The 141,964-nt window shown below is 38.4% G+C and overlaps 5 protein-coding genes across 13 annotated transcripts in view; 2 read left to right on the forward strand and 3 right to left on the reverse strand.

Annotated features, from left to right (window-relative positions):
* LOC105429461 (opioid-binding protein/cell adhesion molecule homolog) overlaps positions 1-33,304 on the forward strand; it is a 193,117-nt gene extending 159,813 nt beyond the window's left edge. For all 4 annotated transcript variants that reach the window (XM_011642459.2, XM_089083108.1, XM_011642451.2 and 1 more), the window contains exons 3-7: positions 1,385-1,554; positions 5,077-5,287; positions 5,782-5,893; positions 6,498-6,676; positions 27,882-33,304. In XM_011642459.2, the coding sequence (XP_011640761.1) occupies positions 1,385-1,554; positions 5,077-5,287; positions 5,782-5,893; positions 6,498-6,676; positions 27,882-27,991 (782 nt within the window). In that variant the 3' untranslated portion in view covers positions 27,992-33,304. The remainder of the gene's footprint in view (positions 1-1,384; positions 1,555-5,076; positions 5,288-5,781; positions 5,894-6,497; positions 6,677-27,881) is intronic.
* Positions 33,305-50,306: 17,002 nt separating this feature from the next.
* Positions 50,307-104,201, reverse strand: LOC105428051 (ras-specific guanine nucleotide-releasing factor 2). Of its 5 annotated transcripts, none has more exons than XM_089083098.1 (26): positions 103,701-104,201; positions 100,778-101,000; positions 98,632-98,762; positions 95,736-95,852; positions 75,773-75,879; positions 71,929-72,076; positions 70,894-71,204; positions 70,144-70,373; positions 69,707-69,900; positions 68,766-68,891; positions 68,571-68,673; positions 66,091-66,342; positions 65,570-65,730; positions 64,867-65,249; positions 64,487-64,596; positions 64,285-64,386; positions 63,793-64,008; positions 63,357-63,536; positions 62,774-63,204; positions 62,418-62,545; positions 61,662-61,682; positions 60,243-60,624; positions 59,399-59,496; positions 59,053-59,335; positions 58,666-58,860; positions 50,307-58,404 (listed from the first exon to the last, which is right to left on the reverse strand). In XM_089083098.1, the coding sequence occupies exons 2-26, from the start codon at positions 100,803-100,805 to the stop codon at positions 58,186-58,188; spliced, it is 4,656 nt and encodes a 1,551-aa protein (XP_088939224.1). In that variant the 5' UTR covers positions 100,806-101,000; positions 103,701-104,201; the 3' UTR covers positions 50,307-58,185. The 5 variants fall into 5 exon arrangements, with proteins under 5 accessions (XP_088939224.1, XP_088939225.1, XP_088939227.1 ...); XM_089083099.1 differs by having other exon boundaries at positions 65,570-65,721; positions 103,701-104,200; XM_089083101.1 differs by lacking the exon at positions 95,736-95,852.
* A 1,965-nt stretch (positions 104,202-106,166) lies between these two features.
* On the reverse strand, positions 106,167-110,403 carry LOC105428054 (uncharacterized). Its single transcript, XM_011640112.3, has 7 exons — positions 108,681-110,403; positions 107,883-108,594; positions 107,524-107,754; positions 107,217-107,387; positions 106,816-107,138; positions 106,654-106,720; positions 106,167-106,576 (listed from the first exon to the last, which is right to left on the reverse strand). Exons 1-7 carry the CDS (start codon positions 108,992-108,994, stop codon positions 106,508-106,510), a joined length of 1,887 nt encoding a protein of 628 aa, XP_011638414.2. The 5' UTR covers positions 108,995-110,403; the 3' UTR covers positions 106,167-106,507.
* A 3,353-nt stretch (positions 110,404-113,756) lies between these two features.
* Positions 113,757-116,996, reverse strand: par-6 (partitioning defective protein 6). The gene is made up of 5 exons (XM_011640103.2): positions 116,819-116,996; positions 116,505-116,730; positions 116,308-116,432; positions 115,946-116,224; positions 113,757-115,457 (listed from the first exon to the last, which is right to left on the reverse strand). Exons 1-5 carry the CDS (start codon positions 116,870-116,872, stop codon positions 115,164-115,166), a joined length of 978 nt encoding a protein of 325 aa, XP_011638405.1. The 5' UTR covers positions 116,873-116,996; the 3' UTR covers positions 113,757-115,163.
* A 571-nt stretch (positions 116,997-117,567) lies between these two features.
* Mad1 (Mitotic arrest-deficient 1) lies at positions 117,568-120,498 on the forward strand. Of its 2 annotated transcripts, none has more exons than XM_011640101.3 (7): positions 117,568-117,727; positions 117,895-118,161; positions 118,233-118,463; positions 118,561-118,997; positions 119,058-119,510; positions 119,625-119,923; positions 120,011-120,498. In XM_011640101.3, the coding sequence occupies exons 2-7, from the start codon at positions 117,895-117,897 to the stop codon at positions 120,361-120,363; spliced, it is 2,040 nt and encodes a 679-aa protein (XP_011638403.2). In that variant the 5' UTR covers positions 117,568-117,727; the 3' UTR covers positions 120,364-120,498. The 2 variants fall into 2 exon arrangements, with proteins under 2 accessions (XP_011638403.2, XP_011638404.2); XM_011640102.3 differs by having other exon boundaries at positions 117,571-117,727; positions 117,871-118,161.
* The last annotated feature ends 21,466 nt before the right edge of the window (positions 120,499-141,964 follow it).

Consider the following 141,964-nt stretch of genomic DNA (forward strand, 5'->3'; position numbering starts at 1 on the left):
TATAAAAAATTAGACTATTAATTGAAAGTATGGTTATTACGTGATATCACAAGATATTGCTTTTATAGAACGTTAACACGAGGACAAAGATTCTTTGACAGCGTCCTTCCGCAAATTTTCTCACTGTGCTAAGATCTCGTATAGTGCACATAAAGTTTTTATCGGGAGATTTCACGTTGCCACCAAGAGTATCGTTTTCTTAGAATAAAATAATCAGTGAGACGAGCGAAGAGGGACAAGGATGCCGGAAAAAATTGATGAGCAACTGTTGCATGAATTTTACGCCACACCGGTAGATCGTTACTTTGAAAAACAGCTGCACTCAGGAAGGATGCTGGAAAACTCTGCCTCAAAGTCTATTAAATATCTTTAATGAGACGATCCTGTTATATAAAAGTAGTTTTATTGTATTATTATCTCCTTACATTTTTATATTTTATTCTTGCCATTATCTTTTTAAATTAGAACTTCCATCGCTAATATTAAATATATTTAGTTTTAAATGCATAAAAAATTCTTATAAAAAAAAGAGGATGGAGAATGATATCTCTATTATCGAGATCCTTTGCGCTTTATATGAAAAATAATAAAACTCCCATTAGAAGACACCGGGAACCAAGTACTCGTTTTATGTATGCGCTTAACTTTATTTAACCAAGGGACTTGGATTACCCTGTAAATCTTACAATTTCTAGGCATAGATTTTCGTTTCAGTAGGGAGTACTTTTGCGGGAATTTTCGAGGTGGAACTCTCGAAGGATGTTCTACCGGAGTTCATTCGTCCGCGACGATCGACGTCTCGAACAGTTTCGAATTTGAATTTCTGTATTCGTGCCGACGAGTTCGGCTCGCTTCAAACTCAATCGGATAAGCTCGGCAGAACTTGTTCGATAATGGGAATCGTCGAGCGGGAAGAATCGATTTCCTTATGACAACGCGCGACACGACCGAGATTTTATACGTCGCGTTAATCACGCCACGGTCAAGCTCGAAATCTCATTTCGTACATTTTCTCGTCTCGCCAGTTAATACATAATTTATCGCATTGTTGCGCCGCAATCCGATTTGCACGAGTTTCCAGCAATTATCGATATGTCATTAAGCTATCTGTTCTCAATTACACATTTTGATGACTTCTAATTTGCGCCGACCGAACGCTCGAATTGTGTCCTTTTACTTAATTCGATGTCACTGGATTCGTCGATTAATTAGACTAATTATGCCATTTGCCGGGAGAATTTGCTACCCTCCTCCCCTTTGAAAGATCTATTTGGGATTTTAGAGAGGTCTGTTTAAAATTCCGTTACCGCACATTAACGTTTTTATTATATAATAATGTGTCAATGGATAAATTCCACTAACTTTACCGTATTGTTTTTGGCAGAATGCGCGGCCAAGAACGGGAGATCGGTAGTGGAGCACCATCCGTCCTCTTACTGGGAGCAACCCTTTAGTCAGCCTTACTTCGACAACACGACAAAGAGGGAGACCACAACTACCGTCGGGCAATCCGCTTACCTGCACTGCAGAGTGCGCAATCTTGGCGATCGTGCGGTAAGTTCCAAGTTTCCTTATCAAGAGTCCGTCGTTGTAATAACAGCAGCCGAGTTCGGGAACATTGTATTTCACGAGTACAGATTAATATCACGAATCACGTTAAAGCGATGATTTCAGAAATTATCCGAGTTTTCTGATATATTTATATTTTATTTACCGCTCAAGATTGTACCTATCAATTAAGTCCTCTTTACAATATTTTTACGTTGCACATTTTAATTTGAATTTTCTTTAAATTAATTTTTTTTTTAACTCTGCTCTACCTGCATTTTCTTTTTTTTTTTTCTTTTTTTTTGTTCCTTTAATTTCTTTTAATTTCTCTTACAAAAATTGTTGTAGTTATCTTCTTCGCGCAAATTATTCAAGAATTTGCTTAATTCGGTACACCGTCATTGCGACGACAATGTCAATATTGTTCGTTTCTCCGGTAATTCAACCAAGCACAGTTTTAACGAACTTACCTTACGGGAAGATTAAAGTTAGAACGCACAAGTCAGGAATCATTTTACAATTCATACTTACAAAATGTTGAAAATAAATGCGGAATTATTTTGCTTCAGCAATCAACAGTCTTGCAACATTGCCGATGTTGCCCGTGTTTAAAAAAAAAATCAATTAACCGATTAATCTTCTTATTACATAAATTATGCAGAGCTCGGCGGACGTTTTAACGTTCGATTATGCATCAACAAATTCTCGCGATTAAATTTTGCCATTATGAGGAGATTCAATGGAGCGAAAGCACAACAAATTTGTCGTTGCAAAATTAAATCGTACACACACACACACACACACACACCCACACATACACGCGCGCGCGCGTTCGATTATCGCAAAATTCTCTATTGCGTTATTATTTTGTGCAAAGTATTTTCGAAAATTGCGGACTCGCGCAAAATTCTTTGCCGTTGGCGTTGATAAATTTTCGTATACGTGCGGACGACGCGTGCCCGACGATCGGAATCACGCAATTCGAAGTGAAATAAATTTGCAGTTACGGCAGTCGGCGAGGCATTAATCCGCGATCGTTTCTCAACAAACTTCGCCGCTCTCTTCGCTAATGCACTCGCGCTACCTGCGATTCGTATACCGGTTCATTCTTCATTTACTCACGCGACATCGCCTCGCACTTTTACAGCAACCCAATTCACATCTTCGCGCGCCAAAGCTTTTTGTAACTTTTTTTTCCTTCTTATTTCCGCTCGCGAACTTGCGCGGCAAGTATAACTCTTCACGTCCATACGCACTTCCTTACGCAAATTTAGGAAATTACAAAAAATTATATTAACACATACGATCTCGTTAACGTTAAAATATCTCTAGCTAATTACGACCATCGTGCGATGAAACAATATTTTTAGAATAATCAGAGAAAAAAAGTAGCAATTTTATATTTCACTGTTGTTCTCTAATTAATTATAAACAATTGTCTAATTGCACTATAGAAAATTAATTCTTTGTAGTGGAATCGTTTTAAAGCTGTATTAATCGAGAGAACGAGAAACGTAAATTTTTTTTCACGAGAAAAATAATATTATATTCTTTTTCAGATTTTATTTTTGATGTGTTTTTTTAATAAACCACTTTAATGTTCCGCTGTTTATTTAGTTGACGTCCCACCCGTGTGTGTGTGTGTGTGTGTGTGTGTGTGTGTGTGTGTGTGTGTGTGTGTGTGATGTGTGTGTACATTAACATTATAAAAGATGAAATATTTTGTAACAAAGTACATAGTAGCGACATCAATTTTTCGAACAGTTTAGTGGATTAGCGGGCCGCCTGGGCCGCTGTTTAACCCGGTATTCATCACTCGCGGTCCTAATGCAAAGTAATTTCGCGGGTAGGCGCATAGGTCACTCGGGCGAACGGTGACATTACGCGTTATCGGCCGCTGCTCATGCATCATCGCATGACGCACAGGAACCCGTCAGAGTCCAATCACCGATCGTAATCGCCGATAAATCAAATTTCTCTCGCGCCCCACCCCTCCCCCTATCTGCGGATCCCCCTTCAGCTCTCTGCTTCCGCCATTCACAGCCACGCCAGCGGCCCTCAATAACGCGTGCACGCACATGCATCTCGACGTTTATATTCGCAATCGTAGAATCAGGATGATCGACACCAGCTTTTACCTAAGCCTTGATTTCGTACCGGTTATATACCGGATCGAATATCCAGTTAGAAGTTTTTTTTTTTTTTTTCACGTATATACGTAATTTGGATTTGTTATGCGTAATGTCATTCGAAATATCGGGAATTAAACCAATGAAGAATTTCGATGTCAGAGATTCAGAGTTTTTAGGGCTCCTGATTACCAGTCACCATATTGGAATCGTATCATAAGCGAAAAATATGATATGTTAAAGCACGTTGAAATTTTTTGCATGCCATTCGTAAATGAGGAGAATTCGAATAAGACAAAATAATGAGATCGCTTTGAAATACTTGTATATAATATAATAATGATTTTATTCTTCGGCGTATATTACAGTCAAGAAGAGACTTGGTTTATACAAAATATCTTAAACTCACTCATCCATCCGTACATCTCTCACATCTTTTACGCCTATCCTATTTCATTTCTAATCACAAAGTCCCACTTCTATTTTAGCACGCCCAACTTTATCATTCTACAATTCATATTTACAAAATTTATATTTAATTAATTAAATTATATTAATTAAAATATAAAATAATTTACATTAATTTACAAAATTAAATATTCCACCTTAGTATATAACACAGCCTAATTATTTATTTCCCATTAATTTACAATATTAATCTTTCTCTTTATCCTATTCCTATAGCACTCTTCCTATGTCATTTATTTCTATTTCTATATTACTCCAAGTTTTATAAAAGGGAAGTCACTCTTTATGCTTATTTTTAAAATATTTACAAAAATAGATAGAAATTATCCTTTTTCCCCTTGACTCACTCGTAAAAGACACGTGAAATGAAGTCTATTTAGGCAAACATATAATTCGACAACTGATGAAAGAAGTGGAAAATATGCTTTTACGTATAAAAAATTCAAAGATCACTTTACTTTTGGCCCATTTTTACGAATTTAATAAGTATGAGACAAGTTACATTTTCATAATTAAGCACATAATAACGAAATGACATACAAGACAAAATTCCGTTGTCAGCATGTCATTTTTTATGTCTATTAACATAAAGAGAGACAAGGACAAGGATTGGACAAAGTGAACAAGTTTCTAATGCTTATTGTTGACATTGTGTTGTTACCGTCAAAATAGGGTTCTTAACTGAGTAGTCAGGAGTCTTAAACTTCAATATCTCTCGGAATATTTCTCTAGTATCTCCGTGGAATATATTTTAGCTCTTTTTCCTACTTTGCTTTATATTTTGTTATTTCCAAAAATATGCAGAATGCACGTTAGGGACCGTGCTATGAAACTTGCGCGAACAATGCAACTATAGAACAACGCCAAACTTCCCGGTTGAATGACCAGTTTGGTGTATCTTGCCATAACAGCGGGTCTCTTGATTGCACAGGTCTCGTGGATCAGGCAGCGAGATTTGCATATTCTCACTGTCGGCATTCTAACATACACAAATGACCAGCGTTTCCAATCGTTGCACAGCGATGGCAGCGACGAGTGGACCTTGAAAATCAGTTCGCCGCAAGTGCGAGACAGCGGAATCTACGAATGTCAAGTCTCGACAGAGCCGAAAATTAGTCAAGCTTTCAATTTGAGCGTAGTAGGTACGTGTACATGTATTATCTTTCTCTTTTCATACAACCGATAGCCGATTCACTCGACAGCCATCCAAGTAAATCCATTGAATTTCGATTAAATCTTCTCAGGCATTAAAAGAAAATAAAGGAAGTAAATTACTGATTGAAATTGTAATAAAATAATTCTTTACAAGCAGCGATTAATTTTACAACAAAAAAATGCTAAATTTATTTTTACGAATAATAAAAGTAAAAGAAAATTGTAAAAATCCTAGAGATCTAAGGATTGTGTTTTAAAGCGGTTACAAGTTTCAGTGAGCTTCAATAACCGGGTTTCCGGGAGGCCATTTGTTTTTTAAGTAAATTTTTAAGCGGTCAATTCGAGCGGTTCGACGTGAGTTAATTGCAGCTTTGCGGTGGTTTAAACGAAATTGTGATCATACTTCTCGGGCTTTACTCCGACCTGACCGAGCGCCCCTGAGCCAAAAACCACTTTAACTTTGTTCTGTCCTCGTGTGCAGTCTCGAAGGCAAAGATCAACGGCAATTCGGAGCTCTACATCAAAAGCGGGAGCGACATCAATCTGACCTGCATCGTGCTGCAAACGCCGGAACCACCATCCTTCATCTATTGGTGAGTTTGAGCGTTCTCCCTTGACGATAGCGCGGATTGAATTTGTTCCACGTATATTTCGACACTGTCGGGTTTTGCGAAATCCAAATCTACAGTGACCTCCATTCGGCAGAATCTGCTTTATCGAAAAATTTCAACGAGCGAGCGAGCGAGCGAGCGAGCTCCCGTAAAACGGATCTCCGATAAAGTGAATCCTGCGATGGAGTTAGTCCTTAGAGGAGGTGGTTTTTAGAATCCATAGATCCTGGCGCTTCGCTAATGCGCTCATTCCTCAAATCCTCTTGTTTCCACATTCACACATTTTAAATACATTTACATTCGCATATATTCAGTCATTTATTTAATTACTCACACCGTAATTATAACAATTGAACAAAAATACGTGAACGCTTTTTGTAAGATGCTTTTTTTATTTTGTATTTGATGCTTATTATTAATGTATTTATTGTACCATTGAAGATAAGACTTTAATTTGAGTTCGAAACGTTTGGAATTTTTTATTAATAATAAACTGAGTTAAAATTGAAAAATGTAATTTGCGCACCGTCTACAGCTCTCATTTGCCTTATATGTTAATACCTTCTATTCTTACATAATTTTTCAGGTATAAGGGTGATAACGTGATAAACTACAGCCAACGCGGCGGCATTAGCGTCGTGACGGAGAAGCAAACGCGAACGTCACGTCTTCTGATCAGCAGAGCGCTGCCGGCCGATTCCGGCAATTACACCTGTGCGCCATCCACAGCCGAGTCAGCCAGCGTCCTCGTCCACGTGCTCAATGGTGGGTGAGTCACGAATGAAATCGTATCCATCACCGAAAATCCTCAATATTATCGCCGAAACGTCTCGCAATACGTCTCCGTATATCTTCCATACGATAATATTGACAAAATTATTGGCCTTTCGTTCGAAATAGTCTTTTTGGCCCCGGATGCTCCTCGGATATCCGGATATTTCAAATAAAATTTCAAACGCATGTAAATATGTCAGCACGGATAAAAATTCGTCGTATACGTTAAAATTGCCCGAGAGATACATTGGAATACAAAGTGATATCTAGCCGCGTGTCAACATGTCGCTACAAAAAGGCTTTATATTGTTCGTTTACCGCATGGATTTTCGGCAAATTGTATCGTGTTCCGGAATCAAACAGTTTGGACGATAATAAATATGAAGATATCGGTAAATATCTGTTGCCACCGAAAATTGCTTTAACGAGTACTAATATAATTTTATAAATTAATTTTAATTTATTTTTGTTAGCTGTAGTTTGAAACTTGAAAAAGTGGGATATAATCAAATGCGATATTTATCATTAAATTTGACGGAGCTCCTCGTAGACTTTGCCAGAAAGCATAAAATCAATTAATTAATCCCAACAAGTTTGTATCAGTTTTAATCAAGTTTCCAATGAAACGTTTCAAGTGTTACTATAAGGAAGTTGTAGTCCGTTTGAAGAGATGTTAAAGAGAAACAATTTCAATTCAATCGCGTTTGAATAAACAATGCGTTTGCACAAAATAGCTTTGCATATATATATATATATATATATATATATATATATATATATATATATATATATATATATATTTGTATGTTCGTCGTGCACAGCGAAAAAGTCGAGTATGTTTGACGTTGCAGAGTGACGTTCGGCAAAATAAAATAAAATTTTCTACACTTTGGACATAAGTAGAAAGAAGCAGCGGAATCAAGAAGAAAAATTAAATCGCTCCAGTGCGCACTATTGATTTTCTTTTAACTCGCTCGATTGCAGCATACCGATTTATTTCTGGTTTATTTTAAAAGTCTTGAATATGTTTGATACATTTTGATATATTTCAAAATCGCGCGATACGAATCATATAAGAATCTTATATTTATTTTTATCAATGTAAATATCAATATAAATAATTTTAATTTTGATTAAATTTGTTTTTTTATTCTCTTTTTGCTCTGATAATCAAAAAAAGGAAAAGATAAATTAAAGTGAAATTAAAATTAATCTACATTAATATAAATGGATATTAAAGGAGTAAAATTTTCATATTTCAAAACATGTGTGCGATAATGATGTTTGCTTTATACAAATAATTTTAATAATGATGCAATATGTATTAATTGCATATTTTCCGCAATTGTAATGATACCAATTATTACACGTTCTCGTAGGCAAAATTAATCTCGCGTTTGCCGTTATTCGTAAGAGATTTACAAGTAATTACTGTAGGGAAACCCGCGCGAACTTGCCGGAATGAAACTCTCGTCAACTGACTATATATATATATATATATATATATATATATATATATATATATATATATATATTCGCATCTAACGACAAACTATGAAGTCTCCAACTAACTTCGCCGTTCCCTCTTACCCTCTCACGTACGTATGCGAAGTCATCGAGATTAGGTCCGTAGCTTTGTTTAAGAACTAATAGAAACGATGTCAGAATCGCGAAAGGATGTCGGGAGATGATCGAACATTTTAATTAAATCGCGCAAATAAATAATTTTATCAGCGTCATGAGAGGTTGTTATTCCTCCAATATTCCTCCAATTTTTCTCGTTAAACAAACTGATCATCTCAGATATCATATCTAATAGATAATTTATTAATAATGAGAAATGGTGGTTGAATATCTGGGATACGCTGCGTATCTCAACATGATATTTCTCCGCGCTGCTCGTCCCCAAATTGTCATAATCATTATCACTATTTTCCTTCGGGAGCGAGCGTAATGGAGCAAGGACGAAAATTACAGAGTCCTGAAAGCCCGGTCACCTAATTGAGCTGAGCCACCTACTGCCGCCCTTGTCCCGATGGTTATCACGTTGACCTCGGACTCGCTCACGGAATCGCGCATGTGCGTACGTATGAGAATTCAGAAATAGCGGTCGGGAAACCATCTTGACAACAATCTTTTGTCGAGGGTTACATTGTCCACCGAATATATAGTGCTACCTTTACAAATGCTTTACAGACAATGGTGTCTTGCTCGTATCGCGTCAAAATGGCTTCCCCGATAATGTCATTTAAACCATTGTGATGGACAGAGACTACATTTTAGAACGAAGCAGAACCATAAGCGTGATGGGAGGGCGGGTATTTTTACGACAATTCACCGAGATTGCCGCGGGACAGAATATACGTTGACAACAACATCGCCAACAAGTCGTCGGTAGGCGACACGCTATCTGCTGACGGACGGGCACGACGAGCGTAGTCACGGCTGCCGATTGTGAGAATCGCGAAACGCGATGTTGAAGTCACGGGGGGGGGGGGAGGGACGCGGGACGCGAAAGTAAGTGGAGTCGGACTTTACGGGTCGGGCCGTAAATCCCACGGGGGCTCAAGTGGAGGCCAGGAAAAGTGTTCTACCGATAAACTAAACGGTAAAGGCCATAAACGCACGCGCGCACGCGATATAGCGGCATCGATGCGCTTCGCTCCACTCGCGGCGCGCAACGCGCTCGGGGGGGGTCGCGCATGCTGTATACGACCGGCTATAAACCGGAATGCTCTTCTGCCCTGCAGAAGAAAGGAGGAGACCGCCGTCCCCCTCTTTATTTCTCGATGTCGCGCGATGCGGCGCGTAAAGCGCCGAAGAAATAAATCCTTCGGACACGTCTGCCCTTTTCCATCCCCAACCTCTGGGGGATAAATCAGACAAGATATTGTCCCATGCAAATCCCTGCCAGGTTACCCACCCGAGGTATTCTCTCCAAGTTTCTCTCTCTCTCTCTCTCTCTCTCTCTCTCTCTCTCTCTCTCCCCTCTCGTTCCCTTCGTCCCTCTCGTTCCCTTCGTCCCTCTCGTTCCTTCTATCGCATACACGTTCTCCACGTTCGCACGTCGCGACGTGGCACGCGAGCTTCTGAGATATGCACGTCAAGTGGCTGCTCGACAGTGAGAGAGATCACGCGGTCTGTTATACACGGATAATATCTTCCTACGCGTTCCCGTTCTCTCCACGACTTCGATTCCCGGCAGGATAATAATACCGAACTTATCGGAAACAATACCGCAGCTATCGGAAGTACTACCGCGGCCATCGGAAGTAAATCGCGGCGGGCTTATGCAGAGGGAGAGTGGTTCAGGGTAAACGTTTGCGGCGCGTAGCGCCCGCGAGAGCTTCGATTAACCGAATGCCGGGGCCACTTTCGGTATTTCGCTTCTATTCTCGAATAAGCAGCAATCGCGTTGATCGCGAGAAAAGCACGCGAATGGAAAAATAATTTTAGGCGGCGATCTCTGGACTCCGGGAGGTATGAGGTATAATTTAAATCGACTCGCGGAGGGAAAATGATTTTCCGCATTGCGACTCTTTCTTTCCGACTTTTTTATGCGAGCGAAAAGAGTTGTCGAGAATAAAAAAAAACGCGAAAAGTACCCGCTAGCCAACGTCGTGGCATGACAATGTAAATCACTCATCTCCGTGAGACTTATCAAAAGACTTCGTTACTGCGTGATGTTACCGCAATATCCACGAGTTAAATTGTAGAAGTGAGGAAGAAAGAGAGAGAGAGAAAGAGAGAGAGAGAGAGAGAGAGAGAGGGGGAATGTCTGTTCCGAGAAATCTGACATACATATATGCAGAATATGCATTACTCCCAAATCTGAGGATGATAGTTTATAGTAGTAGTGCACGTAGTGGATAATCTCTCTCTCTCTCTCTCTCTCTCTCTCTCTCTCTCTCTCTCTCGCATTTCAACTTTGACTTCCCCTAGGAAGACTTCCCATCGGAGCAATACGAGAAGGATAATGTCGGCACGGAGATTAAAGCGTGAGATAGCGCGTATAACGCACGATCGTAATAACTCGCGCGCGGCTGTGCTCGCGAAATTTCAGTAACGAGTTTCGCGGTGTATAACAACAAAGCGGCCGATGGGCGCATTACGCGTAATTAACCGCGATAGGCAAACAACTCTGCGCGATACCTGTGTTTTCAAGTTACCCTTCTCTCTCTCTCTCTCTCTCTCTCTCTCTCTCTCTCTCTCTCTCTCTCTTCCCCTGTCCCTCTGCGACCGCGGAAGTCCGTTTGAATAGCTCGCCAGTCACCGAAATATCTGTCAGCGCGCGGTGCGATTTCGCATCGACACATCGCGCCGCGAGCCTGATTAAATTATTTCTGCCTTGTTTATCATTATTCGCGTGGTCTAATGCGGGACCGATAATTTTGCAATTGCATCGTCGAATGATCGCCGCCATGAGTTTCAATTTTAGCTTGTGACACATTGCTTTTACATCTTCGGTCTCCGAGTTTATACTATATAATAATTACGATCAAATAAAATTAAAATGATCAAATAAAATTAAAATAAGTAAGCAAGAAGGAAAACAATTAGATTATTTTAATAAACTTATAATACATATAACTTTATACATAGAGGAAAGTCGCCGATACTGTCATATTATTTTGCTTTTAAACTATATTTTCTTCTATATAAAAGTTAAATATGAAATTTTAGAAACAAAAATACAAACTAGAAAGCGTCTTCTATCAGAATTATAGAACAGCATTTTTATAATATTGTTTTGTATTTTACAATTAATTTTTTTATAACAATCAAAAATGTACATCTGAAAAATTCAAAACTGACATAGTAGACGATGATGCCAGAATTCAGATATAGTATTGAAAAAATTAATAATGAAGTAAATTAATAAATTATTATTTATTTAATTTATTTTCCTTTTTGCTGTTCCATTAGACACAAATAATTTAACCATAAATGTTACTTTAGGTTAAATTACCATATTTTACAGTATTTATCTTGTCAATAGCTAGATATCGGTTTGTGCTATATTTCGATTTTATTAATAACTCAAATATAATTTATTTAAAATCGCATTATGAAAAAAAATAAGAAAGAGAAAAATGTAAATAAAATAATATTTATAAGTAAAATAAATAAAATAAGATAGAAGCTTAAAAACATGTTAAATGATCTAATATTATCAATAGTATGCTCAGTATTATTTAAATTATGCAATTTGCAAAAGAAAATCGCAAACATTTTACTTTCGCATTTGAAAAATCTTTTTAACTATTTCTTTATCATTTAAAGTTCATGTTTTTATCAGTATTAATAAAATGCAATCATGATTTTCAAATTTGATTAATTTTCGAAAGAAAAAAAGATGTCTCTTTAGGGGACTTATATCACCATTGACGACTTTTCTCTGTAACATTAAAATAAAAATAAAAGAGAAAATAGATGATAAGGATGATCGTTTTGAGAAATTCTATTTGACTATTTTTATGCTTTGCTCCAAAAAGATTCGCATAAATAATTTAAATTATCAGAATCTGAGCAACGATTCCTATGTTTTCTGATAAATAGCTATTAATATTTATATGAACGTTCGTCATTAAATCGGCGAGCACGTGCAGCTTGTGCGAAAATAATAACGTGCAATTTATCAGCGGGATTGCAGCCGGCCAGTAAATGTCGATACATCTGTGCGACCTCGGTCAACTTTCCAACGATCTGAAACGCTGCCAAGTTCTTCGACAAGGCGTAGAACGATAAATTATACGCGTTCCCCCCGTATCGAAAATCAGTTATCAATTATGAGATACGATGCCATAAAATTTTCTCTCCCTTTTAAATACACGTGATGCAAATCATAATTTTTAACGCTCATTTGAAAATAATTTAGTTTCATTAATAATTTTATATACAGTACATATCGATCAAGAGATGATCCGTTTTTTATCATTTAAATCTGATATTGTGAAATGATATTTCGTGTATTATTATTCGCTTTTATATTATCCTATTTCTGCTCGATAAAAGCGTTGTATTTTTAATGATTACATGATGTTTTTCATCAATGTGTGTATTCCGAATTTTTATGGTATTGTGTGTATATGGATAATGTATTTATTTGAAGATATTCCTCCGGAAAAATATTGTACCGCATCATGCAAATTTTACAAGATTTTAATGAAAACATTTTATTTGCGATAAAATATTTAACAAAATAGTTACTATACCGTATACAGCATGTGAATCTATACATTTAAATAACCGCATTATTTTACAAAATTTTTTTATATTAATTGCTTATTCATTTTTTAAGCTGGAATATAATTCCGCTTTCAAAAAAACATTTTCCGTCAGGTTCGCGTAAAATCGTAAATTGTCACGGATATATGGATTTTGAGAAGATTTTCCGAGCGAGAAAGTTTGAAAAACTCATACATCACTGTTTCAGAACTGCGAGATCCATTTCGATGAGAAACATCGTTTCGACGTAGAAAACGAACCCCTCGTTACCGGGTTGCTGTTTACCTACGTTTACCTATCAGAAATTATTCGCTCTAAGGGTATGTAGATCCCCCGCAAACACACGTGTTACATAACGTGGAACGACATATTTTCGCACGACAGCTTAAGGATTTATCAAGACAATCGGCAACGGATGCCAACGCAAACAAATCCTCAATTTGCCCGACGAGCAATCGGGAGCGACGGGACCGACGCAGGGTACCACGTAGGGCCCTTATGCACATGATCGCGTATGTTCAATCGCGCGAATGATGCGCTTCGAGGCCCCGTCGGATTAAAGGTCGAAGGTTCGGTTCGGCTCCGGTCCGCCGTGCCGTGGTGAACGCTATCGTGGCCGAAGTGGAGCTCGTCGGCGCTATAGTCGGACGTGACTTCCTCCCGACAGCGCGAGAATAAGAAAAGTTTCGCGATCAAACGAGACGAAACTAATACAGAGCCATTATCGGGAGTTAACGGCTCCGGGAGCTCCGTGCCGTAACTGCACGCCAGGATTTATTGTTCTTCCGCCTTCGGCCGGAGAAACGGCAGAGAAAAGGGGGGTAGGGAAGGGAGGAAAGGTTGAAAATTCTCTCTCGTCACCGTTACATTCGCGGGATGGACAACGGAGATTCAAAGAGGTTCATGCTCCACTTCGCTTCTATTTATCTTCCGGAAAGGCAAACTTCCGCGAGGGAACTCTGCCTCGTGCCTTTCCTCGCCCATCGCCTCGTTACCCCCTTCGTTGCAGTTTCTTACGTAACAACGCCGTATGAATGACGTCGATATTTCAGATAGATAGTCACTCGACGAATTCGTCGTTCATAATTTTAAGTTTAATTATCTTTAAGTTTTTTGCACGACTGTCATGGTCGAATCTCGCTTAATCACCCCTTCGAGCAACAGTGATCGAGAGTTTCCGTCGTCTATTTTCCTACTTGATATCGATCGACGTCAATACCTACTTTAGAAACGAATGTGACGTCGACATCGAACAATCGAACTTGTCGAATTACGGAAGGAGAATAATGTGAAAACGATTTATTTGCCGCTTGCCGCGTCAAACTCTCGTGATACTTGAACGAGAATCGATGCGCAGCGTGTTCCATGTAATAATTGGATGACTGATGGCTTTCGGCTTTCGTATATTATTAAGATCGCAATTAGAAGATTGACCGTCTACTCGTGTGCTGCGTATTACTTAAAGTAGCCTCGAGATGCCGAATTAATGTCGAGTGTCGACCGTCAAAATAATTTGTACGTACAAATTAAAAACTGTATCTTCACCCCGTCTTGATCTTGATCTGAAATATTCAACGAGCCTCCCTCTCGGGTCTCTCTTTCTCTCTCTAATGGCAATTTTCCGTACGTAAGCTTCGTACGATCTCGTCATCAATTTTAAAGATCGTGAGCAAGGTCGAGGAGCGATTTCACTACTGCGACGACGTTGAATTACGATGAGTTTACGGAGACGAATTATAAACTCCTCAATTTACCTTCGGCCTTTTTTTATTACGTCGTGAAATCGCATCGTAAATACGCTCGCCTCGCGTTTTGAGACACGATACGTGCTGCGACTGACAACGAGTTATTGGCAGGTTTGCAGAGTAGGGATTTGCTCGGCGCGTTCTGCCACTCGTAATCCTTCATTCTGTCGCGAGCTTGATCGACACAGGCGACACTCCCGATGTGGTAATAAGATGATCCCAAGGAGTTTCCACGGGGCGAGTTTTCTCTGTTATATTTTCTTCGGCGCCGAAAGCGTTTTCTAGATAGACATTAAGCCGTAACTTTTACTCCCACGCCGGTTTATCGTAATACGCGCAAAAAGGTAAGAGATAATATGTCATTTATTTAAAAATACCGAGGAAAACCTGCGATAAACACAATTTTTCATGTAAATTCCTCTTTACTACCTTATAATATTTATTACGATCGAGCGAGCGACAATAAACGACGGTAAACGATAATAAACAAATGTTAAGGACGCGATATAATAAAACAAACGATTAATTAACGCGGACATTAAAACGGGCTGCGAGAATTTGCGATGAGTGATATATTTGCACGTGGAATAATAACTCCTGGGAAAATATGCGAGCTGTTACAATACGCAAGCATCATTGAATTATAACGGGCTTATAGAATGGATTATAGGAAAACGGTTTATTTACGCCGAACATTTTGTAATCTCTGATTGTGATTTGACGCGAAATACTCGTTGCGGGAGCGAGAGAGAGAGAGAGAGGGGGAGGGGGGGAGAAAGAGAGGATAATAATATAGGGGTAATAGAGTTAATTCCCGAGTGTTGCAGCGTCGTACTTTACATTACGATACGAGTTACCCATTAGCGTAATCCTCTTTTAAACTTTTTAATGTACCTCTCTTTTGAACATTCGCGAAAAAAAAAGCGGAGTATCTCCGCCATTCGTAGTTAACAATCTGTAACATCTAACGACCGTTCCAAGATTTACCTCGCTCTGTCAAGAAGACGTTATATAATATTATCCCATACATTTCGTTACACGGAAACGTTTATTTCTGAAAGTATTGTGAAAGCTAATAGTCGCTGGCTTTATCGTTTCTTCTTAAATCTTATTATTATCCTTTTATCATTACTTACACAGAGTCATGTCATTTTATCTTGCTCGTTACGCCAGATTCAATGCCGGATTTAAGTCGGAGGGGGGGGGGGGAGGGGGAGGGAGAAAAGTCGATTTCGGGATTCGTTGGCTCACGTTTTACGCCAGGTATCGATTTCTGTCTCCCTTCGTTTCGAGCAGCAACGAAACACGACAATTTCACGACAGTTGGTGTTGAAAACATGCTTTTTTCATTAGTAGCCTGGATCTCTGCCACGATTTCGACCTTACGAGAGCGAGCGCAGCTTACACTCTCACGGGTAGTATTACGGGAAAACAATTTGTTTTTCCATAGAAGCCTCGCAATTGCGGATTGCGCAATTCGACGTGGCGAATCGATCGGCATACGACGTGTTCTCTCGTGGGATAATCGCGACGATCATCCAACTCTCCTTGACACGCTCTTTTTTTTTCTTTTTTGTTTTTTTTATCATCTCACCTTGCCATTACTCTGCCTTCTATTTTAAACGGAGGGGCGAATATGGACAACGAATTATAGATAGGGCGGATTCTATACTCGATTTGCGTGCGAGATAGTCGTTACTGAAATAAGTTAAATGGATGGATGAAAGCCTCTGATCGAAATCAACGAATCGAGACCTTGTTGAGAATTATATTTTTCGGTATACCCGATATTTTCCATGCTCATACACCCAACTTTCTCGATCATTGTTGATATTAACGTCGTGGTAATGACGACGTAAAAATTCGCCAAGTGAGCAGAATCGTCCGACAGAATGGCTTTGCCAAAATTCGCAATCGATATATAAATAAATAGCAATTACTTCTGGAAGTATTATTAGTTTGCGGTAAACGAAGTGCCAAGAGCATATTTACGTGCTCCAATTAAAGTTATTTCATTTCACTGCCGTAACGATTGCAGACGTAGTTAGAGAACTTTTACTATTTTAACTTGTCTCTTTGGTCGTGGGTTCTCCGTATCAAAGACCACTGCATTATGGAACGAAAGAGGATTACCGGCCTCTCTCTCTCTCTCTCTTTTTCTCTATCGAGCGATCTTAAGATGCAGCATCGGTGATTTAAATTTATGCAGCCGCAATTCTGCTCGTGGATGCGTTCTCGGAACAGAGAAAAGCGGAAAAAGCATTTGTCGATAACACTTACGACAAGGCTCTTTTCGTTTCGATAGCACCGTCCGTTTCGATAATGCCTCGGAAGGGATAAAGTTCTCTATCCCTCGGCACACCTCGAGGTCGTCTTTGCACGGAAAACTAAGGAAATAGAAATGTAACGAGCAACTTTGGGTATCCTTTCCGTATCGTCAATTTAAAGAATTACACTTTAAAGCGAATGTACAACTTGCAGAATATCCAACTTATCTAAACATTTCCACTTACCTAAACATCGTTAATCGCTTATTTTATATGTAATTAATAAAAATCTTGAAAAAGTTTACTAGAGAATTAAGAACTTGGTAGTACGTAAAATTTAGAAACATCGTAAAGGGTATATTTGGTACGAAAAAGAGATACAAAGGTCGAGTATGGTCTCATTTTTTTTTTGCTAGATGCACCGATATTTGCCTTACATTCACCTTACTCTGCCGGCTTATCAAGAACATGTTACCGGTGCGCCCACGACGAAAGAGTCATTGATTACGACGTTGAAAGCAATAAATGACCATGCACCAGCGTCTGCAGATACGTCGACTCGCATAATAAAGGCCGCGTAAAGACGGCGACACGGCGCGATAATGCGAAATCGACCACCGTATTTTGTCCTCGAGAAATGGAGCCTGTCAACGCCGATCGTGACGCGAAAAATGGAAAATTATCTTCATCCTCTTTGTCCTATTATTGTATTATTATTATTATTATTATTATATTACATATTTTATATCTAATTTTATATTATTCTATCTTATTATTCATCTTCGCGCAAATCAGCTTCGCCGTTCTTAATTTAATTGCCTGTTTTAAGTAATAAATTAATAGAAACAATTTATTTATGTCAATTTAATGCAAAACTAATAACATGACAACAACTCAACCAACATTAATATTAATTCGATTTTGCATTTAATGCAGAATAGTGATTTAATGAATTGATTATTGATAGCGCTGGTCGAAAGGGAGAAATCATAGTAGAGAATACATAGCGAAATAACGGTTATCTCGTCGCGATAGTCACGCACGTTGCACTTTGACGTTAACTCTCGCGACAGTAACGTTGATCTGCTTAACACCAGCTGTTGGACACGGAAGCGACGATATTAAAAGGGATAAAGGCAAATGGCAACGGATGCGCGGGAAAACGACTGCCGGTAACCCCGCCGCCAAATTACGGTATCGCAGCTTGACATTGCCGTTATATCGCGGCCAATAAATGCTTCGAGCACGTCGATATTTCGCCAATTAATAACAGTATTCTCACTTGCATTAACGCACGGACCATTTTTTGATTCAATATACGGCTCCCATTTACTTTTTTTTTTATAGCCAAAGGAAATTTTACTTTGCTTTAACGAGTAGCACTTGAATCTTGATTATCGTTAGTTCATTTTTACGATTCAATGGAATCGATTTTTGGAATGAGACCATTTTTAAAGCCGTCGCTGCTACTTTTACGCTGACTTTTTATAATAATCTTGTAAACTTATTCTCTAGCTTTTACTCCTATTTTATATTAATATCTTTTTTGTAATAAGTCTTTGTCAAAAGAAAAAAAATCTTTAGTTGAAGCGTCGAAATAAGCATTATTGTCGATTGATCAACAAAATTATCAGGGAACCTCAATTTTTATATACACAAATTTGTATATAAGATAAATATATGTTTTTTGCTCTCTTAAATTATATAATATTATTTTAGGAAATAATCTATTTTTTTATTTGGAGCACGCCTGTCACAAAGCGCACGCAAACAGAACGAATAGTTCATAGCTAAAATAATGCGTGTCCCGTATTTTTCACTCCGCCTGCGAAGTTTCGCGAAGGGTTGTCGTTGTAAAATACGCCTGTCATCGGCGCGAGCGGGTCAAGGAAAACATCGTGCCAGGGAGGAAAAGTCGGATGGATGATTTCGAGCGTGAGTTACGACGAACTATACGCGAAGCGGAAACGGAGCGAAGCGGATTGTCTGCGTAGCGAGATTAAAGGAGGAGGGCAAAGAGGGACACAAAGTGAAAAAAAACGCGGGGAGAGGAAAGCGACGTCGATACCCGTCGAGGCAGCGGCCAACAATACAGTCAGCGAGGATCCGATAACTAAACCAATTATCCCGATGCCGATGAGGAAGTTTTAATCCATTCTCCTGCCGTTGCCGTCACCGCGAATTTCCCAGCGTGGAAATTTTTCTTCCGACTATCTCGCCCCATGATACCGCGCGCCCTTTGTCGACTTTGTAACTTTCTTTCTTCTTCTTTGCCTTCAAAATGATTCATGTCTATGATCGCTGAGTCGTTGTGACCTCCTCTTGTACCGTCGATTCAAATGGCTATTCGATAACGCGCTTTTCGCCAATAGAACGCGTCGCGAAAACAAAAATTGTATGTTAATATCCAATGAAATCAAAATACGACATAACTCGCTGTATATTTTGTAAATGTGTACGTCGATGCTTTTTTTTTTTTTTTTTTAAATTTGTTAACTTTTAACTGAAAACAAGAGAATAGAGATCTTCGGCAGAAAATAACTGTTAGACAAGAAGATAGGCAGGCTTAATTATTGAAAGTCAAGGACAGATGAATGTTCAGATGTGTCATAAATGTACATAATTATCGTTGTTCGATTTGTTAACATAACGAGGTATCTGACTGCCCATCAATCTGACAAACGTCCAACATCCAACATCCAGCGATATCCATGACACGCGTTTGCTGTTTTGACCATACCGCAATAGCTCAAATTACGCGTATGTACATTGTGTCATTCGATAACTGTGAATGCGATACGTCGACAGACGCTCTGAAATCTATACCCGAACTCGAGCTACAGACGGCTCGCTTTTGCGCATAACGCAATATCGCCGAGAATTGGAGCGGGAGATCAACAAAGAAAAAAAAAAAAAAGGAGAGAAGGAAAAAAATATTACGACGACGCGAAAGGAGGAATATCGAAAGGAAGCTTTTATCGGATATCAAAATGAACGGTGTTTCCAAGCATCCTTTTTTTCGTTGTACACCTCGGGTAGTATTCATGTCATTCGACTATTCATAGTTGAGTAATCAAACTTTAACGTCACCGCGCGAAACGTCCGACGATCTGGTCGAAATAGGTTCGATGGAGATTGATCGCCCCGGCCATTTGCGGTTTGCGCTAAGTCGCCCAATCGGATCTATCTACGTCCACTCGTGGCGCAATGCGCGAAATTAGATCTTCGTTCCATTACATCGCGCCGAACAAAAAGAAATTCTGCCAGATGCAGCCACATTTGTCACGATTTGCACGAAGTGCGAATTTTCTCTCAAAATTCCTTTCCGAGGAATGTCATCGGCACATTTGGAGGATAAAATAAGAAGGACGAGGACGAAGCTAGAGAAGAAATATTTTACATTATTCGATAACATTGCCTATTATCATATCTGTCAATCGGTAATTCATCATGCTTTTTCCAATTTTAACTTAATTATGAATTCAAGCAATCAGTCTCATTTTCGTCTTGGCTTTCATGTCGCCGTTCCACTATTATTCGCGGTGATCTCTATGCTCGTCGTGACATCTGTCGCATCTTTGTTTTAGTCTCTCCTCTTGCAAACATAATGTGGTAACGTGATATATCGAACGTCTCTTGTTTCAACGTACGATCATATCGGAGCATTCCTTAAGGCTTCGTAAAAGCGTAAAAATCTAGCGGAAGCGAGCTCGCGAGAAACTTTCATTTGACCGATGGTGGCGTAACGTCGGGCGATTTTTCAAGATCACACGTGCGTTTCTCGCGTTTTTGTCCGTAACTCACGCGAATTACCCGCGGACGGACCCGCGGCTTTACGTGCCGCGATCGATTCGCAGTGGGAACTAATTGCACGCGCAGTTCCGGGAATTCTTTGCGTTAACCGTAGCAACGAACTTCCACCCCGTTGTAACGAGGGTCGGGGGAAACCCCCGGGCCAGGCTAACCCCCGGCGCTAGACAAGGAGAAAGCGCCTGGATTACGTTCACGTACGCGGCTTTACTGCCTCGCCCGAACAAACTGCACTTTCGCAAGATAATCATTTCTCTGAAAGAATCACTGATCCGTGACTTACATTCGTTCCCGACGTAACATAACCCGAGTCTCGCTAGTTTTTTTCCCCCGGCGTATTTAAATATGAAAAATATCAGTTTTTATAACCAACGCGTCACGCGTCACCCACGACGGCTCCTAATTGAGTTTTTTCTTACGCAGATGGAAAAATGTTTCATTATCGTGACGTCTGAATGAATTTTACATTCCCGCGATCTATATTAAAATATCAAGTGAATGCGCGCGCGGAGGTTGCGCGGGACTTCATTCAAGTTGAATAAAACCGATAACTCCGTTTCAGATTCGTGTATTTTAACACGGTGCATTTTTAATATTTTCGTACTCGTGCTTTATTAATCTCGGACGAATTCGGGCCCCTCGGTATTTTAATTTCGATCGCGAATAGAGAGAGAAGCTCTTTGAGACTTCCTCGTTACTTTCCGTGTAAATTCATACTTGCGAGATGCAGCGGGGCGAACATACGCGCACACCCCTCCATTCAGGGGGTTACCGCGGGGACGAAGTTAACGGTACACCGCCGCGTCTCGCGGTTGGGTTTTCCTCCTTCCTGGACTCTCGCGGCGCTTCCTCCTTTCGAGATGAATAGCCCGAAAGAGGTCGACGGGCGTTACAAGCTCGTTCCTGACGCAGTGTACCCTCGCCGTAGTTACATTGTATTAACGTGCCGCCTATTCGTCGTCGACCCGGATGCCCGCCCACTAATGTCGCGTAAAAAACGCGCAATAATTCTTGGCAGCTGTCGCAACCCTGCCCCCCGTCCGCATGCTGCGTTATGTAAGAGCGGGGGATCCACTTCCCCTCCCCCACCTTCCTCTATCGTCCTTTTCTCGTCCTGGCAGTCGCGTTGCTGCAAATCAAGCTGCCTTAATGGGATTACCGCGGTGCAGCACCCCGGTGCAGCGGGGAAAACTACTTCGACGAGCTTTATGATCGAAATTTTCATAAGTGGGAGAGAGAGAGAGAGAGAGAGAAATCCCCGGCGCCGTCGCGCCTCTCGGTTGGCGATTCAGTAACCGGGGTCGGGGGAATCAGGTAGTCGCGCAGGTAGGATATATTTCACTTTTAAAGATGAGAGGAGAGAGAGAGAGAGAGAGAGAGAGAGAGAGAGAGAGAGAGAGCTCCAGGCGTGCGCCCGGAAGTTCGGCCGTGATTTAAGCGGTCGCGCGGCCGCACTTCGAAAGTCGCGGAAGTGTTATAAAAAACGGATACTCCCTCGGCCCGAGAGGCGAATAACTCGCGGTTTATTAAGCGGTGCGCACCACTGCGGTTAAGCACAACCGCCGCGGAAACCATTCCGCTACCTCGCCGAGATTCGCCGAGGTGCTCCAGACCGATGACGTTTCTCGCGGGACGAGCTCATCCCCCGATTGCGTTCTTCTGTCACGGAATATATCGTGTATGTAATAATTTGGAGCGAGAAAATCAATTCATTTCATTTTACCGCAAACAATTGTCATTAACGCAAAGTAGTTTTAATGTCAATTACGGGTTGACGTTAAAACTTTTAACGCGCGCGGCGACTACACTTGCCGCAGCGAATAAAGCTAAAACTGTGCTTTACCATGTTTTAATTTACGATTTAATTTTACAATGTACAATTTATAAAATAATTCAAAGACCCGCAAAATAAACTGGAACATTATCGTGCAAATTGAGATTGTCAGGATTACCGCGGTTATTGCTAATCGACATCTCGTTGAATTTGGGGTAGAATCTTTTAATTCGCGATAAACGTCGTTCAATTTGTTTCTGCGTAAACGAGCTTATTTAACTGACAGTTACATATAATTCACGAGATAACGCGAGCGTCGTGGGATTTCACTTGTCCGCCGCTAAAATGGTTGACTTAAAACGTTAGATTTCACCGGCTGTGTACATATTCGCCGAGAATTTTGGGTCGCTCGATTCCGCCGTTACCTACGTCAGATTCACGCGCTACTGCCACGAGATATCACCGCCTTCATCAGTCACGAGTAAACATTGCTGACAGCTGATTTGCTAATTGCCGCCGTACATCTGAGCCTAGCCTTTGGATATCCGGGCATACAATCGCCATAGAGGCGCTAATGCGGCCGCAAATAGGCGCCGGTAAATTGCCAATCCAGCGATTAATCGAATTTGATTGGATCTTTGCCTGAAACTCGATTATGCAGGCGCATCCAAGTCTACTTTTATAATCGATTGTTCGCATTTACAATGGATTAATTTATCTTTAGCGCAGAAACGTTTAATATAGATGATGCAAATCTTGCAAAAGAGGTCGATCGACAAAAGGTATTCTCGAAACGTCTGAATACTCCAAGAAATACTCTGTAAATTGTGAACTTGTAAACTCTGTTTTGCAACGACAATCTATATTAATTTATAAACAAGACTCTAGAATGAAAGGATTAAAGTTTAACTATGTTTAATTGCAGTGCTGTACGTTGGACATTCAACTTAACGTCGCTTTCCGCGACCGGGGATAATTACATCAGTACATTGCGGTGCTCCGCGGGGCGGGGGAGAGGGGGGAGGACGGAAGGGGTAAGGCGTATCCCATTTTACGACGAAAATAATAGGATTTCCGTGACGTTTCTCTGTACGATGTTTATCATATTATTCGCATAAAATGTAGCCGGGTGTGTCCTGAAAAAGCCAAAACCAAATGGCGCAAGTGACCGGAAGGCATGCATAATATTTCTATTACGCGCGTTTAATTTACGGTCTAACGAACCCGGTTACGCGAACGTCAAAATGAAAAGTTTCGAAATCGGACTCTCTCCCGCGGGCTTTGCATAATTAAGCGAAATTTCTCGAACTCGTCGCGCGCGAGCTCCGCTCGCGACGTGATTTCACGAATCGGAAATTCACGCGAGTGCGCGATCGTCGTCGTCATCGTATCGAGATTGGATTTTCTCTTCTTCGGCTATTACCCTCGACTGCGGGTTAATCTATCAACGTCAGCCGCGTTATCCGTTGTTACCAACGCTCGGATTCAAGAACTCGGCCAATATTACGTGGCTAATGTTATGCAACTTAGCGGTGGTGCGGCACATGTAAGGGTGCCGGAATAATTACCGTCTTCGTATAATCAATAAAAGGATTTCGAAGAGCGGTCGACTTTGGCGATCACTTAGAGAAACGCGGCGTAACCGTAACGGTTTTGACGAGCTCTCTCGCCCCGCCATTCCGGGTGACCCATTTCTTTCTTTCTTTTTCTTTTTCTTTCTTTTTTTTTTTTTTTTTATGTTCCGCGAGTGGAAACGCGACTGGAAATTCACTATTTTACTGTGCTATGCATGTATACCATCGCGCTCGAATTTTGTTTAATTTTAAAACGTTTATCCGACAATTTCCGCTATTGTTTATTTGTTTGTCGATTTTGCAATTGTGAGAATATGTATGGCGGCGATCGCTCTAATTAATATTAAAATGTGCTATTAGCATATCTTGTATTGCACATTTGTACTGTATGGATTATAATATCTGGTGCATTTGGACTATTAATTCATATTTCATTCCTCTTTTTTGTTGGCGTAGATTAAATATTAGAAAATGCCGCACGATATATATGGCCGGGATATTTCCGGGTAGACAGTTTAATGCCTTATGAATAAAGGTAATAGGCCTTGTTTATGAACTTTAAGGACTTTATCGATTTTGCCGAGTTCCTTTTAACAAGATATTTCTCATTAAAAATAAAATTTCTCGCTTTGGCTTTTAATTCATGATTATGCTGACACAAGATGGATCATTAATGTTACAACTAATGTAATGAACAATTACTTGATTGCGAGTAATTATGGCAAATATATGATACTTCAATACTTTTGGGCAATATTATTGGTAATAATAGTCTCTTAATTTCGTTGCCATTAATGAAAACATATTACATCTACACGTTTGAGTATTTTCAATTATTTATTTTTCATTTTATTACTCTGAAAGCATTACTGCAACTTTCTAGTCCGTAACAATTTTGTACATTTCTAATATTTTCTTTCTAACGTAATTAATAAGCGAAAAGAAATTCGACTATATAAATGACTTTTCTTATTGAGTGATATCAGTTTCACAGTTATTTTCTTTACTCATTACTTTACTCGTTTACGTTTTGCGTAATTATTTATGTCACATTTAATATCACTTATTGTGACGCTTTTGAAGAGAGAACAACAGGAAAACTCAGAAAAACAGGAAATCTTGGATGGAATGTACTTGTAAAGTGGTAGAAGAAAACAAATTTGAACATTGTGACTCTGCGCATTCGTTTTTCTACAATAAATTAAAATCCTAAGCACCGCCACAACGACATACATCGTGTATTTTACGTTTGAACTTATGCGAGCACTCAGCGCCGTGTCTCGCTGCATTACATCACCATCTCGTAAAGGTGTATCGTGGATGTTGTCTTTTATCGAAACACCCCGAGTAATTTTATTCCCTCTGTCGATTCACTTCCTCAGATCGTCGATTCACTTTCCCAGATTTCGTGGATCTCTCTCTCCCTCCTCTCCCTTCCTCCCCCCCCCTCTCTCTCTCTCTCTCTCTCTCTCTCTCTCTCTCTCCTTTCCCCTTTCTTTTTTCCCGAGACGGTGATGCTCGTTTTCGTTGAAAAATGAGCGCTTCTTGCGGCCGCACGGTCGTTCGTCGAATTGCGAGTCGTAAATTAGCTCGCGCTCCAGACGAACGTCAGCAGAGGGGGAAAAAAAAATATGTTCCGGAACAGAAATCCATCCCGTTCGGATGCACGGGAGAAAGGTTGGTAGGTGTGCTGTAGGGGACGAAAGAAATTCGAGCCCCTTCGAGCACGAGAACGAACGCTCGATCCTTTTCGTTGATCTTTACCGGCGCGATGTTCTTGCATCAATCTCCGGTCAAGTTTCGGCGTGCCCTCGAACTCGATCAGCGTCGAACGAGCTGTTGCATAGACGGTTACAAATTTCTTTGGGAAAATTCGTTCAGGGAAAAACACGCTGTTGCTTTATACACAACGTATGAAGAGTCGTTAGTAGCGACTTTTTTTTTTTTTTTTTTTTTTTTATTTTTCGTGTTATTGCCGGTTGTGAAAAATGTGGCATTGAAAAATATGCAGGATATTTTTCCCTGTATAGAGTATCCATCTATAATAAATTAAAAACAAGAAAAAGTTGTGAAAATTATCTTTATTAATTCTATGGACTCCGATATTATTTTCTGTTATTAATTTTTCCTTCTAGCACCGACACGGAGAGTATATAGTTCTTATTAAATAAACTTTAACCTCGTCGCCTGGAAATCTCAGCGAGAAAACTCATCGCATCGGTCTAACCGAACGTTCCCGCATGCAACGGTGGAAAATCAGGTTGCAATTTAATATTACCAAGAAACTGTATAAATAATGCACTTAAGTATCCTGTTTACTTTGAAACACCTTGATAATGAAGGTTTCGCGATACGCGCGCAACACGCTGTATTAATAATAACTTCAGTATTGTGCTCGAATAAGGCACTTATGTTCGTCCCCGCGTAAGAACTACCGAGAAGAACTCTTGTAGTTCGACAGCAACTTTGAGTTACCAATAAGTGATTACCGATACGGCACCTGAGGGTGGCTCGCTTAAGGTTCTCCAAGGATCCGCAGGTATCTACACCATCCTGGCGAGAGAGATGGAAGTTACTTCTAACGTGGCTCGTGGCTCGTGTATGTGGCTTACGTTTGCGCGTTTGCGCCGTTATGTAACCGGATGCATATCGTCGTATCAATGCGACCAGTTGCGGCAAACTCTTGAGAAACGCCACGCGGAAACCGCCGCCGGCGTCAACATTTGGACGGAATCGCAGTTTCTCCGGAATCTCGCAAGCAAGATCGGAGACAAGCAGTAGCGCTATTGCAATATCTAACGTAATGTCCGCTTAAATATTTGATTTATCTGAAATCGATACGCGAGACGGAGGACTCGACTCCGTCCCGTGTACGCGAACGAACGTTTTTGGGGAAGTCCTTAGATCCGCTAAAGCATTATTCGATAAGAGTGTCAGTTTTTTTTTTTTTTTTCTTTTGTCACCACACCTTTTCCTTTATCTTACCTGTCTTTTTTTATTGTCTTGACTCGGCCGCTTAAAATGTGATTATGAATCCTCCTGAATTATTTCACGAAACTCGTGAGCTCGTGTGCTGATCGATTTGATGAAATCGATTTTGACAAATGGCACAATAGCGGTTGCAAGTTTTATATTTAAAATGAATCAACGATATTGTTATTGTTTCGCCCTATTGCTAATTGTAGTGTAATTTGTAAACTAATACGTCGACTGAAATTCCATATTTGCTTTTCACCGCGACATCCTCAAATATTTACATATTTATTGTTTGCAATAATTAATATACAATCTAATATCCTCCTAATTGCGCATAAACGTGATTAATTATACGTGATTATTCTAATAAACGTTAGTATCGCTTTGATTATTGTACGCATATATACGCAGGAATTTGTTTTACTGTAGTGCCTCCGGCAATGAAATATACATAGATAAATAGATACAGCGTAACTGGATGCCGTTAAATTGGCTCGTTGTTCAATAAAGATTACCTTTCCGGCATTCTTATCACGTGACGTCACAATATCTGTCGTGTTAAAAAGACATTGATTTCAAAGAGTCTATGATGAAAATGGAGATCTTGCCTTAATGTCGTATTTCTCATGCACACAAGTTTCTCGAGAAGGCGAGAGAGGGAACAGAGAGAGTATGGGGGCGGGGGAGGAGGGGAGGGGGGGGGGGAGGTAGGAAGAACCAGAAGCGCAGGCGGTGATGTAAATTTTCCATTCGCCGCATCCCTGACCGCCTAGTCCCCGTCTGCAAAATAATTTATGTGCATGCGGCTTTCTTGGGTTTCAGGGGAGCATCCGGCGGCCATGCAGCACGGGAACTCCAGCAACAGCGGTGCGGCCACGAGGACGCTCGCGTTGCTCCTGTTGCTCCTGCACGCCGGCTCCTTCGCGAGGTGACTGGTCGATCACGAGGCGCTGCAGTAAGAGAGTAACGGCCGATAGCTTCACCCAAGCGAGATCGACGGCGACGACGAGGGTGGTGCGACAGAGAAGAGACGAGACCAGGGGAGGGCGGCGCGGGGCAGGGGAGGGGGGGAGGGAAGAGAGAGGGATAGGGACGGGGGCATCCGCGCCCTAACCGTCACCTGCCAGACTCTATAAATCAGCTCGGTCTTCTTTCCGTACTGCGATCGGCTCGCCGGAGTAGAAAAGTGCGCGAGGAAACGAGGGAGAAGACGATGTGCCGGCACCGTTAACAACGATCGCGCGCAGGAGAGAACTTTGCTGGCTTTGCTCTCGCTTCCGGAACACGAACCCGGACCGGGTCGCTGTCCGCCGGCTCGCGTTTCCTCTCAAAGCAACCTCCACGTCCCGCGCGTTTCACGTTTCGCCGCACGACGAGACTCGCGCTACGACGATCGAAAACAAACGTTTGCAGATGCGAAGCGACGAGCGAATGATCCTCCTCGTGGACGATCGAGCCTGAGGGATGAGCGGCGGAGTTCCGAGGGACGAATCATTTTAACGCGTTTCGACGAGAACGAACGATTTCTTCCACGTCGACGTTCGGCGACGGCGGAATTAGCATTTCTTTTTCCCGAACGGTGATCGCGTAGACGTGGGAGATCTATTGGCTCAGAATGCAGCTGACTGTCGCGGATTTAGAGAGGTAAGAACCAACGTGTTTTCGCTTCCGGTCAGACTAACCGACGACCCAGATACGCCAGCAAAACCACCGTGTGGAATTCCACTCAATTTCTAGTCGCCGGATGTGGTATCGCTTCTTCGCCCGAAGAGAACAAATATTTTGAGGTTCGTCGTAGTTATCCGTTACTCGCGCGAACTTTCAAGATGTGTGTTATCTGTACACGCTGCGTTCATGCGAATGTCCCATAAGTCACCGGTTGTGCGCTCCGACCTGCTGAAACTTTGCGTCATCGGCCCGCGAACGCAATTTCTTTTCAATCGTAAATTCAATTCGTAATATATATATTGTGCATCTCATATTTTATATCGCAGTATATATTACTTATTAAAACATTAAATTATAATATTTTAATTTTTAATGCGCAAAATGATTGCTTTACATTATGTTTCTGTAAAATATATCTGATTTTCATTTCTGCATTATTAAAAGACACGGCGAGAGGAATAAATGATGCAGGTGAGAAAAACGTTTCATTATGAATGCAATTTCTTTTCAATCGCTAATGCATATATCGTGCATCTCATATTTTATATCATTACCTGTTGGAACATTGAGATGAGCTAAATTTAAACTGATATTTTAATTTTTAATGCTCAAAATGATCGCTTTACATTATGTTTTTGTAAAATATCGGATTTTTATTTCTCGTCATTTCGCATCATTAGAAGACATAACAGCGAGGAAAATAAATGGATGAAGGTGAGAAAAACGTTTCATTATGAATTCTCAGTAAATTCTACATCGTTCTCTCGGGTTATTTATAAGATCGCAATTTTTCTCGCCGCAGGGGAGATCTTGGCGCTCCTTTAGTTGATTCTCACCCCGAAAGTTTCGCGCCGAATAAATATTTCCTTTAAATGTGCGCGTCGCCTACTACGAACTAGCTAACGGAATCGGCTACGACAATAATCGATTTTCGCCTTTCGCGAGAGACGAAAAAGCCACTGAAGTATCTCTGAATTATGCGGCCTGGACCGTGCGAAATTCGTAGCTTGGCAAGGGAGGACGCCCGTAGTTTCGCCCGGCATTCCATTTGCATCTCGGGACGCCGAATTTACGAGCCCGAGGGTCGTCGATTCTCGCTACAACCACCGAGACCGACACCGTATCCGTGTGCGTGTATGATAGACTCAATAAGTTATATGACTAAGCTCGACGTACCGTCGTTTGCGAGAGGGAAGTATCCCGCGTGGTCGATACAGAACTGGATATATTTCCTCGGTAACTATAGCCGCGATTTCGACTAATGCTTAAAACGATCCCGCGTATTTAATTAAAAATATTAATTAGATATATATGTTGGATATTACACATTATTAGATATATAAATATTAATTAATTAGAAATATTAATTCCACGGGATTTTCTTCTTCATAACTAAATTGAAGCTATTCAATTTTGTATTCGATTTTATTTATATGTAGATTCACCTTCATTCACGTTCACGTTCTTTCCTACTTATCGATATCGTCACGATTTGACGCATTCTGCGTGTATCAAATATATATCAAATTAATTGCATTCCCATCTCCGAGATGATCGACATTATATCACGTCGACGGTCGGCTGTGCGGTCGCAGTTAACGCAAAAGCAGCTGACACGCCCGGAATAAAGTTCTTCGAATAAAGTTTCTACCCAGCATTCAGTTGCGGCATCCGAGCAGCGTCGACGGGGAAATATATCGGTCGCGGAAAGTGATGGAAAATTTAACTCGGGGAAACAGAAGCTCCTCGGCGCGGCGCGATATCGCGGATACGATTAATTCGATGCGCGTGCTAATCCCCCGGTGGGATTTCGCTGATTTCATTCGCGATAGATCGCCTCGGGCTCGTCGCATTTACTTCAATCGGATGTCGGAAATCTCTGCGCGTTGCGTTTCGGAAAATCTCCTTCGGATATCTTAATCATTTATTATCGCTGATCTGTCTTCATCGCGACTTCGGCGGTCCGAATTACGGCGGTTCGAGTGAGCAATCCGACACGCAATTTTCACCGCGTTAAAACGTGGAAGATCTGGCGTGTGGAGCTGGCACATTAAGCGTATGACCGCCAAACGGACAAATTGACGTGAGTGCGGAGAGGCTGCGGAGAGGATGCGAGAGTGCGGCGTTCCGAAATTTCCGGAAGGGAGAGCGCGGCGCGGATGATGACGCGCGAGGGACAATGCGCTCGTTAAGATAACGTTAAGCTTTTAAGTGATTAAAAGAATCGTATCGTACTGGTCTATCCGTGTATACGTCTCTATAGATCTCCGATCGCAGTGGGTCGGTCGTGGCGTGCAACAAGAGAATCCGAGGCGCGTATGCAAACGTGATTGCGGTGCGCGACGCGTGACGACGACGGTTCCGGGATAATAATGCATTGCGACATGTTGTACTTTCAAGGGACGCGCGCTCAATATTCAGCTGCGAAGAAGACTGATGATCGGAAAAAAAAAAAATAATATCGCGAGATAGACATCCCGAGCACTGATTATCTATCCGGATTTCTTTGGCATTCTCCTGTGAGTAGGTAGAAAATTATGCGCAACGTTGCATAATGCATTTTATATCTGGATTCGCTGGAAAATCAGATTACTAAATAACGATAGGTATAGATAGCACATTCTCTTTTTTTATTTTTTTATAGAGATGTATATGTTCCTCTCGTAAAAACACGTTTTTTTATTAGAATATTTATAATAAGCGGAGATTGTGGACTATCTTTAGAATACAATTAAAAATATAATGTCGAATCTCTAATGTGACAGAATTGTAACACTATCATGACATCAATAGCATTAAATTTTCAATCTATTCACTATTCACAATCAGGCAGTTCATCGCAGTTGTAAGTTTTGTAGGCAAACAACAGTTGCTTTTATTTTCAGATTATCCATATCGCATTTTATATAGCATATTAAGTTGGCGCGGATGATCACAGATAACATGAAAATGACAAGGAACGAAATAATAAAAAAATAAGAGAAAATTTCTCGATGATCACTTATTTCATCTTTCATCTTTCTATCGAATGAAAATGATTTTTTTGCTGAATATCGCCTTAAGGATTCGATGTGCCTCGGATACGGATTATCAACAGCACGATCGACCCACAAAAAATAGCCGTACTGTACATACCTTTTTGAATGTAACGATCGCTGTAACTCTCTTCGGTATGATTAAGAACCACGATGTAATTCTTACTAATTTACACTCTTAGATCGATCGAGTGCTTCGTCAGCAAAACGCAGTCGTTACACGAGACTTTTGTCATCCATCAATATCATAGTGTCGATGATCATGGCTTTATCAAATAAAAATTCTAGGCGCTTCAACAGAGAAACTATTCCCTATAAAAATGGATAAAGATAAAAATCGATTAAAATTTCGAAAAAAAGCTCGAAAAAGTGTTACATCGTAATATAGAATATCGCCATGATTATCCCCATTGAGCAAGATCAATCGGTACAGTCGAAATAGAGAGATTATTTAAATCAGCCGAGCGAAACCATCAATCATCGAGTCAAAAGTTAGAGAGACTTCGGAGAAAGATAATTAGCCAAGATGCAGCACAGCCTTGTAAATAAGAAAGATCCGATTGCGTTTATCGTCACGAATTTTCCATGTGAACCAGGGGTACACAAAATACGCAGCCCTTCACTCTTACGCTCGCTCACCTTTCTTCCGCTGCACAGCACGAAGCACCAAAAATAAAAAGAAAAGTGCAAACACAATAAATATCGTGGAAAGGTGGAAGGACAATAGATATTAATCTTTCCACTGCCAGACAGTAATTTTACGTTTCAAACTAAATTACAGCGGGGAAAAAAACTGCGCCGAGGTAATTTCGGGATTTTGCTGAGTAGTGGAGGAGTCAAACGATATCCGGCGGACAGAGCGCGATGAAATTTTGCGCACCCCTGAGTCTAATATCTGGTGGCGACCGAGAGGTCTCTGTTACGGCGAAGAGAAGGAGGCGCAACGTGGTCGTATGTTCCTGGAGAAGAGTTCCCGACTAGACGCGTTCCTAACGACGCGTCAGCGGAACGATCGTCGTCGATCGGGCGCGAGAACGAATTCTGCAAAATCGCCATCTCGCACCTCCCTTTTTTCCCGCCCTTCTTCCCTTCGTACTCCGTACTCTCCTTCCCCTCCCCCTGTCCTCCTGTGCTTTTTTATACGCCGAGAACGAGATCTGTCCTCGTTAGTACATGTAAATGGCTTTCGCGCACGCGAGAATGCCGCTAAAATCCCGCTTCTGTATATTCCGAAAAGATATAAAAACGGGACTCGGGCGTGGACGCGACTTAATTGGCTCGCGTCCGGGTCGCGGAAACGAACGAGAACGACCTGGTAGTGAATAAGTTCGACCCGATTGTACGAGATCAATTACTTGTTAGCACACGAGCGATCAGCGACGCGCTCTTAGCGACACTACTCGAAGGATGTTAAACTAACGAACGTACCATTAATGTATATATAAACGAGCAGTACCGATTTATCGAATTATGTTGGATCCAATTGTACCAGAATTCCTAAGACAATTAAAGGAGAAATAATGATTATTTGTGGGAGACACACACGACGGAGTCTCATTTCGCGAGCCTTCATCTATTCGCACAAGAAAATGAATTGTTTATCTGCATAACGTTTCGCCTCGATTATCGACTGCATTTTTAATTGAACGAATTAAATTTTATTTTTAATTGATATTATTTTCTGCGCCACCTATGTAAAGCAGCGGAGAAATCAATTTGTTGTCAATCTTGAAAAATCTCTCTATCGCCTTCAACAAAAATTCAAAGTACGAAGTATTTCAGTTTGATGTGCTTATTTATTTACGGTACTTTGCGATATTCACGATTATTTTGCACCAGTGAAAAATGACGGCGATATTCTGCCGCATATACCTTTCAACGATTCGCGCTGTTGTCCCGAAAGATCGAGCGGTATTTCAATTCCACTCTGTCCCAGTCTCTCCCAGCTTCTCTGTTTCCTTTTTCCCGCAGTTTCCGAAAATTGCGCAAAAATTCCTAGCGTTCGCTGTACGGCGCGCAACGAAGAAGAAGAGTCGTCGATAAAGACAACGTCGGGGGCAGCCCGCGCGCGTCATCTTCGTCGCCCACCTCGTCGCCACCCTGCGCTGGAGGTGGTTCGTTTCGCCGATGGGTAAGTACCATGATCCTTTGTCTACGGATGTGCACCATCGACGGTGATGTACGGGAGTCATTTGCATCCCTGGGAGCCACCCTCGATACAGCCACTGTCGATAAACAGCGTCCTGAGTAACTGCGTAAATGCGTCTCTCCCCGAGCGCGCTTCGATAGGGACTGCTGGGCATTCGGGTGGACGCGCGCGGTTGATGAATACACAACCCCGGCCATTTCTCATATCTTACCATACTTAGTGGCACTCGAGGGGACATCCCGCAATCTGCGGGGACCAGGGATTCAAAGGAGCGCTCGCCGGTCGACCGGCCGGCCGGCTGCCAACGAGGACAATTTCGACGTGAGTCGCGGGTCGGGCGGGGATGCGACTAGATTAGGATCGATCTAGGTCAATACGTGGACACGTTCGAGGAACAACGGGCAAATATGATTCCGCCTGACGTTAATCCGTTTAGCGCCCGAGTCCGTAAAATCAATCGCGATTTGAAGCGAGCCCTCGTAATGTCTGCAAGCGAGAACTCTTTCCCGATACTCTTATCGGATATTCATGTACATTGACGGTTTTATGAGAAACCCTGCGGCTTTCGACCGAGTGATTGGGAGATTGAATAATTGGCATATAGACGAAAGAAGTCAATCTATCACCGCGATTTCATCGTATTTATTGCCGATGGAGCTTTATGCGATTATAAGAAAATGGATGGTCAAAAAGTTTTATATAATAATCAGATTGTAAATTAATTAATATTTCAATAAACTAAATTAATTATATCTTTTAACATAAAAATTTCATGGTTTGAAATTCTTTAATCGTAGAGAGTATTTGTAATGTAAAAGATAATTATATGTTTTTATTCTATATTATTTTGCGCTGTGTTAATTTTAATGTCTTTTTTCGAAAAAAAGAAAAATCCGTGCAAAATTTCACATTATTCTCTATTTTTGCGTTGAAAGCAAAATAGAAACATTCAAATTAAGCTGAGGATAGAATACCAAAAGATAGAATACAAATATATGTACCGTTAAAAATATAGTTGAAAAAATATCGACTTAAGGTATATATATATATATATATTCTGCTCGAGTTATATATTTTGATTTGCCGGTAACAAAACGTCATGACGGATGTTAATTAAAGTAGTAGAATTGGTTTGTTCCAATTTCTCCGACGTATAATGTTTCACAACTGGCGCGTTTGTCTGACTCGTTCGTTTTTATTACCTCGTAGCGCAGCAATAATTTAGAGCTTTAGCTGACCACGAGTGAGAGTAAGCAATCCGTACTGATGCCGTTCTCAAATCGTGTTCCGTAACAATCGAACAACATGAGCGCTAAATCATAGTAGTTTAAGTACGCCGTAAACAAGTATCGTAAAAAATGAGAATGTGAGAGAGAGAGAGAGAGAGAGAGAGAGAGAGAGAGAGAGAGAAAGCGAGAGAAAGAAGAGGCTTTTTAGGATGCGCCATAGTCGTAAATCCAATCGGGCTCGTTTGTTCTGTTCGAAATATTATTAATGCGCGAATGTGTGCGACAGCACGCGCTGCTGTCCCATAAAAAGTCCGCGGCGCCCCCATAACCCGTTGCGACAACAGCTTTTTACGACGTCGCTTCTGTCGCTGTCATGTATCGACGAGACGTCACAATTAATAATTTCTCTCGCGAAGTGACAGTGATATCGACGTGAATGATACAAGATAAAACAAAAACAGACCTTGGTGCACTCGGTAGTTTAATCCTATATCCACGATATTCTCTATGCTAGATAAAAAAAATATTGTTCAAATCGACATTTAAGCCGTTTATTTTTCACGATTGTCAATCGAATTGTGAGAAGGTTTATTAAAGCATAACATCGATTTTGCGCACGATTGGATTTATATAAATAAATTGTATTGCTGAATTTAATTTACGTTGCGACTAAGATAAAAGATTTATTTCAAATAGCGGGAATTTTTTTATTTGGATTTCGCTTTGCGAATTTGTATTTTAAGTACGTCGTATCGTGTATTCTTTTTTTTCATGAAAAAAAACTCATATATTTCTTATATATTTTTAATTAAAAAAAATATATATATACTATAGATGCATTGCTACTCCGGAGCTACTGTGAAATTAAAAAATGCATACCTTCAGACGAGTTCAGAATAAAAAACAAGTAATATTCTTAATGTATACAGATAGCACCTTGAGGGCACGAGAGTGATGAGTCACAACCCATTTACCGCGATGGTAGAAACGCAAGACTCTCTTGACAGTTTGCCATTAAGAATTGGCTACACACATGGAATATAATATCTTCTTTTGCACAACAATAGCTACATTATTACTATTATATATATATATATATATATATATATATATATATATATATATATATTAATACCGCGATGTTTATATATATATATATATATTTTAATTATCATACAATTTGTATCTTGTTTGCGCTATTAATTTACGTTGAAAAATGTAGATAGTAAAATTTTACACGGAGAAAACGCTCGCTTATGAAACTGGATGAAATTCACATAAATAACGATTTCAATTTAAAGGGAACAGGTGAGACTGTTAGAGAGACCAACGTATCCTCTTACCGTGTTCACAGTTTCAGTTCTAAAGTCGGATTTGCGGACTAGGTCGGTCCGAGATACAATACCACGGCCTTTTGATCTATCTGATGTGCGTGCATTTGAGAAGATGCGCTTGGCATTCGCCATCGAGTTAACATCGCAATAATGGATGGACACGTGGTATAAGCTGCTATGTCCGTGTGACTATGCTATTATGTGCCCGAGGTAATTATATGGACAATGCACATAATACGTATGCGAACAAAGGATCGTGCTATACAAAATTAACATCCGCTAATTATACCCCTTCCCCCCCCGCCGCATTCTTCATTCGGCGATGAGTGAGTCGTTAGTCTTCGTTAGTCGCGGCAGCATCGTCAAATTTTCGGAACGGAAGTGATATCGAGGAATGTAAATCCCAATTGTTTACCATTGTGTGTGTGTGTGTGTGTGTGTGTGTGTGTGTGTGTATGTGTGTGTGTGTTTATGTATTCGGTTTCGTAAAGTACCAGATGGGAGTTTTAATGAAGACGCCGGTCACGCGTAACAACGTCCGCGATGTTTGCGCTTTGCGCCAAGTCCACGCGATCGTAAATTAATAATCTGGATTCTATTCGGGTTCTACCCGGCGCAATTCGGATCTGTCTAAATTGAATATTGACGTCAATATTCACATCTGTATCGCGCGAACTCGCGCTGGAGATTGTAACTACGAAAATCCCGCGCATAACTATCGTAATACGATATCCGGAAGTTTGGAATACCGCGTTTATTAATAATAATTTGCAAACGTATTCCGCGATTTGAAACACCAATTAGGGGAAAAACAATACTCATTAACGTTTTATCGATATACATATTGATTTTTAGTTTTACAATAGATTCTCAGTTTTAATTATTTCCATCATGCTACGTGATAAATACGTCTATATTAAGGAAATGCATTTATTAAGGAAATGCATTTGTTTATCTTAAATAATTGATTGCACGATAACAATGTATAAAATGCGATGAAAGCGCAGTGTATTTGAAGAAAATATAAAAATACGTTTTATCACAATGTGCTTTCGATTAAGATGTGTAAGATGTTTAACAAACAGGCAGTCCGGCCACGAACCTCAAACGAACCGTAAATTGCCTGTCCGATGTTGTTTCGCGTTTACTCGCGATTATCAGTCGGCAAACAACATAATTAAGTTTGGACCGGCGAAAGTGGCCAGTCCATTCGCAATTCAAGCATCGGCGTGATACAAGAATTGTAAATATAACGCAGATTAGTTGCGTGTCTGCAATGTGTGCTTTGGTATTGCGAGTCAACGAATAAACTACGGTATCCGCCGGAATGACAGGTATAACGGCCGTTGTTTTGCGTCATTTTCGCGAAACGGAAATATTTCATAAAAGCCGCCGGATTAATGGCATAATTAAGTAGAGAACGCAATCGGGGGGGGCCATTCATTGGTTAAATATTTAAGTACCCCATTATACACGCCCCACACGCCTCGCGCGGATGACATCACGACATATGTGTCCAACATTTTGATTTAGAGGCCCGGTTATTTGCGATAATTGTAATTAACGCGGGGAAATGAGCAGGAACGGTATCGCGTTCTCGAAAGTTCTCGCGATGAAAAGTTGGATTCGAAGAAAGGAATCTAATTTGATTCTGGAATCTCTCGTTTGGTTTGCAATCGCATAAATTAACGACGTCTTCGGCGAGTTGCTCATGTTATTATTAATGCGATACTGCGCATCGGCAGCATATATTCGCGATAATGCGAATGTTGGCATATTCGAATGAATAGATTCGCCAATTTCAATCTTTTCATACATATTCGACGTGCCGTATATATGGCCATCGGAGCGATAATTACGCAGCTGCACGTGGCCTCATTATGACAATATATACCTGTCAGCCGTTCAAAGCGTCGGATAGCGCACGGCGGGAATGTCCGTCCGTCCCTCCGTCCGAAAATAATTAAGTCGAAGCTCCGAAATAATGTCTCGCTCGTGGTGCGTGAATATTTTATGTTTCCCCGTTTCAGGACTCGGGGGATAGACCCCGCCGCTCGCACATACGTAATTCGGTGCCTAGGGCGAAATACTTTTTCTAGCTGAGCATACAGTTTTTCTTCGTTGCAGAAGGCACAAATGGATTTATGCGCCGCGTTTTCGCTCCTTCGCGTGGTCCGTCGCGCTTTTTAATTACAGAAACGTAAGTGGAAACTCGCGACGAAACGAGAAGGCACGCTGAGCGGATAAAGGATAAAGTAATCCTTGCTTTGGTTTAAGCGCGAAAAAAATCGCAAATTGTTTTCTACACTCGCACAAGCCAGTTAAGATACGAGGAGTTGGTATAGTACGGAAAAATCGTCCCATCGGGGCAAAATTATTACCGCGAAAATCACATTAATCTCGCGAAAGGATTCACGTTCACATTTTCCGTCCGGATTAAAAAGTACCAAATGTATCCTTTTTCCCGGGCAGAAATTATACGGGATTGCTCTGATAATTTTCTGATGAATGCCATTAGTTTCCTCGCAACCTGTCGCGTTTGAACGTCTGCAGTTTGCCGGAAACGACGGGGGGAAAAAGGAAATAGCGAGCGTATACTCGCGATTCCTGGAAGCCGCCCGCGGAATATTCATGACGCGGCGGCGTAATCCCGAGCGTGAGAGCCCGGGTGTATCCTCCTGAAGACTGTACTATGCATATTCCGGAGACGTTACGGCATTAGTCAGAGTTACGGGTTGCGAGTGAAGGCGCGAGCGTGTTTATCCGCTTGTCTGCCACGGCGACAATTTCCGCAGAAACTGGAAGATCTCAAGGAATCCGCTTCGGGGGCAACTATCTCGCGACGCTAAATAGCGCGAAATGAGATCGAAGGAGGCTCACGGGGTGTTCCGTGCAGGAGTGAGTCTGGAGGAGGAAGAGGAGGAGGAGGAGGAGGAGGGGAAGGGGGAGGGAGAGGATGGCAAGTCTCGAGGAGCACGTACATTCACGGTACACCCGGGCGAAGGTAGGGGCAGGGCCACCCAGGGCGATTACGACGTTCATACGAGGGGATGCTTTTACGGGGATGACGACGTAAAAGTCCGGCCGGTAAGAGTGCGGCGGTGGATGAAATCACAATCGCTTAATGAATTTGCGGGGGTGCACGGCGAAATTGGGGTCGGCGCCGTCTAACTGCGCTCGCATTAGCTCGTTACTCCCCCTCTCGGGGAGGAGGAGGAGGAGGAGGACTCTTGCCGTACGGGGTAGTCTCAAAGCGGGGAACGAGTGAGAGACCATTACACCGAATTCGCTCTGGAATTTGCATATATAACGCGGGGCGCGACGGGATCGAGGGTAGCCGCTATAGGACGAGGATAAGTGCTTGTCTTTGAGCGGCTCAAACCTTAGGATTATTCAATTAATGAATTCATTGAACTGGAGCGAGGGCAGAACTCTCTGAACGGACATGGCCTCGGCATCCCGAGGTGGATTTTACATGGGTAATGTGTTTTAGCTTGCGCGATATTTACTGCAGATGAAAAAGAAAGTTAAATCCCTTCGTTAGAAAAGATAAATCATACATGCGGAGTTTATGTGTGTGAGTTATATAAATAATTTTTTCATTCGCTTTTCCCTATTTTTTTAAATATTTTTTACATTTCACGCAGCGTTCTATCGGTGTATAATTTTTATTCTCGTATTTCTCATTAATTTATTTATTTTATTATTTATACATTGAATAATATTTAGGGCAGAAAAATATCAATTGATTCGTTGGTTAACAACATTAACGAGAGGGCAACGAATTTTAAGCATAAAAATAGAGGGACATAATGAATAAATCAACCTTCGCATACATAAAGAGAAACGTACAAGTTAATTAGAAATAAATTATATATAGTAATATTATTAATTTATATTAATTAAATGAGGAATACGGAGTAAATAAATATTTAATATATTCCTCAAAATGAGCTAATAATGGATTCGTATTATCGTTTAATCGAAGTTGTGGCAATTGACAAGTCGCATAACGTATACATCCAAAGGCTTCTGTTATCGTTTGTTCAGCTTATTATTCCTACAAATTATGGAAATTTGTTAATTGCTATCGGATATTATTTACCTCATATGATCAAAGGTGAATACGTGATGAATGTCAGGAGCAGAAGCGCAGATTTAGGCTCTTTACCATCGTATATTATAGTAGTATCGTATATTATAGTAGTATTTTCTATTAATTAGTTCGTTGATAGTTCGTACAATAATGTTGTCGCTATTTTTAAATTAAACCTAGCGCGCAATCACATCCGTTTGTTATTTTTCGGGCAAACAGGATCTTGCGTTCAAACAATAAATATGTGTCAAAACATAACTGAACAAAAAAAATGTTGATTTTTGTTGTTGAACTCGTATTTTATGCTCGCAAAGATAAATCTTACGCGAACTACCGCGCACGCGGCTTTTTTTTGCAAAGAGCCATGATTGACAACGTAAACCAGATATACATTTAATAATTCTTTTCATACATCCGTTTAAACTATATTAAATAATAAATTTTTGTGATATTTTGATCACAACAGATACGTATGTATGTATGTATATATGTACGTATAAACCAATTATTTTTACAATATCGTCAAATAAATTCACGTCATCGACAATATTTTCCTCATTTTTTATCTCTCCTTTAATTCTCTCCTTAATTAATTTACATACTCGAATCTTTCGGTAAACTAAATTTGTAAAATTATTTCCTCCTGTAGAGCGCCACATGTCAGTGAATCAGTGAAAATAATTAGTAGCAGGCGTGTTTGATCACATCGAACAATACGCGTAGCGGCGTGAATGAAGCACGGATAAGTTTCTTTTTTTCCCGAAATATTGAGATATGCGGTGCGCCAACAATGCGATATGTGCGAATTAGTACGACATTAGTGCAGTTCTACACACATCGTAACGTGCGTCTGTAAAAGTGCTGTGCACCTCCGCGGCGTTGCTGCATTAATCGAACAACCAGGACGGCGTGGACATTCATTCGGCACGGCTGAGCGATGCCGAATGAAATGCCGCGATAAAATTCGTTGTGTCGAGAGACTTTCATCCGATAATTATGCGGAAGAACGTTATCCATTAAAATTGCTGAATGGTGACTAAATATTGGCGCCGATGCTTCATTCCGCGCAATTACGGTTGTCATCGCAATTATACACTTTTTAACTAAACATGAAAAAGAGTTTTTATCTGAAGTGAATTAGCTTAGTAATGTATAAAAAAACCTATTAGTGTTTGTGTGTGTGTGTGTGTGTGTGTGTGTGTGTGTGTGTGTGTGTGTGTGTGTGTGTGTGTGTGTGTGTGTGTGTGTGTTAATTTAATAATCTTAATGAAGATAAAAGTGTTTATTTTTATTTTTTTTTTTAATGGAGTTACAAAGAAATATTATATCTCTTCTATCAAAAGATATACATCTATTCAAAATTGCATAGAATTAATTATGCATTTGACATTTTTGATATATTACAGATATATTATATACCATTTAAAATATGTAAATACAATAGGTATATAAAAATGTATTCTAAACTAACTGTCGTATTTCCTTTTACTTTTGCGGAGAAATTTCACGTGGAATATAAACCTCCGTTGGACGGTAATATCGTAATTGCTTTGGAAAAATTGGCTTACTCACCGAGAGGACAGATTACGTATACAGATACACGAGCGCCGACGAAAGAAAGAAGACGACGAGCGGGACGGAAACGGAGAAACCAATTAGCATTTAGACGGGTTTCGCAAAAAACACGAAGGATGAGAGCTCCGGAAGGAAGGGAATGGAAACCACGTCTCTCGTTCGCTTCTCTCCTCTTGCATGGGCGGCGTTAAAGCGGATCATCGAGAATCAGCGAGGCGATCCGAAAGAAAATCTCCGGCGACCGCACTCTCGCCACGAAAACCGATGGTTATCTCGTTTCTGGCTCGCGATATAACGGCGAATTATCCACGAAGAGAACGAAGAAATGAGAATCTCCGCGAGCCGACGCGGAATCAAAAGCACGACTAGTCAGTCGCTCGTGATGGTAATAAATTGCGCAATTGAGTTTTAATCACTCAGATACTTTAGCGGATAGTATTGTTTTTGCTTGTACTTTACGAGATTTGCGAGATTTATAGATTTTACCTCGAATTATGAACAAGATAATCTTTTCAGATGTATCTTGTTTTCATAGAAATTTTCAGAAACACTTTACGCGTTGCGGCTTTTAATTTTACGTGTATATTTTACGTGTTATTCTAATTTGGCTCTCATTTTCGTTCTTTTTGCCAAATCTAAGTTACATTACTGTTGTGTTTGATATTAATGAAGATTTATATGCAAAATTTACATTAAGCTTTTTTGTATTAATGAGAATTACGTGCGCTGCAAGAGCGCAAAATTAAATAACTGAGATATAATTTTTTGCCTTACTGCGAGTTGGATGAAACTGAATTCGACGTTAAAATTAATTAAACGAAATCTACTATTCTATAAAATTAATTAATCGTGGCATGACCGACGTTCAATTCCCCTGGACATTTCTTAGCTTCGTTCTATATTTTATATTTCTGCGCGTTCGCTTAATTAACAAATCCCGATAAGGAATTTATTGAGTTATTCGTAGTTTTGAGTTAATTGTGTATCGCGGCACGTTATAAATAAAATATATTAAAGACGTGATAAACCGGTCCGATGGTCCACCTTAAAATTAACCAACCCGTATTTTCGCGTTGTCCATTAGATACGCGGTGCACGCGCGGCCAAAGTCGCCGCAAAAAGGGATCTCTATTTAGCACCTACCGCGGCCGATACAGCACGCAAAATGGTGTGCAAAGTGCATTAACTTCCTCGGATGCATATTCCCAGAACTATAAATTATAACGAAGTAATTTCTGCACTGACCCCCGCGATAGCGGAAGCGCCTTGGGAGCTAAACGGGATAATACGAATCTCGAATTCCGAGTGCGGATGCATGAAATGATTTGAATCGCGTGGTCGTCGCAGTTTACGGTTACTTCGCGGCGCGGAGTTAATAATTCGTCGTTATCAGGAATTACTCGCACCTCGACTCGCTAAACAAAGAAAATCATAGCGCAGCTGGTTGCGTTGCGGATTATCTTTAGTCATTTGTAAATTTTACATTTCGATAATCGTCAAAGAAATAAACATCAGTGAGTGTGTGTAATATAACGATGCAAAATAGATAGTTTTTTTTTTATTATTTTGCATTGTTATATTACGTACACGCTGAGTTTATACGGCGTTTATCGATATGAGAAAGCAAGAAATATATAATATATATATTTTTATATTTCCTATTTTGGCATAAAGACACTGTATACGTGTATACGTGTCAAGTAAATAAGTTAAACGCACTAAACGAAGGCGTGTGACGAGTTTTTGCAATTGTATTTACGATTTCAGAAGGCGAGAGGTGGATGGCAATACGTGCCTTGCATTTACGAAGGGACAAGAAAATTATAGCGCTCGCGTAATATCGCGAGGTGCCCTACTTTTGCTGTAAATACAATGTTTTCGTAAAATGGCTGGCCGAAACGGTCCGAGGACTACGTTTTTCGAGGTGCTGTACATTGCTATGTAAATGTAGCGGCAAAGCGTTTCCCCGACATTGTCAGACCAGTCGTAAATTCGCGAACAGACGGTGTCACGGTGCTCGCCCCACTTACTTCACGGATAATCGAAAATTTGCGAGGTACACACATCGACCCGCGTAAATTTCATTTGATAGAGATGGATGGACTCACTTGTTTTTTAAAAAGTTACACAGGATGGAAATTGTTATTTCACAGAAGAGATGGAAAACTGTATGATTTGTTTTATGGAAACCTTTATTGTGCAGCAAAAATTGCATCTGACAAGGACGCGCAAAAAAATGGAAAGCGAAATCAAAAGGGTATAATCCACGAAGGGAGCGTTTCTCTTTAAAGAAAAATATAATTTTCTTTCTCTCACAGAGAGAGAGAGAGAGAGAGAGAACGCTTACAAATCAGTTTTATTCAAAGCAGGGCGCTTATGAAAATATAATATAATACGCATATAATAGGACGCGGGCATTTTAATATCCGACAATTTTTAATTATTACGTCCAGCCACGCGCGCTTCCGGAACTGTGTAGGATCTTGCTAATTACAGTAGTGGAAAATCCCAGGGTATTACGAGTACTCGGGTGCCGTGAAAAATTGCACGGCTAGCTAAAACGGATACATCTAAATCGCACGTGCGAGCCGCGTTTCGCGGGATCGTTTCGGTCAGGATAATCGGATATGGGCTGGACAAACAATCGGATACCGACTACCTGCGAAGGCATTTCGATATGCACGATTCGGCACGCGGTCGCAGCCACACTCGACCCGAATATTTAGTTAATAAGCGACGCCCAATTGAAACTAAAGTGCCCGGGGTACGAGTTGTTACGAGAGTACAATTATTCAGCATCCGGCACTGTAAACCGTGCGCTCGCTGCTGTGCCTTCCCACTCGAACGAATCCGATTTCCGTTTGATCGGCTGCTCGAATCTCGTTATTAACGAGTCATTGCGCGTAACTAAATGCCAGAAAAAAAGGGAGAAATGATTCTCATTAGAGGAAATTCAATTTTATCATTTGTAATCATCCGAATGCCGCGCCGTTGTTGAAGAGGCGACTCACTCTGAAGATATTTATTTGTCTGTTGCAATCCATTACGCGGCGAATCAAATTAAACGTACTATGCACCTGATGACCATGTGAAAGATTTAATATGGAGATATGGGATAATTGAAACTTGCATCATAAATTACAGCATTAATTAAAAAATAAATTATAGATATTAATTATAATACACTCAGTTACAAATCATATTTATATATTTTTTTTATCTCGATATATATATATTTCTCTTAATTTTTGCGTCAGCTTAATTATTATTATTATTTTTCCGGCGCAATTTTTTATCTCCCATCACAAAAAAAGAGAGATTTTTTAGGAGTAACCGACTAAATTGCCTCTGTCCATCACTGAATTTTTATCTATTATAAAAAGTCCTAGTTTTATATATATATATATATATATATATATATATATGCACATAATTACATTTTCTATTACATATATACTCCCCCTCCCCATACACACACACATGCGGTATTTATATTGAATTTATTATATCTTAATACTTGGGAATATATACAGAAACGCGTGATGTTTAACGTAGATATGTCAAAAATATTTTATGCAATTATGCCAGGTGTGTTTGCATCTTTAAATAAATTTTTATGTACGCATCATATCAGACGAAATTAATAATAACAACGATTATTACTTTTTATTAATTACTATATTCATGAATTCTTAAAAATTAATTAATTAAGAAACACCGAGAATCATTTCATTAATATCTTAAAAATTACTTTTATGTAATCATTTATATGGTCGAAATCGAAAGAGGCTGTCTTATTGTCGGACTTATCCTTGTTTATACTACTGAGAAACTACTTTCTGCCGATCTGCTTCGAGTAATTTTTGTGCTTCCCTCACTCATTACAAATTTCACATTATCGAAATATAGTTAAATGTTAATCGACGCATTTGTCTGCTGTATTTTATTTGCATTATTATATTTTTTTATATCCATACTTGTTACACGCGCTCTCTTTTAAAGAATTCGTCTATATCTAATTGCTTATCAAACCGAAACAAGAGCGCGGAAAGATGAGGGCGCGTTGCATACATCAAAATACTTGCGTGATGTAAACGAGAGTGCGGAACGAGCTCCCGTTATACCAGAATCATAATCATGGCCTTAATTAAAAGAGCATTAATTAAAAGCGTGCGCCGCCGAGCTTGCAATTAATAACGGTCCAATTTGTTCTCGTTATCCGACAACGCGCGGTCCAGCGACATTTACCGCTCCCGCTTTTGCAACGCCATGTTGAATACGCGCAAATGTTACACGAAACTTTCCTACTTTTTTTTTTTTTCTTCTTTTCTTCTAAAACTCCTCCTACGAAAAAGCTTCCTTTCAATTTCGTTCGATGCGGAGAGATTCTTTTGCGTATTCTAACTAAGGGAATTGCTACACGTAATCGTTAATTAATGCTAATGATATTTAAAATCGCGGGACAAATTAATGATATTGCGCGCTGGCTGTCAATTACACGATGGAATTTTCTTCATTAAATTTCCGGGAGATGAGTGCAATTTAATGCACGAAAGAAACGATTTTACACACGTACATCCGCGAAAACCGCGTGTGTGTATTTGCCAAACTGGGAAAAGCCGACGATTCGTCGATACTAGTGTAAAACTGGGCAGCCGTAGTATAATATTGACATAACATTAAAATGCGGGCTTTCATCGGCTATTGTTAACAATACAATAGCCGGTTTATATTCACGAGATAATCTCACGCTGATGATTACCGATGAAATCGTATCGCGATGGAAGTGGACTATAAATAATAGAGCAACGACCGCTGAACCGATTCGTTGTAATCAACAGCATTATGCCGATTTGCCGTTGTATGATATAACGTGGTTCTTTTATGAGCACTCGCAGTGTCATCGATGATGCAGTGATTCAATCATAATGCATGTTTCGAAGACCGCAATGTACAAAATGGCCACGATTGATTTAGTATGGAAAGTATGAAGAGAGTCATTAGCATTTTGCGGTTGATAGCAAACGTTAATTGATGTCGACCCAAAATTAATAATTCGTCTATTTTGACATGTAAGCAATATATATATATATATATATATATATATATATATATATATAAACACGTATATGTATATATATATATCTATATATAGATTTATTTATTTATTCTTATATTGTTATATTTTTATTCTTATATTATCTTTATTTTTTTATTCTTATATTTTTATTATTTATTTTTATATTTTTACATTTTAGTTAATAACATTTTAGTTAATAGTTAATTAGAGTTACATCTATTAAATTAGATTATATTTTTAAATGTTATTTGGGATAGTAATTTCAAAACATTAAATATCATTATAATCGACTGTGCAGCTCTCTTTTTAGTCAATTTAATTAAGTGTTGAATGATATTTTTATTTAATACGTATAATTATATAATATAAAGTTATATGTATATTTGAGACGTTTTGCGAAAAGTGAGATTTTAGAAAAGTGAACATTTCTCGGAAATTCCGCAGAGAGATGAGTGACGAAGACACAGGCTGAGCCATAAATTTGGTCTGCTCATTTCGGTGGAAACCCTAACATCTGCCTAATTAAGTGCAGCCTTATCTCTTTTGGACACTCGGTTTCATTTCGTGTGATTCTTAAAATTAATACTCATCCGATGTGCTGCAATTGTCGGTGTCTCATCACTCTACTCTAGCTTTCGTTACGCTCACATCAGAGAAATATAAACGACACCACGAAATATTATGTCGAATTACCTTACGTCAAGTGTTAACGGCACAATTTCATCCACAATCGTGATAATCAAACTAGATATACATAACCGAAATAGACTACTTGATTATGCAATATGCAAGCAATCTTCTTTATTCGATATTCACAAGAGATTGAAATGTCTACATGTGTTATGAGATATTCTGGTTATATCTTAGGTTCGAGGACAGGATAAAATTAGGACGTGTCGCATAACGTATGTCATACACTACATGCCGTCGAATTGTACGTAATTATAGATATTGGATATTTATCCCCCGTGCATCCCCCTCTGCATCCTTGCGCGAGAATTATGGACTCGCGTTGCGAGACGTACGCGTGAAAGATAATACTACCTTGCATCATTCAGGAAACCGCAAGACAGCCCCGAGACAAATGATACGTCTTTTCGCAACCGTCGGCGGTCGCGTTGCCAGCAGAGCATTACCATCGCAATCAGCTGGAACGGACGAATACGACTGCGGATCCGGAGTAGAATACGTCTCGGAGAAAAGTCGTAGGTGAAAAAAAAAAAAAAAAGAGAGAGAGAGAGAGAGAGAGAGAGAGAGAAAGGAAAAAAAAAATAAAAGAGAGGAAGAAAGGTGAAGGAAAAAAAATGTATCCACCGCGCGCGGTCGTATTTGCGTGTAAATGGATTGTTTTAATAACTTTGAAAGCCGCGATGCGCATCAAGGCATCGCCATCAGTGTAAAACGGTTTCGCGCGAACAAGCATGAATGCGACGAGCGAGTGAGCGAGGACGATGCCGTTTTGTTTTACCTCTGCGCTATTCCCGTGCCAAGAGGAAAACCAAACGGCCATCTCATTGACGAAACTCGCTCACGCGCGCGCGCGCGCGCGCGCGCGTTCCCGAAGAACGGAATGGCGCGTCTTCGCCATTCCGCTCAAGGAAGTTCTCATTAATCTTTGGTAATTAATGCGCCGCGGTAATTTTCTCGTGCGACTCTCTCCCGGCGAATCTCAACGAACGCAACTACATCGATGGTTGTAAACAATCGGATAGATGCAACGTGTGTATTTATATATATTCCAACATATTTCACGAGTTGTCACTTTACTTTTGATGAAACTCGATATATTTGTGAAAGAAATTTGAGATTTTTTTTTTTTTTTTTTTAATAAATAGAGATCATGAAATAGTCAGGGAACAGAAGAGTTTGGCTCGATAATTAAAGACAATTAAAGAGAGATATAGCTTTAAAAAGACAGCAGTTTCACAAGTAAATGGTGAAGCAGAGGATATAATCTAAAACAAAGGAAAATGTGTATTATTATACAATAGTTTACCGCGAAGAATAAACCAAGTGTAGACTGAAAGGAAAGTGAAGGATTGCAGCGAAGTTAGGATTGCGAGCCGCGAATATGTGCATATAGATACGCGCTTTGCAAGTTCAGAAACTGTCCGCTTTCCGAAACGGTTCGGCGGCTTTACTATGGTTTAATGGCGGCCGAGAGTCCCATGTACGGTCCGCTTTGCAATATCGCGTGTTCAGCTGTGATAATTAAGTGTTACGGTTCTTGGTTCGTTATCCACTTAGTCGCCGCAATTACACGCCGGATTACGCCGCACATTCGGTAAGCAAAGTAGCAATTTGTTCCAAAGCGCCGGCAATCCGGATGAAGTATGACACTGTGCGGCCGCGTGACTCGATTAAGACGGTTATTATCTAAGATTCATTATTTCTGTTTCCAATGCTAATACTCGCGGAGACACTCGTGTTTCTGTAGGGAAACGAATAATGGGGTATTTTGTCGCGCTAATGGGTCAGCACGCGAATAAATTATGCGATGTATGAAAATTTAATTTGACTAATATATTCGTAACATGGAAACTACAGCAAAAAGAAAGTATATATAGTTTTTTATAATAATTATATATAATTTTTATAATAAAAAAGTATTTTTTAAGACATGATTGATATAACAGCATTACTTTTTATGGTTGAGTTCATCGACTAGATACAGAGATATACCTTTACTTTATTATTATCACTGAAGATGACTCAAATTTGAATCGAAATATTTGGAACTTTTTACTAATAAACTTTGTTTGTGAATTAAAATTGAAAGTGTAATTTGCACACAGCGTTTACAAAGCTAATTCTCATTTACCCTATTATTGTTCATTATTTTTTCAGAAGTATATTTTTTTTTATAATAAGCTTTTCTTATTATTAAAATATATTTCTTAAATATATTTTTTTAATAATGAAAAAGTATTTTTTAAAAAATATATAATTTCTGGTTCTAATTATTTTATAAAATATTATTTAATATTATTAAATTTTATTTTAAAGTAACCGCGTTTATTGTTGTCGATAGGATTTTAAGTACGGGCATGGATTATTGACAAAGAATGCAAAAGAAATATATACAGAAGAATATTTTCTATTTAATGTATACAGATCGAAGATATAAAATATTTGATAGACAATAGACAGCTTTAACGATTACTGTATATAATATTCAAGAATAAAGATTAGCCTTCCTCGTTACTCTTTCTCCTTCTTTCTCTTCCTCTTTTTCTCTCCTTTTCTTTTGAACAACGAAATTATCAACTATTTATAATAGTTTATTAGCAGCTTATAAACATATACAACATTAAAATCCTGATTGAATCAAAGACAATAGCGAGACTTTATATTCGGATGTGTGAATACACACACATACACGCACACAGACATAATTAAATTTGCTTCCAATTTATGCGGTATTTATGATAATAAGTTCTCTTTTCTTTGATTCAATCTTCGAGTGACTTTTTGATTCTGTCCGAACGAGATTAGCGATAATACAGTCGTGATAACATTACTTACGCTGCATGTCAAAATAGTATCGAGAGTGTGGCGATCGTTGCTGTTGGGCAAAATGATTTCTCTTACAATTTCGTTACATCTCACGTAAAGCCTGACACATAATCCGCCTTTAACTACGTAAAATATAGAATGATTTATGTACAATATTTAAGCAGACATCAGGGACAGACAGGTCTCGTCTTAAACAGTTGTGATTATCTAAGTGTAATCTATACATCTGCAGAATCAGAGTTGCTCAACAGTCACCGTCGCGCACTTAAGTCTCTGCGTTTAGTATGGTTGATACTTAGTTAACATTTACTCACAACCAGCTGATGATTTGTGATCGGTTAGCTTTCCGCTTTAATTTAGTCGAAGGAACATCATTGCACACTTACACAAATACACGTCGACGCGCAATTCCACTCTTGTACACTCGCTTTATATTGACCAGTCACACAATAGTAATACCTATATATTGAACATATATCAACGGTAATTGCTAGTGATAAACAAATCAAGTATTTGTATATACAAAGATTTTGAGTCGTGTTAACATTAGGAGAATAGGAAATGTATCCGCAAAGTCGTGCGCAGAAAAGTAAAGGAAGCAGGCTCCATGGAAGATATAGACGGATATCCAAACTAATATAATAGAGGTAGAAGTTGAATATCTTTCTACATCCTTCGCTTAAGACTTTAAAAGTTCGAAATTTTCGGATCTCTCCGAAATTCTAAGCGATTACAATCCTTTTTTCTTTCTTGTTCGAAAGGATCAAACACAAATTTCCGAAATTCCGGTCTCATTTTGTTGCATATCCTTTTAAAAGGGGAACCTATATTTGTCGTCTAATATCTGCTTCTCGTCGAACTAACAAGAAAAGTGTGAAAGTCCGCCAAGTAAAATTTCACGGATATCAAGGAGTTATGGCTAGAGATACGCGAAAACTTGAAGAGGATTTCTAAAGTCCTACTCGTTCCCTTTCAACAATACGTTCCTCGCGCGTCTACTTCGAGTGCTACTCAAAAAAATAGAACGGAGAATACGCGTAAAACTTTTTACTCTTGTGCGCGTGCACGATATTTCCCTGCTCAAAAATCCTTTCTATATCGCGAATCTCTCTAACCTTTTGTACGCACTTAACCCGTATAACTGGAAATGGACCAAAAAGAATTTCACAACGTCGCTCGTATGTATGCGAATAATATACGACGACGAATATCGATCAGAACTTTTATATGTGAAAATGTGTGGTGATTTTCTGAAAATTTTAGAAATATATATTAATTTCTGGTTAAAGGTTGGAACATTTTTGGAGGAGAAAATAGTAATCTAAAGAGATCGTGATTTTCGTCGGATTAATTTACTTCACTTTACTTTGCGTCTGCATCTCCGTCATTGATTTGTGTGATAATAGAGAAAAACGTTTAACGATTTTTACAAGTCTTGCTCTCTTCTTACATTTACCGATAAGTAATTGTTTCATTCTTCTTTTTTTTTTTTTAGTCTTGTGGGAGAGTAGATCTTATCGTGTTAAAAAATACGGTGAAGTATGTTTATACTATTGTAGCTACTGTCGCAATTGACGGACTGATTAATTCTACGTTGTAGCCGCGAGATAATTTTAATAGAGGAAATAAACAGACAAATCTCTATAGTGCCACATCGGCATTAAGGAATGAGGTAACTTTGGTTAACACGGTACTTTATAGCACGCGCAACTAGTTATAATTATATCATAGTTTCCAACGACAATTACATTCACAAAAGTTGAAAGATCATAAGTGATTGGAATAACGATAGGTGCCTTTTGCGCATTATTTTAACTCGATTAATATTATATTCAGATTAACATTTATATTATACAAAAGTTGTGATTGGGATCGAATTAATAATTCTGAAACAATCTTTCTCGAAAATTTCTCGTGTGTTCTCCTTAAAATTTTCGTGCAGGATTGAAATATTAATAGTAATCAAAATATTATTTTCAACATAGTCCCCAATTATTATTTTTGCAATTATGTGAGCATATCAGACACGTTTTAATCAAATGTTTCTTGCGAATCAACTTTTTCAAACGATAATTAAGTCCTTCATTTTTTTGCGATTTAAATGGTAATATGAAACTGAGGTCTTCTGAAACAGAAGAATTTAATTTTTTTTTTAAATCAGCGACTGAAGATTCGTGATTCGATGAATTTACACCTGCACGAAAATTCAAATTATGAATTTTTTAGCAATTACGAGTACCAATCTTGCCACTTTTCTATATCTTATACTCGATAAGCCATTGTTGTCCTAATAGTATTATCAATAGTTTAAAAATGCGGTTGTCATAAGAAGAATCACAATGCTCATCATTAACGCGATAAAATTATGCTAAATAGGTACTGTCCCTCTTTTTTTTTTTTTTTTTTTTTAATAATGATTGCAAGAACGTGGGGATTTTAAAATCCCACTTAGTTGATAAAATCCCATTGGTTGTGAACATGATAAAACGGTCCTCTCTTACTTATACACAATGTATGCGATAATGCAATGTTATATTTTGGCATGACATTAATAATAATCGCGTCGATCGATATAATCATCACCCTTCGTGAAATCTATCAACAACGATAATGGCTGCCTAGCGCAACGCATGTTCAATATGTAACTAGAGTTATGTACAAGGAAGTGTTTGTGACACATATCGATGTCTATATATAGCACTCACGTGAGATTATTCACGGTATACCGCGAGTAAACACGAGTAAATGTATAGTACGTGCGAAAGTGCGCCGATAATAAAGATTGCAACTTTATTTTTTTCTGAACGAGATAGTTAGAACGCTTGAAGGTACACTTGGAACTTGATCGCCGAAATAGGGCACCGGTTTATGCTTCCGATCGTGAAAATGTGGCTAAGTTTTCAGCTAACAAAGTTCAGAATCGACTATTATCCGCTACGAGTTGAAAACAAACAATATTTTCCATTACGCGGCCATATTCGATCTTTTTTGATTTTCTTTGCTCACGAGACTTTCCTATCATACACGGATACTATCTGAATATGTATGTGACAAAAATAACTCACGGAAGTCTTTCTAAATCGGAAAGGATTACTCTTATTCGTTTCGTTGCAGCAGCAATAAGACAATTGCGAAATTTGTTAGCGAAGCTCACGTTTCCGACCGAAATTGTAAACAGATGCCCAAGATAGTAACTTTGTTGGCACTTTGACAGAAAAAACTTACGTAAGAAAGACATTTCCTTGTGCCTACGCACAATAACAATTAGTAATCTTAATTGAACGACAGCAGTTATAAAATTTAATAATTAAACTGGCTAAATAATCTCCGCATATAACATCACATAAAAATTTCTCTATAACAACACATAGATACTTATCGAACACTCATGACTTTTAACATTTCATTTTAAATAAAATATAAATATTTTCGCGAAATAAGATTATCTACGCAATGGCCAATCAGATTATATCTAAGGGAGGATCAAGAATTATCAGAATAGAGACGTTAGCCGATCATAATTTTCTATTTTTGTACACTCTAGAAAATATTCTTCCATGTTATACGACAGAGCTGTCTAACTTTGACATGTGATTTTTTTCCATGCAAGAGAACAAACGGGGACGAACAAGAAAGAAACTAACTCGTGAACACTTAGACAGCTCTGCTATACGACCGTCTATGTATACACGTTGAAATTCCGAATTACACGAACCTTTTATTTCTGATATTTTAAAATCGATTGCATCGACGTCAACTATCGTTCTGTCTGCATGATTAGCTCAATAATAATAATTTTTTTCACAACGTCGTCGTAGATTATAATCTAGAAAGAAATATTAGCTAATTAGGACTAATTACATAAAGGTTGTCGATGTAATCGATTCTCACTCGTCGCGCGATCTTCTCGCAAATTGGCACAAGGCTTTAATAAGAAGTGGGCAACTTTTTCAAAATGACCGACTATATTACTTTTCCGAAGCTGTCTCGTGAATTAGGATAATCTTTAACAGAAAGATGAAAATATTACTTGAAAATTTCAAATTTCATGTTTATATGACCGACTATATTACTTTTTCGAAGCTATTTTATGAATTATGATACTCTTTAATAAGATGAAAATATTACTTAAGAATTTAAAATTTTACATGTTTACATTGGATATTCGTTGAATTTTATTCATAAAATAAAACTCACGTTAAAAACGCAATTAGTTTATACTGTATATTAAAATTAAATATAAAATTACTAATGTATATTGATTTTTCAATGAGTTTCTTTAATTTACTGAATTGTATAATTATTTTAAATATTCATTCGACAGGCCATTTTGCATTAATAAAAGAGGCCTTGCGTTGCCCACGTTAGATTTAGATCGTTCACGACGAAAAAATGAAAAAGTTGGAAGAAGAAGAATTGGCATTTAAATCACAGAGAAAATAGCGATGATACACAGTTGAAATCGAAATGGAAATTGAATAAATTTTAATCTTTTGAACGCAGCTGCATCCTGTCGATATTACATGTTGAAAAAACGATTGTTTTATAGAAACATGTTTTTTTAAAACAAATTTAATTAAATTCATACAAATTAAATTCATACGAATTAAAAAGAAAAGACACTTTGAAATATATAATTATACGAAACAGTACAAACAATACAAATTTTTACAATCATAAATTTTATAAAAGAATTTTATAATTTAATTTGTTTTAAAAATAAAAGCAAGATTTTAAACAAGAACTTCAAATGAGATTTTACATGAAATAAGATCAGCTGTCGAAAATTATCGTGTTTGTTCAAGCAACTATAAATTTTAAACTTATAGTCGCTTGAACGAACAAGAATATTTGGATCCTAAAGAACATTAATTACGGATTGTGACAGTGATATGCTCTGTCTAATTATAAAATCATCCGCAAAAGATGGATCATGAATACTTCTACTATTCTTCCATCTTTCTTCCGTTTTCTACCGTATCTTTAAACTTTTAATGGTGAGTACTTGTTTTCTCACTGGACGCTTCGTAGTTATCAAAAAAACCTACATAATATTCTGAAATAATTGTCACGGTCGTAACGAACGTGCGTTTAATGTTACTGCGTTTAATCGTGTTTATTAAAATACCGATCCGCAATTCACACGGTTAATCCATCTTTGAACTACACCTAAAAAGCAAAAATCTAAGGGAACCTTTTGACTCGATTGCATTTAATTTAACGGAGAATTCTTAAGGATCAATCAATCGTGCAAATTGAGAAATACACTCCTTCTTTTCCATGTTCTACATGTCTATGAAACAACTACGTCTATGATACAATAGTATCGCGTGTTGAAATATCAAGACAGCGAGCAAACCATAAACGGTACTTTTCAGAGGCATAAGATGCACACATGATTTGCGGATCACTCGGAGATTATAGTCGAATCGACTTTTAACGATAGCTATAATTCGATAAGAATAACGAGCTCGATTTATTTACAATTAGTTGGTCGCACGTAGTCTTCGAGGTTCGCAGACATTTGCGAAAAGAGGATATAAATATTCAAGTTTTTTTTTATCATTTTAACGAAGATAAAACGCCGGTGTCGTACTATTTTCTGAGTGTGTTTGAGAGTAAACCCTGGTTGATCGGAATGCCTACATGCGTTTCATTCTAATATCGATTTACGGTGGCACGGCCTTAAGTGGCACTATTTTCACTTGTCAAGAATACAAATACGAGCGCGGTCTGCTTCGTCGCCTTTTCGAAAGGCGAGATTTCGAGAAAAATTTCTTTTCTCGTATACATTTGATTAGAAACGCGCGGTCCGCACATGGGTTTTTTTTTTTTACATTTGAGCTAAAAAAGATCGCTTTGCACGGCGGGAACATTAAATTTGCAGGTGCAGAAATGCATCCGAAATTCTTTTAATAAACGCAAAGTTAAAAATAGATAAATGTATATATATATATATATATATAATACATGTATATATAAATTTCGCTCAAGAGATCCCGCCTCTTTTTTTTTTTTTTTTATTTATAATGCGCGTCAACGGAATCCTGATTTCAAACTACCTGGTCATGTGTTACTATAGATATAAATGTTGAATACAAATATAGAGGCGGACAAGAGAGACATTGATCTGGAATTATATTAATATAGTTGATATGTATATACCCTTTGTATAAGATTTATATACCTCGCTTGGCAAACAAACAAAATTTGTACATGCGTATGTAATTTCAGATTTACTTTAGATTTGTATAAATTATTATTTTAATATCCGTAACGGAATTGAAAACTATAATTTAGTTATCGAAAAGTTTGATAAAGCAGACTCTTTAACGAAAATGAAATATTATAATATATAGTTAAAGTATCCGTGTGAAATTTTGGCAAAGAATACTTGAAAATTGAGCTGATTTTCGGCTATTTGACAAGCGAGTTTGTTTGCTTTAATACTCATAGCAATGATTAGAATAAACGGAAAACAGCGATATCTTTATGCTATTGATTGTCAGAATTCAATTTCTAGTCCTTCCACTCATCGATTCTCTTAAACATATTCATTTGAACTGCTTATATATCTTGTATAATAATACTGGCTCGATTGAGCTAAACACGATTGGGCTAAACTAAAATCAGTGAGTAACTCTTGTCTTCACCGAATCATTCAATCGATGTTAATGACAACCTTCAGTTTGTAAAAAATTTAGGAAATTCTGTACCATTTATTGGACAGATAAAACTGACCACATTTCTGAATAAGATTATTAGTTTGTAAACGACATGAAGAGACTAAGCATAATCATATTGTTAGAAAAAGTTTTTCTGCATTTATTATTAATTAACTTTCTTTTCTTATCTTCAACAGATTTTATAACCATATATTTAATTTTCCGGCATCTACACTCGTATTACTATTAAATTAATTTTTGCTAAAATGTACAATCTTTTTGTCAGCTCTCTCCAATGCAATGGATTACGATTAAAACAGGACATTTCTTATCTCACAATATGGTAGTAACAGGGCATAAATGATTAAAAGATAGCAGTTCTAATATATAAAAAAAACTCAATTTTGCTATTTGTTTTCTGCAATGGTTATATCTATTGATAAACAATTAATAAATAACAATGATAAATTTCTTTCCGTAAATCAGAGATCAATTCCGTGCAAAAATGAGATCATTGTCGAGCTTATTTATTTAACTCTTGCACAGATAGTAAGTAAAACGAAAATGACAACAGAAGTTAACGGACGTTACGTTATAAGCGAAGATGGGCAGCAATGAACGGGGCTGATAACACGACGAGTCGTATTCGCAAACGATCGGCCGGTCGTGACAAACCCTTCGAATTTAAATTTCCCTTCGAATTTAAATTTCCCTTTCTCCTTTATTATGAAATGACGATAGAGTTGTGTCGCTTTACGATATCTCGGGACAAAATAAATTTATTTTGTAGACACGTTGCTGACCGAAGGGGGTAGATCAATTAAAGCAGAGCTACTCAACCTGGACGTTCTGGGCTCGAGCTCCAAGGACATACGGTACAGATCCTTTTCATTCAGCAGGAGCGACGTGTCCAGCAGGTAGTTGGTTACCTTGGTGACTAACTCGATCTTATAAGGGGTTTGTTGAAAATGACGTATCTCACGAATCACGTGAGAAATCTGAAAAGGCACAATGTCCTATTGTAAATTTGTTCACTAATATGAATAATAAATAGTATCATAAAATAATGAAATAACAATATCATTGAGTTAGATTAATCATTCTATGTTCTCTTAATTTACATGAAATAGATTATGAAATAGAAAAAATATAAAAAAAAGTGTAAAATATTAATCTTAATGAATATTAATCTTAATATCTAATAATAATTTTTAATAATCTTAATAATTAATGAATAATTTGAAAAAAATATCGCTCACCATTCGCATTTTCGAAAAATTCAAAAGACCCTCGGTGACGTTCGGAGTACCCTCTTCGATGAACGAGAGATCAGTGAGATAAAGACCTAGATAAGGGATGCAGGGTGGATCGCATCGGTGCAAGGCATCTCGCAAATTTCTAAAGCGCCCATCGGATGAGACGATGTGCTGTAGTCTCTCTATCGTCTGCTTTGTCTGAAAATTAATGATAATTGCAACATAATCCCATTTGTCAGTAATATAATGTTTTGTTACACGACAAAGAGTTGCAAAAATTGATTTTTGCTGTCGGCAGCATTTACTGATTATATAAATTCATTATTAAAATCATCGAAGTTACAAATTGTACTTGCAAATTATTATTAATTTCAAAAAGTTTCAGCTTACCGTTTTCGAAACCTTGTCCCAAGTTTTCTTCAATCTGTACACGCTGCTGTTTGTGAACGCCGCGCAAATTTGTAGTACGCCATTGTAATTATGCAAAACCCTATTGATATCGGCGACGGCTGCCCACTTTTCGATAGCCGCGACTCTGGCCGACATGTTCGAGCGACGAATAATCTCGGAAACAACCAACTGCGAAACCTCATTAAATCTCTTCGTCATGAGAAGAATGTGGGGCGCGCGGGTCGCCTTGTCCGTTTTCATCCATGCTTGTCCAAGAAACTCTCTGTGAAATAAATTCCTCTATGTATTCAAACAACAGCAGCAGTACGATTCAGCAGTTACTTACTCGCTGGCAATAGAAACAAATATATGATGATCCAGATATGTCATCTGTTCCGCGATCTCGAGCGCAGACAACGTCTCAATACTCTCCTTACTTGGAATCTGTAAGGATAATTCATTGTCGAACATTAATCCAGCTGAACTTCAAACTCGAATCACATATTGCGAATCACATACTGAGAGAAAACAAAATAGTTCTGACAACTATATTTATGACTATAATTACGAAATTTTAATACCTGCAATTAGTTTCTCAAAGTAATAAAAATGAAAGTAGTATTGAATAAAAATATAATCACAGTAGCGATATATGTGAATTATTAATTGATAGTGAAATAGCGACTCAACTAATAATTACATTACAGTTATATAGACTTTATACAAATAGAATATGGCATTACATTTTTCCAGTTTAGACAAATATTATTGTGAAGTAAGCATAATGTCATTTGAAAGTTTAAAAAATACATACTGACAATAATAGTATACAATAGTATACAATAGTATACAATACATTAGTTTATCTACAACAATTTACTACAAGTGATATTACATATATTAATATTATTATATATTCTTGGTTCATATAATTTACTAATTGTTCTTATTACAACTTATACATAGTTAAGGCGCTATTTATATACAAATTTCTAGTTGCTAGTACGATCTTTTTCTCTAGGTATATCTAATTAAATTCACGCGTGTTTAAAAATCCACGAATGCCTGGCATTTTTTTTTTTTTTTTCTAAATGTAATAACGTAGAACAGATAATTTTTTGTTGTTACGCCTTATACTCTATCACTTTTATCAGATAATATCGGATGAATAGATTATCTCATTTACTTACTGCTGGCGGAGTCAGCAGTTTCTTCAGGTCAACTTTGTTGCTCTCAGTTTCTTCCTTGGTAATTAATCTCAAAAGTTGTGTGGCCGCCTTGTGTTCGGCCGGTAATAGATTGGGGCTGTAATTGATATCCTCCAAGAACTCGATCGTCATAGTCTTCAAGTTCTGATCCATCTCGAAGTCTTGAGCGTGTTTGGATACCCAGTGCCTCAGGACATTTAACACCCTCATTGTCGCGGCGGTCGACATTACCGATTCCTTGCGTCTATTCTTATCCCGACCACGATTATTCCCATCGTTTGCGGTAGGGGGTCCTTTGTCCGGTGGATTGCTCGAGGCGGAAGTCGCGATAGCAAATGCGGTCGCCGCCGTGGACGTGCTGCTCCTGAATTCGGAAATTAATTTCAGTATCGACGAATATTAATGCACGTTATTAATGAATATCATAATCATATTCAAGAATACAAATCAGAGTCTTATTGATCGAGTCTTTTGTTTCATCTTGATGATCTACGCGTCTGTTGCTCTACGTTGCATTAGGCGAATTTATGTTGTTTTGATTTGTCAGTCAGGTCATTCGCGATGCAACTCGCATTTGCAAAACATGCTACTGTGCCGAAGAAGCTGCACAGGAGAAAGTAGTTCGATGATTATTATTATTTTTTAAAAAAAATTTTTTTCTTTCCTCTTTAACAATAGTAGATTATTGTTATGTAATGAGCATCGTGAATGATTTAAACGAATAGAGTCTAATGTGCATCCTGATTTTGCAAAAGATGTTTTGAGATATCGACAAGTCAGCAGTGTAGTTACTTTTTATTTGCTTTAGTTTTTACTATTGTGCCGCTACAAAGTACATATTTGGAATATGGATTGTAACTGGCATACTTTCGGCGAATTAAAATATAATGTTGTAGATACAAAACAATGCATCCGTTCCGACTGTCATCTCTCTAATGTCACGAATAAATAAAGACAAATTTATTAGTAAAATATAAAAATCCGATTCACCAGAAAATTCACCAGAATTATTGCCGGTTTCAATCGTGTTTTGAAATATCCAGCACTATAAGCACGCATGTCAAGTGACAGAAGGCGGCTATCGGGTAAAAACTATTTCTATTTCGTTTGGTTTGTTCACTCGTTCGCTATGGTGCATTCTCTAAACGAGGAAAAAAAAAAAAGATTGGGTGAATTGAATTGGGTGTGTGAACGAATAAATGGCGCGGGGAAAAAGCAATGTGTCTTTGGGAATATATTAGAATTAATTTTTCGAAATCGATAGCCAAGTTTCGACAAGACGCAGAGTAATAACATAAGACAGACACTTAAAGTTTCTTAACGATACCACAAGCAGAAGGATCGTAGCCATGCTACATGTAACAAGTTGATAATGATGCTTTTCAAAATGAATCCACTTACCAGATAGGTTCAGGTCCAATGCTATGAATGACACAAAACAATACATGAAATACAGTTGAGTAGAAACAGCAGCGGGAGTATCTTCTTGATCTAAGGGTTTTCTCACTTTGGTTTGAGCTTGAAGACGGCGATAAAAATATAATTTATTCGGGCAAAATGAAGTAAAAATTTCCAATCGGGTGAAACTTCTTGCATTATAATTATTAGTATTTCGTTACTTAAAGAAAAATAAAGATACATAAATATGTACAAATTTAGTCAAAAAGCATATATTGCATCAAAACAAGTTATATTATTTATAAAACGGTTTTAATAAAACAGATATAATTTAATATATTTACAATATATTTACAATTCTTCGAAAGAATGAACGAATACAATTGAAATGTGATCAAAAATTTTTGCATTATATCGGGTTTTAAAAAAAATAAATTTTTGCAGAGTGGAGGAATTATGTTAACTCTAAATTATTTACTATCTTATGAACTAAACTATTAGAAAATACTAAATGCTCTATAAGACATTATCTCTAAAATTTCTCCCTTCAAGAATGATTTTAATTATAATTCTGATAAATAAAACATGATATCGAGAAGAAGCTCTCATGCGTTAGAAGACAGAAATTGCCATTTACGGTACTCAACATTCAGCAAGAACGAAATAGAGATAATTTTTATCGATACGAACGTCTTTGAAAATTTTAGAGGCACGATAAAATGCAGGTACGGTAATAATAATAATAATATTAGAGCGAACCTTCGATGACTCTGCCGAAAGCTCGTTATCACCACACCAGCCTTACTGGACACCTGAGCGTCATGTTGAAAGTTGCTCTGCTGTGAGGAAATGTCGTCATGCATCGATCGCCTGTTTGACCAATAATTCTGCAAATCCATTGCAAAATTAAAGACACTCGTTGCCGTGCACAAACAGTTCCGATTATTATATAAATTCTCATACGTTTTGACAATTCGTAAACATTCAAACCGTAACGTGTAGATTTTGAAAATCTTTGAATGTGTTGTTAGGAAAAGAAACTTCTTTTTTTTCTTTGATTGCATTAATTTAATAACTTTTCGAAGAAATTTTTAGATCTTGTTAGTCATACATACGCCAGTTATGGTGGAGACCGAACCGCTCCTTGCAGTGGATGCTGGAGCGGAAGCGACCGATGCTCTATGCTGTTCCGAGTATTGTTGCTGCTGATTCTGCTGTTTAGGAGACATCACACTCTCGTCATCGTTCGACGATGTAGTTGCTTCTTCTTTATATTCTTTAATTTCCTTTCGTAACGGAGATATAGGTGTTTTCGGTGTTTTCGGCGTTTTCGGTGTTCTCGGTGTGTCCGGTGTTTTTGGCGTATTCGGCACGTCCGGTGTTTTCGGTGTTTTCGGCGTGTCCGGTGTTTTCGACGTTCTCGGCGTTTTTGGCGTTTCTGGCGTCCTCGGCGTTTTCGGCGTTTTCGGTGTTTTTGGCGTATCCGCCTTGGTAGACTCGGCTGATTGCAACGATGACGGTATGTCGTCATAAGTAAATTGCACTTCTATAATTTGTTTTGCAAATGTGTACATAGATTAATTTAGAAAAACAAGTGATATGATTAGATTATAATTGGTTCATATTTCATCAAAAAGTTGTTTTGCGAAATATTTTTCGTGAGATATTTTTTAAGCAGACTTTTTTTTTAATTTATACCTTTTGCATTTTCTTCCGTCACAGGAGTATCAATTTCCGAGATACGACGTGAATAAGTACCTCCCTCTTGAGGACTTGGATCTGATCCGGATCCAGATCCGGATCCTGATTCCGTTGAACCAACTAGCGTCACGGAGCTTAAATTACTCGGCGAGGACGGTGCACTCATTACTGTAACATCTTATAATCCAAATCTCTTACATATAAAACTTTATTAAATAATAGATGAAATATATATTTTATACATACATATACATAATTCTATATAATATAAATATAAATATAATATTTAGAGACGAAGAAAAAGGAGAGTTTCTTTCTCCAATATTCGAATAATTTTAAAAAAGATATTAGGATAAGAATTATTATGAACAAATAAATTTATATTATATAAAATTTTGTAACTTTGCGGGCTTGGATATCAATGCATGGATACCTGTGAGCGTCTCGGAACTGGATGACACGGCTATTACTTTCGGTATTGTTAAATGACATCCGTCATCGTTTTCGTCCTTGTTATCTACGCGAATGCTAATTTTTCGCGGCATGACTGGAGATTGCAATGAGCTGGATGGACTGGACGCTTGTGATGTTGGGCTACGTTTTATTACCGGAGCCTCGGAGATCAGTCCAAGAGGTTGTTCCTCTTCCACTAAGGATAAGAAATTCTAAATTCTATTCCGTTGCGCAATTATTTAATTTTTTTTTCAGTTAAGTTTAGCTACATAATATTTTATTATAATAGTGGCAATAGAGGGCTGATTCAAATTCGAGAGCTCCGGGGAGAGGCTCCAAAGGGGATTCGAAATGGTTGCGTTTCGATATTCATTATCAATACTGAAAATCTATAATAAATATACAACAGATTATATTTTTAGTATTAACAATAAATATCGGAACGCAGCTGATATGTGTTAGAGAGACTCACGCTTTTTGTAACCAGAACGCCAATGACTTTTCGAATTGTATCCACTCGCATTAACGTCAAAGGATTTCGCGTCACGGCTATCGCTCACTTCTGATCCATATCCTACGATTAATAATTAAACGCCACAATTAATTATTTATTTTGTATTAATAATATATTAATTGTTGCTTGATAGTTTTCTTATGAAGTTTAATGTACGCACCTGATACCGAGCTTGCGCCACTAGTCCGTCTCGGTGAAATGCTACTTTTTCTTCGATCCTCGGAATACGATTGCGATTCGCTTGCATTTGCTCCTAATACGTCTAGAGATCTGGTATATAAAAATATAAATCAGACCGTATTTAGAATAATTATTAACATATAGAAATAATGTACGTTTTCTAAAATTAAAAAGATAATAGTAAAAAATAATATTTCACAAAAGAAAAAACAGTTCTTTATTACATATAATATATTATCAAATCTCTTGATAAATCAATTAATTTATATATAATCATAGTCCGCTATTTAATTCCTAAAGTTACATCTTTAAATTAATTTGAAGCTAATAATTGTTATAACTTGTAATATTTATACTTACACGAGGGATCCAGTGGGCATTTGTGCGTCAGGCGGCTCGGCATCATAGAAAACTTTCTTGAGGGCCTCCAGCACTGTGACGCCGTCGGTGAATACTCGATACGTCAGCAGAAATGTGTTGAGAAAATCGATACTGAGAAATCTGAGGTCGGTCAGTCGCTGCAACAGGCGCTCAGGCGTCGCGGAACGGATCTGCGGTATCTTGCAAGAGTTCAAGGTACGGCTGAATCTGATGTCCACATCATCCTTGAATAATTTCGGATCGTTTCGTATAGACTGCGGCATCGTGACGGAGCTGGTATCCGACAACGATCCGTGAAGCAAATCGTTGAAATGAACGTTGTCCATGCACTGGCTGATGTCACTGACCCACGCTGCTTTTTCCTGCAAAAAATTTTGTAATATATATATATATGTAATAACAGAAGCAAGAATAATTTTATAAATCTTGTAATTTCGTCATTTTTATTATTTACTTCATATAATTTTACAGCTCGAATATGAAACCAAAGTATACCGATTGATACTTAAAGCACTAAGAGCAGTATTCGTAGTCTTGTTTTTTCTGATACATAAGTTTTTGTTATTTATACAAAGAAATTCAAAATAAAAAATTATTTATGCCAAAAAGCAGTATAAGTGACAATTGTAGTAATTTTATGTAACAATAATAATTGTTTATGAATTTTGCAATGTGCACTTACTTGTATGGTAGGCGCCACTAAGTGAACAGTCACCTGCGGTCCACCAGATTTTATGTCGAGTACAATCTTAAAATCGCGATTCTGCAATTGGGAAGTGCCGCTGCCGCTACCGCTTCCGCTGCTCTCGCTAATGCCGCTTGACATCGAACATACTGACATTCCTAAAATTAGTTCACTAATCGCTACTCTGTAGCACTAAATAAATTGTCACGATCTCTATCATTTGGGACGCCTCACAATATAATAATGTATCTCGACACGGCGAAAACCCAGGAAGGTCTAAATAATTATGACTCGCAATATAACTTATATACGAAGTTTCATATTAAAAAATGTATTTAAAATAATGTACAAAAAAAAATTCGCATTATACACGAGGTAAATTAATTTTGCCGAGTATGACTTTTTTTTTTTACCCTATCGATAATCAATTTTTAATTAAAGAGGAAGATCTCCTATTTAAGGAGAAGATCCAAGAAATTAGATCATTAGCTTATTAATAATTAAATAATTATATATACCATCATCATCTGTGACACTCTGGTCACTCGGGTCTTCAATTAGCACCGCATCGGAAAGGGGTATCTTGCCGATCTGCGGGACCAGATTTAAACGGCCGTCATCGTCGGATTGACGCGTCGTCAGCAACAAATGATTTGAGAAAAGGAAGCACTGTCTGATGGCCTCTTTGTCGCTTGCGGCTTTGCCGCCGAAAGTAGCGCTTAATCTGCTTCGCGCACCGCGCGGTTTGTCTATGAGTTGTATGAGCGTACCTGAAATTCGCCGATCAAATTTATGTAAAGTGTCATGTCCCTCGTTTATTAATAAAAATTTTTAATCGTCGAAGGAACAAACTTCGTCAAAGAAAACAGCACCTCATTGGCAGAAATACTTTCATCTTTTTCATCGCGTGTCAATTTTAATACCGATTTAATTTTGCGCCCTTTCTGAAAAAAATCGATACAATTAAAGAAAGCTGCCGATGCGGGTTTAAAAATAGCAATGGCGTTACATGTTATCGCGCTGAATACGCGAAATACGCAATATCGTGCTTGGGTTGTGTTGCTGACGTCAATACAGAAATTGAAATTGGCATTGTTTCGTGGAGTTCAGTTTTCGATATTATCACTGAGCCTTTTCCAAGTGAAAAAAGTCAGATAAGATCCAATAAATTTCGTTACATAAAGATTAAAAAAAAATAACATAACAGTTAAATTGCTAAATCAGTTAAGCTTAGATATTTCTTTCTTACGTAACAAATACGCATACTTATAAACATATTGTATATTTACATTTCCGCAGTTTTATTTTTAAACCAAGTCGGTTTTTTGAGGAAAACGATTTTGTGGTTGTCTGTCATAAGTTGTGAGTAGCTTGATCATGTGCAGGATTTAACGTCAACATTTTTAAAGTCTTCAACCGAGATTTTTTTTTTTTTTTCATACAACAGCACACATGTACCTTATTTATATACAGACAAAACAGCTACAGCTGATTCTTATATTCCCGATTATCCTTGGTCCCTGATACCAACGTCACACACATCGCTTGGTCCCGTCTTCTTCACTATCTAAGCTACACTTAACAGATTTGTTGCCAAACTCCCATGGTTCTCATGTGCATCGAGCCGGTTTGATAGACCGACAAAATGGCAATGCCACGGATTGGCAGCCGGTTGTTTCGGCGTTCGTTCGTCGACCTTTAGATAGTCGCGATGTCGCCGAATATCTCCCGCGGATAGAGACAGATTCTCCAAATTTTCGCCCTCGAGCGGAATGAGACGTTCGCGCCGATTGATTTTTCAACGTCGCGATGAAACGGAGGATGTTTGCGTGATGACGTTCGCCGGATGGTCTGCTCTGGCGACCAAGGGACGTTTACCATGTGATGTGGCGTCAAGCACGAGGGTTGCCAGGATCGTGTTTATAAGACCGGTTTATGAGACTCTTATTGAAATAATTTTGTTATATACTACTTAGTATGTTGCCATTTTTAGTAAAAATGATTTTTAGCGATATTGTATTATGCAATTCTATTCGTTTAAGATTACTTTAATTTTTCATTCTTCTATCTTTTAGATAACAATTTTCATTTTTTAACATATACATATTAATTTTAATTTAAACATCCCCCCATTTCAATACTTAGTTCATTGTTCAATATTTTTAACACACATAAGATTTAAATTGTATTAAAATTTGAACGTCTTTAGTACTTAAAGTTATAACTGAATATCAGACATTTCATTCCAAATTAAACTTGAAATGATTGATAAAATTACAATTCTCGCAATCTTATGATATTATTCCGCTCATTTGCCATCGTATTGTAATTCATAATCCAAAGTTATGTAATAGTATTAGCATAAAAATTTTCCTGACGGAAACCCATTAGTGGTAGAATAGCATTTCGGCCCTGACAGGACACATTGCGCAGGATCGAGATGAGTCCGAGTACGAAAATATATCGACCAAGTCGCGTAATCGATTCTGAACTTGCAACTGTGCGTTTGCGCCCTTTGACCCGTGTTTCCGCTTTTCTCTCCGTTATCCCTAACTACGAGGAGGTCTGTTGAGTTTTACCGACAGCGATCAAGTTTAGGAATGAGTTTCCCAGCCAGGGATAAGCCGTGAAAGGATACGCGAGTTATCTGGCAGTCTCGGTTTTATCGACTTTGGCAAAGTACGTTAAATTTTGTAATCTTTGATTTCTTTTCTATACGTAATGCAGAAATAATCTTTCGAGGAAAATACAGTAGCTGTAATTTTTGCATTGCAATAGGAAACTTATTAGATTTCGTTTAGAGATAAATAGAATAAAAAGTGCCATCGCTAAAATGCGAAATAATTTTGACTGTTTTATTTTTACACGAATCTATTGCGCTATTTAATATGTTGCGATGTTTAATTTTTTACTTGAGACGAGTCTTATTTAAAAAAATAAGACCGAAATGTGTGTTTGCGATATATACGATTATTAGAAAGAACACAAATGCACTTACCCTGTCTGACGAAGACCTGATTGACATCCAATAAAATATCGCACCCTTCGACGATCATTCGCTCCACGGCTAGATTTTTCCTCAGATTTTCAGTTTCGCTGACCTGAAAGATGAGACATATCGGATTAATATTTAGATCCAGGACAAAAGACGATACCTACTTAATTAATTTGACTTTGATTAATTGACAAATACCTCATCATGCATTTGCCTCGAGAGATCCTCCAGCTGTTGCCTGGCGTTCTGGAGACTCTTACGTTCCACATGATCATACGGCGTGTGCGCCAATAACTCGTGCAAAGTAATTATATATCTCGGAATCTAAACGAATAAAGTAAGTAGCTAGATTAAGGAACTTCTGCTCAAGTTCCACTAAAATCAGAAAAAAAAAAGAAGAAAAAATTAGGAGAATAATCACACGATATAAAGCTCGTCAAATAAATTTTAAGTTTCAATTTTCCGAGAGAAAAGGTGCAAATAAAAAAATTAATTATGTAGGAGTGCGGCATACGAGAGATATCTCATTATATTAAAAAAAAAAAAAACAGATATTAATTATATTTCGCCAGTAAATTTAAAAAGAATTTTCCGCGTTCTGTGAAAATTGTCGGAAGGGCGCGATGGAATGTATATTCTCCGGATCAATTCCACTCATTTTATAAGATCTCGTCAGATCTCATGCAATATTCATGGGAATTTCCAAACTATTTCATACAATCGATCGTTTCCAAAGAGGTATTCATATCACTGTGATCATTCCATTTTTCTATCTTCCTTTTTGCCCGGGAATTTCTTGCGGGAAGAACAACGCGAGAAAATTAATGCCACGTTAATATATATGTGTGTGTGTGTGTGTGTGTGTGTGTGTGTGTGTGTGTGTGTGTGTGTGTGTGTGTGTAATATATATATATTATATAATATTATATATAATATATATACATATATAATATATATAATATTTTATATATATTTATATATTACTATATATATATATATATATATATATAGAGTCCATGCTCCTCTCATAGCAACAGTAATATAAAACGATAGATGTGATTTTTTAAAAACGTTTGTGTTTTGTCGGGCTTCGGCGTTCCATGCAGAACTGCATTGATTTCCGCGCGTGACAGTCTTACCTGATGCATGGGATACGTTAGAAAGGTCTCCAGGGATCGTCCGTGGCAGGCAGTCTTGTTCTCCAATCTATTGAGCAACGCCACGAACGGTGACGATTGCTTGCACTCAGTCAACACTTGAAGGCTATAGTGGTGGTTTCTCACGTATTCCTGATATATGGATAACATCGGTAGCAGCATGTCGAACAAGTCACCTGCGTGACATACCCGATTGCGATCGATCGATATGTGATACATCCACATTGTTTTTTTTTTATTACAAAATATGCATAAATAATAATTTGCATAATAAATTAATATTGTTAGAAGAAAAAAATAGTAGAGGCTTGCGTAGAAAAAGTCTTTTGTCTTTTTGATTTGTTAAGTTATTAGGGATATGAACTCGTCGTCTAATACATCGATTTATACTACTTAAAGTGATTTCAAGTAGTCCATACCTAAAACTAAAGTGGGCCAGCTCTCCATACGCGAAGTGAGACCCTTCAAAAAGATTTGATGGAGAAACAGAACGGTTTCGCTATTCAAAAATATGCTATTCACATCCTCGTGACTACATGGGGGTTTCTTTGAACTAGCAGCCATCTTGAAAGGCCTCAGAAAACAGCTCACTAAAATTTCCATTTGCTCCGTATATTCCTCCTCGGCTTCCACCATTTGGAATACCAGGCTGAAATAGTAGGGCACGCGTTCAATACCTTTGGTAGCACAAATTAAACAAAGCCAATAACCATCGGCTTTATTGTTGTTGTATCATAAATGAATGAAATATGAGGGAATATCGGCTGATTAAGAGAAAATTTCTCAGCGGGAGAAGAACAATGATAAATTTCATTTCATTGGCGGAATAAATATATTACATAAAGTTATTATATGATAACAAAGGGGATATAATTTTATTTTATTATAAAAAAGAATAAAAAGAATAAAAAAGATATATATTTATATATATTTTATATATAATTTATCTGGTATATCATTTTGTCATAGAGACAGAAGAATTATGAAAAGAAGCTGCTCAACAATTTAAATCTTTTTCAAAGTTTGCATTTAATTTGCATCGCGATTATTTTTCACATGATTATATGAGACGCAATTCGTGGAAATTAGCGAAAGCACGGAAAATGACTATTAATGGAAAAACAAACAAACTGAATGTTATTATCGTACGAGAACGCAAAAACATTTACCTGTTTCGCTTGCGCATACTCTCAGCGTGCGGGCTTTTGATGTACTGTTCCACAATTTGCTTCCAACGTCGTCGACACAGCCAGCCCCTGAAGAAGCTCTGGACCTTCTTGACTTTTTGCATTTCGATGGAGCCCTCCGTGATGTCACGTAATCCGGGAGCGAAGCAGGCGGAACCATGAGCACTGCTACCGTACGGCTGGAATGTATTGTACAAACTTCCGGTACCTTGCGACATGGTTCTTTGAACCGCCGGTCGACTGGTGTACATCGACACTACGGAGGGCCTTAGCTCCTTTTTTAGAGCGCACAGCTGTAACGAGAATCACCACGAGAAAACCATAATCCCATAGACGAAATAATCCCGTGCGCAAACATGTTCCTGTATTCCTTTAAGGTAAGCCAGATGAGGATGCTCAAATCAAGGAGACTTGGATTAAATTCTGAACGAACGCTTGGATGAAACATTTTTAGTTGTTTTACAAACGTAACAATTTCATTAGCCCTAATATGTTATCAATTTAATTATTAAAATGCAGATGTGAAATCAACGAAAGGATTAAAGTTTACTCGAGTTAAAACGTGAAACTCAATTTAAATTTTAATTTCGAAAGTACCTCGGAAAATACTTCAATATGTATTATCAGTAGAAATTAAAATCGTATCACGGGATACATGAGATAATTTAATTTAACTAATTTTTGTGACATTATATCGCAAGGAAAAGAATAAGTATATAAAATATAAAGACACAATTTTTTTTTTATTACTTTTCAAAAAAAAATATTGCAAGAATTTTATTTACGTCCGTTATTATATAATATTTTATTACACATGTATGTATTAATATCAATAATAAAAACAAGGTGTAAAATTCCTCGTGCGATATGTAGATTTATTAAAAATTAACTATTCATTGCGAACGATCTACTCGTAATACATGTAAAAATGTAGTCGGTAGAAATAAAAATTCACGCAGCATAGAGCAAAATTACGGGGAAAAATGAGGTAAATATAACGCAGCTGATATAACTGACCTCCGCTCGAAGCTTTTTTATTTCCGACGCCAAGTCCTCGCATTGCTGGGTGTACTGCCACTTGGCTGTTTTCTCGCTCTCGACGATTTGCAACAGGTGCAGGTGCTTCTGCTCGAGCTCCTCTTTTTGTAGCAACAATTTGTTGAAGCTAGAAAATCAATACCCAAGAAAAAGAAAACTGAGTTAGACTTATTGTTAGTGTGTATGCCTGCATCTCGTGTGCCGCGCTTAAAAAAAGTGTTATTTAAGCGGAGAATCGTGGTACAAAGGAAAATAAAACGTACGATCGTACATGGCCTGGAAAAATGTGCAGAGTGCACATTCCGGGAATTTTGCGCGGAAACGAAATTACGGGTTTTTTTTTATCTGCAACCGTATGGCGGCAGAGAAATGAAATTCGCAACATTTTCGCAATATTTTTTAACGATTTGAGAACCGATGAAACAAAACTTTGCATGCGTACGTAGTTTGATTGTCTATTATTATATATATATATATATATATATATATATATATATTCTATTGTTATATATATATATATATATATCTCTTGTTATATCTATATATATATATATATTTTTTTTTTATTTAATTTTTATCAGAAATTTGCATTCTTTTCTAAGGAAAAAATGATTTCAAGTTGAAAAATTTTATATATCATAAATAAAAAAGAAATTTATTAAATCACAATTACTACCTTCAGATTTTTCTGCCAAAAGTCGATTTTTCTAAAACTGAAAATGGTGGAAAACAATAATTTTCAATAGTAAAATTTGACTATTCATTCATGTTTAATATTTTGTCAGTATATACTGTGTTAAATAAACATTTACATTATTATTTAATGTTAAAAATATGATCATTAAAATTTAGAATAATTGGTTGGAAATTATTTTTCTGCCCCTGCCAGGGCTGGAGATTTGTTCGAGAGAAACCAGAGAGGTAATATTTGTAATTATAATCTATATAATGCTTATACTTTTCTTGGAAAATTATTTTAATAAAATTAAATTACTAAATTTTCTAATGCCAAACAAATTGATGAATTTTCTTAAGATCCTTCCTTCTCTCTCTCTCTCTCTCTCTCTCTCTCTCTCTCTCTCTCTCTCTCTCTCCTCTCTTTCTTTCTCTCATAAATTGAACATTTGACATTTATGTCTTATCGTGGCATAATCTAGAAAAGAGGCGGGGTTTCGGCCTTAGAATCCCCAACTTCGTAAAATGATACGAAATCCGAAGCAAGGCATAAAGTATCTTTCCTTAGAGAGGAACGCGTCACGTGAGAGGAAAGATACACCACGAAAGATATATATTTTTTTCATGCTAAATATTATTACAAAATTATAATATAATCTTGTACTATCTAAACTATCAATGCAATCAGCAGGATATACTTCTGCGTAACGTACATCTTGTTTTGATGTTTATTACTAAGATATTCGTAGAGTTACCTTGACTTGCTTTAATTTAGAATTCTTATAACGAGCAAACATTGCGGAGCGTAGTGTCTCTCTCATAAGGCATATAAAATATTTCCTTCTAGTTTAACTTAAATTTTAATCAAGTTACTTTACATGCATGTCTCTCTATGCCATGCAAGTACATAGTATACGAGCTCATCTACGGCAATGTTTTTGAAGAAGCTCTGCTTGAGTTTACGCAATACAAGCGCTCGAACGTGGTGGTCTACATTATATGAAAAAAATGATCGTGGTATTGATCGACCTCTGCGTGATACGAGATACTCGAAGAAGTATCAACCCTGTATTTTCGAGCACGGTACGGGAGAATTGCTAAAGTAACGCGGATAGTCATTATCTATGCATATTACGGTGCAGGATAGCGGTAATCTGAGAAGCCGCTCCGCTGGGATATGAACATGTATAAGTCGGCTTATAAAACGAGGACTATGCGGGAAGGAGGGAATGTAGTTTCTCACGTGATGAAATATTTAAAAGAAATGAAACATACACGTAATATTTTTTTGCATCATACAAGCGACGAGGATATTATCTGCGAGATTTCTCACGTCCTGGCCGATAATTATATAGAAAGGCGTAAATGAACTTTCTCTGAATTTTGTGAATTTGCATTGAAGACCAATACAATTATAATAATAAATAATAATTTTTTTTAAACTCGAAATAGAGTAAGCAAAATATCCGAGAATGTCACAGAGAATTTATATTTAATAAAGAAATAATGTTTCAAATGATTAAACGGGTAAAAGATATTTACAAAAAAATGAAGCAAGAATGAAGTATTCGATTTAATAATAGATCGGAATGTGTAATAAATGTATAACTTTTATTTCTTTCTCAGTAATCTTGCGAAGTGTCAGAGCAAAGTAGCGAAATTTGTGACTACCGTTTTTTCTCACGTAAGAGTATCTCACGTGCATGGCACGACACCGAGCATTAGAAACGATGTTTGACGCATCTGCGAGCACCTGCGGAACGATCACGTTCCTCAGGAGAAGCACCTGCGACGAAAAAATGACCAACGGGACTTGGTTTGTTTCTAACCGCGCGCATCTGTAAACAGAGTCGACGAATTGCAGCCGTAAAAATTGTTAGCGGAGAGAAATTTACACGAAACCTTTTATCATACAAAAAAGTAAGGGAAACAGGAAGCTCTCTCTCTCTTTTTTTAGTCTAACTGTTTCTACTTTTACCGGAAATGTTTTGAACGAATTGCATTAACGGATAAAATACATTTGTAAAATTGTCACATCGTGATTGCCCCCTTCGCTGGGGGGATTTCCAATAATCAGGGGTTGGTTAATAACCAGCGGTTTACGGCTAGTTCTGCTCCGTAAGACGCGTTTGATAATGTGATGAAGATTACTTCGGCGTTAATGTGCACAAATTACAACGCCGGGATTAATAGAGAGGTGGTGGCTGAGACGGCTCGATGTTAATGCGGTGCCCGTAAACGTATTTATCAGCACATCAACGAGATTAAGGGAGTCTTCTGAATAATAGACCAAGTGCAGAATCTACAGCGAAGTGCGGATAAAATAGAGCGATGTGTTGGAGAACAAAGTTAATTATTACACCGCAAGCTACAATGTCCATTCCGCGGTATTATTCCGTTAGCTCGCGCGTTTCTCCTCTTCCGTTCCACAAAAGTGAACGCGCATAAATCTCCGATCGCAAGACTTAAGATTACTTTGTGCTGCCGTTTCATTAAAAAGAGAAGACTTATTAAATACGCGTGGCTGAATAAAAGAACTGAGTAACGGCACGTCCGCGCTCGTAAACTAATAAAACACTTTTTTTTTTCCTCTCGTCGCGTGACATACCAAACAATTATGTAGATTAATAATTAAATATTTATAACTTATAATGCAGCCGAATAAATAAAGCTTTTACATCGTGCGTGTTATTATTATTATTGAGATTCATATTTTCTGATCTACCGGCTTATGAATATTGATAACAGAATACAACGTAAGTATAAAGAGGGTAATTGCTTGAAACTGAAATAAATTTCACGAAGCCGTAGGAACTTATTGACGATGCCATATTTAATTTTTCCTCGGAAAAGGGATAACAGGGAAGCTCAGCGATGTCAATTCAATACGTTCAATAGCTGCGAGACCGACATAACGGCGAGGCTCTTTACTCGATTCTCACGAGACGAAGCTGACTGAAGCCGCCGTGGACCGGCGGCGAATTTAATTGAGGAGCCTCGAGACATTTCAGAACGCAAGCATGCTGCGCTCAGTGTCGTCGAAGTGATCGCGATGATTTACGGGAATGGTGAATCTCTGTGAATCGAGGTATCAAGCGTGCGTCGTTTCAATCCTAGATCTTCAATTCGGGGCGCGAGCCGTCGTTACCTAGCTTCTCGTATCGCATCGATCCACGCTTTGCAGTCCGTCTCTGTGGCCGCTTTTAACTCGTATTGCCGTTGGTTCTCCCTCCTGTACGATATCGCGAAACAGTGCTGCAACAGAGGAACGATAAAAAATTGAGTTATCTCCAGTGCGGCAATGACGACGGCGGGACCATCAAAAAGCTCAATCCCTTCACGGTGCTCGATTTGCGCATTGTGCACCGTGAATGAAAAATGCCGTACGCAAGCAAACCGATAACGTTTCAAAGCGTAGAGAGGCAAACGAGAATGCCTCCCCCCCCTCTCTCTCTCTCTCTCTCTCTCTCTCTCTCTCTCTCTCTCTCTCTCTCTCTCTCTCTCTCTCTCTCTCTCTCTCTCTCTGTTTCTCTATGCGCTCCTTACGCCTTTGATCGGATTCAATTTATATGCTTTTCGCTACTTATGTAAATTCCTACAAATCCAGGGAAGCTCGCCCTCCCTCGAATTTCATTAAATTGCCCCGTAAATATCTATATAATGCGAAAAGCCTAGAACTGCGTCTATTCTCTATGGCGGCGGCATTGTTCCGGGATTTATCCGGGGATTTTATTTGCACGATGGCTCTTACGAAGGCATTAACTATGCAAACCCTTATCATGATTTCATTTAGCTACGTGGCGATTGCAGACTCAGTGTAAATCAGAAACTGTGCCCGGTCAACGCGAACAACCGTATTTCACACGGTTTGGTTTTGCACAGCAATTTTCGAACTACCTATCGATCATGCAAATCTGGAACAGCGGATTATTTCGCACAACCGGGTATTAACGAACGCAAATCACAAAACTCCCGCATGTATCCCCCATGATTTTTTTTCAATGTATGAGATTACAGTTGTGAAAAATGTAAACCCATCGTGAAAGTTCACATTGTTGTTTAAAGGCAAAGGAATATATCATACGCCGTGCTTTGTCAGCGCAGATTTCTCTATCCCCGACTAGAAAGTTCCCGGCTCGTTTGTGCTCGACAACATTCCACAAGGCAAACACGCGCAAGTGGGAAGGCCGTCTCAGAGAGGACCTCGCTTTACAGAGTTTTCAAAGAAAATCCGCGAACAGTTTTTATTCATTCACTAGGCGTGTTCGGCATAGCACGTTTCTGCGCGAATGTCTATCGCTGCTGCGTATTCGTATTTTAAGAAACGCGTGACGTAGACATCTCATCCCTTTAACCGCTACACAGATATTACATACTTAATTTGGCTTTGCGTGGACGTTTCTTCGTAAAGAGCGAGAAATTAACGCAACGCGATATAAGCGAATTAAGTAAACTGAAAAATCGTGATTACGCGAGAGTGCAGTTGCCGCCCCCTTTTCGTGCGTTATGATGTATGAGTTTATCAGGCGGAAATATATGGCAAGTTTTTCTAGGATAAAGCGGGTGTGCATTTAATTACGCCAAATGGCCTTGTTTCTTTTTTTTTTTTTTTTTTTAAGGGAGGGAAAGGATTTGCCTTTTCTTTTTCTGTCAGCACGTGTGAAAAGAAGAATTGTTCCCTTTGCATTCAGGACAACGCACGGAACAGTTCGCAGCAAATTGATATTTTTACTCGGAGTGAATTAGAAGATGGATTCTCACACCTGTGTACATTAAAATTAAAGCAGCGCGCCCGTTTATTATCCCGTTCGCGTGCAGCGCAGCGCGGAGTGCATCATTTAATTTCCGTCTGCGGCATGTATCCTCGACGCAGCTTATAACGCGGGATACACACCGATACATTAATTAATTAAAATCTGAGGTGACGATGTAAAATAGAAGCGTTAATTATACTCGGGATGCATTAAAATACGATAATGACTGCGTGTTTCTCCGGGCGACCGGATTACGCGTCTCCGCCCGATAATTTGCGCTGAATCGAATATTCGCGGCGCCAATGTGAGGTCGGCCGCGATCAGAAATTAATAATCATATTTTATCGGTTTATTTAATATCCCAGGAGGATCAGGATTAATTATTGAAAAAGAGTAGCGAGGGAATTTTTGAGATAAACGCGCTACATCTCGGAATTAAATCCTTAATAAATCAGAGACCTGTCGCTTCGCGAATTTATATTAATTAATTTTACGTCGCGGCGCGAACGTACGTAACGTTTTATAAAATTCTCTCGTGCGACGGGAAGGATACGCTGCAACGTCAATCGATCCGATAGATCTGTACTCTAGATTAACTTCATTCACGCCACATTAGCTTTCTATGGGATCATTATGAGCATAATTGGTATGTATGCATCTGAGCGCTCGCGAGAGATGCGGCTAATTAAGGCGCATCGATATTACTTTAGCTTCGTTAACTGGTTCTTCACTATGTACTTCGATCGGCGAGACGGACATTTTGTCCGCGTTGTCGGTTGTAACGTCCGTTGTGATCGGCGACAAAAGTCTCGCACGTTACATTGTCGGACATGTGTGTGTTATGTACGCGCGGGACGTGGAGCAGCGGATCAATTGTAAGTGGAATCAAGTATCATAACAATGACCATCCGAGTGAATATTCATGACCCATATTGCCGAGAAGGCAAGTCCGAGTGGGCTAAGTGCTTTCTATGATATTACTTTGAAATTCAAGTCCGCGCGCTGGTCACGAAACAGTCGGAGTACAGTTTCAATTATGGAAACGCCATTAGTTAGCACTATTGATTTTCGATGTCTAAAGATATCAGTCATTTAGATAATTCTGTTATGCAAGACGAGAAATATTTTATCAATTCCCTGCAGAAAATAGATAAATTAAAAGCAATACCATCTGGTCATTATTCCTAATCCAATGCTTTTCCGAATAATGAGAAAAGGTCTATTGACCAGGAGTCACTTTTTCTACTACTCTTTTTCAGTACTCGAGGCAGACAAACACCTATCACATATAGATCTATATGCGATGAATACTTTACCGCTACTTTGGTAATATTACATGAAGAAACAAAAATAAAAATTCAAATAAACATAATACATGGTGATCATCATTTTTGATTATTCTTGTCCCGTTAACACAAAAATATTTTATAAATAAAAATATTTGTATAATAATTTAATTTTGATGAACATCCTGCATTTAATCCAACATATCGCACTAAATCTGAATTAAAATTATTGTTTTTTTTACATGAATGCAAAAAAAAAGAATAGTAAAATGGTATATCGTATTTCTGATTTTTTTTTGGTGACTGTAATTTTTTTCTCGTATCACAATATCGCGTTTCCGCAATACTATGCACTCTGGACGCGACATTATTTTTCGCGACACTTTTACATCTATGGTTACAGTCTTCTCTAGAATTTCGTTGTAATATATAATGAGACTGTAAGAGAGGCACTATGCAGTAAGCGAATCGTGCAAGATTTCTTGTACTTTGCAACATACATATATTTTCCGGAACGCAAGCCGAGAAAATTAGATACGTGTGAGTTTATCCAAAAAGTATGTTATGATTATAACATACATTTGCTATTACGAAAAAAACCATAATGTTTTTAAAAAAAAAAATTTAAGATCTCGGCAAGTGCAATCGCAAAATTATATGTAATATAGTATAATATAATATAGAATATCATGTATAAGTTTATATTTCCATTATTAAAATATGTAAATGAATTAATTCTCCCTCTTTAAAATATAAATTAAATATAAAATAAATTAATTATAAGTTTTCTGTAAAATATCTAACACATTATCTGGTACATTAAAAATTACAATATATTAAATTTTGTTCGCTAATTGTTGCTTTGTAATATTTTTAATTTTTAATATATTTATATTTTTTGCTTACGATATTATACAAGTTCGGAGGATTTATACTGTTTATTTTATAATAGTACGACAATAAAAATTACAACATTGAAGCGAAATGTAAAAAGTCATTATATTATGTTCTTTTTCTTCCATGTGAGAAGAACTTTGTAATCGATCAATATGAGTCGAAGGACTTCCTTTTCTCGAATCTCTAAGGAATATGAGGATTTAACGGCGATACGAGAACTTTCTCTCTTTTTCAGAAAAAGAACCGTCTTTCAGACGGTTTCTGAAAGACCAGGCCTCTCGAGAACATGAAAATAACGGTAAAATCGCGTAAACGTATCGTAGTTCCCATGTGTATTTGACGAGCTCTTTGCTCTCGAAACTATCACATGAGAGAAGTTTCGGCGTTTGACAATTGTACGTGCTTATCGAAATAAAACTTGTTTGAGACCAGTGAAACTAGCAGTTACGATTTTTATCTTCTTAGCATGATATCATGATAGTCTTTACATTTCATTTAAACATTTCACATATATTTTATACATGAAATTAAAGAAAATTCGAAAATGTATACAAGGATAATCGCTCAGACACTAATTTTTTGACATTAAAAAAAAAGAATACTTAAACCACCTTAAAAATTTTTTAATTTTATGTAAAAACATAAATTGCAGATACTCCTGAAATAAATATAATCTTCCTCAAAAGTCTATTTATAGTCTATATTTATAGTCTATATTCTAAAGGTTTCAAAAGTTATCCATACAATATCATCAAAGATACATGAGGAAATCTGAATTGCTCAATCGATTGTGACAAGGCAACGCTGATAATTCATCATACGACTGGTGACCGATATGGTTCGATACGACGATTTACTCCGTCCATACTTGCAGTTACTTAGGGATAATTACTAGCTAGATTTCCGTACAGAGAGAGCGTTTCGCCCCGATAACATGCACAAGGACACTGTAGAACTCCCTCACCCCCTTACTCCCTTATCAAGAAGTGAGACTCGTGTCAACTTGCATTTAGATTAGATGCATATTCTATCCCGCTTTGCTTGCACAGAGAACTGCGACTGACTAACTCTATTTAATACACATATATGTCTTTTATACGTACATTCTTGTTTTAATAATAATTTAAACAGTGAGTTTACTTCGTAATTTACATTTCATTTGAATATTTTACATATTCAAAATTTCAAAGTGCGACAATTTCGGTATGAGAGTACCATTAGAACATTACTGATAGAAGTAATTACCCCGAAAGAAGAAGATCCTTGGACACGTATTCCGTTTATATCAAGATCGAGCTTTGGGTCCAATTTAGAACTATACATGACCCTGCAATTGTATTACGGCTATTCGTAAATCTGTGGCTCTTTCATAAAGCAGCGACGATAAGTAAAACTCCTCTACATTTGTGAACGCGTTAACTGCGAGCAATCGCGATTTGATAAAAAAGATCGCGCTAATGATAATCTCAGCTCAGAATTTAATGCGCATTTAATAAGCAGGGACATGCTCATCTCGCTCCGAATACCGATCAGAAATTCAAAGAGATAACAGCACATTCTATATATATATATATATATATATATATATATATATATATATATGTTACAGCCGCTGTATTCGAGCCTTTTCGTTTATTAACTTCGATTTTCTGGTTCTCGAAACATATGCAATATGTAAATTCTGGTTCCAGCACCTATGCATAGTTATCGAGATTGTAATTGGTTATCGAGCCTCGTTAAATCGTCACAAATTCAAATGATCAACGAGAGAAATGGCCGAGTTCTCTTCGCTTGATAAAATATCTATGATGGTGAAATACGCAGTACATTGTGCATTTAATATTGCGATATAGAATCAAAAAGAGTTAAATTATTTTATTAAAATAATGTTAAAGGAAACAGACAGCTTAACTACCGAATCGGAATTATTTGATAAAAAAGTATATTTTATCCTTGTCTTTCGTATTCTCATTTATACGCACGTTGGCAATTTTAAAAATAAATATAATACTTTTTTTTTATATATAAAAATTATGTGTATTTTACGTAAAATAATCATTTGATAAAAAGGCGAGTCAAGAGTTATCTGACCCACTTTTAATAGCCCCAGGGTATCACGATGACGAGTTAAAAATCGGAATAATTTCGGCGAATTCAATTTTGAAAAAAATAACATAGATACAATTTATTGTTATATGTCCGTTATGACGAACAAACAAAATTTTTTTTTCTTCATGTAACATACAGAAATCGATATTACGTCGGTGTGAATCCCTACTGAAAAGTTCACGCTCGTGGTTCTGAATTTTTAAATAAAAACTGCCATTCGAGGGTCGCACGACGGCCTCAAAATACAACTTTTATAATGTGCACGTGTGAGAAATCGAAAGTTTAAAATAATAAAAAAGACATGCAAAGCCTCTCTCTCTCTCTCTCTCTCTCTCTCTCTCTCTTCGCATGGACAGATCGAAAACGCGAAATAAAACATGAACATTTTAAAAATGTATAAGGATACGAAAGATGATGTGCGAGAAAAAATAACTAAAAAAATAATAGCACGGAATATAAAAATTAATTTATATTGAAGACAAAAACATAGGCACTCTTCGGTGAATAATGTGCACTAAATTGAAGGAATACATAATGAACAAAGTTTACAATAATTTTCATAGGCCGCGTATCCTTTATTCTCTATGTTTTGTATATACATTAATTCCTGTTACATTTAATAAAGCTGCAGAAACAGCTTCCACCGCCGACTTTTTATATTATTATTTTACGTTATTTTACAGCCAAATGAAAGTTATTCTGTTATTGTTTAATCCGAAATACTCTTCGAAGCGGAAGCGGAATTAAAATTAATTAATGACGAATTTATATAACTCGCCCCTTTCCCTTACGTGAGAAAATTGAACTTTTCCCACATGACATCCTATAAATTATCGCCTAGCAGGGTTTCCGGGGATAGACCCTGATAAATCCCGAGATCGTCGAACACAATTCGCGGCACGTTCGAGCTTGTTATAGATTTTCGCACGCGAGATGAGACTTCAATAAAATCGCGTCAGACGGAATATCTCCGGATATATCTCTCCCGCCATTCAATGTTACGGACGTGCAGGTACGCTGCAATTCGAACAACACTGTTTTACGATACATTTCACCTCTCGTCAGTCAGAGATTCGATAGACGTTTCCTGCGGAGGGGAAGAGAAAGGAAGAGCGAGAGAGGGCTCAAAGGAGAAGCTCAAAATTTCTATTGCCAGACGACAGACGACTTGTATCTCCGATCAATGCAAGTCGCGATAATGTGTGACGCGATAATGCAGCGTTCCGAAGCGCATAATGAAAAGCGCACACAGTAACAGTTAACGCAAAATAAGGACCAGTTGGGGTCTTTGAAATAAACAAAGACGATATAATATATCCTCGTGGACATCTAATAAACCTTTTTGAACATGCCATTTCGGGCTCACATATAATTGAGGTAAATTGTGCACCCCGACGCGCGCGCACGCGATCCCCCCCGATTGTCGGGAAATTGAGATGAATGCCAAGGGTAAATGTTTGATAAAGTAAGGGGAAGAACAGAATTCACTCTGGGTCGCAAAGTTGTTCCTGCTCGTCTAGTCTGCAATATACAGATGGACGATAAATAACGCGCGCAATGACCGCGCGCGATTGATTATTAGCTCGTAGCGTTATAATTTATTCAAATTAAACATAATAGTAGTTGGAATTCAATTTATGAGGACGATCGAGAATTATTGGATTACATGTGCGTGTAACGAGTATTAATATGAACATAATAAAAATAATATATTATATATCCATTCGTACACGCAGTTCTGACCGAGTTAATGCACGTGTATATATGAATTATCGCGTGTCCAAATGCATGCAGAAAATTAATGAGATTGCATTTTTAGCGCAATGCAAGATTTATTATGAAGAATCAAACCAAAAAACGAAATACATGTCGTACGAACAAATTAAAATATTGTATAATAATTTACAATGTTAATTAATTAAATCGTACAAATTACCAGCACGTGTATTTTGCACGATAGTAGACGATTTCTTTTCTGGTTCAAATGCAAGAAGTTTGTGCGGAAATTTCCGCTATTAATTATTAGCAACATTCGTATGCAAAATAGTCTTTTAAACAAAACTCTCCTAGAAAGATATATAAAGAAACATCTAAATCCAAAGTATTCAAATTTCGAATTTCTAAATTTTAAATATTTTTCATCATTTTTAACAATACATAAAGTATATATCTCAGATTAAATTTTACGTAAAAATTACGTTTTACATTACCGTGAAAATTAGTTTTTTCATGAGTTTATAATGTATTAATAATTTAAGATATTTGTATCTTATAATATAAAACTTTATATATATATATATATAAAATATATATATATATATATATATATATATATAAAATATAATATTTTTTATTACATATTTTATGAAAATCATTTCCATATTAGAAGTTATCGAACGATACTTGCATCTATACTATATATTACAATTTAATATTTCATATATTAATAAAATACAAATTATTTTGCACTTTAATATCGTTATATAATTAATATATTTGTAGTGAGAGAGAAACAGTTATGGATATTATGGATGCAAATATTACTGCAGTGCAGTGTGCAGCTATATTATAATCAAAATATTAAACTAATAAGTAATTCGACCTTTTGATACCAAAACATGTTTATAATATGTAATTATAATAGTTTATACAGAATATACAGAATGTCCCAGACCTCCCATAACCACCATCAGTGGCGGACTTCTGAAGTCACTTTTAAAACGAAAATTAATCAATTAAACTGTTTAAAATACATATGTTTTGGCAATACGATCATACAATTATTATTTTGATATGAGGATTTTTATCTCAAAATAATTTTAGGAGTCTGCAATTAACGGTCGTTATAAAAAATCTGGAACATCCATGTATATACATGTATATACATCTTAGTATACATGAAAGCATTTTGCAACTTAAGGACAAAATTGCTTTTCGTAAAACTGAAATTGAGATAACAAGATAAATTATCGCATTTTAGTATCGATTTCATTAATTTTATTTCAAGTGGTCGTAAAGCTTCTATTAATATATATATGAATTACATTTGTATCAGGTTATTAATTTCTAAAATGCATCTCAATTATGTAAGAACATAATGTAATGTATTTCCTGATAAATTGCTTGATAAAAACCTTGTTTTTTTCTTTTTCTTTCTTAATTTTCTGACGTCATTTTACATTAGATTTCAACGTGATTACGTACACGAGATACAAATAACAAATTATTTTATTTTATAAGGACTATTTTATTTTATATTATTATATTTTATATTATATTATATTATTTTATTTTATATGGCATTTGTGAAGAGATTAGCTCTTCTGTAGAGAGAAAATATTAATATTCTTCTCGTACATGTGCGTAAAATTATGGCTAATGTATCATAATACGGGAAAAAAAATGTCTTATAGTAACGGAATATTAGCTGTACGATAATGGATGAAACTTTATGTATGTAAAGAAGGACAGTTCCGCAAGAGATCGTCGACGAGCGGTTGAGGACATTGTTGAAATTCTCGCGATTCATCTCGTTTCCGGCGCGACGCTCACCTACGACCTATATCCCCTTCGTTGCCCTCGGCCTCGCCCTCTCGCTCTCGAGGTCGTACTGAGCACCTGTTAATCTTAGATTTCAACGTGATTACGTACACGAGATACAAATAACAAATTATTTTATTTTATAAGGACTATTTTATTTTATATTATTATATTTTATATTATATTATATTATTTTATTTTATATGGCATTTGTGAAGAGATTAGCTCTTCTGTAGAGAGAAACTACGGTATATAATCGCCATTGAGATATTCCCGCTCGAAGTCGTCCAATCGACAGGCGTTTGTGCTTTCGACGAACGTTCGATCTATTGTTGCCGAGCGGCAAGCAGCACTGTACAATCCACCTGCCACTCTTCGCCGTCGATGCACGTCCAACGTTACCGGGTGCATTTCCACAGCGGACAGAAATTAGTGTCCTCCGGGAAAAGCCGGATGTAATTGATATCCGTTGATACCATCGTGAGAGAGAAGAATTCAGAGATAAAGTGAGCGATGGGACACTTATATATATTGTATATCGCCATTTCGGTGATGACACATGGTGAATTTAGTATGTGAAAACATAAAAGGATAATAAAATATTGAAGAGAAAAAAATTGAAGAGAACTAATGGACACGATGTATTATTAAACTAAATTCTAACGTAAGTAAATTCGAAGGTATTAAAGGAAATTTTAATTAAAGTAAATTCTAACGATACAGATATTAAATCGTTTATATAAAAAAAGAGATAAAATAAGTAACGAGAAAGATTAAAATATATTATTAAAGTTTGTGTACATACACGTGTGTGTGTGTGTGTGTGTGTGTGTGTGTGTGTGTGTGTGTGTGTGTGTGTGTATTTACATATACATACAGATATATATATGTATATATATATATATATATATATATATATATATACAATTAATAATAATAAACAATTAAGATTATTATTATTATAATCTTAATTTTTTTAAGGTTTTTTATATATATATATAAAGGTTTTAGTTTTAAGATTTTATATATATATATATATATATATACACACACACACACACACACACACAAACTTTAATAATATATTTTAATCTTTCTCGATACTTATTTTATTTCTTTTTTATACAAACGATTTAATACCTGTATCTGCATTAAAATTTAGTTTAATAATACATTATGTCTTTTAGTTTCCATTTTAATTATTTTATGTTTAATTCTTTTATGTTTATACACACACACACACACACACACACACACACACACACACACACACACACACACACACACACACACACACACACACACACACATATATATATATATAAAATCTGTTACAGCAAGAAACAAATTATTAATAAAACAGTTAAAATAAACGTGAGGTATAAATCGACGACATGCCAGGATGTGTTAGTTGCATACATTGCAGAATGCCATTATGCTAGATATCACAAGAAAGCATAAATTGAATTTTAAGTTTCAGGTAGACCCAAGCAAAAACATAATTAGCGCGAGTTGGGAGGGATGGGTGGCGCGAAGAGAAGGGAGACGAAGGGAGATAAGAGATAAGCGGCGTGGAAGCTGCTCCGCGCGAGGTAAGCTCCCACGAGGAGCTTATTTTTAGCTGGAAACAGAATCGATTCATCCCTTCTGATGCTATGCCGGTTGCCGCAGTGGTACCAGCAACGTCAAGCCCAAAGCCGCGCGGCAACCGAAGGGGAGGCAGGACGAGAGTGAGAATAAGGCCGTGGAGCGACACGAGGGGTGGCGGTTAGCGCTCACGTGTACGTCTGTACATGAAAGAAAGAGAGACAGAGAGAGAGAGAGAGAGAGAGAGAACAAGAGAAAAGAAGGAGGGAAAAGAGGCATAAAAGAGAAAGAGGGTGTATATATACTGAACTCGTGCTTGTGCTTGGGTGACTATGCATATGTATGTGTAACGCAGCAACAGGCGAGATCAGACCACGTCGGTCTCGAATGCATCTCTCTCTCTCCCTCTGTCTCTCCGGCTCTCTCCTTCTTTTTCATCTTCATGCCCCCCTGACCCCCTTTTGCCAGCCTACCCCGATGCCTTTACCCGGTAGCCTTGTTTCGCGCGTGTGCATGCAACATCTGCGTAGTATCAGCGTAGTCAGGCCAATGTAAAATTCAGTATTCCCCAGCATCCCCAACATCCGGCGTGCGTTTTATCCCCCAGAATATGTGCGTCCCTTGGTTTTCTTCTTCTTTTTTCCTTTTTTTCTTTTTTATTGTACTTTTGCGCGACAATCCGCATCGAGGAATCGGGATCCTATTGATTGCCATGACCTTCTTAAACTTCCAAGGATTTCTTATTTTAATTTTATATCGCGATATTCTTTTAACTCGTAAACGAGCAACCTTACCAATTTACATACGTCTTACAAAAAAAAAAGATATAATGCAAATATTTTCTCATTTTGCGTCAATAGATTTTAGAATTGATTTGAAATTAAAGATATTACAGAAATATCAATCTAAATTTTTTTAATGACATTAACAGAATAATTATTGTTCAGACATCACCCAATTCCGATACATACATTCAATTTTAGATATATACGTGTTATATTTAACAAAAAGATGTATCGATGTAGGATTAATTTGAGAGCCGATCGAGCGCAAATATAATCGATCGATTGGATGAAGTACTCGATGACATCGTTATGTATCAGATGGCCAATGCATGCTATTCTGATGGCCGCCACCCATTAATCTTCGTAGTTCGCGATGGATTCATTCAAGAGTATCGTGAAGTGCCATTGACATATAGACTTCGATATATATCGGCGCGAATTGTCGACAATATTTAGCGAGATCGATATGGTCCGATCAGCGCGGGTGTTGGACATCGACAGATACGAATTTTCGAAAGTTAATTAGCGCGAAACTTTGTCGTTTGTGCACGTCGAAGCTCGCGCAATTTTCATACGCAACTTTCATTTCGTCCGCAAATTTCATACAATATGTTATGTAAAATGCTCCCTCCGGCAGTTTTATAAATTTTATGAAGTTCCATAATTAATCCTGTGATGCCGATGTAATTACGGCTAATGAAGTCGCGCAACGCATTTTACAATCCTGTAAAATGAAATATTGTTTGACAGAGCGGTATGCAATAAATAATAACCGCCCCCCTTCCGCCCCCTCTCTCTCTCTCTCTCTCTTTCTCTCTCTTTCTCTCTCTCTCGTATAATACGATCGCTATATAAACATGCCAATTTAGATCTTTGCGGACGGCCGAGAAATATTTATACGTGTCAACCGTGGCGCTTTGACGTTTCAGAGAGGAAAAGCGCGATGGAAACTATTCAAGTCACGCTTGACCTCTCGCTTACTCGGGAGAAGCATCGGTTTCCTGTAGTGGCGCGGTTTGAATTTAATCCGTGATATATTCGCGAGAATGAATTTAATTTCACGGCGAAAGTTCAGGCGGGGAGGAGGCAGGAGGGGGGGAGGGAGACTGGGAGGGTGGAAGACCACGGCGGCGGCGGTTATCAGTGTGCAACGGCAGTTAGAGCGAATTGTGAATTGACGATAAGAACCGAGACGGGGCGAAAGCGGCGCGTGCAATCTCTCGATATATACAGCGCGTTGCAGCAGCGCTGTAACATCGCGTCCCGATGTGCTATGCGTATCACGAAACGCCGGCAGCAGCTCTTCGAGCCCCTCTCCCTTCGGGCGCAGCGCCTGTTCAATTGTCATCGCCCGCGCCCGACAGCCATCGAATTAAAGCGCCGTGAAATGCGCCCGTTACATTTACGCCACTTTACGCGAGGCACATCACATCGAAGTTTCACAACCTCCGGCTTTCGCTCCATGGGGAGCTCGAGCCATAGAGCGGGGCGCGATTGTCACGTCTCTTCGAGAATCAATTAACGGGCAAATTTGCCGCGGCCTGCCACAATGATTACTCTCGCGTCATCGTCAGGTGGTTATGCGTAAAATAGCGCATTGCGCGATTTAAGCATTTCAATGAGGCTTCAACTCGATCGAAACGTCGATCGTAATTCGCGCCGATTCACGAATCAATATTTATTCCTTTCCTCGTAAAGTTTGATATCAAAGTGTTTTGAGAATAGAAAAATCAACGGCGCTTTTTTAATTATTCCGTAAATTAGAGAATCTTGCGGAAATAGCGAGATTAAATCTTACCAAATCTAATTAACCGATCTGCCACGGAGCACTTTCGGTGGATTTCTTTCGAGAAGGATCTTCTGTATTTTTTATATGTACGGATAAAAAATTTCAGAGAAACGAATCGTCCTGCTGAATTCTATTTTTGAAGTTTCCGTCCCACAGAGAGTCGTCGGAGGAAACGACCCTCGAGGCATTCTCCTGCGTAAAATTGCAATTCCGTAGGGGTTTCTGATATCCTGCTTTTTCTCTCTCTCTCTCTCTCTCTCTCTCTCTCTCTCTCTCTCTCTCTCTCTTTGCTCTCATATTTCTCGGCGTATCTGAAAATTTCTCGCGACGCGAAGCGCACACGTGGCCGACAACAAATTTTACTCATTTTTTTACCATCTACCGTCTTTCCTGTTGTTTAATCGCTTCTTTGAGCTTGTTTGATCTTCTCTCCAAGCCGAGCTTGTTCGATTATCTCGCCATTCGAATCGTGGAGGAGTCGGTTGTGCATTTGCAGAGAATCAACGTTTCGAGCTCAACGTCAAAGCTGAAGAACGATACAAATACAGAACTCGGAATTGCAGCAGCATAACATTTCGAGTTTTGGATTAATTTTTTTACATTATGCCTTTATGGTGTATCGATTATCCTTCGGCTCGCGTTTGTCATCGGCTCCTGTTATTAACATTAACGCGCCGACGTTAATTATATCGCGACGTTAATTAGCGAACTTTGGTCGTTGCGTATTATGATGGGGAAATAATTAATTACATAGTTCGCGGAATTAAAACAAGGCGCGTAATAATGAGAACGGCCGATATGATGCATTACATGAACCTGAAGCGCATAAAATATTCACCGATCGGGATTCACCGTTGATAGAAGCTGCAATTCCACCGCCAAAATTGAGAGTCTCTCAGAGACGGTGTAACAGATGTAACGTTTTGAATAAACACAAGTACCGAGACTTTCAAGAAATTAATCTCTCAAACACCGTTGGAAGTGTTAGAGAAACTCTACACCAGGATTTCGTATCGGAAAGCGTAACACAATTCCGGACTCTGTAACTGAAATCTACAAGGAATACCTTTAAAGGAATTCTTGTCACAGTAAAATGGAGTAATTTTGGTATCTTTGAATATATATAAAGAGAATGATATGCGTCAATTATATTAATTACTTAAATCCATGTTTATTTATTTTTTTCTTCTCTCAAATTTTTAAATGTATGTACTTGATTGATTTTTACAGACTTCTACACTTTATTTAATTAATAAATGATATTAAACGGTGAAGTATTGGCGCCGTTCAGTCAATATATCGATATATCACGATATATCAATATATCACGGCAAGTAAATATTGCAATATTCTAAAAGATTAATATTATTTTGTGTTGTTGAGAGGAAACGATCAAAATTAGAAGAGCCCGTAGCCTATATGTAGGAGGCAGAAGTTACTATGATATTCTCCGACATCTATTACATCCGTATACTACTGCTTTGAGAACGCACATAAGCAGATAAATGGAACATACATTGCCGATAATAATCATGTGCAGTTTGCACATTATTATGAAAGCAGATTGTAGTTATCAAAGATATGTCAAATGCGAAAGCGTTTCCGGCAGACTTCTGCTCTTCCAGTGTGGAAGTCATCAACGGCGCCGAAAAGCGCAATTTATATTTTTCCAAAGACAATTTTTATTTTTTTCATTAAAATATTTTCAACATTCATCTTTTTAATATCGTCTCGCACATCGCTCTGCAAAATAGATGGCTCTGAAAAGGCAAGTGTTGTCTTTTATTCGTAGAGTTACTGCCGAGGGATATTTCTAGAACATATAATATTAATAAGAGATACGCGACTGTCAGAGAGAGAGAGAGAAAGAGAGAGAGAGAGAGAGAGAGAGAGAGAGGGAGAGAGAGAGAGAGAGATGTCGTGACTTGAAAATAACAAAATAGCGGATGGCGTTATTTGCGCGTCAATTAGAGATCAGATGTAACGCCGGGATATTTCTGCATTCCCAGAGGAGCGTGTAAAATCTCGAAGGTACAGAACGCTCGATTAAGAACCGTCAGATTTAACCCTCATACTCGATATTATATAGAATTATCATCCTTGACCTCCTCGCAAGCATGAGCAAGGAGGATCTCTCTCTCTCTCTCTCTCTCTCTCTCTCTCTCTCTCTCTCTCTCTCTCGCGTAGACACTGATGCAGTGGAAAAATAATTTATTAACGGACGTTCTTCAGCTGTTCTACGTATTTTCAGAATGCAGCTAGATATTCTATCATAGTAATTAAACAAATAAGCGAAGTTTATGAAACAAAACGACTGATATCTCGAATACCTTAATGCGAACGTTTGAATAATTAATCAAGACACAATTACTTCCCCCTGTTCGCCGTGTCACAAACTTATTACCATGACTGATTAGAAGTTAATCGGGAAATCCATTAATAAAGAAGGAATTTACAAGATGGACGATTTTATATCGGTGATGAGCAACCCAGTTATCTCGCGAAAGAAAAATGTCTCGTTTGTGCAACAAACGACAATGTTCGATAATGCAAGAAATTCAAAGCTGCCTCCGGCAAGGATATAGAATATTCCAGCACGTGCTCTCCTAGAATGTAGAGAGATCTACATTTGTCCGTACATTTGTCTTCAGGTCGCGATAACAAAGTTAAAAAGGTAAAAGATTGTACGAAGATGCAACTTTAACAAGCATAATTTATGTTAGACAAGAATAATTTACAAGAATAATTTATAATGAATAATTCTTGCACAATTCGAATTATTTCGATGTATGCCTCAATTATTTAAAAAAAATAGTTTTTTATACATATATATATATAGTCATTTTTTCACAATATTGCTTGAAATTAATGTTCAAAATAAAATTAAAACAATTAAAATTAATTTAATGTTTGATATTTCAAAGACAAGTAATTTAGTAATTTACAAATCACACCCAACATAATAGTATAATTAATAAATGTCACTGGTCGCTGAACATCTTTCTTTTATGCAAAACGGAAATTAGCTCGTAAAATGAAAGGATTTAAGCACATTTCATACGAGTTGTATGTGAGGGTAAACTGTGGAACGTATTTTCTGTGTTACAACATACCGAAATGACGGAGTATTTAGACGGCTATTCATTTCGTTAGAGCGCATTGCATTTTCGTAACTTTCCCGCAATGTAATGTCGCTCAAACACGTTATCTCGAGAATAACCGTCGGAAATGAGAAACTCAACTCGTTCAATATGAGCGCACCTCCAGGATAATAATTCGAATATGCCGATTCAATGTAACGCTAATTCAATGATTTGCATTATCATTTGTCATCGTGATCGACAAATGGAAATATTATGCAACAGGAACATTTGCTAATTCTGGATAAATATGCAGTTAATAGACCGTCAGAGCGTTCGAACGAAAATATATATTCCCTCGATTTCCACGTACGAATTCGTCAACGGCGACCAAATATTCGTTGAAATGCGTATTTTTTACGATTCCCTTATTCAACGTGTATGTTTATCTGTGTCCTGTTGTCTCGATCGCGCTAAATCCAACAACATTTTACAGCAAAACATTTTCGCTCACGCAATAACGTAAAAAACATTTACGTTATATAGAATAAACGTTTATATAGAATATATGGATATCCCTTCGATCCGTGCAGCTTACGCATCGGCAAACAGTTATTCGTGCAACATAAAATGTATGAACAATATATAAAAATAATTCTTTTTTTATATATGCGCATGAAAAACATAAAATATTATTGCAACCGACAGCTTTAATTGTTTAGAGAGATTGCTCGTTGATTTGATAATTAACTTGTATCTGCTTGTATCGTAAAATGCCCTGAACTGGAGCAGATGATTGCGAAAGAACAAGTCGATAACTCATCGTCGATTCTATGCGAACGCTTCAATAAGTGAACATTCCAAAGTGAATGTCATCCGATTGACACTCAGTTATAATTGTACTCTTGCATAACACACAAACGTATTACTTTATCTGACCTGTATACCTTCGAAAGAAATGCACGGCGTACTCCTATTAGAAGATAAATAAGGTGCCTTCCTAAGATACAAGACGAGTCTCCAATCGAGCACGAGAGAATCGCGAAGAAGAAATGCGCGGCGTATCGGATAATCTTGTCTCGTTGCGTCAAGCCGCGACGCACAAGCCACTTTATTCACAAACAACGACCGTCGTCCTTAATTAATTAATTTACCAAGTTTGCCAAGTATAAACACGTTTTCCGCTGCGTCAGCTGCAAAAAAGACGAATCGGGAAGAAGGACGTCACGTTTCCGCGGGAAAGGGACGCATATGTAATTGGACCCGCGGATATCTCGCGTCGCTGCATCTCGTAGGAGGCTCACGATGTCACCGATAGACAATGGTTGTAAAACGGGACGACGAGTACAGATTCGTACGAACGCAAGAGAGGAAGGGACGTCGTCGTCGTTCTCGCAATGGATGCAACGTGACGCGAACGTCGTCGAGACCGACGCCGACTCCGACGCTCTTTCTCTCGCTGCAAATCAATTTCGACTGTGCGTGCCGCGCATTAAGAAGCGAGTAAATATTTTTACTTTAATCAACGATTGACTGAAAAAAATTGAATTAAACGACAGAAAGATGATAAAATTTAACTGAAAATATTTCGCATATAAAACGCTCGGTATATTTCTCTTTTGGTAAATATTAAAAACTTTTCCTTAAATATTTTGTTAAAATATTTGATTTATTTTATTTATTTTAAGTAGACAGTAATATTAACATTATGTATTCAATCTTACGATTCCGATTGTGTTATATTGACAATGTGATACGAATGACTCTTAGAATAATATTTATAACCATACGTTTTTCCTCTTCAATAAAAGCTTCGAATAAAAGCATCATTAAAAATGGATTTTTAACCGAACGAAGAACAAAAATGACTTCTGCGAAGCGAAATGACCACGAGATTCATTTGATATGCTTTGCAGCTCTAGTCGGTGATAATTGCGTTGCTAAACGAAGTCGAGGCTGTTAAAGCGGCCGTTAAAGTTACGCATTATTTTTCGCAACACATGCGCGTGTGCGATCGATTTATCGTTGCGGCCGCAACGAAAGTGGAAATAAGGAAAAAAAAAAACAGTTTCCTCCTTGTCTAGGAGACCAAAAGAAAATAACTGAACGGCCGATATATCTTTAGAAAAAGCGGGAAAGCCAGCCAACATCACGTGACCTTTGCAGAAATCGATACGCTCTATCCTTATTATCTTATGCGTCCATACGTCGTAGACGAACATTTTAATTGCTTGGCGCATTACGAATTCATTTGTTTAATAAATATGCTCGTTTCTCAAGGATTTTGTATATATGAAAGTCTGAAGGAGATATCATCCGTCCGAATTTTTACAAGAGGTAATTTAAAATTTAAAATTCGTAATACTAAGATCATGAAAAGTGAACTAAGAACATTTTGTTGTTATATTTATAAATCAAAAAAGATAGCGACCTCGTCTACTTGGCTTTAATGCAGACTTTCTGATTCCGAGTCCGGTATTAAGCGAGTTCAATATCGAATAAAAAGGACATTAAATCAAACGATCGCATTTAGTAGATAATTGCGACGTTTGTGTAATCCTATAGAGAATTCCACCCCAGGTCAAGGATATTTCGAGGAATTTATTTTATAAATTCGAGTTCGTTTTGAAAATTTTCGTGTCGCAAAAAAAAATTCTCTGCACATGTCTGTTGCAAAAATCGTTCACAATTTTTCCAAATATCAATAACGCAATACAATTAAATTTCATAGAAAAACACGGTCCCCATCCGCGCAGGTTAAAAGCAGCATATTCTTTAAATTAAAATACATGTATACAACCGACATATTAGCCTTTGACATTTAAATACATTAACATATCGCTATTAAATTATCTATTACGCATTTAAATTCATGTAAAATAAATGAAGATAGAAAACTGTATTATTTTGTGTTGCCTCCTATAATTATTTTCGTGGTTTTATCTTAGAAAAAGTAAGAGAAAAAAAGTTAACTGATGCGTGTGATGAAAATTGTTTTCTGTGGCATAAATATACAACTCGGAACAACTTTCGCTCGTGTTTGTTGAAAAATATAACTTCGGGTTTAGAAAAAGCTTGAAAACTTTAACAACTCGACAGTTTCATATGCAATTTCTATTGGTACGTCCATAATATTGCAATAGAACAGAAGCATATATGCTATGTATTAAAGCGGAAATGGAAGTAAAATGCGTTTAATTCGTCAAAATTCTTTCATCTTGTTCGCGCGCGGAGTGCACTCTTTGCGAGAGAATTCATGCCTACGAAGGTAACACGTTGCGTACCTGTTTATCTGGTTCTTTGCCTTTAGCAGTGATGAGTCGATTGCAATAACAGCCTTCCAGCAGAACGACGCCACTGGGTCGTGAGCAAGTTTCGTTCTCATAATAGAATAGCAGATTCTGTAACAGACGTCATAGCCACCTATGGTAAAGTTCGTTTTTCTTTTACGACGAGAAAAATGTGGGCAAATAAATATAATTATTTTTTTTTTTTATACACGCACGATTAGAAAGAATAACAGTAACGTGATATTTAATATTTCTTGACCGAATACATAATATCGTGCTACAATTATTATTGTATTTATGTAAATATTTTTTACAATTTTGTAAAAAAATGAGTTTCTCAATAAAATAAGTATTTTAATGACGTAATTCGGATGTGCAGAAACCATCTAATTCAAATATGTGACTTAAGCTTTCACAAGTTTTTGCTTCATATGTATTTTCTCGCGCCAGAAGGCAGCAACGTCTGACCACATGTAGACCGTTTCTACTGCGGAATCCTCGCTTCCATCTCTCTCTCTCTCTCTCTTTCTCTCTCTCTCTCTCTCTCTCTCTCTCTCAGGCACGGCATAAAATATTACGTAGCCCTTCTCTGTTCCTTGCATAGTAAGACATTTCAGCGAGGTATTTAGAGAGAATACAGTAATTAAAGCTTAGGGTTGCACACACGTAAAGTTTACCTTCGCACATTTTAGTTAAATAACAGTGTCATACACATTTGTTAAATAACAGTGTTGCATATATTTGTTAAATCAAAATACGCTTTTACCTTCCATTAGCGAAATAATGGTTTGTAATACACATTTTTAATAGAAAACAGAAACTCGTAAAACGTAATAAAATCACACGAATTTATTTGCTACGTTATTAGAAAATGTATGCTGCGAAATAATATTGTCTGGTTTACGTTAAATCAAATTACAGGACGCACGTGTGTGTTACCGGTGCAAGGTTTGCGGTATGAATATTGCAATTGTACGTGCACTCATTTCATAAAGCCAGTTACGTTCCGGTATAATCCGCCGGATAAAATTCGCATTGCTGATACGTGATACAAACCCGGAACAATTTCGCTTTTGTCGCAACATGTGACATTATCGACAAGCATCTAGAAACGCAATCGGCAGTTAAAATACTATTGGCAAACAAAATTTTGTTTGTTCGTAACGCGCATTCCGCCTACTTGCTCCGCAAGTCCGTGAATTCCAGGTCACGTCGTGTATGAAAATTTACGGAAATTTTGTTAGTTATAAATTATTATGCGGCACGACTGCACCTTTTTATCGATAAATACAATGCAATTTGCGGCGGGGACACTCTCGCGTCTCGTAATGAAGTTTTTATGGGACAAACTTACTTTACAGAGTAAGAAAAGAAAAACTTAGCGGAAGAAGAGGATATATACCCCGGGGCACAAATCTTAAGATTAATTTAACTTCTGTCTCTGGAAATTGCGTATACGTATTTACCCAGCGCTACAAGAGAGAAAGAAGATCCTCTGTTCCTTTTACTAGTTTCGAACTCGCGCTCCTCGCGAATATAAGTGTGTTCGCGTGAAATGATAAGACATCGAAGTATCCGATCCTCGTAGATTCAAGATAAGTTTATTAAGCTTTAATAGCTCAAGCTCAAGTTACCGTCTATTATCCAATGACTCGAAACCTCTTGAGAGATATTCGATTATCACGCCTCGCGCCAAAGTTTCGATCCGCGACGAGTAAAATGGAGCTCTGTCACGCGACAATTTTCGCTCGTTTGACGAACTTTCGCAAACAACAGTTAAACATTCCTGAGTGAGACACCTTATTTATTATCTTTATTTGAATTCTCAAATAGAAAGAAGCGGGGCCTGCACTTTTCGTATTTATCCGATCCTATCAAAATGAGAAGAGCAAGATAATACTTGTTGTATTTATTTGATCCTACTCATTGCCTTTCAGTATATAAGTCGCCTCAAGCAAGTAAAAGTGAAAATCCCAGGATACCTTATAGATCGTTTTTCTTCAAATTACTTAAACGGTTGGGTAATACGATCACGAACTTTCATTAAAAAAAAAAAAAGTTGAAACTCATTTGAGATGCGATAACACGACTCCCATCTTTAATAGAATAATTAGAAGTTTCGCGTCTGCACTGTCATCGCCGTAATTGAGCGGTTTCATTGATCGCAAAAGCATATAACGAGAAGATTTACCGTTGACTTAAGTGATTGCACGATATTAGAATGAAGAGAGAAGAAAATGAGGAAAGAGAGGCCGAATTCTTGGCATACATTCCATTAAACGAGGTATCTGTCGCGAACTATGCCGAAAGTTCTTTCCTTAATTGTATCAGTTAGTTGACTAGTCCGAAACGCTGTGAGAGTTAATGAGACCTCATTTTCGAAGTTTGTTAGGTCATGAGTAAACAGACATCCTCATAAGCGAAGAAATTTCTGCGAAGAAACGCATTTCGCGCGCAGTACAATTTCGCGCAAACTTAGATGTTGTCAGTTGTTTCATCGGCTCTTAATATTTGAAAAGTACATATTAAAATGTGATGTCGTTCCCTGAAATGATGTCGACTACAAACTCGATGACATAACTTTCCGCGATAACTTTCCGCCGAGTAAACTTCTTGCAGAATGCTTTCGCAATTAATCTCGGAAAATTGCAAACTATGTGTCGCTACGAAATAATGAATCGCAAAGCTCGATTAAAGCTCAAAGTTTCAAGAAAGAAATTATGTGTACAGGAAGGATAAAAAGGGGAATCAAATTTACGTTTAAATTCGGAAATTGTTGGTTCTGATTCATGCGTGAAATTTCCAAATTGGATCACTCGGTAACGGATAACACGGATTGTACGGGCGAAAAACACGCTTGATAACACGATTCATCAACAATTCTACTGACCTGATAGAGGACGAACCATCGTTGTTGCCATTTGGTAGAGTCAGCTGTCCGTTTGTACAAATATCCTGACAACGAATGATCGTAATGTGCTTTCTCTGAGAGCATGACCAGCTGGGAGTCGTTTACCCTTACTGCAACATATCATAGGCAGACAACTCTTTTGAATGAAGCAATTAAAATCACCGGTGTATCATTGTTCATATTTTAAACGCGTAGCAAAAATGCAATTCGCGATATTACGAATTTTTCAAATATATTTCGTGAAATGAAATTTGTACAATTTTTTTTTTTACAAATGAAAACAAAAATTTATTCTCAGATTTTCACGGAAATTTAATATCAATTGTACTGTCTCTCTAAAATATTATACGATACTTGATTTATCTCGATTAATCTCACTCTTTGTAATGAATTTGTGCTCGAAGTGTACTTATGAGTTTTACACTTTTCTGGGTGTATATTAATTATGTGAATTGTGATCTATCTGTTTACTTGCAAATCAGCACGACGTGTGTAAACACAAAATTACATCAGAATTGCAAAGTCACATATATGTGGGATATATCTACACATTTCACATAATACAAGTGCACTGCATTACAATCAAGCATTGAGTTATCTCGCTATGCAACTGTTTCAATAATAGCGTTCAAAGTACCGGCGAATCTTGTTTGCCATATCGCATTAATGTAAATATTAATAATCGAGAATAAGCCGCGATGACAAACAGCGACAAATCTCGCCGTTCGTTTATTTGAACAATAACGAGTCGCAAAATCCCGGTAATTAAAAACGCGCTGCCGTCATTCGAGAAATGAGATCTAATGAAATTTTGCGAGAGCAAACAGGCGGGTAAAAGATCGCGTAACGATCCGAATACCGAGTCCGATCTGAATACTTTGATCGGATCGGACCATTGTGCCATTGGGCACGTCCGCTAGTTCCAGTTTCGACTAGATTTCGATCCGCGATGATGATACCGTTTCTAGTTCTGGTCTGTGTGAACTGCAACTTTGATTTAACTGCAGCTTCGCGAGTTTGCTCCAGTCGGCCGACGCCGAGCGAGACGCGAGTCGGCGTCGCAACTCGCGCGCGGTTATAGCCGTCGTTCCTTTCGTAAACTGTCGCGTATTTAACTTTAGCACCAAGATACGTGACGTCTGAAGAAACTTTGTTCCGCTCGGAGAAATCGAGCCCAAAGTTTTCCGAGAGAGAGAGAGAGAGACTCGCATAATCCGCACCTGCAATCTCCGCGCATGCACGGTTCGCCGCCTGAACGTGCGCCGCGTGAAAAAAGAAACGCGCAGGGGGATAGGGGTGAGAATGCGAGAATCGAAACAGCGACACCGCTCATTATATTTGTATTTATGTCCTGGTGCGAATGGAAAATCTAATCTTGATATTTCGCGGAAAATTTTTTCGGCAAACAATAGATTTGTGTGAAGCGAGCGCTATCGTAAATTTCGATGAGAGAGGGCAAACTTTCCAACGCAAATATTGTAGTTTTTCGAGAACGGGGAGGGAGCACGAAACCTTTGATGTTGCGTGCTGCTCGCGCTTTTATATTTAATATATAAACCCGCAACAAAATACACTATTGTTTGTTGAAACAGTGAGAACACCATCGGAAAGTCATACTGTGTCAGTGATTTTATAGATTCAGTACACGTGCCATGATTAAATGCACTTTGTGGTTGTGGATTAAATTAATGATGATTAATGCTCGCCGTATCTTCTGGAAATAGCTAAATAAATTGCTAAAATACGAATTTATGAAATGTGAAAATTTGTCATATTTCGATTTCGTTAAACAGCATTAAACAGCAATGTGCATATTCGAATATTAAATGTTACAATACAATATTGATCACGAGAAAGAGAATTATCTTTTACGAAAATATAATACATAAATTCGTAATTGACGTCATTCTGTCCGATGTTTTATTTTTATTTAATGATTTAATGTTTCAAATAAATACAATAACAGTCTTTATTTCGAATTAGTTTTCGAAATTTTGTGTGTGTGTGTGTGTGTGTGTGTGTGTGTGTGTGTGTTTCCCTATAATTTTTTTATTCATCACACAACACATGTTATAGTTACGGCTTTGTTTATTACAAAAGTGACAAAGAACAAGATATATCTTACCAGTTTTTTGCATTTTGGGACTGAGCATGATTGCAGGTCGTTACTAGAAGGGCGTCTCCCCCACAGTTGATCTTCACAGCGGTGATTGATTGTCCAAATTACCTTGTTTGGGTTCTAATAGCGTAGAAAAAAACGTCTTGTGCTACACGTTAAGCATCGAGGATGTATCTCGATCGATTTTGAAGACGTTCACGCAGATTCATCGGTAGCCATGTCGCTGCATCTGCAAATACGGGAAAGGAGTTCAATAAATAGGACGCAGTACGAGCGAATCTTTATGTCGATAAAATAGTTAATTTCAAACCGCAGCGTGTTGCCACCACTATGCCTGATTCATGGACATAAATATTGTTGACATCATTAATACCTATTAATATATTTATCGTTATAGAAACATATACTGATGTCCGATTTAGCTATATTCCCGCGACGAGGTATTATCGAGTTTCAACATAGAAACGGTCCAATAACGTTAATTTGTATAAATCAGATGGATCATTAATTCGTAATAAGTAAATATTGTTTAGCAAAACGATGCGATGTAACCGAAATTACTCGTATCTCTGAACAAATATCGAAATTAAACGTATTGATATCCCGCGTGCTCGGGCTACATAAATATACGCTGAAGCGCAGTAATGCCATTTTAATTATAATTGGATCAGAAATATATAAAATTGAAATTAATTTCCTAAACGCGGCAGCGTTTATCTAATTCTAAATTCCGATCTCGTCCATTTTACAAGCCGCGTTTCCGACCTGTTGACTCACTTATATTATATTATATCGGGACCGTTTGTTTTACATACTGTCTTTAGCTCATAAAAGCAAACGCGCGCGAAAGCCACTGTGAGCAGGAAATTGAAGCGATGGCATATGCAAGGACTGCGGAAATAAGATCCAAAGCTGTTTACGATTGAAATCAATATTCTCGAATATTTAATAGCTACGACGGCATGATAACCAATGATAATCTAATGGTTCGTAATCGTAATGATGGTAATTGTAATGAATCCAGCTGATTGCAAACTGATATTTCAATGATTTTTTAATGCTTTTTATATTTTGTACTTCTGATCGATATTAATCCTTATTTCGAGACAGTGATCTGTTAGAACACGTTTTTTCTTGCTTTGATTAAGATTAAAATTAAGTTTATCTTATAGATAATAGATATTATTTTTATTTAATAAAAATGTTTATACGGGATATGAAATTAAGTTGCATTATTATTCCCTTAAAAGCACATATTGTTTTTTTTTTAGAAAATCCTTAGAAAACTTAAAAATAAAATCTTCTTTAACTTTTTACTGCCGCCTTTTATTCTATATATAAAATATCACAATAGAAGAGTGAGAGGAAAGTAGACAAACTTTTTTAAATAAAATCATAGGATTTCTCTTACATAAATTAGTACATCCTCGTTATTTTGTATGCAATCGTATTAAGATTATAAAGAAATGAATATTTTATAAAGATATTATTTCATTTTTTTATTTCTTTTTATTTTCTGATACATTTTGGTATAGATTATAAGACTAAAAAAGATTCACCTTTAGATCTTATTTTTGTACGTAAAATGATGAGAAGCGATCAGCGTAAAAAGAGACATAGCTGCAATTGTAAGAAAAAAACAATTGCATATTGCATTACTTTGGTACCTATGTGCAAAGAATAGTCATTAAAGGTCAAAATGAATACTTTATACAAGATATTTTAGAATAAAAAATAAAATATCTTCTTATTATTATGAAAAATTATAAAACAATATATATTTTATATTATATTAAAATATTATACGTATATATAGATAATATTTTTATTTAAAAAAACCTATAATAATACTCTATATATACAAAAAAATCTCAATAAATCTCAATATATTAAAAAAAGATTTTGTTACTATCTTCAATAATTCGCAAGAAAATAGTTATTAACTTTTAATTTTACAGTCGATTATTTTGATTATATCTTTATTTTTAGAGTATATATAATAATTTTCTATGGAAATAAAGTAATTCTGTGATTAAAATTATCTATATTTTTTAATATCTTCTTATGGTTTATAAATACTGCTGCATTTATTGTGTCGTCAAAATGATTAAAGTAGGAAGAGATTCGCATGCAGTCTGTTTACGAGTGAAAATATACTGAGTTATAACTTTTTATTTAAAGCTCGTGAGACGCGTGTAACTCTAGGAGTTTTCCGATAAGTATGCTCAGCGATACGCATCCATTTTTTTATAACACTTGCCAGATATACCATTTTAAAAATATCTCATTATATTTTTCGCTTTTATAATCGATTATCCTATTTGTTATTATTCTATTTGTTTGCTGATTTTTGTAATTGAAAGATTTTAATTATTTCATCTTTACATCCGAACTTATCCGAAAACGCGATCGTCCACCATCCCTAATCTCGGAGCCAGCAAGAAGAGAAGGAAGGGAAAATATGCATGTGTGTGTGTGTGTGTGTGTGTGTGTGTGTGTGTGTGTGTGTGTGTGTGTGTGTGTGTGTGTGTGTGTGTGTGTGTGTGTGTGTGTGTGTGTGTGTGTGTGTGACTTGCGCCCCCGCATAATTTCAAATCCGCTTTCTCCCATAGTTGTCACTTACGTTAATGAGCTCTGATAGCAGCTTTTTCCCATCAATATCTGAATAAAAATCGTCGATTCTTCTGAGAAAGAGCACACGAAACTCGAAGAAACTACTTAGAAAAACGTGAAAAGAAATAGGGAGATTTAAAATTGATGCTACGAGAGATAAATGTTCGGAAGGCGAAAGGAAGATCGTTCTCCCGTCTCGTATGGCAAAGTCCTTTCAAAAATTTTCCTCCCTCGATGATAAAGGATCGTGAAAAAAAAGACAGGGAGGATTAGAGTAGATAAATAGAAAATTCAAAGCATATCTCTTTCACAGTACCTGCGCGTATTCTGTCGCATGCGTCGTACCACCCCTCCCGCGTTTGCCCTCTTTTTCGCCAGCCACCGAGTCCTCCGCGAGAAATCCCGCCTCGCCACCTGTTCGTGCGTGCTCTCAAGACCGCATGCTGTATAATAATTACCACCCCGTTTCTTCTCCTCGACCCACTTCTATCTTTCTTTCTCTCTTCTTCCTTCTTTTTTTTTTTTCTCTCCCGCGGTCGCGGAGATCACACCGGAAGAGGTGGTCCGTTGGTGCGTGCTTGCCACCGGTCTCTTTTGTTGACCCTCGCGACGATGCTTGACGAGCGAATCGACGATTCCCAGACGCCGGCTTTTATTTCTGGCACGACCAGGACGGCGACGTAGACGTGTACGATATAGACGCTGGAGGAGACGACGTCCCGTGATGACGGCCGGCGACGACGGCACCCGACGCTCCTCTTCTCATGATCGGGAGACCCGGCGACCTGCGATACTACGGTATTGGGGGTTGCGACGTGTCTGACGCGCGAGGGCGACCGACCGACCGACAAGCTTCTCCACCTATATATCGCGACACGCGCGCGTCCACCGCCCCGTGAAAGGATCCCGGAGGCTGCGCCGGATGGGCCCGCCAGTGCGCAAGCTCGCAAGCCTCGTAAACTCACCCTTTGCCGTAGGCGTCTCACCTTCTCACCCTTTGTAAACGAGAGAGAGAGAGAGAGAGAGAGAGAGAGAGAGAGAGGGAGAGAGAGAGACAGGGAGAAAGAGACAACTATCTGTGCCTGACTGCTTACCCCTGGCCCTTGCCGAGGGGCCACCTTACATCTAACATCGAAAATACCCCCGCTGGCTACGCAATCCAGGTCGGGCAAAACTGATGTACGGGACTGTATATCCGGTAATAACGACAAAAAGCAAATTTAGTTTGGCTTTGAGGAAGCGCACCTCGATAGACAGATCCGACAAATATATATATATATATATATATATATAAATTAAAACACCTTGGAGTGTATAGATGAGTAAAAAGAGATGTGAAAAACGCGGTATGCAAGCAAAGTGTAATGTGTAAAATGTAACGTAATATATTACATAGAATGCACGTCATGTGCATTATCGTCCATTAGTTCTTCCTCATGTGCCCCATAATTTTTTAATTCAACAGAACGGGGCTCTCCCTTCTCCGCTTTTAAAGAGGCGATTCGTGTCTGGAATAAAATATTATGGTCTTGTTTTCATTAACAGAGCTCTTTGTCTTTCTATCCTGTTTATTATGTTTAAATTTTCATGATTTACTTGCTAAATATGAGGAGTCCTCGGTATTGAAATTAATGAAGTAGCTCGATACTGTATGTGTGCGTGTGTTTGTGTATGTGCGTACAGGCAAAGAGATTGTGGGGGAAACTTATGGGCATGTGCGTCTCCTCACCCCTGGAAATTAATAATACGTCGCACCCCGACAAGAGTTACATTATCCAAACTAATTCGAAGTCAACGGCGCGCTTTTTGCATATTTATGTAATATATTATATTGGAAGAGTATAATTTGTAATATCTTTCGATAAAAAAGTTTCCTTTTAAAAGAATTTTATTTAAACCTGTTAAAGATAAATTATACAGCTTCCTCTCCATGCGAAGACCTACTTAAATAAAAAGTAATAAAAATTTATTCTCAAAAGCAAAAGATTTGTGTCTTGGAAGCTTCGATTGGAAGATAAAATGATTCATGTAAAAGATTTTATATGAAATCTTTATATAAAATATATGTAAAACTTCCCTTTGAGCGTGGTGCTGTATGAGAGAAATGCGCCGCAATCTGTGCCACATTGTATTCGGCGTTGTGCCATATACAGGCGTCACGTAAACGCAGAAAAGGGAATAATCGCGAGTGCAAAGCGACGTAATTGCACAGCGACAATAATGAGCAAACAGTCGCATTGTTTCCTCGCGAAATGGAATTATAGATACGATTCCTTTGGTTATAAACGGATTTACCTATCGCCGGCGCAATATTGCAAAGTGCAACTGGCGACGCGGTGCACCGATGCACTTCGTGCATCAAGAGTGACGTAAAGTTTGCGTTGAACGCAGGGGATGCGAGTTCCACCCTTCGGATCTATAGCGAACCGTATCGTCCGCAAATGCGTTTCCCCAAAGAGGGCGAGAGATTCGTATTTTTTCACAAACTCCAAAATTGTGTCGCGATCAAACGGGCATTTTGCCAGTTTTTACATGTTTAAACATGTGTAACTAGAATATCGACGGTGCGATGCGCATGTTTACGCACAGGATTCATATTGCGGCGAAAGCTTAAAGCGCATAACAGAATTCTTTTATCCTTTCATTTCCCAGGATATAATCCAGGCCAGAGGATATATAAAGCGGAAAAAGATTTCCTGTTGGATACGCCTTATAAGCAACATATACATGTACATACATGTTACCTATTGTGTTATTAACAATTTGTAAAGATTCACATAGATTTATCTTTTATATAATATGCATTTATTACAAAGTTTATTTTAAATATATTTCTTTCACGAATGAGATAACACGAGTACAACTTTAGTTGGACGAATAATAACAGATGAAAAGTATAGAGGTGAAAAAAAACGTCGAAAAAGTTTTATATATATATATATGTGTACCAAGAAAAAAGGGCGAGTAAAAAATAATATTTTCCACGAGATTCATATAAAATATATATCACTGCGCATGATAGCGGAATACCGTAATACGTATAAGAGTGATAAAATATTCTGTACTTTATATCCCTCTTCACGCTGAAGATCTTCTTTTGCATTAAAAATACCTCTGTGTGTATCAACGAGCGTTGCTCAATTTATGATGTATGCTACATTGATAGATAAATTTCTCCCTCTGCCAATCAAGCTGCAATTATAATTTAATAATTATATTATTGTTTTAACGCAGTAAGCATGTTAATTTAAAAATCATTTCGTTCTTACGGTTCTGTCCGTTTTAGCTTTGAGCAGTTCTGCTTTTTCTGTTTGTTTCCTCCCATCCTCAGGGAAACTGAATTTGTTTTTACAAGAATAGTGTATAATTAATGTAACTTGTGGCAAAATTAATAATTCGTAAATATATATGCGCAAATATGAATAAATTACCTGTGTTTCTCTGCAAGACTTACATCGCGAGAGTATAACTCTGTTATAATAACTTTCTCGTTATTTTCAGTATTCAGGATTTTAGAAGGAAACTCTTTTTTACTTGCTTTCTTATTTAAAGACGATATTCTATTTTCTCTCGAGTGTTGTTTACGTAAAGTGAATTTATTATAAAACTTGTGCTCTCCGGGATTATTCCGATAACTACAGTGATTCTTTTCGACTTCCGCACGAGACGTATTCGATTCGATGTTCTCGCTTGCGTGGGAACTCAAAATATTAATTCGATTGTGCAGATCCGACAGTTCCTTCAAATTTAGTGACTAGAAAGAATGGCCGGAAAAATTAAAAAATTACGAACCAATACGAAAAGTTACTCGTTAATTGGTCTCTTTGCGTACCTGCAACCAATCTTCCGGGTTGAACGGGCTTTTCTTGATTTTCATAATATCTTCAAATCTCGCCTGTAACATTTCGACATTTTCGTTATGTCTCTTACGAAAAGCGTTCAAACTACTGTCATATTTTTTCTTCAGTAACTTCAATTTGTTCTGGTATTCCTCCTTTTGGCACTGTTAATTTGAAAATTTAAAATATTTGTAAAATATTTTAAATATTAAATATATTTAAATATAACAAAAGAGAGAAAAAACTTATGAACATGTAACGCATATATTTTATATTTAGAAATTTCTGTTTGCAAAACACCTCGACTTTTGTTTGCAAATTGTTTTTCTCCTGCGACAGAGAGGTAATACATTCTTGAAGGTTCTTTATTTCGTAATCTCTCAATTTTACATCATTCATCAGACTTTTCATTTCTTGCAATTTTTCCTCATATTGTCTTTTGAGAAATCTCAACTTATCTGCAACGGTTTCAGTATTATAATTTACTTCTTGGGCGACCGAATCTAATTTATCTTCATCTTGTTGACAAGACTGTGAGAAATTGTGAGCATTAGTCCAATTATATTCAATATCGCGACGTCAATAGTCATTTTTTATAAAAGAACAACCTGACAAATTCTATGATTTAATAAACGATAATATCTAATAAATTCGTTCACCTTATCGATATATACTTTTGTTTTATGTTTTTCTTTCGTATCTTCAATTTTGACAGTTTCTTTGCTTGGACACCGTTCAGATATATTATCCGTCGCCTCGTCATATTTCCTAACTTCTGTTTGAAGACGAAGAATTTTCTCGTAAATCCTCTTGGGAAGTGTGTACAGTGTGTCCTTAAGAGATGACTTAACCGTGTCTTCGTGTGTACGTAACAGTTGATCGTTAGTACTTTTTACAGCCTCTATGTCTGCCTTCAATGTCTCGTTTCCATGTGACAACTCTTGCAATTTACTTTCGACACTCGCAGTGGAATTCCGGTAGCTGACTATTTCACTCTTCAGATAGTCCACCTTCGTCAACAGCCTCTCCTTATCTGTGTCTAAATCGGACAGATTTGCCTGTAGGATACTCATCGCATTGTCGCTTTCTCTCCTCAATGTTAGTATGGTGTCGTTACTCCAGGCGAGTTTAATTTCAGCCTCTCTTAATTGATCGCGCAGCGATCGAGTCTCGTCTTGCAGCTTCACGATATCGCTGTGCTTCTGCATTACCATGGCATCATATTTGATACTTCCTTGGGTCAGAGCAAGCCTATTCTTCTCGTCCTTAGACTCCAGCTCCGCTATAATTTCGGCGTTTTTGGCGATGGTCTCGTTCGCCTGTATAAGCTTATTTGTAAGATCATTATTCTTCATTTGCAGCTCCGTCAATCTGTTGAGCAGATAAATCGACCTGAGAATGATGGATCGAGTACTACTAATAAAGACGAAAATAATGAAAATAATGAGGTTACTAACTTTTTTCTCATATTCTCGACATTATCGGTCTTCTCCTTTAGAACGTCGACGGTTCGCTTTAAGTCGTCTATCTGCTGAGTTAACTTACTCATCTGATCTCTTTGTGCTCGTATTTCCTCACTCTGCATTTCGTTTTCCCTCGAAAGCAGGCTCTTTATGTTGACGAGATCGGCGTTCTCGATTTTCAACGCACTGCATTCCGCGCGATAAGAAAAAATGTCATTCTCCAACGCGGTAAGCTGTTCGTGCAGCCTCTTGATCTTCGAGTCCCTTTTATCTATTATAGCTTCCAACACCCTTTCCTTCTCCAACATCTTTTTCCTTAACTGCTCCTGAATCGCGCAGTCACCCTCACCTCTTCGCAACACGTGCTCCGCCACTTTTTGCTTTAATTCCGTGATCTCAAGGTCCTTCTTTTGCAACTCCTGCTGCTGCCTCGCGAACTCTTTGACAATTTGTACATGATTATCTCCGGCACCTTAAATTTTTATCACGTATCGTTACTCGTCTCCCCAATGAAAATACACGAGATACAATACCTTGAAGAACCGTGGATATTTCGTGTATCTTGTCGATGGAACGTTTGATATGCGTTGCGAGAGCGCGATCGATATCTTTATACGAAATTACTTCGTTCAACTCCATTTTTTTCGATTCTTCAGAATATGTGGTAGTAGTGTCGATATCATCTTTCTGAATCTGAACGCTAACTAATTCTCTAGACGAATGACAACCACTATTACTCGAAATATCGTCTGTAATATTTTATTAAACTTTATATAAATCCGTACAGATCTATTTCAGATTAATTATTACCTCAGATTATTATCTCAGGTTAATTATTATTATATTTATTATCATTTAATTATTATTATTATTATACGTATTATTAATAATTATTACAATCAATTATTTCTCCTACAAGAGCATTTATGTATCATATTCGTTTATTTAACAGACAAAATTTGATACGAACCAATTGATAAAATCTACTGACCGAAATTTATATAAACAAAAAAACAGAAAGATATGAAATTAAAAAACACTTTTTTTAGAAAGACGTAGATATAAATAAGACACTGTACCATTATAAAACATGTACCACTGAAAAAATTTACAATATCTGCATAATTTCTCGAAAATATACATATTTAATTAATAAAATTAAATTTAACAAAACTTTTATTAGAAAAAGCCTGAAAGGCCTCAATTCTTTAGATAAACTTTATATTTCGAGAATTTCGGGACGTTCATTGTAACATCACGAAGAAACAACTACAGGAATAATAAAATAATTGATTGTAATAATAATAATAATAATAATAATAATAATAAATAATATAATAATAATATAATAATTAAATAATAATAGATATAATAGAATAATAATTAATCTGAGATAATTCTTTGTTTCTTTAGAATCATTTGATCCAAACTGTAATAAATTGATTTAATATGAATGATTCAAGGCGGCGGATTATTGGAACGATACAACCGATAAAAAAAAAAAAAAAAAAAAAAAAACGGAGAAATCTGCATAGCGGAGAACGTACCTGTAGTCGGCTGCATCGATCCGTGTCCGGTATCGAAATCTGTGTTTGTAATTTCGCTGGCGGCTTCTTGGCTGTAACATGCCACATAAGCCTTTAAGTTATCTATCTCCCGCAGACGATTACGTCGTTCTAGTTTACACTCCTCCAACTCGGCTATGAACGCTTTTAAAGCGGACAACGCGCTCTGCACGTCTAGGCAAGTGTCGTGCTCGCACTTGGTGTACTCGCATATGCCCTCGTACGCTATCTTAGACTCGTCGAAATTATTCAGACTATTTTTCAGCATGTTAGTTAGATTACCGACTTCCCGCTCCATGCAAACCAGCTGCATTTCGCACTGCGAGATCTTGTCGTTTTTTGCCTGAATCTCATTTCTCAAGCTGGCCATTACATCATTCATCTCTACCTGATCGTGAACAATTACTATGTATCTACTTATTGCATTCTTCCGTAAGGACTATTTAAGATTTGGGATTACGACGATTATGGCGGTAATCGGGTAATTCGTTTTAATGTTAAAGATTTAATTATTTTTACAACAATCTGGCTCCTTCACATTGTAGCCACTTGTAAAATTTATGCTACACATCTGAGAAATGGGGAAAGTATTTCATTAAAAAATTATTATTTTTACGTTACGTTATAATTTTTTTTTTTTTTTTATTACTATACAAAACTACAATTCTCCGTGTCTGAATTCTCTGTATCTTCGCAATAATCGGTAAGCCTGTAATTCGTAAAATCTCTTTAATCACGTTCACGCCGTTCTATCCTAATTATATAAATTAGTGCAGTGTAACATTGTACCGGTGTGCTCTCGAATAATTTATTTTCCTATTATTAATTGAATCAACGTTAAAATTAATGGCTCGTGATGTGACGCACGAGGCCAAATGACGCACCTCACGAGTGTCGGCCGCAACAGACATTTGCTTTATCAACGTCAATAGTCGTTTTATTTCGTCTTCTCTGTCCGCCAACGTGCAACTTAGCTCGCGATATTGCTTTTGAAGCATATCACGTTCCCGCCAGACATTTTTCACCTGCTCTAAAGCGATACCGCAGCTCTCCGCCTCTCTCGATAAATGCTCCATTTCTTTCACCTTACGCTAATTTATCACATATTTATACACATATTTAATCCATTGAGCTGGTAAGTTCGATGCAACTACTTATAAGCAGTTTGTATTAAGTGGCATTTACCACACGTCTCACACGTACGAACCGAAAGTGACTCGTTTTCCACGAAAAGCAATTCTGCCTCTTTGACCTCCGTCCTAAGTTTCTGGATTTCCTGCGATTGGAAATAACAAACTTGATATTTTCTATCTAACTTCGTCTTCAGCTGATCCACCAGGAACTCGAAAGAAGAAATCTATGGGAGAGAGAGAGAGAGAGAGAGAGAGACGGCAAAATAGTATCCAGCTGAAATGCGATACGTAATTCGCATAAATCTTTTAATGTCGTTACTTTTGCATTTAGATCTTCTACCTCGTCGTCGCGCCTGTCGGTCATCACTTTCAACTTTTCTTGCAAGCTCTAGAGAGATGCGAGATTTAATTGATTACACAAAATTTTTAATTGAAGCGGCCACGAATAAGTACCGATTTACATTAATGTTACGCCTCAAAACGTTCGCGTTTTCGTCCTTCCCTTTTAACAATGTTTGTAAATGCTTATTCAGTTCTCGCAGCTCTTCCAGCTCGTCTTCCTTCACCTGAAAAGCAAAGATGTATATTTTTTCGCCGGGTATGTACTTGTTGCACGAATCTCGTTTGGATAAAATCGGCCAATGTTGTTTCGTACGCCAAGTTCGTTCTTCAGAACAATGATCTCCGAATCCTTCTGGATAATCACTCCCTTATGGCTTCTCTCGCAGATTTCCGAATTTATTTCTAACTCACTTTTGGACGTGGATACGCTTTCGTTACTCTCGTAGTACTCAGTACTCGAGGGCGAAATCTCAATATCAGGCTGTTTGTTGTAAGCGACATTATTATTACATTCCTGCGTTTGCACGGCCACCTCGCAAATGTCTTTTGCCGTTTGGGAAGACGCATCAACGAACTCGATACAGACTCTCGCTCGACCGTTTCGCTCTGCAAAATTTATTGCAGCTTATTTTTTTTAAATTAACCAAGTTCTTCTAGGCCGACAGATTTCTTTCCTTTTTACAACTGATCTCGCATCTTTTGCGTTTCGAATAAACATTTCAAATAAATATATATAATCTTATAGAATAATTTTCATATTTAAAATAAATGGATATAATTTTATAGAATAACTTTCACATTTTACAGCTTTTACCTCGCGTATCTTTCACTTCGGCTAATATATTGCAGGACGTTACGCGTGACATCATATAAGTATTATTTTCCAATAATGGATTCACGTTCAGATTCGCTCTCAGAACGTGCGTGTTAGCTAGTAACGGATTGTAAACTCCTCTACCGTATCGGAATCTATCAGGACGAAAGTGCAGGTAAGTGTCGGAATGTTGCAAGAATGTGATCTTATTTGCGTTGAGTAATCTATGTCCCTCTTGAGAGAGCGGTCTCATTATGGATCTAATTCTCATTTCTTCCACCTTATTGGTCCCGATACTGGAATACCCTCTGTCCTGTAAAACGAAGAAATTATCATCTCTGGTCGGAAGAATTTAATGCATTGTCAGAAGGCTCACGAGATTGTTCAGGTAATCCTGTTGTTCCGGGGTGAGATTCAGAGATCTGTATTTTTGCAGCTCCCGTCGCACAGCGCGAAGCTCGCTTTGTGCTTGAGCCGTAAGTGCTATCATGTTTTCCATTACCGCATTGAATGGTATTACCTTTCCTGGCTACAAAAAGAACCGTGACAATCGAGATTTTCCTACCGCCGACGAGATTTCAGATTTCAAGATTTCAATTTCGTTTAAAAATTTCTTAGCTTATTTTTAGTCGTGTGTATAAATGTGTGTATAAATAAAACGGGAATCTTTTCAGTAGCGATTTAGATTCGGAAACATTCTTAAAAGAAAAAAATAAAAATTCACGTGGGACACAAACCGCAGAATCATGCTCGTTGAGCTCGCGAAAGTAGCGCGTGCTCTCCAAGATATTTGGGCTCCAAGCTCGAATGTCCGTGCACGAATTATACAACTTCAAACGACCCTCCGATCTTTTCTTCGGAAAAACGTAATCCCCGTAAATCAACGGTACACCACTGTTTGGTCTGCCCGCCAAAAAAATGCGGGGTCCATGCTCGGCGTAAGACATCTCTCATCGGTCTCTCGAAACTCTCTCACGATCCAATATTTGCAAATTTTCCGTCGATTTTCCCTTAACTTTAATAAACAACTGTAAAGTCTCCAATTTTTGCGAACATCATGCCCCACGCAAAGTTACGGATTCTTGCCTTGGCGCTCAACCATATTTTATTTATATACCATAGTAACCGCGCGAGAAGAAGACATCGATACTGGGCGTAATTTAGAGGGACGCTTTACGCGGGATTATGTAGGTAAATAATAGGATGGCTTAGAAAATACAATAAAATATCTTTATTTCATAAGCTGCCATTAAAAAGTATTACAGCGTTAATAAGTATTTTCGTCCTCGTTATTTATTAGCTACCTCTTATCCGTACTAAGGAATACAATGCGACGTATCGCGTTAAAAATATATCTAATTTCGTCTCACGAATGCTAATTTAGCACTGATATATCCCTTCAAATAATAACTACGGCTCAGTAAAGCACTTAGTACAGACGTATAAGTACTTGCAAACGTGTCTAGTCCGTACTCTATTTGGTTAAGTACAAAAGTTCCTCATTTCGAGTTTCGAGCAATAAAATACGTACAGATTAAACTTAAGGGTGATCTTACAACAATGCTGTTCATCCTCTCATTCAGGCATTCTCTCTCTTTCTTTCTCTCTTCAACTTGCATACTGAAAAATATCTTTTCAAGACATTTCTTTTTAGATATTATACATGATCTGTGACGCATGAACATTCGGTCTAAAATGAGAACATCAAAATTAAAAAGAAATATATAAAGTGTATATCTCAGCGCGATCGCGGAATTGATAATGCATTTGACGCAATTAATAATTTGGCAATGGGACAACATGATCTATTAGAAACAACGCTTATTGCGGAAGTCCAAGTGATGATTTGCGATTACGAAAAAGATACACTCAATAGAAAAATATCTAGAATATTTTAAATATATATATCTTTGTATATATTTATATATGTACATGTTTTCTTTTTCGAATTAAGTAGAAAAAGTGAGATTGAGCGTATATAAAAATGGACTCGTGTAACTACGAAGGCAGTATAGATATCTTTAATGGTGTAAATATAATTGGAATGTAATATTCCTAACGTATTAATTCAACTTCGAAGGCACGTAAAGGACGATATTTATACAGGCATGAAAATACAATCGTTATTCCTGACGTTTCCGTCCTAAAAAACATTATCCTTCAATGCTTAGTCCCCAATTGGGTAATAGATAACATAGATAAAAATGAAATTAAAATTCGAAAACTTCAACAGTTTAAACACGCGATGGAGTGGACAAAATAGATACACGATATTATTTGTCAGGCTTCAAAATTTATAACGATATTTTCCCCGCGAAGTGTAGCCTAATACACGACGTTCTGACGAACGGACTATTAATTACGAAGTATCAACGTAAGCATTTCTCTTAATCCTTGGTTTCGCAAAAAGTATCATCATTTCTTCAAGTATTCAGTCACAATTATAATACTGTACACAATTTATAATACTATACAGAAATTTGTTTTTCGAAATTATATTTTCCTCATTTTTCTATGCTTGCATCTCGATACTTCGTAATCAGACATCCATTATTTTACAATTCGTAAATATAAAAAAATTTATTTAAGTATTACTTTTCGTAAATATAAGACACGTTATACTCTACAAATGCAGTACACCCTGATCGTAATTTTGGTGATGATGGTGGTGGTGGTGGTGGTAGTGATGAGTGGACGACGCTGAGGCGTCGTCTTGCATTGTCATGCCTGTAAGATCGACGATCTCGTCCGCTTCTTCATCACTACCAGCACTCTGTGTGGACTGACGACTTCCCGACGATAATTGGCTGTTACGTGAAAACGAACCACGGCGAGGTGCGGTCAATGCTGCCCTTTGATTCGCCGGTTTGACGGTTATGATAAGATTAGAAGAATTCGCTATCATCATATCCGTCACCTGATCCACACATAGATAATTATCATAAATAGAGAGAAAAAAAGAAGAGGTAAATATCCTGCAAATATTAGGCTTGTTCTTTTTGGCTGAACTGGTTATACTAGTTCACAGTTTATCTTTCTTTCTTACGCTGGAAGAAGAAAGATAAATTCTGAACTAATGCAGTCAGTTCAGCTAAAAAGAACAGACCCAGTATTTTATTTATATAGCATAATATATTTGGAACATCCTTAAAATATCCTTATTGCAAAGGAAATTGTTTTCTCAGATATTATCTCATTAGAACATATGATAAGTGAATATATTATTGCATATATTCGATAGAAAAATATTTAACTAGAATCAAACAAATAATTGTTATTTTATAACATTTACAACTGCGATTATGATTCTTATATCAATACTTGATAATTTAGTACTTACTTAGTACTTAGTATTTAGTAATTAGATAACCTCTCAGTCACCTTTGTAAAAATATTACTACTTACCTGATCAAGCGTTTTGCCTGCAACTTCTATTCCATTTACTTCTAGGACTTCATCATTCACAGCTAAAAGTCCTGTACTCTCTGCTAAACCACCTGGTACCAATCTACTGATGAATACACCTGGAACTTTCTCAATTCCCCCACCAGCAGATGGTGGCAGTATACGAAAGCTTTCACCATCTTTGATATAAAATCCTAAAGGTTTATCAGATCCATGTTTTAATAGACGTACACGTCGACAAGTTTCTGGCAGTATGTCGACATCAATAATCGCAGATACCTGACAACAAATGTAATCAAGTAACAAACCAGCTAATCAAGTATTGCATATATCAAAAAATGAACAAAGAAATAGATACTTACCTGCCTAAAATCATGTGGATTTGAAATAACTATAGATTTTGGCTTCCCTGGTGTACCACCCAAAATACTAGATATCAAGTTTTTCGGCTTCATTGTACCATATCCATTATCCCACGCTCCATCTCCTGTCATAATAATTCAATCAAGCGTACGCTCACAAAAGACGTACGTACAAAGTCAGAAATACGAAATCTTACCTTTCCTGTGTATAAAAATTCTGAGTAGGCACTTGGCATTTGCTAGAGCCCTAGCCAGATTGTTATCATTATTGATAGGAAGTGGATCACCATCCGTATCCGTGTACCAGATTGAAAAGTTGAAATCTGCCCCCAGATCATGCCGTTGCGCCAATAGCTTTCCAAATTCCTCGTAACTCATAGGCTCATTACGATTCATAGAAAATCGAATAATGTCGGCGTCAAACTGTAAAACAGTTTAAATAATGTGCAATCCTGCGTCTTCCATATATCGTCATTCTCGCGACTGCCAGCACAATGTATGCAGCATCTACCTTGCTTTTCACGGCGACAATGCCGTTGTCCACCTTGTCCTGCTTCTTGGACATGCTCGGAGCTCCTGCTTTCACCCAACAACGTACGTATCACTGTTTCTCGGCTAACTTAAACTATCCCACGAGGACAGGAAGACGTGCATACCACTGCATACCGAACTGCGACGGCGTGCACAGTACATTTCAACTGCGCTCACGGTGAATTCCTAAAGATTCCTAATCGTGCTAGGGATTTTTAATGGAGCTAGGGATTTATAATAAGAGAGTTAGTATGGACCAATTTTAACTTAAAAACAATCATCTTTAACTTAATTTATTAATTTATTTTAACTAAAAGTATTATTTATTATTTAGAAATATTATTTTAAAAATAAAATAATAATATAAAATATAAAATAAATAAAATATAATCAATTTTAAGTTTTGCAACTTTTAATAGTTAAAACTAATTGGAGACGAGGCCGGTCTTATTTTTAATTATTACTGTAGTTTCCTAATAATACTAACGATTTCTAATAATTGTCAGTTTAACTTTATAATAAGATTACGAAACCAATTATAATTATTACAAATATTTGTATTCAAATGAAAATTCAAATTTAAATTGATTTAATTAAATCGATATTTAAGTATATCGATAATATACTCTCTCTCTAATAGGGATTTCGTTGGTGTTTCTAGTAACTAAGAATTTTAATGCTGAAATTCTCTAGATGGTTCGATCATGTGATGCGAATACTGATTGGTCATAAATTGCAAACTGTTTTCTCAATTCATAGATAGACAACGCGTAATTGCTTGTTTCACTTCTGTCTTTTGGATTATAACATTGCTAGTTTGGTGTTGCCCGGTATTTGGCCGTAGTTGTTTATTCTTATAAGATCTATAATAGAAAAAAAGACGATAAATGTAAGGAAATAACAAAATCAAAGAAATAAAAATAATAATTGTAACTACTATTAAACTGCAGAAACAATTTTTTTACAATTATATTTTTATTTGCATATTACATTTAATGCTGCGATAATCAAATTAATTTTTTCGTATTATAGATAAATTAATGAAAATTTGTGCAGATGGGTGATCAGGATCCAACGAGTATTATTAATATGATAAAAGATCTACGTTCTGGAACAGAATCTTATCGTCGAAGTGTTGGAGTACCACTGCGTTACTCTGGAACTGGCTACATATCTTCCAAGTTCAATGAAAACTCAGATGATAGCATTATTTCACCGAAACGACCAAGAATAGATGAATCTGATTCATCTCTAACTAATAAAACTCAAGATTCAGACTCTATTCCAGGTAGTCCTTGGGAATGGCGACGTATGAAAGGAGAGGTAAGAATAACGTAATGTGATGTTCAAATAAGCCTGGAAACATTGGTTTTGAAAAATATGTTTTTGTACAGGTTATATCATTAAAAACCAGATTGACACATCAAGAGGCAACTGTTCAGCAGCTGCACAATATACGTAGACAAATGGAAGAAGTCTTTGAGAAGGAGAAAGGTCTTTTACAAGTCCAGGTAGAGCAAAATAAGCAAATCATTCAGCAGCTGGAAGTCCGTCTTGATGTTGCACGGCGGACGATTCAGGATGCTAAAGATAAGCAAGATGCTGCAGAAAAAGAATGGTCTCAAGTAATTGCTTTTTACTTTAATTTGTATATTTTTTTATATTATATTTTCCATTACATATTTTCGTTAACTCAATCTGGATTGATTTATATTTAATTAGGTGAAAAACAATTTAGAAAAGAAAATAGCATCATTATTAAGTGAAAATGCAAAACTATCAGAAGATCTAAGAAATGTTAGTACAAAAGAAAAGTCTCTATCTCCTAAGGATGTCAATGACTCAAGTGAATTACAAATGAAACTGGAAACTGCAGAAGCAAGAGTAGCCATGCTGGAGGACAGACTAAAGGAATATCATAAAGTGCAACAGGATTATGAATTGCAAAATGTGGAAATACAGAATATGAAAATGAAACTGGAGAAACTCGAATCAGAAAGAGCATTGTGGGAGGAGGGCAAGCTGTTAGCAGGGAGAGCCGCGAGAGCAAATGATCTTGAGAAAGAACTGAATACAGCGAAAAAGACAATCGTTGTATTAAAAGAGTCAGTCAAGGAAAAATTACTCTTGGAGGAACAAATGGCCAATATGACAAAAAGGTACTTTCGGTGCATTTGTAAACTTATCATGCTTAGTTAACGATATATAATTTGTTACAGATTGGAGCATACTGAAAAAGTGGAGCAACAAGTGGCAATGTTGGAGGCGAAACGATCTGAGCTTGCACTTCGCTTGCAAGAATATGAAACGATTGGAATTACTGGTGGCCCGGCAGCGATGAAGCGAGAGTTGAACAGACTTCAACAAGCTGAAATAGATCTGAGAGCAGAGGAAGGCCAACTCAGATCAAAATTAGGTGCAGTTATGCGAGAATCACAGAATTTAACAAAGAATTACGAGGATGCGAAAAAATTGGCTACTGACTTGACATCATCCAAGGATAAACTGAGCAAGCTTGTCAATAGACTCCAGAAGAAAATGATGCTCGTCACCAGAGAAAGGGATAGTTATAGACAGCAATTAGATTTATATGAGAAGGAGATAACAGTGGATGGCAATAATGCAATGACTGAGAGAATACCAGCTTTGGAACGCGTTATAGATGGATATAGGTATATTTTCATAGTAATATACTAGTATATATATATATATATATATAGCAAATTTTTTCTCAAATAATTAGAAGCTATTTTATAAGAGAGAAAATATTTAAAATCATCTTATAGGGATTTAGTTAGCAAATTAGAATCAGACCTCCAAGCAGTCGAGACTGGTATACAGAAGAATGAATGTAATAAATTACGGGAAGAGATTGAACAATTGAGAGGCGAGCTCGAACACCGCGCGTTGAAGGGTGACTTCAATTGTAATGCTCGCGTTCTACACTTCACGATGAATCCTGCAGCAATTGCGGAGAAACAAGCCGAGGAAAAACAAGCGGCTTTATTACAAGAATTGGAAGAGCTTCGTGCCAAGGTAGCGTCAGGAGATTGTGGTACGACAGTATCATCATTGCAAATGCAAGGTGGATAGACACATCAAAGTATATTTTTTTATTTTCCTTATTTTTTACACGCGCCGGTAGTTTTATTTTTGTTTTCGTTTAATATAGAAATCGCGGAGTTAAAGAAAACGCACGAAATAAAGATAGCGCGTTTGAAGGAGGCTTTCAAGGCTTCCTCGCAAGAATACCGCCAAGCGTGCTACCAGCTATTCGGTTGGAGGGTGGATCGAACAAAAGAGGGTTGCTACAAGTTGTCAAGTCAATATGCAGAGTCGCCGGACGATTTCCTATTTTTCCATGTAGGCGAAGAGGGTGTGGATATGTTGGAGACGGCCTTTTCTGCAAATTTGGGCAATCTAATTGAACAATACTTGCAAATACAACACAGTGTCCCTATGTTTCTTAATGCTGTACAATCCGATCTATTCAGTCAGCAAACAATAACAAATGTCATGACATAACATTGTTTTATGTCTATGAATAAAACTAATATTTTTATTTAAGGCTCAATATACAATAATGTAACATTATTTAGATTAATACATTCATCCAACATGAATGGGTAATAAATTTCTATAATTTTTCTGCATAAAAAATTGCATTTATTCACATATCAATCTATTAATTTTTAAATTGAAATTAAGTTTTTATCTATAAATGATATATATATATATATATATATATATATATATATATATATATATTTTTTTTACAACACCGATTATATTTCAAATCTATTCTATCTTATGCTGATAATATCTTTCCTATCTTCAGTTGCTACGAACAATATCTAGAATAATGATTTAAAAAATATTGAGATTTCTCTATATCTAATTATCAATCATAAATAAAGAAATATATAACAAAATTATATCTTTTATTTAAAATATAACGTTAGTATAGAATATCATATATCAGGTATGATAAAAAACTTTACTAGAATAATCATCCATTCTGTAAAAGTCTATCTGAAATCTATACAAAGCTATTTAACATAAAATGTTCGAAATTTTTTATACGAAGTCAGCAATAACTTTAAGATAATTAACAATTTTTAAGAAACACTGACAAAAACAATTATATTAGATATTAAAATCAAGATATTTTTTTATTCGAATACGCAATATAAAAAATACCATATTTCTAAACAAAGATATATTGGAAGATTTATTATAAATTTTTTTTCTTCCCTCTTCAATTCGTCAATCTTGAAATATACGATTCTCACGCTATTCCTCCATGAATCTTTAATAAAAACGTCAAGAAGATTCACCGATTCACTCTTATCACGCATAAAAATCTTACGAGAAGACATAGAAAAGGACATAACGTCGAAGTTGAAAATCGCGTCGGACCATCGGCGACCATCCCGCGGGAGACTTTACCGTCTCAGCCACGTTTGTACGTGCCCAGAAAGGGGAGGCCTGTCCCAGAGCGATTCCCATTGCTTTGTTCAGTGAAGGAACTGTGACGGTGATCTTCATTAGTGACTAAGCCACTATATGGAACCTTCGCCTACTATATGTGAACAAATGCGCACTCATACATTCCTAAAATTTACCATTTGCCTGCGTGTAAATACGTGTGCATCTGGGTGACCAAAAGCATTTCGTGGTAACGAAGAGGAAGAGGGACAGAGAGAGAGGGAGAGAGAATGGTCGTCTGTGCTGGAGCTGACGACGGGAACTCGATATAACGGTGCCAGCTGCGAAGGGACTCGAGTCGACAGGAACTCCCGAGCTGAAACTCCATTATCCTTAATTATAATCGCGTTTAATCGCAAACTCATCCTGCGCTCTCCCTCGCATACGTGCCGCCCTCGCGCCTCGCAAACCCATCTTCGTCCTTGTCCTCGTCCTCGTCCTCGTTCTCGTTGCACCTCGCCTCGCACCACCGCCCGCCGCAGCCGCTGCCGGTTATCAATCTGGAATCAACGCGAGGGTATTTCTCCACAATGGGGATGAAGTGGATGGATCTGCCGAAGAAGAAGAAGATTATCTATTAACGGTGCCACCGAGAGAAAGAGAGAGAGAGAGAGAGAGAGGAGATAGACAGAGAGAAAGAGAAGCTTGCAATCGTCCTGTTCGGCACATGTACAAAGCGCATTGGATGTATTGACGATGGTGGTTTAAGTGCCCCGAGGGTGCCACCGGGAAATATCGACGTTGGACCGAGGACCACGTGCAGGTGTATGATTAATGCCGCGGCGCCGCAACGCGCGCCGCAGAGATATCGCATGCGGGAATTGATTCTAATGAGGCCTCACACGAGAGGACCATCCACGATGCGATCGGTGATCGTTGCCGTCGGTGTGAAACGCGCTTGTCCCGCTTTGATCTCGCCCGGGGCTAACTTTGATCGGGCATTATTTACACCGGGAGCCCCGGCACATATGGAGTGCCGTGGTTTCGGGTTGCTCGCCGAAAGCGCATGGCGGCTTTTTGAATGGAACGTCCATTTCTTCCGAATAGATGAGACGAGCTCTCCCGAGCTCTATCGAGATCAAAGCGATCTATCTGGCATTTTGTGTACAAGAGTATACTTTCGCTTTCGTATACCTTTCGCTTAAGCGCACGTCAAAATAAAAAGCGGCAACTGTTACGCGACCACGATGGTAAAACGCGACGCGATTCTGAAAATTCAAATTTCGATGCCATTTCGATAAATCTTCTCTAATTGCAAAATATAAAGCCCAATTGCATTTCTCTGTTATTAAATCAACAATTAACACGTCAACAGTTGTTATTGCTAGTAGTTTTACCAGGGATCAGATATTTTTGTGCTTTGTATGGTGCTTCGAGAATTCTTTCGCAATGTGTAGTAACAAAGAGACCAGCTTGCTGTTTTCCAGCCGGTATCAAGAGATTTGCCAAAGTTACATCGGTTTTGGCACGGTGTTCGATCAGTCTCTGATCAGTCGAGAGGAAAGTCTTTTCGTTTTTTGCGTTTTGAATTTCATTTGCTCCTGCATGTCACGTCTTCCAACAAATGATCACGAGTTTCACGCGCCTCGTGATCATCTCGGTCTCGCGTATCATCTTAACAGATCTCGAGATCATTCTTCAGCCGCGCGAAAAGGAAACGTACTGCGTGTGGATCCGTCATCGGGATCGCGGTGAAGGTATCACGGAGAAAGATAATCAATCGGGGTGTGCCAGGGTAAACCGGTATCTTATCAAAGTTAGCCCATCTTCGCGAAACTTGCTTGCGTCCTCGACTCCCAGGGGAAGTGACGAGGATCGCGCAGGATTGCGAGCGAGAGAGAGAGAGAGAGAAAGAGAGAGAGAGAGAGAGAGAGAGAGAGAGAGAGAGAGAGAGAGAGAGAGAGAGAGAGAGAGAGAGAGAGAGAGAGAGAGAGAGAGAGAGGGAGAGAGAGTTCTCTCGCCTTTCTGAGGGACGGGTCGTATGTGCAACGTGTATGCGGGGGATGGAGAAACAGAGGGCGAAAGGATGGGAGGGGGGAGGGGATGGAAACGTCGCGGCGCCGAAGAAGGGATGCTGGTAGACTCCGCGCTAACTTCCACGTCCGTGTGCTCGCGGCACCGCCAGAAGGAACTTTGTCGATCAGAGTTGCGAAGGAGATTCCCAGTTATATCGGCAGTACCACCCTGTAGATACCTCTGGAGAAACGATCGTGGACCTTGTGGCGAAGGGGTTGAATACGTCGGCGGGATAATGCGAGGTTGCTTTCGCCGCGGGGTTACCTTTGCATTCTTCCTCGGAATCATTTCCGACGATCTGACTTGTTTCCACTGATTCACGACTCGATTAATCTCTTAGTATTACCGGGGAAGAAATAACAACTTCTACCAAACTTCGCCGGCTTCGAATTTACAATCAATTTCATTGTGACAACTATTTGTAACTACAGTGGAAATTTTCGCTATAACAACAAGATCTAATTAAAACCATTCTATAAAGCGTTATGATATCTTTATATATAATATTACTATGAGAAAAAAAACAGATAATCAGAAAAAGAAAAAAAGTTCGATAAAGTAAATTTTAACGTATAAAACGTATAAAAAAAAGTATGACATTTAATTATTAAAAAATTGATATATTCAGGATAATTGATCACGCTGTCATAATTCATCTTTCTGGCGTACTTAAGATACACGAGACTTTTTATGGCGGAGTGGTACTTTCAACATCGCGCGACACTGAAGAACTTCGAGATGATCGCTTAAGACTCAGCGAGAAAACTGAGGAGACGAAGGATGCGAACGCGAAGTAGGTCAGAGAAGGATAATTATCTATTTCTCGGCTCTATTACACCTAAAGTACCGGCTAAAGAGGAAAAAGCTAGTAAGGAGCATGACAGGCACGAGGAGGCAGCAAATCACTTTAATTTTCAAAATCATTATAGCCATAACCCCGGTAAAACTTTTCAGTTGCTGCACTCGCGTGTGCTTTTAAGCAGTGGCGCAAATTGTGCGAAAGATATTTTCGCTCGTGTTATACTGCGCGTATAAACTTAATAACATTTCATCTTCTTTTCTACGTGTAGAGGGATATTCTGTCGTTCTCTTATTTTTTTTTTTTTTTTCCTTCCAATCTTCAATTTGTAAAAATAAGGCGGATATCGTCGTAATTTGGATTTTTAATTACAAGTCGCAATTAAAATTTCGCCGTTTCTAAATTTTCATCTCAAATCTGCAACATGCAGATTTAATTTCAAAGTCTCTGGCGAATCTGAAATTACGATTAATCGCCCGGATTCGTCAGAATAGGGAAACCGCCGCGAGTGACGCGTAGGTGGAAAATTTCACCTCTGTGAATTTCGCTTCATTCGGCCTTTCATCCCCGACTGCGAGCGAGCCACACGAAAGCCGTAACGAAGAAATATTAGCGCTAAGCTGGCGAATGAATACGAATCCGCACTTTAAATCTTGGAGAGGGCGACGGGCGGGGTCAGGGACCGAAATAAAAGCTGACGCTCGGCTGAGGCCAGGCGTGGAATGGTCAGAGGGTTGTAATTATCTGTTTCTCGGCTCCATTACATCTGAAGGACGAAGGGGCGGGGGGGGGGGGAGGGAGGGGGAGGACGTCGTCGCCACCGCCGCCGCCACCATCGTGGCGAGAAAAGCGGAGCGGGCCGGCGCGGGTGGCGAACGTGACGGGAAATAAGAACAGGCCGAGTGGCAGCCGGAAATTACAGAGTCTACAAGCAGCAAGCACTGACAGTGAAACTGACAATATGTACGGAAGACACGGGGGAATAACCGGGTGGAAAGAAGTTTCGTTGACTACTCCTGGACGATTGTTCCTCGAACGTCCTCGCGCCGGCAATCGAAGGACGACAATCGATATTTTCTATAAAGACCAGCCCGCCCCGTTCCTGGATATTTAACCATCAATGTGTTTTGTCGCGAATTTAAAATTGTCTCAATAACAAGAATAATAATAACCATCGACATCGACGAACATCCATCATTCAAATGTAAATGGGCAATTTAATATTTATAGATACTTTGCTTTAATGAATAATCTTCTTGTTTTAGAACGCAAGTTATTTTATACAGGTATTACAGACTTCATACATTATAGATTATACTAAATATTTTTAGTTTAGTTTATACTGCTGACGTCAGGTAAATGTCGCAAGATGGTAACGGTGGGGAGCGTATTTCTAGACACAATCGTACTTCGTATCGGACGTGTCCACTCATCATTGCCGCGAGTACGTTACGTTTCTTCGAAACGGCCACTAAGAAACTTCCGCTGCGGGCGATCTAACATCCGACAGACAATTTTCTGCGGACAATTCGGCCGCAACAACGTCGTCGTCGTCGTCGTCGTCGTGGTCGTCGTCGCAGATACGGCGAGGACGAGACGCGCGGAAACGATAGTTGGCTCGCTGGCAAGCTCCAATCTCCGGATGCCCTCTCGAGCACACCTCTATTAGAAGGGATGGGGAATATCCTCCCCCGTCGCGTCCCGATCGTTTCGCGATCCTCGTCCACGGTGAGGGCGAGTCTGCCCCTAACGACTCCGCCGTTCTTCCTTTTTGCCGGGGAGAGACCGGCGGCTCTTTTCTTAAATGGCGAAAAACGGGTAGGAGGTCCCTTTGATGAATCGATGCCGAACTGCGTCCGGCATACGTAAACCCCTGGAGGGAATCACCGACGATCGGGATGAACGATGCGTCTGTGCGCGCGACGAAGCGAGAAGAATGGCGAGGAGGAAACGGCGACGACGCGAGACGGCGGGGTGGAAACACTTGGGATGAGGGGAAACCAGGCACTTTTGCCAGAGGATATACGTCCAGTATAGGAAATTAACTCCCCTCCGTCGCACGTCGTCCGTCTTTCTACCTCCGGTCAGAGGGAAAAAGAGAAAAAGAACCGCCGGTGACAAGCTGCAGGTGCGCCGACGATCGCCGGTCGCCGGTGCGAGTGACCATCCGATCTACGATCTACTTTTGTACTCGTAATATCAATATATCTTTTTCAGAAATGTAGCGGGACTATAATGTTATATTGTATTTAATTGCTGCGGTATTGGTATCGATTTAATTTAATTGTTACACGATATTATTCGCGCTGGGATGATTTTTTTTTTTTTTTTTTTTCTTTTCATCTCACCGTCAAAATTGATTATCGCTTATCGCTTTTAATAACGTGTTTGTCGATCGCTGTTCGTAATACCTTATACCTCGCCCCGTAATAAATCAGGTTACAAGCTGCGCTCGCAATACGGGGCTGAAGCATCGCAGAATCGAGCGGGTAGGAATGACGTTCTCGTTTCCTAGGAGAAGAAATTAGTGTCTAGCAATGGGAAACTTCATTTAGGTGACTCATCGCATCGTTGAGCGGCGCGCGCGATTGTTTCACGCGATGGGGGCGCGGGCATGATGATTGATTAAAAAGTTGTTGATAGGCGGACGCGAACGGAGCCGTTATCGGGGCGAATGAAAGGCGAGGCGAGAAAGAGGAAGAGAGAGAGAGAGAGAGAGAGAGAGAGAGAGAGAGAGAAGCGTGCGGTCTCGCGATCGCGAAATATTAACGACGCGCGTTTCCGCCGAAGTTGCATGATTAAAGCCCTTAAAGACACTCCGCAGGAAGACAATCGCGTGCTAAGCGATCCTTATAACTGGGGATCCTTATATCCCGTCTCTACCACTTCGCGCCCACCTCTCATCGTGAACTTCGTTCGTGCCGTCGTTCTCCGTTCCTACCCTTCCGCCACCGTCACCACTATCGCTCCCGACGCCGCCGCCACCCCCTCGAGAGACCTGCAAGTTGAAAGGTGTCTCGTAGTCGATAGTTACGCCGCACAATCACTTAGGACGGATTCACTGCGAGTGAGCAGTCTCCTGACACCCCGCTTTGTCTCCGCTTTGAAGAAATTGACAGGATACCGGAGAATACAGCGAGTTACACGGGAGATCACTTTGGATGTGCGTGAAATTGTATGCGATGCGAGAGATGCAGCGCACCTTTCTTTACGTCATAGCGTAGTGTCAAAATCGATGAATATAAATTTCGACGAACGACGATTCGCCAAAACATATCCTATTTTAAAAACTTTCACAGTTTATCACTTGTCAGTTTTTGAATAGTAAAAATTATTCCAAAAATATAATGAAGCTTTTCCTATTATTATTTCCAAATAGCGAAGATTAATTCCACATATCTCTCGGTTAATAAATTATTTCTACTACGTAGAAAATGTAATTATTGCGCGCTTATAAAGCCGTGTAAAGCCGCTTCTTTTTTTCTCGTAGAATAATTTCTGCTGCAACTCAAGTAACGCTATTAATTAAGATAATAATATCGAAGTGCAGCCTCTTCCTCGTCGACCATGCGTATAACTTGCAGCATCCAGGTCGTAACATAGTCATCAAATATTTTGCTGCGGCGGAGCGCCGTAGCTATAAGAGACGCCGCTTTCAGGGTAACGTATGCCAGCGTTCGCTGAAATATTATTCAGTAGTCGTGTCTCGAGGTGTGCGCGGCGCAGGACCTCGAAAAATGGCCCTCGAGAATTCCTGATGCGGACGGCTTTTAGGGCCAACGGGCGTGCACTTCGCGCGTAAAGAGGAAAACACCGCCGGCACCGCCGTGAGAATACGTTTGAAAAATACGAATGAAAAACATTTTTGAACACCGTGAGAGCACCGTTAAAGCGTAACAACGCGGGCAACAATGACGAAGAGGAAGTATAAACGCGTCGAACTGGGGATGCGAAATTTTAATAGTTTCATACTTTTAGATTCCCTCCTCCGCGCGCGCGCTCAGATACAATGATCTTCTCTCTTAAGTCGTAAGATGCACTTGTAATAAACGTAAATAAATGATCGCCGCGAGCTCTTCAGTATTCCTCGAAGGAAACCTCACATTCTGTTCTCGCACGAAACAAGTCCGATGAGGATATAAAACATCGCGACGTATAAAACGCCATACATTATCCGTGAGTAATCGTTAAAAATATGAGAGGATACCACGACCATTGGATTCATCTTCTCTTCAATAATTCACAAGAGCGAAAAAAAAATGTTCTAAACCCAAAACGAATATATCCGGATAAAAATCAAGAAATTCTGTTTCAGAATAATCTCGTAATCCTTTCTACAGTAGATCTCAATTCATCATCAACGCATCTGTCTGCGTCTATAACGCTACCTGTCTGGATGTACAATCTAATAAATATAAATAAATAATCGGGCAGGTAAGACGGGAGGGGGAAAAACCTTTCAGGACTCTCAAACATCTCCAGCGTAAAAGCGGACGACCGGATAAGAGGATGCTTTTAAGGATATAAAATACAGAGACACGTAGGTACATCCGGCCAGTCAACCAGCCAGCCAGCCACCCTTAGCGCGTGCGACCCTCGCTCGTGCCGTTTATGTCTAGAATATTACTCTTCTTCCCGAGAGATTCGTGAGGTCCTCGTAAAAGGCTCGTGCTCAAGATCGATCCGAGGTATACACTCGATCGCTCGTATATCACGGATATATACGCCCCGCTTTCTTATTAAGCCTCTCGTGCGCTAATGCACACACGTAGATGTAGCACATACGTGTATGGGTGTATGGGTGCGTATATGTGTACGCAGAAGTGCAAGAAGCTGCATATAAATATGTACGGTGCTCACAGAGGCTTGCTGCGCGCCGCGACGAAAACGCAAAAAAAGGAAGGATAAGGGAGAAAACGCCGTTGGATATCGGCAACGGCGGAATTCGGTTATGCGAGTGCAGCGTTAACGCGGTGCCTCGTTAGTGCTGCACTCGTGTGAGCTCCGAACCGTAAGCAAAACCCTCTCGTAATTCCCAGTCGAAAATGCCGGTAGGGCGCGAGGAGTCGTAAGTAAGCAAGGCTGACCCGTTTAATTTCTGAAATCGCGCCGTCTTCTCGTCGCGAGCCTCATCTCTCGCTCTCGCGAGATGCCCGTGGGACTCGCGGAAGTAATTACTGTTAATTAAGAGCCCGTGAAAAAATGGCGTTCTTTGCGCTGCCGGGAGGCGCGAAGGGGAAGGGAAAGGGGAGGGGAAAACGTGCCCTCGAATCGACGAAAGACGCAAGGCTCCGCGAGTCCTCTTCCATATTTAATTACCGACCGCATAATATATTCCCGTTCTGGAATCTCGAGAAGCGCAAAACATTTCGTTTCGGGATGAAATTTACTTATCGTGAGACTACTCGCCCTTACGATTCTCTAGGCATGGCACGGCGCTCGCCATTCACGCTAAATTAAGCACCGGCGAGAAGGGAGGAAAAAATTAATCCCCCGGTGGCGGAGATCAGGCGAGTCGATATGCTTTTTCACGGGTCAGGTCGTCCAAACGGGGAACGAAATTGGGGGCAAACGAGGCGCGGGGAGAGAAAGGCCAGGTTGGATACCGGGATAGAACTTCTGTCAGGATAGGGGCGCATCCGGATCCCGGATGGGCTACATTAAATATAAACAGCCACGGAGTTGAAACGGGGGGGAGTTGGGCGGGTGCAAGATGAAACAACCCTCCTTCTTATCCAACTGAGTCCCGTGGCACCTTCCTTACGTGGAATTTCTTACAGGGTAACTTTTCCAGCCGATCGATAGACAAATTTCACCCTATCCTCCAGTTCTTCCTATCGTATTTTTCATTTCGGCCTTTTCTCCAGTTAATGAGTGCATCGGTAATTTGGTTTTATACGCTCTCTAATTTTTCTTAAAAATCCTTTTTCGAGATAGAAATTAATTAATTGTTATTGTTACATCACATATAATTTTATTCACGTATTTTACTTTCAATTAATTTAATAATAAGAAAACGACGTTGTTTTAAAAAGAAGGCAAATGTTTTTCTGTATATATTCTCTCTATATATATTTTCTCTATATTCTCTATATTAATTACTTTTATAATATTTAAATAAGAGATGCGTTTAAGAGGTATTATAGTTTTCAATTTGAGAAATATGTACAGTAAGGACAGCAAAGTCATATAACACACAGTTGACATGATTTTATAACTCATCATAAAATACGAAATTTTAAAGGGTATATATTTTGCTCCTTACTCTATCATTTTTATCATAACACGTCACACATCCCACGATATGAATATTTCGTCCGTTCAGAAAAATCAATAGAATTAAAACAACCGCAAAAATGAGAGGACCTACGTTTAGGAAAAATACACGAGGAAAATCGAAATTTGGGCTTTTTAATTTTTCGGCACACAAATCTCTCTGGATTTAATGCTTTAGACCGCATGGTTATTTAAGCGTGATTAAAAACGCATTTAATCTAAATACTACGGATTTTAATGCCATCGACAGGAGCAAAAGATATTACGGTGCATCAATTTCAATTTTCACAAAGCTGTGTCAGAAAGCCGGACGCGTAATTAAAGAAGACTAAACATTTGCTCGTTAATCGAGAGTTGTTATATTTCGAATCGTAGCACGACCCAAAATTAATTTACTCCTAAAATTAATTAATTACATTCTCCTGCATCATGAGCTCTAACAAATTAGCACGTTGTTTGTTTGATAGAACGAAGTAAAGGGAATGAAATTTGTACCACTAATAAAAAAAAAAAAAAAAGATCGAAGGAAAAGAGAAAAAGAGAGAGAGAGAATTCATTGTGTAGATAGCTTCTAGCAAATCTCTTAACTAAAAACTTTTGAATTAACGGAAACATCATTGTTCTCTACCTTTTGCAGCATCAAATCGAAATAATTTTTCTTTTGAAAATCTTTACGATGAAAGAATATTTTTGTAATTTTTGTAAACTTTATAGTTTATTTTTTTTACTTATGATAGAAACATTGCGATGAAATATTATATCGTAAAATACTTCGACAAATTTCACATTAGATTTAAAATATTTACGTGTGTACTGAAGTTAATATATTTCGTCCCAGTAGAAATATTACATTTAATGTTCAGAAAATGACATACTGCATTTAATATATCGCATAAATGCTTTTTCTTATCTCTCGATTCTTTTTACTAACAAATACATTTGTTAGTAAAAATTTTTTAATTAATATATTATTATTAATGATTATTTGAATATTAATAGCACCTGCTATTAATATTTTCGCATATTAATATACTCACATTATTCTGTAGCTTATTTCATGCGCTTTTTTTTAGAGATTCTCTCTCTCTCTCTCTCCCTCTCTCTCTCTCTCTCTCTCTCTCTCTCTACTATCTATCTATCTATCTGTCTATCTATCTATCTATCTATCCATCTATCTGTTTATCTACTTATCTATCTATCTATGTATTTATTTATCTATATACCTAGCTGTGTATTTATCTATCTTTGTCTCTCTTGAATCTTGGATTATAAAAATATATTTCGCCATCTAAGTGACTCTGTCTTTTCAGAAGCATTCTCTGTGCACTCTCTCCTGGGCACCTGCGCTTTGACCTAATCCCGCGGCTTCTTGGTCTCTTTAGGCGCATTACAAGGTTTGGCTTCTTGGTTGCGGCGCACGACGTCACCGTCTTATACGTGTGCACAATTTATCGAGATAGTAGCTGGTTCTACGGACTACCTAGACGCCTAAAGCCGACGCTTCACGAGCGCTCCTTTTCCGCTATTTAACCTTACGCCGTGAACCTCTATCCCGATCCGAGCATTTACCATCCTCCGGCAAAAGATTTAAGGTGAATCTTTTATCGCGAAGTAATGATCAAAACAAAAAAGAACGAAGATATCGACAGCTCAATGCATAATATATAAATTTATAATAAATTAATTAATAACCTTTTTACTTCGAGATGGAAAAAAATTATCGCACGCTCAGAAAAACATTTAGGTATCTCGGACTACTTGGTAGAGGAGAGACTGTAGAAATTATTTATCTCGACAAACATCGATCGTCGCGCGCGCGATTGCCATTAAACGCATTCGAAAGCGCATCGTTTACTTCCCGATTCATGTCTCGTGGTACGCAGACACCGTCAAGACAAAATCTGAGTGGTGCTTTAAAAATTTCACGGCTGCTGGAATGCGTGGCAGACATCATAAAGTTTCCATAAGTCTCCTCCGGTATATTATTTTACAGCGCGTTTGATCGCAAAGTGGCTGAACAGCGGCTGGAGGAATTTTGCGTCGCAAAATTTTCACCGGTGAGATTTAGCGAGAGAGATTTTCACCGATCGATCGAGCGAGGTGGGCAGCTCGTAAAGAGTAAAGGTTCAACGTATCGCACCGGCTAGACTAAGAAACCCTTGCAACCTGGACGATCGGTGGGGGGGGGGGAGGAATGGGCGTGAAAAGCAGGGTTGACGATGGTCGACAACGGGGATTGTCGGGGTTGATGTCGGCATCGGGGAGAGGAGGGGAGGGGGGGAGAGGCGGAATGCCTGGTAGAACTCGCGGAGAGACGAAGTCCACCGGGAATCGGCCCGGGGAGGAGGGGAGGATGATAGGAATGGCTCGTTGAATATTTAAGCTCCGAGAGGAAAGATCTCTCTAAAACGTGCATTTTATGAATGATTGAGCGACCCTCCATGGGACCCTCGCAACGTCGCCGAGTATAGCTTTCATGGTTCGACGAGAAAGGAGGTCGCAGGCACGATAGAAGACGCCGATGGAAACTATAAGTGACTACTTGCCCCCCTACCTGTGCGACGCGCCCTGCGTTAAAAGATCCGTGCGTTCGCTCCCGATATCACGCTGAAATGACGTCGTAATGTGCCGCGCTTATGGGGCGCGTGTGTGACGCGAATAAATTCATTGAAAGGTTTTTATATTACTATAAATTTTCATTAATAAAAATTAACGTTACATACATCCGCATCTAAATTTATACTTATTACACTTCTGATATATATATATATTTCATTTGACTTTTCGTTAATTAAATGTTAATTATTCTCTTTGTGACGCTCCATGTTTTTTTTCGTACTATAATCTAGTCTTAATAAACGTAATAATATTTGGTAGGAAACGATAACATGCCTGCGAAGTTAATTCGGCAGCTTCTACGTTGGTCTTTCTTACGATTCTGACGAACGTTGATGCGCCGCGATATCGCGAATATTAACATGGCATTAATAATCATGTATATTTGCGGCGTTGCGCAGAGCTGGAGGTGCACGCGAGTAACCCGTCCCGCGCTCGACTATTAATTGCATTCGCTCGTTAAATATTCCCCGTTAATTTAAATGCATTAAATACGAATACTACCTTGCCGCCCACTTTGCCGCGTGCCGACGTACATGAAATATTTATATACACAAATTACGCGGCCGATTCCGCAATTAGCTAGCTGGAGGTGGGCTGCGGGATGGAGGCGGATGAGGGGGTGCGCAAACGGTTTGTTCTCGGTTTGTTCCCGATCCAAGTGCGGATCCGCAACGGAAACGAGACGTCCAGTTGCAGAACGAAACGCTCTCGTAACTGTGGGATGTTGATTGCCCAGAAGGAGCGAGGCGAAGATACATTCAAGGATTAGACGAGATCCTGCAGGACCCGTAGGAAATTGCTATGCGGGCGGTGGCTTCTGAATGATTGGCAATGGCCACCGCGGCATTTCTAATCGTTATTCCTAAGCGCTCTGTGCCACATCGCAATTCGTCGGTCTCGCATCTCTCGTCTCGCCCCGCGTCCTCTCGCGTTCGCCCTTTTTCACCTCGCCTTCTCGCCCTTCCCCACACGTCCTCGGATAACCGAATGCCATTCCGCATCCGTACGCGTGATCACGACGACGCGCGTCTCGATCACGCCTCAGCATCCGCAAATGCTATCCCGCTCCTTCCCGCACACGCTTGATTTTATAATCCGCGCGTGTTTTTCAACGCGAACGCGAACGCGAGCGAATGCGTTGAATTAATCATGAACGAGCGTAATCGCTCTCGGACAATGTCGCGCTCATCCCTTTTTCTGTTCGCGTGCGCGCGTATCAGCGCTGCGCCATAATGGGATTTGTTGGGGCACTTTTCAAAAGTTACAAACAACGGAGCTCTTGATGCATAATTAAAGGAATGACATATACAAAGAGCTAATACGAATATTTTTAAATTTTCAACTCCCTTTCTTCTTCTCCTTTCTCCTTTTTCCTCGAGAAGCTTATTACGTGAAGCATCGCGAAATAAACATTACACGCCACTATTCCTTTCGTACTTTCTTTCAATTTCCAAAATATGGAAATGTATGTGAACAAAGAATCACTGCGGACTATCCTACAATCGTCATCGGGCTAAAAATTACGTAATGGAGCTTTTGTTTTCAAAATGTAATCAAAGAGCACAAATACGATAAGATAATAGTGATTTATCATGTGTTACCATTACCGTCATCATCATTATCATTATTATCGTTATAAGTACATCCCCTTTCCTCCCCCTCTCTTTCTTCCTCCGACACAGTATAGAATTGTAATCAAGCATAACGAAGCAGAACTTTTATTTATTTCTGATAAGATAATCTATCAGACTGCAGATTTGTATGTCCGTGTATTGCGCAGTCATCGGCCGTTACATACATAATTTACAAGTACGACCTACTACCTTTCCTGTTACATGCACAATTATAGCGGTAGCACTTATCAGATTACGTGCGAGCGTATAACGCATTTTTTTCACGCGACATAAAGTATTTCGTACATACATTTTCTGCCACGCTAACGCCGAGCTGACCTTTGATGCATCACAAGACCGAGCGTTTTTCTATAGTATGTTTGCTTTAGCTCGCGCTTGTCACTTGCTTTTTCGAAATTATTTTCCGTATCGTTTTTCCGATGAATATATATATATATATATATATAATATATTCATCGCGTTAGCATGGAACGATACTCGGTAATCTGGATCTTTTGTAATTATTCAGCTATATGTACAGGAAAATTGCTATAATTACTGCGGATATTTTTTCACAACCAATTTTATAAAACTAATGGTAATAATTTGCAAAATTTTACTTTTTGCAAAAATTGACTGAATCTATAAGCAACATAAAAAAAAAATCAAAGGTTTTTAATTAATTTCAATCAGAAATATTGGAATATTTTGATAAAAATTGCTAATTACTACAATTTGTAAAATAAACAGAAATAATTTGTGTCTACAGTTTGTAAAATTGATCAAATGTTTTATACATATCTGCAAAGTTTTTAATATAACACGAACTGACAAGAAAGAGAGAAAATAGAGCAGGCAAAAAAAAGGACAAATTTCTACAATCTGTAATCTGGAGAATATATAATCTCGCATATACGTGATACAAATCTCTTTTAAAAATAACTTTATATACGTAAATAATTTTTCAAAACTTTCGAATATTTTGTGCTCACTTTATTAGATGTTATAAATTTATTTTAGGCAACAACAATCGAACAGATAATATTACAAAGTTACATTTTGGTATAAAGGTATAAATTGGTATAAAGAAATTTTGTCGTGGCAGGTTTTTATCCTATTAACGGAACGAGATGCGAAATGTTGACTTTGTATTTCCTCAACGCTCAGCGTAACAGGCGTGTTCTTACCCCCAGGAAAAGAGGGTGTAAAAGTGTGAGGTAAGACGTAAAACGACCCTTGTCACGCAGAGTCGGCAGTTACGTATGATATGACTGACGTGTGCCTTTCGGGCGGCGCGTTAACGAGAGGAAGAGAGGCCTTCCGCGGATTATCGCGTGTCCGTATGCATTATTGCTGCACCGCCGCACCCCCCGTAGCTGATCCATCCTCACTTACCTTCGTATACACCCCGGTACAGACCGGAGGTATCACCCCCTGTCACGCCCCTGTCATTAATTTTCATGCCCCAGTAGGACAATGCGTCGCATTTGTTAGAATTTACGGATAACTCGTCCACCAGGACAAAGGGTGGTCGCGGGATAGTGGCGGAGAGGTCGGTCGGGAGTCGACCCCGAGGGAGACAGGAACGATTAATTTTTCAAGGTAACACGTGGCGCGATATTTCGGCCTGTATTCGGTCGGCGGTGTCCACCGAAGTTGATTCTGTTGACAGTATCTCCCGAAATGAGCCGCTGAATTTTTTTTTTTTACTGTCAACCTCGATACCGCCACTCGCCGTAAATTCTTTTCAAGTCAATGCACAAGCCCTTCAGAAAGGGCTTATTTTCACGTACTGAAATAAATAAAATATAGTCTCATTAAAAGCTAGCATGACAATAATGTTTATATTATTATCATTTATTATCATTATCACTATATCAATATATCATTATCAATATATAAAGAGACCTTATCATGTATCGCTCGTTTTTAATGACAAAATAGATCACATGATCAAAAGTGATTCAAATTTCATTATTCTGTATCAACTTTGATCACGTGACCTATTTTGTGACCTAAAAACGATGAGCAACACATTGAAAGATATCTTAATTTCGTGATTATGGGATTATATCGCAAGAGGGAGAAACAAGAATTAGAATTCAAAGCGATCGTATATCTTTATTTATATATAAATCTGTATTTTAATTGAATATTTTAATTAAACGTCTATTCGCGAAGTTGTTAAAGCAATTGCGTCCGCTGAGATATTCCCGCGAACGGTCGGGGATATACCTCAATACCGAAGCAAGAAAACGAGCGGAGAATAGGTTCTTCGATTGCGAGAAAACAACAACAACAATGGTTGTTACGATTGGTATGCGAAATAGCGACAGTTCAATTTGGCCGAGCGTACCGCGCCTTCGCGACGGTCGTTACTTTTGGAACGGGAGTATCATCGTCGCGAGGGAGGACAAAATTCCTGGCGGCGATATCGACACGGTTTATCAGTATGCAGCCAACGAAACCGAAAACGCTCCTCCGTTTTGCCCGTGCCTTATTCTTCATCCCTGCGATACGATCTTTCCCCATTTTCTCTCTCTCTCTCTCTCTCTCTCTCTCTCTCTCTCTCTCTCCCGTGCTCTCTCTCTCTGTCTCATCCGGTCGACGGCGGGCTGAGTTTAAAATTTCCCGCGGGATGCTCGCAGCAGGGGGATGACAAAGCAGGGGATAGATGGATAGACCGATGACGGGCGGGGTGACAAAAAACATGGAACTTCGGGCTACGTGCGCGAATTACGAAGAGGGAAGGAGATAAAGAGGGACTTCATCGTGACTCTTGATCGTCGGATTTTATTCACCGCACACAAATTTCGCTCGTTTCGAGATAATTTCGTATCGGCGTATCGTTATCGGCGTTTATGTGTCGTAAAGATGAACGAGAACAGTACGAGGACTGTATGTGGTATACAGCGAGACAATGCAGAGGACACGCGAAAGGGCAATTTGCATCCAGCGAGCGGCTACGAGCGGAAAATAATAATTGCCGAAAGTAATAAATCCTTTGATTGCAATCGTATGAAACAGAAAGTCGATGGTCGCTCTGAGAGGCGATCGGAAAAAAGTGTCATGTCCATTTGTTCGCTTATAGGGATGTATATGTAATCAATTAAGAAGAGGAGATATAAAGAGTGGTGACCTGGACAATCAACTGGGATAGAATAAAAAGAAACATCACGTGGCTCAATAATATTTATTGATAACGCTTCAATGAGATGAGTGTATTTAATTCCTTTTGAAATAAAATCTATATTAGCATTAATTTTGCTAAATCCCGACTTTATCTCCTCGAACGATTAATTTCGAATAATGCTACGAAAGACAGAGAACGTCATTTTTTCCGGAAGTTTTGCCGTCGATGAAAATATTCTCCCCCATTCGAAAAAGTTCGCTAACTCAATCACGGATAACCACGTAACTCCGGCAGAGAGGGTAGTTTTCGGAAACCCGGTTTATCCCCGGACTTGGCGGTGGTATAGAAAAAAATTCGTTGAACTGCGCGAACCGGAAAAGAGAGTTTCCCAGCTAGACGGTAGAGATTCGATTACAGGTTTTGTCCCAGTCCTGATCCGACTAGTTTCTCCGCTTCGCAGTTTGCCTTCCGCTGGATCCTGCGACATTGAACTCCTTGGCTGCAGAATAAACGCACGCCGGACATAAGCGAATTCGTCGAGAAAGAGCTGATTATCATGATTGCGGAGATTTTTCGTTCGACGGACAAAATTACGTCGAAGTCCGCAATCGCGGAGTAGAAAGAAATTAATTGCAATTAATGCGATTAGACGTAAATTATGCCATACTGTTTATCGAATAGATTAAAAAATTGCTCGAGTCCCCTATTATATTTTCATTTTGAAAAATATCACAGTTCCACGTTCTTTAAATAATTCAGATAATAATATATACAAAATATGAGAGGGGGGAGGGAGAGAGAGAGAGAGAGAGAGAGAGAGAGAGAGAAAGAGAGAAGAAATTCTCATCACGTGTTACACCGATTGCATTTTTATGTTTTTGTCTTTTATTGCTTTTGTGTCCTTTCCCGTCAGTTCAGCTAGTTGTTTGAAACTCGTGACGGGTACGGACTGCCATAATTTCCTGTACGTCGGCCGTATGTGCAACAACATGCATCGCCAATGCAAAACAGCCTGAGACAACTCTAATTTTCAAAAACGAGATCTGCGTACGAGATGACGTACGCGCATTCGCGAATTTATGAAAGAGCATGTGTGAGTAGATGTCTTCGTAAGAGAGAGAGAGAGAGAGAGAGAGAGAGAGAGAGAGAGAGAGAGAGGGGGGGGGATAATAGAGCGAATGGCGGTCGCGGATAATATAAAAAAAAGGAAAGATCCCGGATCAAAAGAGAGAATGAATATTCGTCTATTTATTTTACGATCCATATCATGTAATTTGATTCTGTCGAGTCCCGAGAGCTTCGTTCCTCCAGGCACACTTCTTGCCGCTCTACCGCATCGCTCTCGGCCGTATTCCAAATTTTTACAATTCTCTTCCCGACGGGATATCATTATACTTTCACCCTGTCACGTCTAATCCGTTTTCTCGGGTGGACGGGCGGCGAAGGGTTAGCGGTTCATTGGTGAAAATAGAGCGGGCCAGAAGTAGAACGCCAAACGGAATTCAAAAAGCGCGTAAAAATTGATTTATTTTTATTTCGTACGTATATCCGAAAATGTCTGAAAAGGGTTGCTTGCTAGAAATGCCTAGGATACTAGTGTCTGGATAAATATTTATATTAAATAAAATCATAATGTTAATAAATCTTTTTTAGAGACGGATTTTTTAAAAACTCGGAAAATAACGGAGATTATATTTATTATTGATATATGGTTTATATACACACACACACACACACACACACACACACACACACACACACACACACACACACACACACACACACACACACACACACACACACATATTTCACATTTTTTCTAAAAAATTCATTTTTTTGTTATTTTTACCCTTTATCTTTATTGATATATTGATATATGTTTTAGATAAACGAAGAAATAGCGCGCTTATTTTTACAGAGATGTTTTCAAAAGACAAAAACTAAACTAAAGTATCTTTAACATTGACAAATATTATTGTGATACGCTACAAACCTTATATTTCTTCTATTTTTTTTTTTTCTTTTACTTTCCAGGTCACGTTCTACATTTTCCTTATTATTATACACTGTACAACTGACAATTCAGTTAGTTGATAATCGTAACAATATATCGCAAAGCAGAAAGTAATCTATTTCTCCGTTTGAAAATATTGACTGACATCGGGCGAAATTACGACATCGAGTTCGGAAAGACTAGCGTTGCCTTTTGTGACAGGTTTGTCTCAACGGTTACACAACGCTGGAGTTCTGTGAAGGATACAAGAAGGAGATTGCTGCCAAGGTAGTTGCGGCAGCAGTAGTCGATAGTAGAAACGAGTAGGCGAAGCCCCGACATGGTGTAACCGGCTGGATGGCTGGCTGACTACCGGGACTTGCGACCCTATCGTTTATTAATTAACCGGCTTAATTAATAATTCAATAACCGCTATCACCGCGTCACCTCCCTCCTCCCTCCACCGTCCCGTCTCGCGCTACACCACGTCGCTATTTTCCACCATCATCAAAACCTCCTCGCCCTCGTTCAGACATGCACACGGGCGCTGCGTACAAAGCTTACCGAATCCGGCGAACCAACCCCGACAAACCCACCGTGTATATTGTTTAGCTTCGTACACACACGTACGAAACACCGGGGGGGGGGGGCGCACAAACAACGTCTACGTCCGTATACACAGGGTGTCCCGGAACCCCACCCTCGCTCTTGAACAGCGGGTTCAACGATCAATCTAGCAATTTATTTCAATAAAAATTAGATTTAATAGCATCCCTTCGAGTAACTTGCTGTACCGTGATAGTCAAATCAAATTTCACAAGGAAGCAAAGTTCAAAAACGCGTTAGTCCTTGATCTGTTTTTATTTTTACAGCGTATCTCGTAAAGCTTCCTAAATTTTTAATCGTTCTAATAAGATCGAGTCAGAAATCCCTGTATGAAAGAGAATGGGAAACGCGCGACACCCCATATGTATATACCCCGTGTCATACACGGCGAGGCGTACACGTGTGTACAAAAACATGTTCCATGTACACGGGGCCATTCGTGCACGCATGTACGTCACCGTTACGTCCATACAACGCGTGTGTACACATAGGCGGCGATGCGAGCACGAGGGGCACGTTCACGCTCGGCAGGGTGCCGCGACACGTGGCTGGTGTAAACCAAACGCGGGGGTGCCGGTCTCCCTGTGTAAACGTGTAAATGTATATAATATAACACCCCGCAGGTCGCGCAGCCAAACCACTTTGTCGTTCAAATAACATTTTAGCGAAAGCACCACCATTACTCCGCCGCCGCCCCGTGTCGGAGATCGATGCGAATTTTTCAAACAAACGAAAATGAAGGGCTTAGAGGTTCCTGAGGGACTCCACTGCGGATATCAGGAAAAAAAAAGAGAAACGTGCAAAAACACAGAAAACACCTGATATTGATAACGATATTGGGTCGAGTCGCGTTTCTGTTGCCGAAAAAAAAAATATATATATTAAAAAAAATATATATATATTAAAACGAGAATCGCCGAAGATATAAAATACGAGAAACGCTCATTAAAAAGTGAGGATAATGATATATAATTCACCAAAATGTAAACGCGCGTATAACAATCGTGTGCCGTAACGGGAGAATTACGTTATGGCGAAGCCATAAAAACGGAACGAGATTTATTTACACGCGAAATTATATATTGCCCCGTATGAAATATTATGAAATACCATATATATTATTATGCGATATCTATGTGTAATCATAAAATTTGCAAGGAGAGCCAGTGCGGTCGGACGGGATGGCACGACGACTCCGGTTATTTGATTCTAATATCGGGTTTTTGTAGCCGCGAGCGCTTTCGGCGCGGTCGAAATAAACGCGGTATGATTTTCCGGGACGAGATACACGCGTGCGCGCGTGCGGCCATTATTCGGGAGATACGCGATAATAAAAAAGGCGATTGGTCGCCCATTCGATTTCGGCGTTTTAAACTTCCGAATGGCCAAAGTCCGTCCGCCCTGCGCGCGTCAGATGAAACGGTCGGCGGGGGAGGGAGGGAGGGGGGGGGAAGAAGGAAGAAACAGAACTGTCCCCGAAATCGCGTCGATTCGACGCGCCCCGCGCTCTTTCCGGCCAATGAATTTTCGAATTTAATGCACGCAGCGCGCGTTAGCATAAGATCCGCGTGTTATGGCGACGT

Source organism: Pogonomyrmex barbatus, unplaced genomic scaffold (assembly GCF_055798465.1).
Source record: "Pogonomyrmex barbatus isolate J1 unplaced genomic scaffold, ASM5579846v1 scaffold7, whole genome shotgun sequence".
NCBI classification, from domain to species: domain Eukaryota; kingdom Metazoa; phylum Arthropoda; class Insecta; order Hymenoptera; family Formicidae; genus Pogonomyrmex; species Pogonomyrmex barbatus.

Coding starts and splice junctions, on each gene's coding strand:
- LOC105428051 (XM_089083098.1), bottom strand. CDS start 100,805: ATGCTCAGTCCCAAAATGCAAAAAACTG. Junction 71,205..71,928: donor TAAAAAAGCTTCGAGCGGAG/GTCAGTTATATC, acceptor TTCTCGTTACAG/CTGTGCGCTCTAAAAAAGGA. Junction 64,597..64,866: donor ATGCCCACTGGATCCCTCGT/GTAAGTATAAAT, acceptor TTTATATACCAG/ATCTCTAGACGTATTAGGAG.
- par-6 (XM_011640103.2), bottom strand. CDS start 116,872: ATGTCCAAGAAGCAGGACAAGGTGGACAACGGCATTGTCGCCGTGAAA. Junction 116,731..116,818: donor TTGTCGCCGTGAAAAGCAAG/GTAGATGCTGCA, acceptor ACTGTTTTACAG/TTTGACGCCGACATTATTCG. Junction 115,458..115,945: donor CAGGCAAAACGCTTGATCAG/GTAAGTAGTAAT, acceptor TGTGTGGATCAG/GTGACGGATATGATGATAGC.
- Mad1 (XM_011640101.3), top strand. CDS start 117,895: ATGGGTGATCAGGATCCAACGAGTATTATTAATATGATAAAAGATCTA. Junction 118,464..118,560: donor CAGAAAAAGAATGGTCTCAA/GTAATTGCTTTT, acceptor ATATTTAATTAG/GTGAAAAACAATTTAGAAAA. Junction 119,511..119,624: donor CGCGTTATAGATGGATATAG/GTATATTTTCAT, acceptor ATCATCTTATAG/GGATTTAGTTAGCAAATTAG.
- LOC105428054 (XM_011640112.3), bottom strand. CDS start 108,994: ATGTTGGAGAAGGAAAGGGTGTTGGAAGCTATAATAGATAAAAGGGAC. Junction 107,755..107,882: donor CAAAAGTATATATCGATAAG/GTGAACGAATTT, acceptor AATTTCTCACAG/TCTTGTCAACAAGATGAAGA. Junction 106,721..106,815: donor AGTCTTGCAGAGAAACACAG/GTAATTTATTCA, acceptor AAACAAATTCAG/TTTCCCTGAGGATGGGAGGA.